Below are 116494 nucleotides of genomic sequence, written 5' to 3' on the forward strand. Positions count from 1 at the left end.
TGAAAATGAACCCCAGGGTGTATTTCTTAATTTTTCCGTGGTGCACCTAGGTCCCAGTTCTTATTCCTTCACATTTCAAATTGCTTCTGGGCCTTCAGGAACATCTCATTTACTCACTAAAAATGGCACGGAGTGACTATTTCGAGGAAATGCTTGTCAAATCTCACCGTTTTCCTTGATTTGGGTACAAATTGAAGCTATTCTTCATAGTCTGTAATGGGTCATGTCAGTTGCATAGTTTGACTATAGTTGAAATTTCTTTTTTGGTTCTGGTTCATTTTTTTGTGTATTTTCCTAGACTGCCATCTTCCTTTGAAGTTAAGTACCAATTAATGACTTTCTTTTTTTCTTTTTTTTTTTTTTTGAGACAGAGTCTTGTGCTCTTTCCCAGGCTGGAGTGCAGTGGTGTGATCTTGGCTCACTGCAATGTCCACCTCCCGGGTTCAAGCGATTCTCCTGCTTCAGCCTCCTGAGTAGCTGGGATTACAGGTGCCTGCCACCACGCCTGGTTAATTTTTGTATTTTTAGTGGAGACAGGGTTTCACCATGTTGGCCAGGCTGGTCTCAAACTCCTGACCTCGAGTGATCCACCCACCTTGGCTTCCCAAAGTGCTGGGACTACAGGCGTGAGCCACCGCGCCCAGCTGATGACTTTCATTAAAATATTTTCACTCTTCTCAAATAGCCATGGATTCTCTCCTTTCACCAGCCCGTAACATGATTCTCCCCTAACTTACCTAGTCCAAACCAGTTCACTAGCCTGTGAGTTACCCTAATCTTTTCAAAGAAGTGAAGGTGAAAGAGACAGCTGTGAGTAAGGTAGCAGAGAAAAAGGGACAACTCTCTTTCTTTTCCTTTTTTTTTGTAGTTTTTGTAGAGGCGGGGTTTCACCATGTTGGCCAGGCTTGTCTCAAACTCGTGACCTCAGGTGATCCACCCACCTCGGCCTCCCAAAGTGCTGGGATTACAGGCGTGAGCCACCGCGCCTGGCCTCTTTTCCTTTTTTTCCCCTCTTTTCCACTTAACCTGTTATGTATAACTCTTGCTCCCTGACCTGAAGTTAGCCTTCTGTGCTAATAGAGTTGATTTACTTTTCCTGTCTTGGCATTCTATTTGTCTACAGATATTTGAAGTAAATAAATATAATATAGATGCTCTTTGGGAGGCTGAGGCGGGCGGATCACCTGAGGTCAGGAGTTGGAGACCAGCCTGGCCAACATGGTGAAACCCCATCTCTGCCAAAAATACAAAAAAATTAGCCAGGCATGGTGGCTGGCGCCTGTAATCCCAGCTAATCGGGAGGCTGAGGCAGGAGAATCACTTGAACCCAGGAGGTAAAGGTTTTAGTGAGCCAAGATCACGCCACTGCACTCCAGCCTGGGTGACAGAACAAGACTCTGTCATAAAAAAAAATATATATATATATGCTTATAATATTGTAATTGCTATTATAATGGACAAAATAGTTCCTTTTCGGGTACCTCAGACCACATCACTAATAAGAACCATACATTTTATTTTACAACTACAACAAAGCCTTCATTTTGGCCACAAATTCAAACCTCTCCTCTAAATCTTTTGACATATCTGTTCAACAAGGAGCCAGATAGATTGGTTAGGGTATATCTGTTTTATGTTTCGTGATTTGTCTTTAGTGGAAATAATAGCCCTGTGCAAAAAGCAAACCACAGCCCACAAGGTCAGTGGTAAAGCTCTTGGGTTACCAAACAACTGGGTGAAGCTGTTGTTCTCCCGTATCAATATGGTTCTGAAAAATATTTCACTGCAGATGATCCCACAGGGCACTGGCAAATGTTCAGCCTTGAACAGGCAAACAAGCAAAAGGTCAGTAGCAGAAAAACAAAACAAAACAACAAAATACAGCCTGGAAAGCTGCTCTGTGAAGAATATGTTATTTATGTAACTGGAAAAGCAAACCTCCTGTCCACACCACCCCCCTGGGGGTGGAGCATTACTTGTATCAGAGGATAATAAGTCCTCATATTGCCTCTGTTCTGGAGCAGTGGGAGTATGAGACCTTAATCAAGAATTTAATTTAGTAGAGGGTAGTAGGAGGATGACACCTACAAAAATTTAATTTGGCACAGAATAAATACATGGGGTATTTCCGAAGCTTGATCTTGGTGTAGCAAAGCAGTGACAAGAAAGAGAGATGGATAGCTCAATTTGGGGGCCTGATTTTTAAGCTAATTTCAAACACCTTTTTATTTTTTTTAAATGCTTGGTTAGGCACAATCTGAAAACTAGAAGATAAAAAAGAGCTGACATTGCTCTGCAAAATAAAATGCTATCTTGATAGTGAGCAGGGGTAAAGTTACATTGATTATAGGAGTCAAATGTTTCTCTTACTCAGCGTGGAAAACGTACATGTACTCACAGTGTAATACCGTTTCTCAGAATTAATGCCTGTCTTTGGGAGATGTGGGTGTGTTTAACATAATAGTTATTTACTGGGCACCAGGAGGAATTAGGTGGAAATATCTCCCAGGGAACTGAACTTGGACTACCCACACCCACCGTGGATTTTCTTGCTAGAGCCATATTTTAAATCAAATGAATAATTCAGACCTGAGAAAATGCTTGGCTTGGGAAAAGACGATGGATCCTGGTATGAGACCGACCCCTGTGAGTGGGGCCTGGAATCTACTGAAAGGAGGAGGGAGATATTAAAGGAAATGTTGAAGAAGGAAATTTGAACAACATCAATGCTCTGAGAAAGAAATGCAGATGTGAAGACAAGGGGCAATAGTAGGGATCTGGGTGTGCTCAAGGCCTTTGCGATGGTTTATATTCTTGTGATAATTTTATCTTCAGACTGAGTATCATTTAAGAGTTAGGTCCAGCTGCATACAACAGAAAACTCAGTAACAAGATAAACTAGATACAAATGTATTTCTCATGCAAAGGAAGTTCAGAAGTAGTGGTTTCAGGGCTGATATGACACTCCATTTCATGTTCATCAAAGACCAGTCTTCTTTTGGTTCCATTACATAAGCATATGGCTTTCATCATTCTTAAGATTACAAAATGGCTAAGAACTCTTTTTCTTTTTCTTTTTTTTTTGTGGGGGGTGGGTGTCGGGGAGTTGCCCAAGCTGGAGTGTAGTGGGTAAGCCACTAGCAGTCTGTGTGACATAGCAGTTGTCATATAGTTAAGATTTTTTTCTCTTATGTAATAATTCCACAACTCTTTGGTGAAGAGTTGTGTGGTGCTGGTGTGGTACATAAAGCAACAGAGCAAAAAAAAAAAAATGGTGAAAACAATTAGCTCACTGCAGGCTTGACCTCCTGGGTTCAAGCAATCCTCAGCCTCCTGAGTAGTTGTGATTACAGGCATGCGCCACCGCGCCTGGTTAATTTTTGTATTTTTTTGTAGAGACAGGGTTTCGCGTTGGCCAGGCAGTCTTGAACTCCTGGACTCAAGCCATCTATCCGGCTTGGGCTCACAAAGTGCTGGGAATACAGGCATGAGCCACCACACCCCACCTGGAAACAAAAGTTTCTTTCTTTTCTTTTCTCTTTTCCTTTCTTTCTTTCTTTCTTTCTTTCTTTCTTTCTTTCTTTCTTTCTTTCTTTCTTTCTTTCTCTCTCCTTCCTTCCTTCTTTCTTTCTCTTTCTTTTCTTTCCTTCCTTCTTTCCTTCTTCCTTTCTTCCTCCCTCCCTTTCTCTCTCTCTCTCTCTTAGATGGATTCTCCTGCCTCAGCCTCCCAAGTAGCTGGGATTACAGGCACACACCACCACACCAAGCTAATTTTTTGTATTTTTAGTAGAAACAGGATTTCACCATGTCGACCAGGCCAGTCCAGAACTCCTAACCTCAGGTGATCCACCCGCCTCAGCGTCCCAAAGTACTGAGATTACAGGTGTGAGCCACAGCACCGGACTGGAAACTCTTTAAAGCAGCTTTCCCAGAAGTCCTTCCCAGCATCTTCCACATACGTCTCATAAGCCGTAATTTGGTCATGTGGCCATCCTTGGCTGTAAAAGTGGCTGGGAGGTGCAGTGTTTTTGCTGGTTATATTGTCACCTCTAAAAATAATGTTGGTAAGAAGTAGTGGGTAAGCCACTAGCAGTCTGTGTGACATAGCAGTTGTCATATAGTTAAGATTTTTTTCTCTTATGTAATAATTCCACAACTCTTTGGTGAAGAGTTGTGTGGGGCTGGGTACATAAAGCAACAGAGCAAAAAAAAAAAAATTAAAAATGGTGAAATACAGCTTGATCCATGTACTCACTCCACTGCTTGTGCTCATATAAGGGAGTAATTGTCTACTGAGGGAATTGTTTTCTAGAATTCCAGGTATCTAGCTCCAAGTTGAGGAAAACCCACAGTGTACTTTGGAGCAGTGGGATTGTCAGAGATATAAGGGAAAGACTCAAGAGGCTTTTGAGACAACTGCGTGCACACACACACACACACACACACACACACACACACACTTTGGCCCCAACCATTTCATTTCAGAGTAGGTGTATATTCATTTCGCTCTTTTTTTTTTTTTTTTTTTGAGACGGAGTTTCACTCTTGTTGCCCAGGCTGGAGTGCAATGGCATGATCTCAACTCACTGCAACCTCTACCTCCCAGGTTCAAGCGATTCTCCTGCCTCAGCCTCCTGAGTAACTGGGATTATAGGCACCCGCCACCACACCCGGCTAATTTTTTTGTATTTTTAGTAGAGACGGGGTTTCACCATGTTGTTCAGGCTGGTCTCTAACTCCTGATCTCAGGTGATCCGCCCACCTCAGCCTCCCAAAGTGTTGAGATTACAGGCATGAGCCACCGCACCCGGCCTCCCTCTACCTTTTAATACTTCATACTAAGACGTGGAAATTCTCTTGCATAACCCAGCAGAGTTGTCAAATCAGGAAATTCATTACTGATACAATACTTTAATCTCTACTGCATATTCCAATTTGTTAATTTCCAGTAGTGTTCTTTTTGTGTTGTTGTTGTTGTTTTGTTTGTTTGTTTTTTCTGAGCAGGGTCTTGCTGTGTCATCCAGGCTGGTGTGCAGTGGTGCAATCACAGCTCACTGCAGCCTCGACCTTCCCAGGCTCAGTTGATCCTCTTACCTCAGCCTCCTGAATAGCTGAGACTACGCGCAGGCAGCCATGCTTACTAATTTTTGTATTTTTTATAGAGACAGGGTTTTATCATGTTGCCCAGGATGGTCTTAAACTCCTGGGTTCAAGCAATCTGCTAGACTCAGCTTCCCAAAGTGTTGGGATTACAGGTGTGAACCACTGCACCCAGCCTGCCAATAGTGTTCTTTATAGCAATTTTTTTTTTCTATACAGGAACCAGTTCAGGTTGCGTTGAATTGTCATTTCTTCTTTAATCTATTGCAGCTACTTAGATTTTCTTTCTATTTTTTTATGACATCGACATTTTTGACTTCTTATTCACCTTGGAGAAGGTGTAAACAACTGGAGCAATTTTGCCTCCAGAGGACATTTGGCAATTTCCGGAGACATTTTTGGTTGACAAAACTGGAAGAGTTGGAGATAGATGGGGTGATGGTTGCACAACAATGTAAATGTACTTAATGCCATTGAGCTGTACACTTCAATATAGTTAAAATGGTAAATTTTATGTTAGGTATGTTTTACAAAAATAAACCAAAAAATTTGGCCAGGCGCGGTGGCTCATGCCTGTAATCCCAGCATTTTAGAAGGCCAAGGCAGGTGGATCATCTGAGGTCGGGAGTTCAAGACCAGGCTGGCCAACATGATGATACCCTGTCTCTAATAAAAAAAATAAAAAATTAGCTGGGAGTGGTGGCAGGTGCCTTTAATCCCAACTACCCAGGAGGCTGAGGCAGGAGAACTGCTTGAACGCGGGAGGCAGAGGTTGCAGTGAGCAGAGACCGTGCCACTGTCCTCTAACCTGGGAGACAGTGAGACTCTGTCTCAAAAAAACAAAACCAAACTGGAAGGAGGGTACCACTGATGCTACTGGCATGTAGTGGGTACAGACCAAGAATGCTGCTAAACATACTCTAATGCACATGACAGCCTCCCACAAAAAATGATTATCCAACCCAAAATGTCAATAGTGCCACGGCTGAGAAATCCTGGTATGAATTATTAGCATAACCTTGCTAAAGGGTATTAAGTGTGTATATCCTCTGAGCAAACAGTCCCAGTTCTAGAAATGTATTCTATGGAGATATGACTAGTGAGCAATGATGTATACACAAAGGCTTTTTATTGCAAATACCATTCATAATAAAGACAAATTTTAAAACCACTTAAATGTCTATCATAACAGCCAGGAAAGTTGGCATGAACCTGTAGTCCCAGCTACTCACTTGAGGCCAAGAGTTCAAGTCCAGCCTGAACATCATAGCAAGACCTCATCTCCAAAAAAAAATGTCAATCACAAATGAGAATGGTAAAATCAATTTGGAGTACATTCATAAAAAGGAAAATGATGCATCTTCTTTTTGGGGGGCACTGGAGCAGGGACAGAGTCTTGCTCTGTTACCCAGGCTGCAGTACAGTGGCACAATCAGTATAGCCTCGACCTCCTGGGCTCAAGCGATCCTCCCACCTCAATCTCCTGAGTAGATGGGACCACAGGCATGTGCCACTATGCCTAGCTAAAATTTTTATAATTTTTTGTAGAGACAGTCTCCCAATATTGCCCAAGCTGGTCTCAAATGCCAGGACTCAGGGAATCTCCCATCTTAGCCTCTCAAAGTGCTGGGATTACAGGTGTGCGCCACTGCACCTGACCGCATCTACTTTTAAGAAAAGCTTTAGGCTGGGCGCGGTGGCTCATGCCTTAATCCCAGCATTTTGGGAGGCCGAGGTGAGCAGATCACCTGAGGTCAGAAGTTTGAGACCAGCCTGGCCAACGTGGTGAAACCCCATCTTTACTAAAAAATAGAAAAAAAAAATTAGCCAGGTATGATGGCGGGCACCTGCAGTCCCAGATACTTGGGAGGCTGAGGCAGAGAATAGCTTGACCCCAGGAGGCAGAGGTTGCAGTGAGCTGAGATCACGCCACTGCACTCCAGCCTGAGCGACAGAGCAAGACTCTGTCTCAAAAAGAAAAAAAAGTTTTAGATGTAAACGTGGAAAGTTGTTTATAATATACTAGGTAAGCCAAAGACAGGTTTCAGGCTGGGCACGGTGGCTCACACCTGTAATCCCAGCACTTTGGGAGGCCTAGGCAGGTGGATCACCTGAGGTCGGGAGTTCAAGACGAGCCTGGCCAACATGTTGAAACCCCGTCTCTACAAAAATTCAAAAATTAGCTGGGCATGGTGGCAGGTGCCTGTAATCCCAGCTACTCTAGAGGCTGAGGCAGAAGAATCACTTGAACCTGGGAGGCGGAGGTTGCCGTGAGCCGAGATCGTGCCATTGCACTCAAGCCTGGGTGACAGGGCGAGACTCCATCTCAAAAAATAAAAACAAAACACCAAAAAAAAAAAACCAAGTTTCAAAACAATACAATATACATAATCTCATCATGCTTAAAAACTATAAAAATTAATGTAAAGATTTCAAAGTCTTAGACACATGCCAAATGTTAACGTGATTATCTCTGAAGGGTAGTATTAAAGAGGAACTTTCAGTTTCTCTAGCTTGTTGGAATCATGAATCAGAAATATATAGACATTAAAATACAATAATCAGGTTAATATCCAACAGTTACTAATTAAATAATGACTGGCAATAATTCATGGAGCAAGAAAAGGCACAGCTCGGAGTTCTACGCAGAAGGCTTGGTACATTATCAGAAGCAACTGCCACCCCTAAAACCCAAAGGAATTTTTTTTTCCAAGACAGGGTCTTGCTCTGTTGCCCAGGCTGGAGTGCAGTGATGCACTTACAGCTCACTGGAGCCTAAAACTCCTGGGCTCAAGCAGTGCTCCCACCTCAGCCTTCTAAGGAGCTGGGACTACAAGCATGCACCACCACACCTGGCTTAATTTTTTAAAATTTTTTTGTAGAAGCAGGGTGTCACTGTTGCCCAGGCTGGTCTCAAAACTCCTGGGCTCAAGTGATCCTCCCACCTTGGCTTCCTAAAGTGTTAGGATTACAGGCATGAGGTACAGTTTCTGGCTCACAAGGATTTCTCAGGCGATTCTGAGACAGGGTGAGCTGTCTTGTGGGTGAAGGAAATGGAAATTTTCAAGAGATGTGGGACTCTCTCAAAGCCATTGAAATCATCTGCTCTGAGTCACATTATATTGTTGTTGGCCTCTGACCACCAATTTGTAACATTATTTTTCACTGGAGAAGCCTAAAACATCTTAAAAGTCAAATGGAAAAATTTCAATGGCAAGTTATAATACGACTAACAGTAGGTTACGATCCATTAATGAGTCACCAAACTTATTTAGTAGGTTAGAATCAACTTTTTTTTTTTTTAACAAGACAGACAAGATTCAAATAAAATAGAATAAAAACTTTGTACTGGGTCTGAATAAATAATTTATTTCCTTTTGTGGGTTGTGGTCAAGAAATTGGAAGGTTACTAAATTACACACTTTAAAAAATGGATTATTATGCAAGCTCAGGGTTAGGAGAGTCCTTATTTGATAACTTAAGCTTAAAGTTGTTGTCAGTGTCATATCCTTTAATATTTCAATTTAATTAGGCATTTTCAATCTCCTATATACTTGAAAATTACTTTTTAACATTGGAGAATTAAACTTCATAGACTTTATTTATTTATTTATTTTTTATTTTTTTGAGACAGAGTCTCACTCTGTTGCCCAGGCTGGAGTGCAGTGGTGAGATCTTGGCTTACTGCAACCTCTGCCTCCTGGGTTCAAATGATTCTCGTGCCTCAGCCTCCCAAGTAGCTGGGATTACAGGCCTCCACCACCATACCTGGCTAACTTTTTTGTATTTTTAGTAGATTCGGGGTTTCACCACGTTGGTCAGGCTGGTCTTGAACTCCTGACCTCAGGTGATCTGCCCATCTCGGCCTCCCAAAGTGCTGGGATTACAGGTGTGAGCCACGGCACCCAGCCTGAACTTCATAGACTTTAGAAGCCACAAAACAAGGGAAGATAACTTTGTCCATTTTATGGTAATTTTAAAAGCGTTAATAATATAAAATGGATTGGAGTATCATATCCTGTTTTAATGATTCAAAGCATTATTTTCATTAAGACATTTAAATTTCTACCTTCTCTTATTTTCCTTTTTTGAGAGCTATAGAAAATTTTATGTTATTTTTGCCTTAACCCAAGTCAATTATAATATTATATCACAATATTGTTAATAAATTAACATTTTGTGGCATTATACAATTTTGAATTTTAAAATAACAGTGCCACCTGGTGGTGACTCTAAACATGTTTTTATTTCTCTTCGGTATACATACCTAAAAGTGGAATTGCTCTTTTGACTGTGGACATTCGAGAACTAGCAGGTGTGTTTAACCTGAGAGACTGCCAAACTGTTTTTCAAAGCTACTGAACCATTTTACACTTCCACCAGTAACGTATGAGGGTTCCAATTTCTCCACATCCCATCCGACACTTGTTACTTTCCTTTTTTTTATTATAGTCATCCTAGTGGGTGTACAGTGGAATCTCATTGTGATTTTGATTTGCATTTCCCTAAGTAATGCTATTGAGCATCTTTTCATGTGCTTGTTGCCATTAGTATATCTTCTTTAGAAAATTATCTATTCAGGGCCAGGCATTGTGGCTCACATCTGTAATCCCAGCACTTTGGGAGGCTGAGACAGGAGGATTGCTTGAGTTCAGGAGTTTGAGACCAGCTTAAGCAACATGGCATGACCCTGTCTCTACAAAAAGTATGAGTCTGTAGTCTCAGCTACTCAGGAGGCTGAGAGGGGAGGATAACTGAGAGGGGGAGGTTGAGGCTTCAGTGAGCCATGGTTGCACCAGAGCAACAAAGTAAGACCCTGTCTAGAAAAAGGAAAAGAAAAAATATCTATTCAAATCGTTGCCCATTTTTTAGTTGGGTTGTTCATTTTTCTGTAGCTGTTGTAAGAATTCTGTGTATATATTGGACACTGGAGCCTTATCAGGTATATGATTTATAAGTATTTTTTCTCATTCTCTAGGTTGTCTTTTCACTTTCTTGATAGTGTCCTGGGATGCACAAATTAATTATTTTAATTCTTATGAAGTTCAATGTATCTTCTTTTTTTTCCCTTCTGTGGCTTGTGCTTTTGGTGTCATATTTAAGAATCCATTGCCAAATCCAAGGTCATGAAGATTTACCCTTATGTTTTCTTTCAAGAGCTTTATAATTTTAGCTCCTACATTTAAGGTCTTTGATCCATTTGGGGTTGATTTTTAGAGCCATCTCTTACTCACCATCATGGCCACCATCAGACCCCTCATGAAGCCCAAGATCATCAAAAAGAGGAGCAAGAAGTTCATTCACCACCAGTCAGAACAATATGTCAAAATTAAGCGTAACCGGTGGAAACCCAGAGACAACTGCGTTCATAGAAGATTCAAGGGCCAGATCTTGATGCCCAACATTGGTTATAGAGGAGCAATGAAAACACAAAGCACATGCTGCCCAGCGGCTCCTGGAAGTTTCTGGTACGCATTGTCAAAGACTTGGAAGGGCTGCTGACATGCAGAAAATCTTACTGTCCTGAGATAGCTCACAATGTTTCCTCTGGAACTGCAAAGCCATCATGGAAAGGGCAGCCCAGCTGGCCATCAGAGTCACCAGTCGCAATGCCAGGCAGCACAGCAAAGAAAGGGAATAGACAGCTCATGTGCATGTTTTGTGTTGAAATAAAACCATAAAAACTGTGAAAAATTAATTTTCATATAATTTTTGAGATGGAGTCAGGGGGTGGGTCCAAACTCATTCTTTTATGAATAAGAATATCTAGTTAATACGAATATCTGGGGCTGGGCTTGGTAGCACACGCTTGTGATCTCAGAATTTTGGGAATCTGAGGAGGGCAGATCTCTAGAGCCCAGGAGTTCAAGCCCAGCCTGGGCAACATGGTGAGACCCGTCTCTACAAAAAATACCAGCCTGTAGTCCCAGTTACTCAGGAGGCTGAAGTGGGCCGATTGCATGAGCCCAGGAGGTTGAGGCTGCAGTGAGCCAAGATCCACACACCAATGCACCTCAGCCTGGGCTACAGAGCAAAACTGTCACACACACACACACACACACATACACAAAAAGGCTATTCTTGACCTATTAAATAGTCTTGGTATGCTTGTTGAAAATCAATAGACCATAAGTGTATCGGTTTATTTATTCTATTAACTGATCTATATGTCTATCCCTATGCCAATACCACATTGGTTTTTGCTTTTGTTTTGTAATTATTAGACTTGATTTTTTAGAAGAGTGCTAGATTCACAGAAAAATTGAGCAAAAAGTACTGAGAGTTTCCACATACTCCCTCCTCCACCATTAACAGCCCCAGTTGGTATGGTAAATTTGATATAATCAATAAACCAACACTGACATATCATTATCAACCAAAATCCATAGGGTTCACTCTGTGTTGTACCTTCTATGAATTTTGACAAATATATAATGACATACCTGTAACATTATGGTATCATACAGAATAGTTTTACTGCCCTAAAAATCTTCTGATCTCTGCCTATTGATCCCTCCCTCCTCACTAACTACTGGCAAACACTGATCCTTTTTACTGTCTCCATAGTTTTGCCCTCTTCAGAATGTCATATATTTGGAATCATACAGTGTGTACCCTTTCCAGACTGGCTTCTTTTGCTTAGTAATATGCATTTAACTTTCCTCCATGTCACTGTGGCTTGCTAGGTCAGTTCTTTTTTTTTTTTTTTTTTTTTTTTTTTTTTGAGACAGGGTCTCACAGTAGCAAGATCTTTAAAAACAGGCAATAAAAGTTTAATTTGATAAGAGAATTTCAAGAAGACAAAAAAAAAAACAAAAAACAAAAAAACAAAAAACCCCTAGTTATTTGCAAAGCAAAAGAAAAGCAAAAGAGCATACTAACCTTTTATAAGTATTTTGGTAAAGAAAAGTACCAGGGGGCCAGGCACCGTGGCTCATGCCTGTAATCCCAGCACTTTGGGAAACCGAGGTGTGTGGATCATTTGAGCCAGGAGTTCAAGACCAGCTTGGGTAACACAGCAAGACCCTGTCTTTACAAAAACTATAAGCCTGTAGAACCAGCTACTCGTGAGGCTGAGGTGGAAGGATAGCTTGAGCCCAGGCGTCTAAGGCTGCAGTGAGCTATGATCACGCCACTGTACTCTAGCCTGTGCAACAGGGCAAGACCCTCTCTCTATTTTTAAAAAATTAAGAAATTTAAAAAAGAAATATTGTGAGAATTAGGAAAATATGACACAGAGACACAAAGTGAGGACACACTATTGGAAAAATGGCACCAATTGACTTGCTTGACACAGGGTTGACAGAAATATTCAATTTGTAAAAAATGCATTATCTGTGAAGTACAATAAAGTGAAGCTCCATAAAACAAGGCATACTTATATACATTACCACTAACTAAGTCACTATGTTGTATATTAGATTTCCAGAACTTACTGACCCTATCTAACAGTTTCAGTACCGTGTAATCTACATATCTCCATTCCTCCACCCCCACCACAACCCAGCCTCTGGCAGCCACCCTTCTATTTGCTGCTTCTATGTGTTCAACATTTTTAGATTCCACACATAAGTGAGATCATGCCTTTCTGTGGCTGGCTTATATCACTTAGCATAATGTCTTCCACGTTCATCCATGTTGTCACAAATGACAGGATTTCCTTCTTCTTTAAGGCTTAATAGTATTTCATTGTATATGTCTATCTATCTATCTATCTATCTATCTATCTATCTATCTATCTATGTATCTATCTATACATATGTCATGTTTTCTTTATCCATTCATCCATTGATGGACACTGATACGGTTTGGCTCTGTGATCCCAGGCAAATCTCATCTTGTAGCTCCCATAATTCCCATGTGTTGTGGGAGGGACCCAGTGGGAGATAATTGAATCATGGGGGTGGGTCCTTCCCTTGCTGTTCTCATGAGAGTGAATAAGTCTCATGAGATCTGATGGTTTTAAAAATGGGAGTTTCCTTGCACATGCTCTTTCGCTTTGTCTGCTGCCATCCATGTAAGATGTGACTTGCTCCGTCTTGCCTTCCTTCATGACTGTGAGGCTTCCCCAGCCATGTGGAACTGTAAGTCCATTAAACCCCTTTCTTTTGTAAATTGTCCAGTCTTGAGTATGTCTTTATCAGCAGTGTGAAAATGGACTAATACAGTAAATTAGTACCAGTGGAGTGGGGTGCTGCTGAAAAGATACCCAAAAATGTGGAAGTGGTAATAGACAGAGGTTGGAACAGTTTGGAGGGCTCAGAAGAAGACAGGAAAATGTGGAGAAGTTTGGAACTCCCTAGAGACTTGTTGAATAGTTTTGATCAAAATGCTGATAATGATATGGATAATGAAATCCAGGCTGAGGTGGTCTCAGATGGAGATGAGAAACTTGTTGAGAACTGGAGCAAAAGTGACCAGGGTGCCGTTACAGGCATTCCATTTTATAAGGGAAGCAGAGTTCTGAAAATTTGCAGCCTGACAATGCGATAGAAAGGCAAATCCCATTTTCTGAGGAGAAATTCAAGCCAGCTGCAGAAATTTGCATAAGGGGCTGGGCACAGTGGCCTGTAATCCCAGCACTTTGGGAGGCCAAGGTGGGTGGATCATGAGATCAGGAGTTCGAAACCAGCCTGGCCAACATGGTGAAACCCAGTCTCTACTAAAAATACAAAAATTAGCTGGGTGTGGGGGTGCATGCCTGTAGTCCCAGCTACTCAGGAGGCTAAGGCACAATAATTGCTTGAACCCAGGAGGTGGAGATTGCAGTGAGCCAAGACACGCCATTGCACTCCAGCCTGGGCAATAGAGTAAGACTCTGTCTCAAAAAAAAAAAAAATGCATAAGTAATGAGGAGCTGAATGGTAATTCCCAAGAGAATGGGGGAAATGTTGCCAGGGCATGTCAGAGGTCTTCATGGCAGCCCCTCCCATCACAGACCTGGAGGCCTAGGAGGAAAAAATGGTTTCATGAACTGGGTCCAGTGTTCCCAAGCTGTGTGCAGCCTAGGGACTTGGCACCCTGCTTTCCAGCCACTCCAGCCATGGCTGAAAGGGGCCAATATAGAGCTTGGGCCATGGCTTCAGAGGGTTCAAACCCCAATCCTCGGAAGCTTCCACATGGTGGTGAGCCTGCAAGTTCACAGAAGATTTGGGGTTTCTGAACCTCCACCTAGATTTCCAAAGATGTGTAGAAATGCCTGGATGCCCAGGCAGAAGTTTGCTGCAGGGGTGGGCCCTCGTGGAGAACTGCTGCTAGGGTAGTGCGGAAGGGAAAGGTAGAATCAGAGCCTCCACACAGAGTCCTTAGTGGGGCACCACCTAGTGGAGCTGTGAGAAGAGGGCTACCGTTTTCCAGGCCCCAGAATGATAGATCCAGACAGCTTTCACCATTCACCTGGAAAAGCTGCAGACACTCAATCCTAGCCTGTGAAAGCAGCCAGGAGGGGGGCTATACCCTGTAAAGCCAAAGGGGTGGAGCCGCCCAAGACTGTGGGAACTCACTTCTTGCATCAGCATGGCCTGGATGTGAGGCATGGAGTCAAAGGTGATCATTTTGGAGCTTTAAGATTTGACTGCCCTGCTTTCTTTGTGGTTACCATGAGCCTAACATAAAATATCTTATCACAGTCTATTTTAAGTTGACACTAGCTTAACTTTCATCACAAGACCTTTGCATTTTAACTTTTCTTCCCACATTTTATGTTATTGATGTTACAATTTATATGTTGTCTATCCATGACCAAATTATTATAGCTATATTTTAATACATAAAAAACCTTTAGACTACAGTTAAAAGTGATTTATGTACCCCCATTACTATATTAGAGTATTCTGAATTTGACTATTTTTACCCTTACAGTGAATGTTATACTTGCATATGTTTTCATTTTGTTAGCTATTATTCTTTTGTTTCAACACAAAGAACTCCCTTTAGCATTTCTTGTAAGACAGATGTAGTGGTGATGAACTCCCACAGGTTTTTTTGTTTGTGTTTTGGGTTTTTTTGTTTTGTTTTGTTTTGTTTTTTGGCTAGGTTCTTATCTCCTTTATTTCTGAAGGACAGCATTACTGACCTTCAGAACAGTACAGTATTGTTAGTTGGCAGGTATAGTATTCTTAGTCAGGTATAGTATTGTTAGTTGGCAAGTTTTTTCATCTTTCAACATTTTGAATATATTCCCATGGTTTCCTGGCCTGCAAGGTTTCTACTGAGAAATGCACCGATAATCTTATGATGGTTCCCTTGCATGTAATGAGTTCCTTTTCTTTTGCTGCTTTCAAAATTCTATCTTTGACTTTTGATGATTTGATTATAATGGGCCTCAGTGAAGATCTCTTTATATTTAATGTATTTGGGATTCTTTGGGTTTCATGGATTTGGATGTTCATTTCCCTTCCCAATTTGGGGAGTTTTCTGTCATTGTTTCTTTAAATAAGTTTTCTGCCCCCTTCTCTTTCACTGTTCCTTCTGGAACTCCCATAATGTATATACTAGTTTGTTTGATGATATCCCATGATTCCTGTAGGCTTTCTTCAGTTTTTTTTTCTTTTTGTTCTTTTCATTGTTGTTGTTGAGACGAAGTCTCACTCTGTCACCCAGGCTGCAGTGCAGTGGCACAATCTTGGTTCACTGCAAACTCTGCCTCCTGGATTCAAGCAATCCTCCCGCCTCAGCCTCTCTAGTAGCTGGGACTACAGGCATGCGCCACCATGCCTGGCTAATTTTTGTATTTGTATTTTTTATTTTTTGAGACAGAGCGTCGTTCTGTTGCCCAGGCTGGAGTACAATGGTGCAACCTCGGCTCACTGCAACCTTTGTCTCCCAGGTTTAAGCGATTCTTGTGCCTCGGCCTCCTGAGTAGCTGGGATTACAGGCGTGCACCACCACACCCAGCTAATTTTTGTATTTTTAGTAGAGACAGGGTTTCGCCATGTTGGCCAGTTTGGTCTCGAACTCCTGACCTCAAGTTATCCACCCACCTTGGCCTCCCAAAGTGCTGGGATTATAGGTGTGAGCCACTGTGCCCAGCCCAGGTACCTTATCTTCAGTGAGCACACTGCGAAAGGAATTCTTTATCAAATCCTGGCTTTTTTTTTTTAAGGTGATAAATGATTCCCTCACAATATTACAATATATCTCCCTTGAGAAAAGTTGGATTGGTTATTTTCATTCCCATACACATGGGCCTTCCGATTATAATTTCATAACGGGACAACTGATGTTTTCCCAAAGGGATGGATTGGAGTGTATGCAGCACTAGTGGGAGTGCTTTGGGCCAGGGGAGGTGAAATGCCTCTGTGAACTTAGCCAATTTGCATAAGTAACGAGGAGCCAAATGTCAATTATCAAGACAACGGGGGAAAATGTCTCCAGGGCATGTCAGAGGTCTTCACGGCAGCCCCTCCCATCACAAGCTGGGAGACCTAGGAGAAAGAAATGGTTTCATGGGCCAGGGCCAGGGCCTTGCTGCTTGGTGCCCTGTGCCCCAGCCATGGCTAAAAGGGGCCAATGTACAGCTGAGGCCATTGCTTCAGAGGGTCCAATCCCCAAGCCTTGATGGCTTACACGAGGTCTTGTGCCTGCAGATGCAAAGAAGTCAGGAATTAAGGATTGGGAACCTCCACCTAGATTTCACAGGATGTATAGAAACACCTGGATGTCCAAGCAGAGGTGTGCTTCAGGGGCAGAGCCCTCATGGAGAACCTCTGCTAGGGCAGTGTGGAAGGGAAATTTGGGGTGGAAACCCCTACACAGAGTCCCCACTGGGACACTGCTTAGTGGAGCTGTGAGAAGAGGGCCACTGTCCTCCAGGCCCTAGAATGACAGACCCACTGACAGCTTGCACCGTGTACCTGGAAAAGTCACAGACACTCAACATCAGCCTGTGAAAGCAGCTGGGAGGGAGTCTGTACCCTGCAAAGCCATGGAGGTGGAGCTGCCCAAGACCATGAGAACTCACCACTTGCATCACTGTGACCTGGATGTGAGACACGGAGTCAAAGGAGATTATTTTGCAGGTTTAAGATTTGACTATCCCACTGGATTTTGGACTTGCATGGGGCCTTTAGCTCCTTGATTTTGGCCAATTTCTCCCATTTGGAGTGGGTGTATTTACTGAATGCCTGTACTCACATTGTATCTAGGAAGTAACTAACTTGCTTTTGATTTTACATGTTCATAGGTGGAAGAGGCTTGCCTTGTCTCAGATGAGACTTTGCACTATGAACTTTTGAATTAATGCTGAAATGAGTTAAGACTCTGGGGGACTGTTGGGAAGGCATGATTGTGTTTTGAAATGTAAAGACAGGAGATTTGGGAGAGGCCAGGGACAGAATGATATGGTTTGGCTGTGTCCCCACCCAAATCTCATCTTGAATTGCAGCTCCCATAATACCCACGTGTTATGGTATTATGGGAGGGACCCAGTGAAGGTAAGTGAATCATAGGGGCCAGTTTTCCCATGCTTTTCTCATGATAGTGAATAAATCTCATGAGATCTGATGATTTTATAAAAGGCAGTTCCCCTGCACACACTCTCTTGCCTGCCACCATGTAAGACATGATTTTGCTCCTCCTTTGCCTTCTGCCATGATTGAGAGGCCTCCCTAGCCATGTGGAACTGTGAGCTTATTAAACCTCTTTTTCTTTATAAATGATCCAGTCTCAGGTATTTCTTAATAGCAGTATGAAAATGGACTAATACAATGTTTCTGCAAGGGAACAAATGCTGGAAAATCCTCTTCCACCATCTTGCTGATGTCACTGCTCCCACTTTTGATTACTGTAACCTTATAGTAAGTTTTAAAATATGGAAGTGTGGGCCAGGTGCAATGGCTCATGCCTGTAATCCCAGCATTTTGGGAGGCTGAGGCAGGTGGATTACTTGAGCTAAGGAGTTCAAGACCAGCCTGGACAACATGGCAAAACCCTATCTCCACCAGAAATACAAAAAAATAGTGGTGTGGTCATGCATGCTTGTGGTCCTAGCTACTCAGGAGGCTGAGATGGGAGGATCACTTGAGCCCAGGAGATGGAGGTTGCGGTGAACCGAGATTGCGCTACTGCATTCCAGACTGGATGACAGAGTAAGACCCCGTTTCAATTAAAAAAAAAATCTGGAAGTATGAGTCCTCCAATTTTGTTGTTCTTTTTCAAATTGTCTTAGCTATTGGGGATCTCTCACAAGTCCACATTAATTTGAGGATTGGCTTTTCCATTTCTATGAATAAAGCTATTATAATTTTGATAGGGATTGTATTGAATTTGTAGATTGCTTTGAGGAGTATTGTAATTTGACAATTTTAAGTCTTTCAACCCATGAACTGGAATGCCTTGCCATTTATTTAGGTCTTCTTTAGTTTCTTTCAGCAACGTTTTGTAGTTTTTGTATAAATCTTGCATTTTTTGGCTAAATTTATTCCATGTATTTTATTCATTTTGATGTTCTTATAAATGAAATTTATTAATTTCCTTTTTGGATTATTTATTACTAGTGTATATAAATAAGGTTGCATTTTTAATATTCTGCCTCCTACAACCTTAGTAAATTCATTTATTAGCTCTAGTAGTTTTTTTTTTGTGGATTCCTTAGGTTTTTCTAGATATAAGATCATGTCATCTGCAAGTAAAGATAGTTTTACTCCTTCCTTTCCAGTCTGGGTGCTTTTTTTCTTTTTCTTATCTAATTGTTCTGTCTATTGCCCTCAGTACAATGTTGAATATAAGTGCCCAAAGTAGACATCTTTGTCTTACTCACCTGTTTTGGGTATAGCACCTGAAATAATCATATGAATCATTTCCTAAAGACTGCAGTTCTCCCCAACCTCTGTGGTTAATGCCCAACTACTTATTGTCCAGATTTCAACATGTTTCTTACTGCTAGACTCCTTGCTGCCTCATTCTACATCCTTGACCTACTACTTGCTGTCTAGTTTTCTCAATACTGGATTGCTCCTACTAATTGCACTTGGATTTTTCACGTGAACCCCTAATTCATCTGTTTCAACTCAACTATGAAACTGCTAGAAGAGGTTGGTGGACATTCCACATGAAAAGATATAAAATTATCACCTTGGAGAATGCAAAATAAACTTATTAGAGCACTCTCCTCCACACATTGTTCAAGAGCTTTGGTGTATTTCTCAATTCATAGATCGGTTCTGCTTCCAAAATCCAAGGAGAATGAGAACTGGAGAAGTTTTTAGTAGATTTTTTTTTTTTTTTTTTACCAGATCCCACTGGTGCTCAAGGTAGTCATAAAAGTTACACCTTTATTTCTTAGTTCACAATTCATTCATTTTTGTTTTTTGAGACAGCATCTCACTCTGTCACCTAGGCTAGAGTGCAGTGGCATGATCATAGCCCACTGCAGCCTCAACCACCCAAGCATAAGGGATCCTCTTGCCTCAGCCTCCCAAGTAGCTGGGATCACAGGCATGCACCACCACATCTGGCTAATGGCTATTTTTTTGTTTTATTTTTTGTAGAGATGGAGTCATGTTCTGTTGCTTGACCTGGTTTATTCTTCATTGCTTAGCTATTGTTCTCCAAAGCACAACTGTAAAAAGGGGGCTGGGTCTTGAAGAGTTTTCTGCATCAGCCATGTTCTGTTAAAAATTTTTCTTCCATAGATTTTTTTTTCTTTTCAGAGACAAGGTCTTATTCTGTCACCAAGGCTGGAGTGTAGTGGTGCAATCATAACTCACTTCAGCCCCCTCAAGCTCCTGGTATCAAGTGATCCTCCCTCCTCAGCCCTCCTGAGTAGCTGGAACTACAGGCACATGTCACCATGTCCAGCTAATTAAAAAAATTTTTTTTGTAGAGACAGGGTCTCACTATGTTGCCCAGGCTGGTTTTGAACTCCTGGCTTCAAGCAATTCTCCTGCCTTGGCCTCCTAAAGTGCTGGGATTACAGGCATGAGCAACTGCACCTGGTTTTCCATACATTTTTTTATTTAAAAAAAGAGGTGGAATTCACATATGAAATTAACAATCTTAAAGTGAAATTTTCATTGACATTTAGTATAATTACTATGTTGTGTGACTACTACCTCTATCTAGTCCCAAAACATTTTCATCACCCCAAAAGGAAACTCCATACCAATTAAGCAGTTACTCTCTATTGCCCCCTTCCCTTGGCCTCTGGCAGCCACCAGTCTGCTTTCTATCTCTACAGATTTACCTATTATGGACATTATTTATAGAAATGGAATCATAAAATAGGTGACCTTTTGTGTCTGCCTTCTTTCACTTAGCACAACGTTTTTGAGGTTCATTCATATTTTAGCATGTATCAGTACTTCATTCCTTTTTATAGCTGAATCATATTCTATTGAATGCATATACCATATTGTGTTTATCCATTCATTAGTTGATAGACATTTTGTTTCCACCTTTTGGCTATTATGAATAATGCTGCCGTGAACATATATGTACTTCCTTGAATTCATAGGCTTTCTTTTTTTTTTTTTTTTTGAGATGAACTTTCACTCTTGTTGCCCAGGCTGGAATGCAATGGCGCGATCTCAGCTCACTGCAGCCTCTCCCAGGTTCAAGCAATTCTCCTGCCTCAGCCTTCCAAGTAGCTGGGACTACAGGTGCCCGCCACCATGCCCGGCTAATTTTTTTTTTGTATTTTTAGTAGAGACAGGGTTTCACCGTGTTAGCCAGGATGGTCTCGATCTCCTGACCTTGTGATCTGCCCATCTCAGCCTCCCAAAGTGCTGGGATTACAGGCATGAGCCACCAGGCTCAGCCTACATGAGTTTATTAAGTATTAACTCACATGATCACAAGGTCCCACAATAAGCCATGTACAAGCTGAGGAACAAGGAGAGCCAGTCTGAGCCCCAAAACTGAAAAACTTGGAGTCTGATGTTCAAGTGCAGGATGCATCCAGCTTGGGAGAAAGATGTAGGCTAGGAGGCTAGGCCATTCTAACCTTTTCACATTTTTTCTGCCTGCTTTGTATTCACTGGCAGCTGATTAGATGGTGCCCACCCAGATTAAGGGTGGGCCCACCTTCCCTAGCCCACTGACTCAAATTTTAATCTCCTTTGGCAACACTGTCACAGACACACCGAGGATCAATACTTTGCATCCTTCAATCCAATCAAGTTGACACTCAGTATTTAACCATCACAAGTCCACCCCTTGTCAACTTGAACCCATACACATCTCCTGAGAACATACGTAATCTTCAAATAAAGGCAATAAGATCAGAATTCCGTGTAACATAATACAACTATCCTTCCCCAATCCAAATGCTGTTACATAAAGTTAACAATACTTAAATGCTGACATGAAGTCAATAAATTTTATTTCACATGATAAAGGAAAAAGGAAATAAAATGAAGATATTTTCTTAGTATAAGTGTATACCTACACAAACATGTTTTTAACAAAAGAAGGAAATACTCATGACAATTACAGTCCCTGTTTCTGCAACTGGTCACGTGGTCATAGCTGGTATTGATGACTATCTTCTTCTGCTACCCATTCTGTATTCCCTTTGCCTTCATCAAGCAGCTCAGCAGGTCGTGTTTTTTTTTCCTGGTGGGGTGACCCAAACTTTCATTTCTGAAGGGTCTGGGCCATTTATAGTCCTGCTTGGATTGGGCTGCTGTAGTTTCCCATCAACCTTAACCACAGGGTATGGTAATACTGAGATGCCCTAATGGATCTCCTGTGAATACTGTGGAGTAGTAGACTGATTTCATCTTGATAAACTGGGTCAATCACACCAGCCAACACTAACTCCCTTCTTAGCCCATTGACTTAAAGGTAGGAGGAGCACAAAACGTCCAGGTGGCAATCTTAACTTCCCATTTAATGGAATCGTTGTGTCTCCTGGTGGCAGCATTCCTCCCTCTGAAACTAAGACCTCTAGGCCATCAGAACGTAATGTCACAGGAACAGGAAGCAAATACTTGCTAGTGGATCATTAGGCGTTATGGTAAGTAGTGCCACTTCTACTTCTACCCCTTGATTCCTGGACCCATGAATCCCTGCTATGGGAGAAACAGTACCATATATTGAACACTGATTCAGAGCATACACAACCTTCTGGAGAACTTTGCCCCAGCCCTGCAAAGTATTGTCACCTAGTTGGTGTTGTAATTGTGACATCAAAAGGCCATTCCACTGTTCGATCAATCCAGCTGCTTCAAGATGATGGGGAACATGGTAAGACCAGTGAATTCCATGAGCATGAGCCCACTGCCACTCTTCTTTAGCCATAAAGTAAGTATCTTGTTCAGAGGCAATGCTGTGTGGAATACCACGACAGTGGATAAGGCATTCTGTGAGTCCATGGATGGTAGTCTTGGCAGAAGCATTGTGTACAAGATAGGCAAACCCATATCCAGAGTAAGTGTCTGTTCCAGTGAGGACAAACCTCTGCCGTTTCCATGATGGAAGAGGTTCAATATAATCAACCTGCCACTAGGTAGCTGGCTTATCACCGTGAGGAATTGTGCCATATCGAGGGCTCAGTGTTGGGCTCTGCTGCTGGCAAATTGGGCACTCAGCAGTGGCCGTAGCCAGGTCAGCCTTGGTGAGTGGAAGTCCCTGTTGCCCATGAATAACCTCCATCCCTGCCACCATGGCCACTTTGTTCACGGGCCCACTGGATGATGACAGGGGTGGTTGGGGAAAGAGGCTGAGTGGTGTCCACAGAACGAGTCATCCTATCCACTTGATTATTAAAATCCTCCTCTGCTAAGGTCACCCGTTGGTTAGCACTTCACAGTTTTTGACCATTCAGAGAGGTCCATCTACATACCTCTTCCCCAGATTTTATTGTCACCAATTTTCCAATCATGCTTCTTCCAAGTCCCTGACCATCTAGCCAAATCACTGGCTACAGCCCATGAATCAGTATATAATCACACATCTGGCCATTTCTCCTTCCATGCAAAGCACACATCCAGGTGCACTGCTCGAAGTTCTGCCCACTGGGAAGATTTCCCTTTATTGCTGGCCTGCAGGGATGTCCTAGAAAGGGGCTGTAGTGCTGCAGCTGTCCACTTTCAGATGATGCCTGCGTATCATGCAAAACCATCTGTGAACCGGGCCCTAGTCTTCCCTCGCTCTGTCAACTGATCATGTCAACTGATCATGATCATAGGGAACTCCCCATGAGGCCATTGGTGCAGGCTAGGGCAAAGAAGGCAGGGTGGCACGAGCGGAGACCATGAGCATTTGAGCCACTTCCTCATGTAACTTATTCCTCAGGTGCCTTCAGGACCTGCTAGAGCCCGATCACGCATATAACACTTCCACTTGATGATGGAATGCTGCTGTGCACGACCCACTTTATGGCTAGATGGGTCAGAAAGCATCCAGTTCATGATAGGCAGTTCAGGTCACATGGTGACTTAATGACCCATAGTCAAACGTTCAGTTTCCACCAAAGCCCAGTAACAGGCTAAGAGCTGTCTCTCAAAAGGAGAGTAGTTATCTGCAGAAGATGGCAGGGTCTTGCTCCAAAATCCTAGAGGCCTCCACTGTGATTCATTTATGGTGGCCTGGCAAAGGCTCCAAATAGCATCCCTATCTGCCACTGACCCCTCAAGCACTATTGGATCGGCTGGGTCATATGGCCCAAGTGGCAGAGCAGCTTGCACAGCAGCCTGGACCTGTTGCAGAGCCTTCTCCTGTTCTGGACCCTACTTCTGGTACCAAAATCCGTATTAGTCAGGGTTCTCTAGAGGATATATATATATCCTATTACTTCCTTATATATATATATATATATGTGTGTGTGTGTGTGTGTGTGTGTGTGTAGGGGAGTTTAAGTTTTTTTTTTTTTTTTTTTTTGAGACAGAGTCTCGCTCTGTCACCAGGCTGGAGTGCAGTGGCGTGGTCTCGGCTCACTGCAACCTCCGCCTCCCAGGTTCAAGCGATTCTCCTGCCTTAGCCTCCCGAGTAGCTGGGACTACAGGTGTGTGCTATCATGCCCAGCTAATTTTTGTATTTTTAGTAGAGATGGGGTTTCACCATGGCCAGGATGGTCTCCATCTCTTGACCTTGTGATCCGCCCGCCTCGGCCTCCCAAGTGCTGGGATTACAGGCGTGAGCCACCACGCCCAGCCTATTAAGTATTAACTCACATGATCACAAGGTCCCATAATAGGCCATCTGCAAGCTGAGGTGCAAGGAGAGCCAGTCCAAGTCCCAAAACTGAACCTGGAGTCTGATGTTGGAGGGCAAGAAGGGGATAAACGCACAGGAGAAGGATGTAGGCTGGGAGGCTAGGCCAGTCTCATCTTTTCAGGTTTTTCTGCCTGTCTTATATTCACTGGCAGCTGATTAGATGGTACCCACTCAGATTAAGGGTGGGTCTGCCCTTCCCAGCCCACTGACTCAAATGTTAATGTCCTTTGGCAATACCCTCACAGACACACCCAAGACCAATACTTTGCATCCTTCAATACCATCAAGTTGACACTCAGTATTAACCATCACAAGCCCTATGAAATAACAAGTTTTATGACCCCTTTCTTCCCAGAATTATGAATGCCAATTTACTTGCTCTACATTTACACAACTTCAATGACCTGGGGTAGGTAGGTATGCAATGTTTTGTTACTTCCCCATTGTCCATATCCACTTGTGTCCCTGGCCATGGCCAACTAATTTACAGGTTGAAACATTTCCCAGCACCTTGGAAGGCTGTGTGGTGGGAGGGTTGCTTGAGGTGAGGAGTTCAAGACCAACCTGGGCAACATAGTGAGACCCCTGTGTCTATAAAAAGTAAAATTAGCCAGGTGTGGTGGCACATGCCCATGGTCCTGGCTACTTGGGTGGCTGAGCCCAGGAGGTTGAGGCTACAGTGAGCCATGATCACGCTGCTACACTCCAGCCTGGGTGACAGAGCAAGATCTTATCTCAAAAAAACAAAACAAAATGAAACACATTGTACTAGACTGTCTTAGTATTTGAAGCTTGAACAGATACACAGAAAAGACAGGGAAGCCACCTACAATGCATTCTAGAAAGATCATGCTGCTGAGGATTATGGAAGCACCTTGGTTCCCATTGTCAAGCTTAGTTGTTCAGCTCTTCCTTAAGTTATATAAACTATCCCAGAATTCTTCTAAATTCTCCAACCCCTTTAATTTGGTTTAAATTAGCCAAATTAGGTTAATGTTGCATATAACCAAAACTTAAGGGAGATAAATTGGTTGGGAGAATGTGTTGTAACCAGTAGTCTGTCAAGAAACTGTTGCATTTTTAGGTAGTTTTATCAAGCTGAGAAGGGGTGAAATGAGTGAGACTTACCTGACTTTCAAGACATCTATTTTTCAAACCATTTGTTTTCACTTCTTTACTGTGTTATCACCATCCTCCCAGGACTTTACACCAGAAATCTGAAGGTCACCACTGATACCATCTTCCCCCTTTGCTCCTACATCTAATCATTAGTTACATCTGCCAGGTTCCATATCTTGAGTATGTCTTTTCATTTCCACTATCACTGCCTTAGTTCAGGTTACTACTTTTCTTACACATTACATTACTATGGGCTTTTAAATGGCTTCTGTGCCTTTATCTACTCACAAACTATTCTTCATGCTGCAGTCAGAAGTGTTCTTTCTAAGCCAAAATTATTCACCTTCCAAAATGAAGATCTAATTATGTTCACAAGTCCTCTCCTTCTTCACCCATTCCTCACCTCTAGCATTAATCTAACACTAGGTTAATCAAGGTAATGGGGTAGAAGGTCATGGGTAACTCCAAATCACACTTTAAATGAACTCTAGTCAAAGTACTGAATACAATGGATTTAAACTTGCTTGGTAAAACTACCTCTAATAATTTAGGAATAAATTTGCCTTCTGTGAAAGCCATCGCAAAGTATAAAAATAGTATAAGTACAGGTATTTAGGCTCACAAAATATCGTTATGACTGAAAAATTGGCAGAGGTTTTTTGTTTGTTTTGCCTCTTAGTTGAGCTCTCTTTCCGTAACAAATGGAAATAGAAGCACACAAATTCAAGAAAGGAGGGCTCTAACAGACTGAAGATACTGTGGCTTTCAAAAAGGAGAGAACATTTTAGATGATATGAAGGAAATGTCACCCCATTACTAAGAATTCACTCTATTCGACAGATATATACACGCTTCAGCAAGTGCTCCTAAGGATGAGAGGAGAGTAAGTTATTTTCATCTAACAGTCTCTATCAACACTCTTCTTAAAACACCTAATGCTTAACAACAGTCTAAAGAACACACTGGCTACTCATACCTCCTATAGGCGGAGACCTTGTCCTTTTTGAGCTGCTGTATCTCAGGTAATCAGCAATCACTTAGTGGATGCTAATAATTTGCAAATTCCTCTGGAGCCTCTAAAGACCATATCATGAATCATCAATTCAAATGCCTACAGGAGTCGGGCAGGTGATATGCAGGAGGAAATAGAGTCATTTAGGGCCCATAACAAAGGGGAGAGAGGCCGGGCGCGGAGGCTCACGCCTGTAATCCCAGCACTTCGGAAGGCCGAGGCGGGCGAATCATTTGAGGTCAGGAGCTCGAGACCAGCCAGACCAACATGGTGAAACCCCATCTCTACTAAAAACACAAAAAAATTAGCCGGGCGTGGTGATGCATGCCTGTAGTCCCAGCTACTCCGGAGGCTGAGGGAGGAGAATCACTTGAACCCGGGAGGCGGAAGTTACAATGAGCCGAGATCCGCGCCACTGCACTTCAGCGTGGGCGACAGCGAGACTCCGTCTCAAAAAACAAAACAAAAGCAAAGGAGAGAGTACATAAACCATCTCCAGGCTAGTTTCTTTAACTAGTCTTCATATAATAATCTCCTCAAGGTCCTGTTCTATCCCTACAAAATACAAAACAGTTCCTCGTGTCTTCCTTCAAATATACTAGTCTTTAGCTCATCAGAGTAGCTGAGTTAGTCCAAGGCATAATCCCAAAAGCGAAACTGAATGTCAGAATTGATCTCATTTCAACACTCATTCCAGAAGTAAAAACTTCTGCAAGTTCAGCTTTTGACTATGAATTCTTCAGCGCCACTTTTGCAGAGAGCTCTGTTCCAAGAAGCTGGCGCCTTAACACAAGCTATCTACCGATGCACAAGGGGAGGCTGGCTTGGGTCCAGATTCGGCGGGAGAGTGGAAACGCGACGCTGGCCGACTTCAGCCACAAAGGCAATTTCTGCCCAGGGTTAGCGTTCCTAAGAGGGGGCCGAGAGAGCTCCAGGCTCGGGTGTAGGGGCAAGAAGACCCAGAGCTAAAGCACCTCTCGGAGGGCCCAAGCTCAGGGCTCAGTCACCCTCCCAGCTGGCAGCCGGCGCTGGAACACAGCGGCGCGAGGAGAAACCCCTAGAGACCGGGAAAAGGTGGACGTAGCGGCTGACGCTGCCCAGACGCTAGGCGCCGACGGGAGCCTGATTGTCACCGTAGGACCAGTGAGGGGGCGGGGCGGAGCTGTGTCTCAAAGCGCCTGCGCAGAGAGCCTGCAATCAGAGACCAGGCTTGGGAGGCGACGGAGAGGAACGCTGGGCCGGGAGGCCCACTGCATACGCAGGCGCACTCGGCGATCCCGGCTTTTCAGCGCGCAGTTCCCGCACAGGCCTCGGGGGGGGGGCAGGGGCGGGGCAGGGGCGGGGATAAATGCGGAGGGACGGTCCAGCTTTAGCTCTCTGCTCGCCGCCGCCGCTGTCGCCGCCACCTCCTCTGATCTACGAAAGTCATGTTACCCAACACCGGGTAAGGGGGTAGGGGCGGCGCGGGGAGAGACCCTGTCTGGCGAAGGGCGCGTCTCGGTGGGGCCGCCGCAGATCGCCCGGGCTGGCCGGCCGGGCTGTGGGAGGTCAAGGATACTGCCTGGGCACGCTCTGAGCTCTGGTCCGCGCTGGGCACTGTGCACCGAGAATCTGCGGTAACGCGTGAAAAGGAACACAAAGTTTTGTATTACAGGATGGCAGCAGTGTAGAAACCTTTTCCACGGGTAAAGGGCCGAGGGGGAGTCACCACGCCGCCCCCAGTGCCGGCCCTCCCTGAGTTTAGCAGGGGTGCGTGCCTGGCCGAATGCGTGTGAGTTCTAGGTGAAAGGTCGCAGGAGCAGCTCCAGAGTTTAAAGAGTTTTCACTTGTTCCTGACGCTCAATTCTAGAGTAATAATGCAGTGTTTAAAAAATGATTTCCAAATTAGAAACAAATTAAACAGATCTTAAAACATGGGTATCTTTGGAGGATTTTTTTCACCTTAAAAAATTGTGTTAAAATACGTACAAAATCTGCCATCTTAACCGTTTTTTAAGTGTACACTTCAGTAGTGTTAAGTAGATTCATATCGTTGTGCGGTCAATCTCCAGAACTTTTTTCATCTGCAAGCTGAAACTCTATCCATGAAACAACTCCTCTTCCCCATCTCCGCTCGTACATTGGCAACCACCATTCTACTTTCTGGTTTATGTAAGGTCTGGGTATCTTGAGTTGAGTGACGTGTTGTCAGATTTTGTAATTTGCCTGAAACATGCAGGGATATAGCCAAAGACTTAAAACAGTTCAAAGAGTATAGGGTAAAAAGTGAGTCTCCCCATCCCTAAAATCTAGTTCCCCAGTTACTTACGTTTCTATTTCGTGCATGTATGAACATATTTTGTATACATCCGGATACACACACAGACACACACACACACACACCCTTTCTTAAAAATAGCAGCAGACTCTATTCTTGGTCTTGCTACTTTTAGTTGGTATGTCTTGGGACATTCTTTCTTTGTTTTTTTTAAAGACGGGGTCTCCCATGTTGCCCAGACTGGCCTGTAGCCTCGAACTCCCAGGCTGATGTTCCTCCCTTCTTAGCCTCTGGAGTATTTAGGATTACAGGCATGCACCACTGTGCCCAGGGACATACATTTTTAGTACATGCAGATCTTCCGCCTCCTTTTTTTTTTTCTTTTGAGATGGAGTCTCGCTCTGTCTTCCAGTCTGTAGTGCAGTGGCATGATCTCGGCTCACTGCAGCCTCCGCCTCCCGCAATTCTCCTGCCTCAGCCTCCCGAGTAGCTGGGACTTCAGGCGCGTGCCACCACACCCTGCTGATTTTTTTGCATTTTTAGTACAGACGGGGTTTCACCATGTTAGCCAGGATGGTCTCGATCTCATGACCTCGTGATCCGTCTGCCTCGGCCTCCCAAAGTGCTGGGATTACAGGCGTAAGCCACTGCGTCTGGCCCCTCCTCCTTTTTAATGGTTGCATAATATTCTGTAACAGCTTGAGTATCCATTATCCAAAATGCTTGGTTCCAGACGTGTTCGGATTTCAGATTTTCAGATTTGGTTTGCTCAACCTGTATATGAATATACCTTTGTTTATTTAACCTGTTCCCTATTGTTGGATACTAGACTGTTTCCAGTTTTTTGGATACTCTTTTTGCTTCCATAATTATACTTGTATTTATCTATTTGCACATATATAAGTGTACATGTAGGATAAACTCCTGGAAGTGAAATTGCTGGATCAAAGAGTAAATGTGGCTGGGCACAGTGGCTCACGCCTGTAGTCCCAACACTTTGGGAGGCCGAGGCGGGCGGATCACTGGAGGTCAAGAGTTCGAGACCAGCCTGGCCAACATGGTGAAACTCTGTCTCCACTAAAACTACAAAATTACAAAAATTACAAATACAAAAATTAGCTGGACCTGGTGGCGGTCACCTGTAATCCCAGCTACTCAGGAGGCTGAGGCAGGAGAACCGCTTGAACCTGGAGGCGGAGGTGGCAGTGAGCCGAGATCATGCCACTGCCCTGCCCTCCACCCTGCATGAGAGAGTGAGAGTCTGTCTCAAAAAGAAAAAAGAGTAAATGCACTTTATATTTTGATAGATATTGCCAGATGACCCTCCAGAAGGGTTGCACACCCAAAAGGATAAATGAGATCTCCTAATCCCACTTGTTGGCTAACCACAAAATAGTTAATGATGAAAATCTAATTAGAGAAAAAAGTGTCACCTCATTATTGTTAAAATTTGCATTTATTTTATCACAAGTGTGGATTTGGATCTCTTTGTGTATTTAAACCAGGGACAATTTGATCCCCAGAGGACATTTGGTAATATCTCAAGACATTTTTGATAGTCACAATTGAATGGGGATGCTAATGGCATCTCGTGAGTAGAGTACAGGGATGCTGGTGCACATCCTACAATTCACAAGCATTCCGTACAACAAAGAATTATGTAGTCCAAAAGGTCAGTAGTGCAGAGGTTGAGAAACCCTGGTTTAAAGCCATCTATGCATCTTTATATTTGTCTGGCTTAACAAATGAGGTTTTTCATTAATCTCTGAGGGCTCTGTGTATTTTAAAAATTTGTCTTTTATCACATTACAAATATTTTCCACAGTTTTTCATGTTGCATCTGGACTTTGATTATACTGTTTATTTAACATGGAGAAACATGTTTTTGTGAAGCCAGAGTTATCAGTCTCTTAAGGCTTTTGCATTTTTGAGTTAAACCAAGATCTTTTTTTTTTTTTTTTTTTGAGATGGAGTCTTGCTCTGCAAGCCTTTGAGTTAAACCGAGATCTTTCTTTCTTTCTTTCTTTTTTTGAGATGGAATCTTGCTCTGTTGCCCAGGCTTGAGTGCAGTGGTGCGATCTCGTTTCACTGCAACCTCTGCCTCCCAGGTTTAAGTGATTCTCCTGCCTTAGCCTCACAAGTAGCTGGGATTACAGGTGCACACCACCATGCCTGGCTAATTTTTGTAATTTTAGTAGAGATGGGGTTTCACCATGTTGGCCAGGCTGGTCTCAAACTCCTGACCTCAAGTAATCCTCCTGACTCGGCATCCCAACATGCTGGGATTACAGGTGTGAGCCACTGTGCCTGGGCAGATCTTTTTATAATTAGTTTTCTTCTAATATTTTTATGGTCTTATATTTTTGTATTTTTCAAATATATTTGTATTGTCTATATTTTTTATAGTCAGATTTTTTATCCCCCTGAGATTTCTTTCAGGAAGTGAGTTAGGAAGCCCACCTGATTTTTCTTCAGATGGCTGCTCATTTGTCCTAGCAGCATTGACCTAAGAGTTAATCTTTTCTCTTCTGCTTGAAATTCTACCTCTGTCGTATATTAAATTCTTGCACATATAGCGCTCTGTTTCTGGACTTTTTGCTCTGCTACTTTAGTCTCTATTCATGTACCAGTACCAGACTGTTTACTTAATTAATTAATTGAGACAAGGCCTCGCTCTGTCACCCAGGCTGGGGTGCATTGGCACCATCATAGGTCACTGCAGCCTTTATCTCCTGGGGTTAAGCAGTCCTCCCAGCTCATCTTCCCAATTAGGTGGGACTATAGACATGCGCCATAATGCCTGGCTATTTTTTAAAAATTTTTTTGTAGAGGAGTCTCACTTTGTTGCCCAGGCTGGTCTCAAACTCCTGGGCTCAAGTGATCCTCCTGCCTCAGCCCCCGAAGTGCTAGGATTACAGATGTGAGCCACTCTACCCAGCCCAAACTATTTTAATTGCTCTAGTTTTACAAAATGTTTTAATATGTGGGAAAGCTAGTTCCCACCACATTTGGATTATTTTTCAGAATTTTCCTGGTTATACTTGGGTATTTATTTTTCCAAATGAACTTTAGAATAATTTGTATAGTTTTTTGGAAACAGTTGTTCTTCCTTTTAGTAAAAATTTCAGTACTTTTACCTGATTTTGGGGTACCAGAGAATTTTAGTAAATTAAACTGTAAGTTAGCTCTTCATCAGCAAGTTTTAGCCATCTATCAATAATACTAAGAAATTTGGAGCCTTCTTTGAAGTGCTCTTGCCTTCTATATTCGGGTACTAATGCTTTGGAGCTAGAGGACTTCCTTACTGGCACAGATCAGGGTTATGTTTGCTTTTTTTTCTGCCAATGCCAGAGATTCTGAGTGAGGAAGAAAATGCCCTTTCTCCTACTGGGAATCAATCAAGCTATACTCAAAGCAAAGAGATGTGGCTTTTTTTTACAGCAATAGTCGGGACATTTTCTTGTAAATACTTACATTAAAAATCACTTTAGCCTGTGGTCCCAGCTACTTGGGAGGCTGAGGTGAATCACTTGAGCCCAGGAGGTTGAGGCTGCCATGAGCTGTTGAGGCTGTTGTGGTAAACTGAGGACCAGAGAGACCGATATTGGGAAGACAGGAGGATGTTTATTTAAGGTACGCACCGGCTCAGTGGATTCACATCCAAAAAGCTGAGCCTTGAACAAAAATAGAGTTTAGCTTATATAGGCCAGCATACAAGATCAAAACAAAGGCATTAAATTTTACAGTGACAAATCACGTAATCCATAGCATAACTGCTGACCTGGCACTAACCTGTGGCCTTGCATAGCTAGTGGCCTAGCAGCTGCATTGAAAGAAAAACAGGAACTTTGCAAATCTTACTAAATACAAGCATTGGCAAACATAGTCGTAACTAATAGTACAAGAGAGACAGTAAAGGAAATTGTTTTTCTTCTTTTAACCTTGCTCAGGGGTGTCTGGAGTTCATTTCTGCAGGCTAGGTCACCACGACCTGTCTACAGCCTTGCTTGCAGTAGTGAAAACCTTGTGCAAGACTGTCAAAAGAAAAACACAACAACAACAACAACAGAACCACTTTAATATTTTATGTATACTACCTTTTGTATGAAAAAAGGAAGGGATAATTTTTCACATACATAGAGTGTTTTATATATATATATGTTTGCTTACGTTTGAAAAAAGTGCAAAAATGATAGGCCAGAAATTAATGAAGCTGGTCACCTATAGGTAAGAGATCAGACTTCTTTTTTAAAAGTTTTTAAGTTTTATTTATTTATTTATTTTTTTGAGATGGAGTCTTGCTCTGTCTCCCAGGCTGGAGTGCACTGGTGCGATCTAGGCTCACTGCAACCTCTGCCTCTCGGGTTCAAGCGATTCTCCTGCCTCAGCGTCCAGAGTAGCTGGAATTACAGGCATGCACCACCACACCTGGCTATTTTTTTTTTTTTTTTGACGGAATCTTGCACTGTCGCCCAGGCTGGAGTGCAGTGGCGCGATCTCAGCTCACTGCAGCCTCCACCTGCAGGGTTCAAGCAATTCTCTTGCTTCAGCCTCCCGAGTAGCTGAGATTCCAGGCACCTGCCACCACGCCTGGCTGATTTTTTTTTTTGTATTTTTAGTAGAGATGGAGTTTCACCATGTTGGTCAGGCTGGTCTCGAACTCCTGACCTTGTGATCCGCCCGCCTCAGCCTCCCAAAGTGCTCAGATTACAGGTGTAAGCCACTGTGCCTGGCCAATTTTTGTATTTTTTTGTAGAGACGGGGTTTCACCATGTTGGCCAGGCTGGTCTCGAGCTGACCTCAGGTGATGTTGGCCAGGCTGGTCTCGAGCTGACCTCAGGTGATCTGCCCACCTCGGCCTCCCAAAGAGCTGGGATTACAGGTGTGAGGCACCGTGCCCGGCCAATTTTTTTAATTTAATTTAATTTTTTAAAAAATAGTAACATGGTCTTGCTATGTTGCCTAGGCTGGTCTCAAACTTGGGCCCAAGCAATCCACCCACCTCAGCCTCCCAAAGTGTTGTGATTACAGGCATGAACCACCATGCCTAGGCCTCACCTAATTAAAAAAATATTTTTTTGGTAAAGGTGGGGTCTCACTATGTTGCCCAGGCTGGTTTGTAATAATATATTTTAATTCTATCTTTTTTAACCCCACAAGTATTATTTTATTATTATTGTACTCTTTCTAAAAAAGATTTCTGTACTTATTTACCAATATCTTTGATTTTCCTATTTTCTTGAATTTCAGACCTTCCATCTGGAAACACTTTTCTTCTGACTGAAGTGTAACCTTTAGTAAATAAGGTGTAAGACAGAAAGAAAAAGTATTTGGATTATAATGAAATAAATAATGCTGTCGTTATTTGCCGATGATATTATCCTGCACAGAAAACCAAAATAACGTATAACTGAATTATTATAATTAATAAAAGTTTAAGAAAATTGCTATATATAAAAATCAACAAATAAAAATAATTTTGAGCTTGGCATGGTGGCTCATGCCTGTAATCCCAGCATTTTGAGAGGCCGAGGTAGGAGAATCGCTTGAGCCCAGGAGTTCAAGACCACCCTGGGCAGCACAGTAAGACTCTATCTCTACCAAAAAAAAAAAAAATTAGCCAAGCATGGTGATGCACACCCGTGATCCTAGCTATTCAGGAGGTTTAGGTGGGAGGATTAGTTGAGCTGGGAAGGTCAAGTCTCCAGTAATCTGTGATTGTGCCATTGCACACCAGCCTGGGCGACAAAGGGAGACTCTCTCAAAAAATAATAGTAAGTTAGATTTCTACAAGAGCAAAAATCTGCAAGAAGTATATAGTACATGGCAATAAAAATGAGAAGTTCAAAATCCCAGATATGGACTCCACTACAGGACATATGGTGTATATTCTTCAGCAAATAAATGGCATAAAGAGTGGAAGGGAAGCTGGCAGTGATTAAAAGAGAAACTCTTAAGGTATAACAGACAGATGTAATGTGAGGTCCTTATTGGATCCTGATTTGATCAGGCCAACCATAAGAAAAACTGAGATAGTTGTAAAAGTTTGAACATAGACAGATATTGAGTGATATTGAGAAATTATTGTTAATTTTCTTGGGTATAATAATGACATTGGTATTTTAAAAGTTTTTATCTGTTAGAAAAGTAAATACTGAAGTATTCATAGGTGAAAGTATATAACCTCTGGGATTTGGTTTCTTTTCTTCTTTTTTTTTTGAAACAGGGTCTCACTCTGTGGTTCAGGCTGGAGTGCAGTGGTGTGAAATCAGCTCACTGCAACCTCCGTGTCATGGGCTCAGGTGATCCTCCAACCTCAGCTTCCTGAGTAGCTGGGACTATGGGTGCGTACCACATGCCTGGCTAATTTTTGTATTTTTTAGTAGAGATGGGGTTTCTTTATGTTGCCCAGGCTGGTCTCAAACTCCAGGGCTAAAGTGATCTGCCCACCTCTGCCTCCCAAAGTGCTGAGATTATAGGCATGAGCCGCCATGCCTGCCCGGGATTTGCTTTCTGATGATTGCTTTCACAATTTAGTAGTTGAATAAACATGGAAGCTTATTATACTCTTTTCTGGTTTTTTAAATGTATTTGAAAATTCCATAATAAAAAGAGTCTTCGTTTTTGCACTGATTGTTTATTGGTTGCAAGGGAAGGAATAGTAACTGTGCAGTGGAGAAATATGGTAACTCTATGGTTAGATGATAAAAATTGACATTATAAAGTGAGTACGGATGGACGTTGTATGCTGCCCTATGGGATATACTGAGGAAAACACAGTATCACATGTTCTGGTTGGAAATGCATAACCGGAATCTAATCATGAAGAAATATCAGTTGAATCCAAAATGAGCATTCAGCCAGGGGTGGTGGCTCATGCTTGTAATCCCAGCACTTTGCAAGGCCAAGGCAGGAGAATTACTTGAGCCCAAGCGTTCAAGACCAGGCTGGCCAACATGGTGAGACCCTGTCTCTACAAAAAATAAAAAAGTTAGCCGGGCATGATGATGTGTGCCTGTAGTCCCAGCTACTCAGGAGGCTGAGGTGGGAGATTTGCTTGAGTCCAGGAGGTCGAGGCTGCAGTGAGCTGTGATCGCACCACTGTACTTCAGCCTGGGTGACAGGGCAAGACCCTGTCTCAGAAAAAAAAAAAAAAAAAAATGCCGGGCGCAGTGGCACATGCCTGTAACCCCAGCACTTTGGGAGGCCAAGGCGGGCAGATCATGAGGTCAGGAGTTCAAGACCAGCCTGACCAACATGGTGAAACCCCGTCTCTACTAAAAATAGAAAAATTAGCTGGGCATTGTGGCGCGTGCCTGTAATCCCAGCTACTCGGGAGGCTGAGGCAGGAGAATCACTTGAACCTGGGAGGCAGAGGTTGTAGTGAGCCGAGATCGCGCCACTGCACTCCAGCCTGGGAGACAGAGCTAGACTCCATCTCAAAAAAAAAAAAAAATAAGCCAGGTGTGGTGGCTCACACCTGTAATCCCAGCACTTTGGGAGCCTAGGTGGGTGGATCACAAGGTCAGGAGTCCAAGACCATGGTGAAACCCTGTCACTGCTAAAAATACAAAAAAAATTAGCCAGGTGTGGTGGTGCATGCCTGTAATCCCAGCTACTCAGGAGGCTGAGGCAGGAGAATTGCTTGAAACTGGAAGGTGGAGGTTGCAGTGAGCTGAGATTGTGCCACTGTACTCTAACCTGGGCGACAGAGTGTGACTCTATCTTGGAAAAAAAAAAGTAAGGATCATTATATTTTTTTAAAAAGGAGTGCAGACTGTATTTTTCAAAAGGTCAATATCATAAAAGACAGAAGAGGCTGCAAAAATGTTCTAGATTAATGGAGACTAAAGAGATATGTCAATTAAAAGCACTACCCTAAACCGGGTCCTGTAGTGGAAGGAAAAAATGCTCTAAAGGGCATTATTGAGTCAATTGACAAAATTAAAATACTGTGAAAGTAGATACATGAGAGACCAAGCTTTGATGTATTCAGGTCACTTTTTTTTTTTCTTTTTGAGACAGGGTCAGTCTCTGTTTCCCAGGCTAGAGTACAGTGGTGTAATCATGGCTCACTGCAGCCTCAACCTTTGGGATCAAACAGTCTTCCTGACTGAGCCTCCCGAGTAGCTGGGACTACAGGCGCACACTGCCACACATGGCTAATTTTTTAATTTTGTAGAGACAGGGTCTCACTATGTTGCCCTGGCTGGTTTCGACTTCTGGGCTCAAGTGATCCCCCTGTCTTGGTCTCCCAAACTGCTGGAATTATAGGCATGAACCACTGCACGTGGCCTCAAATCACTCTTAAGTGGTTGGGAGAGAATAAGATATAGAGAAGGAGAAAGGGAGAAGGAGAGAAAATGAGCACAAATGCTAAATCATTGGGGTAAAATATTAACAATACATGAATCTGGGTGAAGGATATGTGAGTATTTTTTGTACTATTATTCTTGCAACTTTAAGTTTGAATTATTTACAAATAAAAAGTTGGAAAAAGTTAAAAACAATGGAGTACCTAGGAATAAAGCCAACAAAAGATGTATAATACCTTTCTGTAGGAAATTATATCATAATGAAAAACGTTAGAAAGACCTAAATAAATGGAATTATACCATGTTCATGGATTAGAACACTCACTGTCACAAAGATGTCAATTCTTTCCACTTTGAATTATAGACTTAATATAATTTCTGTCAAAATCTCAACTGATTTCACTTGACCAGTTAGATAATGAGATTCTAAAATATATGTGGGCTGGGCGTGGTGGCTTATGCCTGTAATCACAGCACTTTGGGAAGCCGAGGCCGGTGGATCAGTTGAGGTCAGGTATTCCAGACCAGCCTAGCCAACATGGCAAAACCGTGTCTCTACTAAAAATACAAAAAATAGCCAGTCATGGTGGCACATACCTGTAGTCCCAGCTACTCAGGAGGCTGAGGCAGGAGAATCACTTGAACCCAGGAGGCTGAGGTTGCAGTGAGCTGAGATCACGCCACTGCACTCCAGCCTGGGTGACGGAGTGAGACTCTGTCTCAAAATAAATAAATAAATAAATAAATAAAGTAAAAAATAAAATAAAATATATGTGGAAAATTAAAGGTCCAAATATAGACAAGAAACTCTTGAAGAAGAATAAATTGGAATTATTTGCCTTATCAGTTATTAAGACTGATAAAGCCATTTTAATTAAGGCAATGTGGTCATGTAGATTAGTGGAACAGAATAGAGAGTCCAAAAGCAGATAATATATATATTTATGGACATTCAGTTTATGACAGAGCTGATATTGAAGAGCTGTGGGAAAGATGGGCATTTCAGACTTGGACAGTTGGTTATCTATGTAGGGAAAAAATGTATTAGTCCCTTACTTCAGTTCATACACAAAAATTAATTCCAGGTAGATTAAAGACCAAATTTATTAATTTATCTATTTAGAGACAGGGTCTCGCTCTGTCACCAAGCTGGAGTGCAGTGACATGATCATGGCTCACTGTAGCCTCGACCTCCTGGGCTCAAGCAATCCTCTCACCTCAGCCTCCTGAGTAGTTGGGACTACAGGTGCACACCACTACACTGGGCTAATTTTTTTATTTTTTATAGAGACAGGGTCTCACCATGTTGCCCAGGCTAGTCTTGAACTCCTGGGCTCAACTGATCCTCCCATCACAGCCTCCCAAAGTACTGGGATTATAGGTCTGAGCTACCACACCTGGCCTCAAGACCAAACTTTAAAGGGTAAACCATAAAACTTTTGAAATACAAATTAACCCACTTACAGGAAAAAAAGAATTTCTTAAGATTCCCAAAGCCCTGGCCATAAAAGAAATGAATTATAAATTCTTTAACATTAATGAATTTTCTAGGCTGGACGCAGTGACTCATGTCTGTAATGCCATCGCTTTGGGAGGCCAAGGTGGGCAGATCACTTGAGGTCAGGAGTTCAAGACCAGCCTGGCCAACATGGTGAAACCCTGTCTCTACTAAAAATACAAAAAATTAGCCAGGCAGGGTGGCACATGCCTGTAATCTCAACTATTTAGGAGGCTGAGGCAGGAGAATCACTTGAACCCAGGAGACAGAGGTTGCAGTGAGCTGAGATCATGCCACTACACTTCAGTCTGGGTGACAGAGTAAGACTCCATCTCAAAAAATAATAATAATAATAATAATTTTCTATAATCCCAGTGCTTTGGGAGGCTGAGGCAGGAGAATTGCTTGAGGCCAGGAATTAAAGATGAGCCTGGGCAACATAGCAAGACCCTGTCCCCCCCCAAAAATAAAAACATTAAATTAACCAGGCATGTTGGCATGCACCTGTAGTTCCAGGTACTTGGGAGGCTGAGACAGGAGGACTGTGATCCCAGGAATAGGAGGTTATAGTGAGTTGTGATTCAGCCACTGCACTTCAGCCTGGGTGACACAGCAAGACCCTATCTCTAATGATAAAGAATTTCTGCTAATCAAAAGACACTATAAAAATAGTGAAAAAGCAAGCCACAAATGAAAAGATACTGAAATGTATGTAATTTATAGACTTGTATGAGTCAGTAAGAAAAAGTTAACCTTATTTATAGAAAAATGGGCAAAACCGGCCAGGCTTGGTGACTCACGCCTGTAATCCCAGCACTTTGGGAGGCAGAGGCAGGTGGATCACCTGAGGTCAGGAGTTCAAGACCAGCCCAACCAAAATGGAGAAACCCTGTCTGTACTAAAGATACAAAATCAGCTGGGTGTAGTGGCACATGCCTGTAATCCTAGCTACTTGGGAGGCTGACGTATGAGAATCGCTTGAACCCAGGAGGCAGAGGTTGCAGTGAGCTGCAGCCTGGGCGACAAGAGCAAAACTGTGTCTCAAAAAAAAAAAAAAAAAAGAAAAGAAAAATGGGCAAAACCAATTAATAGGAACTTTGCAAGAGAAGGTATTGGGGGAACCTGCCCCCAATATTTCAACATAGGTTCTTTCTATTTTCCGTAAGTGTCGGCCGGCTGAGAAATAAAGAGAGACAGTACAAAGAGAGGAATTTTACAGCTGGGCCTCCAGGGGTGACATCACATATCAGTAGGACTGTGATGCCTGCCTGAGATTCAGACCAGCAAGTTTTTATTAAGGATTTCAAAAGAGGGGGAGGTGTAAGAACAGGGAGTAGGTACAAAGATCACATGCTTCAAAGGGCGAAAAGCAGGACTACTAATAAGGGTCTAACAAAGATCACATGCTTCTGAGGGAACAGAACAAAGGGAAAAAGCAGAACCACTGATAAGGGTCTATGTTCAGCGGTGCACATATTGTCTTGATAAACATCTTAAACAACAGAAAACAGGGTTTGAGAGCAGAGAACCGGTCTGACCACAAATTTACCAGGGCGGAGTTTTTCCTCACCCTAGAAAGCCTGAGGGCACTGCAGGAGACCAGAGCGTATCTCACTCCTTATCTCAACCGCATAAGACAGACGTTCCCAGAGTGGCCGTTTATAGACCTCCCCCCAGGAATGCATTCCTTTCCCAGGGTATTAATATTAATATTCCTTGCTAGGAAAAGAATTTAGCAATATCTCGCCTACTTGCACATCCGTTTATAGGCTCTCTGCAAGAAGAAAAATATGGCTCTTTTTGCCCGACCCCGCAGGCAGTCAGACCTTATGGTTGTCTTCCCTTGTTCCCTAAAAATCACGTTATTCTGTTCTTTTTCAAGGTGCACTGATTTCATATTGTTCAAACACACATGTTTTACAATCAATTTGTACAGATTAACACAATTATCACAGTGGTCCTGAGGTGACGTACATCCTCAGCTTACGAAGATAACAGGATTAAGAGATTAAAGTAAAGACAGGCATAAGAAATTATAAAAGTATTATTTGAGACTGATAAATGTCCATGAAATTTTCACAATTTATGTTCCTCTGCCGTGGCTCCAGCTGTTCCCTCCATTCGGGGTCCCTGACTTCCCGCAACAGGAAGGAACACAAGCGACCGTTAACATGGGAACAAAAATATATTCCACCTCATTAGTAACTGGGGAAGTGCAAATGAAAATCACATTGGGATATCATTTCATAATACTGAATTGGCGAGAAAACTTTAAGGTCAGAAATTACCAAGTGTTGGGGAGGTGGTGGAGCTACGGGAACTCTTATACTCATTCACTGCTGCTGGTAAGGATATTATCCTCTTTGGGGCAGGGCGTGGTGGCTCACACCTGTAATCCCAACACTTTGGGAGGCCAAGGTGGGCAGATCATGAGGTCAAGAGATCAAGACCATCCTGGCCAACATGGTGAAACCCTGTCTCTACTAAAAATACAAAAATTGGCTGGGTGTGGTGGTGCATGCCTGTAGTCCCAGCTACTTGGGAGGCTGAGTCAGGAGAATCGCTTGAACCCGGGAGGCGGAGGTTGCAGTGAGCCAAGATCATGCCACTGCACTCCATCCTGGTGACAGAGTGAGGCTCCGTCTCAAACAAAACAAAACAAAAAAGAAACAAAACAAAAAAACAGAACCACAAACTGGATGGCTTAAAACAAATGGATGCTGTCACTGTTCTGTAAGCTAGAATTCTGAAATCAAGATGTCAGCAGGGCTGTGCTGTTGTAGTTCTGGGTAGAATCCTTCCTTGCTTCTTCCCGGCTTCTGGGGGTGGCCAGCAATCCTTGTGTTCGGGGCTTGCAGCTGCATCCCTCCAGGCTCTCTGCCTTTGTCATCACACATTCCCCGTGTGGCTGTCTTTACATAGTCTTCCTTCTTCTTAGAAGGACACCTGTCCTATTGGAGTAAGGGCCTATTCCAATATGACTTCATGTTAACTAATTACGTCTTCAGCAATCCTGGTTCCAACTGAGGTCACCTTCTGAAGTTAGGACTTCCACATGCTTTTTGGGGGACACAATTCAATCAATAACAGGGAGATAAGGCCGGGGTTATCTTCCTGTTATTGATTGATAACATCCCTTGCTGTTATCTTAATTTTATTATTTTATTCTTTTTTAATGAGTTTACCAGGAAGTTATTTTAGATGTCTCCTTCTCACTTAGCAAGTGAGTAAGTAAAAAGTTTAAATGAACTTAATTTAATGCTAATAATCCCAGCACTTTGGGAAGCCAAGGCAGGAGGATCGCTTGAGCCCAGTTCAAGACCAACCTGGGTGACATAGTGAGACCTTGTTTCTACAAAAAATTAAAACTTTTTCAGGTGTGGTAGTGCACGCCTGTAGTCCTAGCTACTTGAGTGGTGAGGCAGAAAGATCACTTAAGTCCAGAGGTGGAGGTTGCAGTGAGCCGCACTCCAGACTGGGCGACAGAGCAAGAACCGCTCTCAAAAAAAAAAAAAAAAAAAAAAAAAAAAAGTAGCAGAGAGCTAATGTTTTACCTAATTGGGATTCAAAATTAGCATTCCTTGTCATCCAATTGATCACAAATGCTCATCTGTAACAATCAATCTTAGCTCCAGGGCCACACACAAACAGGTGGTGGGTCAGATTTGGCCTGGGGCCATAGTTTGCAGACTGTTGATTTAGACTCAGAGACCTAGGTACTAGGAATAATGAAAAAACAAGGGAGTGCATAACATTTAAGGTAGTTTTCGTTCTGTGGGGTGGGGGAAGGAAGGAGGATAGAGTTGGAGAGGAATATACAGGCTGGTTTCTGGGGTATTGGTAATATTCTATTTCTTGCCTTGATACTACTGTTCATTTTAATTTTGTTCATTAAACAATACACATTGTTTTACATGCTTTTTATATGTGTGCTATATTTCATGAAAAATAATTTCAACCTCTCTGACTTCTCCCCACTTCTCCACTCTCCCTCCTTACCAAACAAATTATTCCTTATTTTAAAACCGCTTCCCACTTTTACTTCTGATCTCTTTCTTCTGGAGTGTAATCCTCTGGGTCGTGCAAGAGTTTTATGTTCCTTTATTAACCTGTTAATCTATCACCAATCTCAGGTCATCCCTTTTTCTTTGTCATTGTCACTTTTGCTCTTCTCTCTCCATTCTTTTCCTTAAGCAGACTTTTAAATTTGCCCTTAGAAAGTAAACAAGAAAGCGGGTTTCCCTTGCTGTTATATTTATTTTATTCTTTTAGTTTTTCTTTTATGAGTTTACTAGGAAATTATTTTAGGTGTCTCCATTTCACTTAGCCACTGAGTAAGCAGAAAGTTTAAGTGAACTTAATGAAATGGGGGGAGGCCAGGGTGGGAGGATCACATAAGGCCAAGAGTTTGAGACCTGCCTGGGTAACATACCAAGACCCTGTCTGTACAAACAATTTAAAAAGTAACTGGGTATAGTGATGTGCGCCTGTAGTCCCAGCTACTTGTGAGGCTGAGATGGGAAGATCACTTAAGCCCAGGAGTTCAAGGCTGCAGTGAGCCATGATTGCGCCACTGTACTCCAGCCTGGGTAACAGAGCTGTCTTAAAAAAAAAAAAAAGTACGTAGGAGTTCAAGGCCAGCCTGAGTAAGATGGTGAGACCCCATCTCCATTTAAAAAAACAAAAAACAGGCTAGCTGGGCGCGGTGGCTCACACCTGTAATCCCAGCACTTTGGGAGGCCAAGGCGGGTGGATCACGAGGTCAGGAGTTTGAGACCAGCCTGGCCAACATGGTGAAATCACGTCTCTGCTAAAAATACAAAAATTAGCTGGGCGTGGTGGCCCATGCCTGTAGTCCCAGCTACTTGGGAGGCTGAAGCAGGAGAATTGTTTGAGGCTGAAGCAGGAGAATTGCTTGAACCCGGGAGGCAGAGGTTGAGTGAGCTGAGATTGCACCACTGTACTCCAGCCTGGGCGACAGAGCGAGACTGTGTCTCAAAAGAAAAACACACACACACACACAAAACACACACACACAAAGAATGAAATGGGCACAGGGACCCATCAGTACATTTGAATCAGAATATTTCAGATCAACCTGCAGCAATTTGTGAGCGTTTATTTAACAGCTCTTTTGAGATGTGATTCACGTATCCCACTATGCACTCATTTAAAATACGCAATTCATTGGCTTTTAATATATTCACAGAGTTGTGCCACCATCACCACAGTCAATTTTAAAACCTTTTAATCATCCTAGAAGGAAACCCCTCAACCCTCCATTGTCAGCCTCCAACCCCTCCCACTCCCAACTCTAGGTAACCTCTGATCTTTGTGTCTCTATAGGTTTGCCTATTCTGGACATTTCATATAAATGGCATCATATGTGGTCCTTCATGACTGGTTTCTTCCTCTTAGCAGAATGTTTTTGGTTCATCCATGTCGTAGCTCATAGCAGTACTTTATTGCGGAACATTATTTCATTGTATGCGTGGCTATACCACATTCTGCTTATCCATTCATCAGCTGATGGACGTTTGGGTTGTTTCCACCCTGGCTATTATAAGCATTCATTGAACAATTATTTGTTTTTAGGTAATTTATTTTAAGTGGTATGTAGTCATTGTGGCAACTTTGAAAAATATTAAAGAATATAAAGAATATGATAAAATTTGCTCATAATCCCACCACTCAAAAAAAAAAAGCTTTATTAACACATTTTCTGTGGGGAAAAAATGCATGTTTATATAATTTGTTTTATCATTCTTCATTTCTCTTGAAGATTTGCTTTGCATTTGAACAGATTTTGTTTGCCAAATCACAGCAAGACTGGCCAACTGCAGTTGTCATAAATAATTTATCAGTCATTGTGCAATGGGAGTATAGTGGAGTTATCTGCCATCAGATGGGCATGGGGAGGGTTTAGAGAAAATTTCACAGAGGAGGAAACATATATTATGAAAATATGCATGAGGTTCTGATACCTGTCAGTAAATAAAACATTGGGTCTTCTAATAAGGTCGTATTTGTTCTGTTGTAGGAGGCTGGCAGGATGTACAGTTTTTATCACAGGTGCAAGCCGTGGCATTGGCAAAGCTATTGCATTGAAAGCAGCAAAGGATGGAGCAAATATTGTTATTGCTGCAAAGACCGCCCAGCCACATCCAAAACTTCTAGGCACAATCTATACTGCTGCTGAAGAAAGTGAGTGTGACAGTGCCATTTGATAAAATGTCTTTCTAGTGGTTTCAATACATAGAGAATTTGCTGGAGAGTTTAGTTAAAGCTATTTGAAAGCTACCCTGAACATAATTTCATCTAGTTAAAGAAGTATTTATGTTGTCACCTTGGGGCAGTGCTTCTGACCATTTTTCTCCACCAGCACTTTTAAGCAATGTGAGAAACTCCAGTTAAAAATCTTATTTCATGGCTGGGCGTGGTGACTCACACCTGTAATTTCACCCAGCTACTCGGGAGGCTGAGGCAGGAGAATCACTTGAACCTGGGAGGTGGAGGTTGCAGTGAGCCAAGATCACGCCACAGCACTCCAGCTTGGGTGACAGAGCGAGACTCCGTCTCTTAAAAAAAAAAAAATCTTGTTTCTTGAGGGCAGTGGTTCTTGGATGGGAGGGGGAGTGGGGAAGTGGAGTAGAGAGGAGAGAATTTGATTGGTGAGTGGCATGAACTCTTTGAGAAAGCTTTCTGTGTTATTTATTCTCTGCACAATTTGCAAGTCATCATTTTAATACTTTTAGTTGACAAATAATTATCACATACTTCTATTTAAGGCATAGCGCTAGGCACAGAGCCAGGAGAGAGGGCTTAAAAATTCAACTTCAGTTGACATTGCTAGTTTTCTTAATCATGTTCAGAGCACTGTGGTTATGTTAGAGGAATGCATGTGAAGTTTTTATGAGTGAAATGATGTCAGGGATTTGCTTTAAAACACACCAGCAAAAAATAAAATAGGGGACAGGAAACATAAACATATTAACTGACAAAACTAACAATCATTGAAGATAGGTGATGGATTCCTATTAGTTTATTACAGCATCTTTACATTTTTGTATACTTTAGAATATTTCCACAATAAAAAGTTTTTAAAAATTACTTTCAACTGGGTGAGGTGGCTCATGCCTGTAATCCCAGCACTTTGGGAGGCCAAGGCGGGTGGATCACTTGAGGTCAGGAGTGCGAGACCAGCCTGGCCAACATGGCAAAACCGCGTCTCTACAAAAAATAGGAAAATTAGCCTGGCGTGGTGGTGCACGCCTATAGTGCCAGCTACTTGGGAAGCTGAGGTGGGAGGATCCTTTGAGCCTGGGAGATTGAGCTGCAGTGAGCTGTGTTTGTGCCACTTCACCCAAGCCTGGGCAAGAGAGTGAGACCCTGTCTGAAAAACAAAAACAAACAAACAAAAAACTTCTTTTTTTTAGCTTTTTAAAAAAATTACAAAGAAACCCCCATCAAACCTTCGTTTTTGTTTTTTAATAGTGTTAGCCTAGCTAGTCTGTCATGCTATATGGTAGAGTCACTGGTGGTAAGATAGAGTTATTTATATTGATTTTCTGAAAACAGGGTACTTTTTTCTTTTGATTATGATATCGGAATTAAAGGTATAATATTTAAATGCTTTAACGCTTTTTCATTTTGTATCCTTTATATAAGTTGAAGCAGTTGGAGGAAAGGCCTTGCCATGTATTGTTGATGTGAGAGATGAACAGCAGATCAGTGCTGCAGTGGAGAAAGCCATCAAGAAATTTGGAGGTAATACCTTCATTCTGAAAAAATTATTGGATATTGGTAAAATAGAGGTATAACTATAATGTTAATTTAAAAATTTGTTTTGAGTTTTGAATTTTCTGAGTCTTTGGAGAAATACATATTCGCTCACGCAGAACATGGTTTAAAACCATCTGATAAGGCTGGGCGTGGTGGCTCACACCTGTAATCCCAGCACTTTGGGAGGCCGAGGCAGGCAGATCACTTGAGGTCAGGAGTTTAAGACTAGCCTGGCCAACATGGTGAAACCCCGTCTCTACTAAAAATACAAAAATTAGCTGAGCATGGTGGTGGACGCCTGTAATCCCAGCTACTCAGGAGGCTGAGGTGGAAGAATTGCTTGAACCTGGGAGGTGGAGGTTGCAGTGAGCTGAGATTGCACCACTGCATTCCAGCCTGGGTGACAGAGCAAGACTCTGTCTCAAAAAGAAAAAAAAAAAAAGAAGAAAAAGAGTGTGGAATGATAGACTGTGGAGACTGGGAAGAAAGAAGGGATGCAAGGGGGGTAGATGAAGAGAAATTACTTAATCGGTACAATGTTTGCTGTTTGGGTGGTGGATACCCTAAAAGTCCTGGACACTGCACAATCTATGTATGTGAGAAAATTGCACTTCTGCCTTATATATTTGTTTTTGAAAAAATTCTTCCTTTATATGGTTAAATCTCATCTTCTTCACAAAGTCAGTTCCCTCACCATGCCAACTAATCAGAAGTATATTTTTCTTTCTCTGGTTTCTTTTTTCTTTTTTTTTGAGACTGAGTCTTGCTCTTGTCACCCAGGCTGGAGTGCAGTGGCGCAATCTCGGCTCACTGCAACCTCTGCCTCCTGGGTTCAAGCGATTCTCCTGCCTCAGCCTCCCAAGTAGCTGGGATTACAGGCGCCTGCCACCATGCCCAGCTAATTTTTGTATATTTAGTAGAGACAGGTTTCGCCACATTGGCCAGTCTGGTCTTGAACTCCTGACTTCATGATCCACCCGCCTCAGCCTCCCAAAGTGCTGGGATTACAGGCGTGAGCCACCGTGCCCGGCCTCTCTGATTTCTTAAAACATTCATTTGATCCTTATCTTGTACTATTTTAGATCTTAGTATTTCTTTTCTCCCCAATTAGTTCAAAAGTTCCTAGAAGAAAGGTGTTGGGGATTGAGCTAAGGCTTTCATGGTATTGTAGTAGGGCACCTAGGCATGTCCAAATCCTGCCTAAACCATTACCACTCTACCCGCTAATGTTCTGGAGGACCATATGTACATGTGAGGGACAATGGCCAGTGGAAAATGAGGTAATGCTTCAGTGTTAGCAAGGCTGTACTTATAATCCCAATGCAGAGTGCTGTGGGGTGCTGGACTGAAGCACGGAGCTTTGGCTCAAGTGGAGCCTCTTCCCTTAAATCCAAAATCTTACCCCTAGCCGGCAGCCTTTCCCAAAGAAATGTGAATGCCTGTGTCAGAAGAGGAGAGAAAATGCAAAATGATGTTTGTCCAACTGATAGGGCCCTAAATGTGAAATGTGCCACACTCAAATGCAGGATATTTTATCTAAAATGACTTTACCTAGTGGTAGAAGTGGTTAACTAGTGCCACTTAGGATTTGATGTAATTAGTTTATCCACTAATTTTTGGAGAGGAACTAAGGGGAGAAAGCTGAAGCTTTTCATTCTCCCATATTCATTCAGTTTTAGTTCTTTTTTTTTTCTTCTTTGAAACAGGGTCTCACTCTGTCACCCAGACTGGTATGTAGTGGCATGATCGTGGCTCACCACAGCTTTGGCCTCCTGGGCTCAGGTGATCCTCCAACCCCAGCCTCCCAAGAAGCTGGGACTATAGGTGCCCACCACCAGGCCTAGCTAATTTTTGTGTTTTTAGTAGAGATGGGGTTTCACCATGTTGGCCAGGCTGGTCTCAAACTCCTGACCTCAAGGGATCCACCCACCTCAACTTCTCCAAGTGCTGGGGTTACAGGCATGAGCCACTGTCCCCAGCCTTGAATTTATTATTTAATTTTTTAAAATTGTGGTAAAATACACATAACATAAAATTTACCATCCTATTTTTAAGTGTACAGTTCAGTGACTTTGAAGTTTATTATATTGTTACACAACCATCATTAAGTACACTTTACAAAGAATAATAAAGACCAGGTAGAAACAAAGAAAAAATGTTTGACATAGTTTTTGTATTTTTACCATTTTCCTTTAATGTTATTTCACTAAGCATATAACTATAAACAAAACTTGTTGGTTATAGGTAGAAACTAGGTAGAATTTGCAGAAATAGTAGTTACTCTAGGTTTATTTTTTGTATGTGTGTATGAGTCACTAAAACAAAATTGATCCACTTTGATGATCTGCCTGGGATTGAAACAGTAGGTCTTTCTCTTTTCCCAGTTCTCAAGACCAGAAAGGAGCCTTTCCCTTTAAGTGAGGGGCATTGGGGGAAGGGAGACTACTATGCTTGGAGGGAGGACAGGCCTTTGAAACTTCATGCTAGAGAGGAAGAAAGACTTTAAGGAATTTGATCCAAGGTTTATGGAGACAGGGAGGGACAACCAGGAGGTAAGAGAACAGTTAAGAGTGGAAGCTACAAACCACCGAAGACTAAGCCTTCTTGTAGTTTCACATGGAGCTCTGGCAATTGGCTATATCTCCACTGTGCTAGTGACAATCATGCAGGTGCTATTTTGAAATAGCTACCAGTCTTGCATTGGTAGTGGTTAGTCATATTATCTAAAGGAAGTATAGCCATGCATTGCTTAATGATGGGGATATGTTCTGAGAAAGGCATTATTAGGTGATTTTATGATCGTATGAACATAGAGTATACTTACACAAACATAGATAGTCTAGCTGACCACATACCTAGGCTGTATGGCATAGCCTATTGCTTCCAGGCTGTAAACTTGTATAACATGTTACTGTACTGACTACTGTAGGCGTTTGTAACACAACAGTAAGTATGTGTCTGAACATACTTAGAAAGAAAAAAGATAAAATAAAAAAACAGCATTGTAATCTTAAGGGACCATGTTGCGTATATGGGCCATTGTTGACTGAAATGTTAGGTGTGGTACATGACTGTATTTGTGAATCAACTGAGGGTTCAAAAGAGAGTAAACGCTTTTTTTGTGTGTGATAAAAAGTATTTCATTAAAATGAAATTGATTATTTTGAAAACAGGAATTGATATTCTGGTAAATAATGCCAGTGCCATTAGTTTGACCAATACATTGGACACACCTACCAAGAGATTGGATCTGATGATGAACGTGAACACCAGAGGCACCTACCTTGCGTAAGTTTGCAAGAAGAGTTGTGGGGGAGGATGTTGCAGTGTTTCTCAGGGAACTTACATAGTTGTAAACAGATTTGAGCCAAATTAACAGTGTAGTTCAAAATCTAGTCAGTCCTTATAAAGGTCTAAAAGTCCTTCATTCAGTCAATAGTATTTTATTTTATTTTATTTTATTTTTTATTTACTTATTTTTTTGAGACAGAGTTTCATTCTTGTTGCCCAGGCTGGAGTGCAGTGGCACGATCTCAGCTCACTGCAACCTCTGCTTCCTAGGTTCAAGTGATTCTCCTGCCTCAGCCTCCTGAGTAGCTGGGATTACAGGCGCCCACCACCACGCCCAGTTGATTTTTTGTATTTTTAGTAGAGACAGGGTTTTACCATGTTGGCCAGGCTGGTCTCGAACTCCTGACCTCAGGTGATCCACCCGCCTTGGCCTCCCAAAGTGCTGGGATTACAGGCGTGAGCCACCATGCCCAGCCTGATAGTATTTTAAATAGCTTTATTTGGAGCTCCTTTTCTCTATGAATTTAGGAAAGACTAAAGTAGGCTGAGTGCAGTGACTCACACCTGTAATTTCAGCACTTCAGGTGAGGGGAGTATTATTGGAGGCCAGGAGATTGAGACTGAGATGCACAAGATGGCAAGACGCTGTCTCTACAAAAAAAAGTTTCTAAAATCAGGCAGGCATAGTGGTGTGTGTGCTACTGAGACCGTGGTGGTGGTCTCATCTACTCAGGAGACTGAGGCAAGAGGATCCCTTGAGCCCAGGAGTTTGAGGCTACAATGAGCTGTGATCATGCCACTGCACTCCAGCCTGGGTAACAGAGAAAGACTCTGTCTCCAAAGAAAAAAAAAAAGACTAAAGTGTAGCTCAAGCATTTTCTCAAATATTTGCATGTGTAAATACTTATATGTATACTCTGTCTTTCATAGGACACAGTCCTTTCATAGGACTATTTCGGATTACTGAAGCCAGCAATAGTCTCCTTCCTCTGAAAAAGACCTGGTGTTAAAAAAAAAAAAAAAGACGTAGGTTTTAGTTATTTAAATAACAGTAAGGTCATTCTCATTATGAATCACACTTTATTGTAACCAATAAAAACACTAATACTTTCTTGGGCTTTGCCGGGGAAATGTAGACTATCGAATGAAAGAACATAGTCTTGATCTGTTCTGGATTCATCAGACAACCCGTCCTATTGTCCACTTATTTATTTGTTTATTTACCCTCTGGTTCTATATTTTCCATGTGGATATCAGGATACATCAGGTTAGAACTTGCTTCTGTACCTTACATGTATCTTGTTAACACACAGAACAGGTGGTTAGGAGCTTAGGCTCTGGAGTAAGACTGCTTGGATTCAAATCTTAACACTCACCCCTCATGACTTTCTATTTTGTGACCTTGGACAAGTAACTTAACTTCTTGCAGATTCAGTTTCTTTACTTTTAAAATGGCAATAATACAGTAATATGTTATAGGGTTGGTCACCAGGGTTAAATGTCTAAGTTATTAAGTTAGAGTCCTGAATTTTTCCCTCAGGTATGTTTTGTTGGGTCTGCAAAACTTGGCCCAGACAGTGTTAAAACAAAATTGTTTTCATTCGTTACCTACATTCAAAGTTTTATTAGTTAGGGCCAGGCATGGCGGCTCATGCTTGTAATCCTAGCACTTTGGGAGGCTGAGCCAGGCGGGTCACTTGAGCCCAGGAGTTCGAAACCAGCCTAGACAACATGGCAAAACCCTGTCTCTACAAAAAATAGAAAAATTAGCTGGGGATGGTGGCACACGTGCCTGTAGTCCCAGCTACTTAGGAAGCTGAAGTGGGGGGACTGTCTGAATCTGGGAGGTGGACGTTGCTGTGAGCTGAGATCACCCTACTGCACTCCAGCCTGGGTGACAGAGCGAGACCCTGTCTCAAAAACTTTATTGGTTGCTTATGTTGAAAAAATTAGAAGATTTATACAAAAGTCCAGATTTCTAGCTTTTCTTGAAATCTTAGAAGATCTGGCCAAATAGAGAAGCATTACCACATGGCAATAGTTGCTGTAGCTGAGTGGCAGGGTTATCAACTGCCTCATCAGATGGGGCCAGAGCTCTGTTGTCTTCTGGATGCTGAGGACAGGCTAACAAGTTATATCATTGCATTTACACTGTTGTTTTTCTTATATGAAAGAGGAAAGTGAAATATTTCTCATAACCACATCTCTCTCTGAATTGGGAAAATGAGACTTATGCCAAGAGGGCCGTATGTTCAAGCAAAATGGGTGAAAGCTTACTTGTTTGTAGATATAAGGCATATTTCTATAAATTCAATGTGTAAGGTAGGTCTCTATTGAATGAAACCATATTGAATCCAGCCGTAGTAAGAATTATGGCAAATGGCTGGGCACAGTGGCTCATGCTTGTAATCCCAGCACTTTGGGAGGCCAATGCAGGCAGATCACCTGAGGTCAGGAGTTTAAGACTAGCCAGGCCAACATGGTGAAACCCTGTCTCTACTAAAAATACAAAAAATGAGCCAGGCGTGGTGGTGCGCACCTGTTACTGGACTATTCCGGAGGCTGAGGCAGGAGAATCGCTTGAACCTAGGAGGCGGAGGCTGCAGTGAGCCAAGATCACACCACTGCACTCCAGCTTGGGCGGCAGAGTGAGACTCTGTCTCAAAAAGAAAAAAAGAATTATGGCAAGCATATAGATTGTGATGAAAAACTTGAACTAGAAAGAGTTTGTGTTTATTTTCAAATAAAATAGGCAATGTTGCTATGTGATACTGTCATGGTACTAGAAAAAATTATATGGGAATAAAAACATTTTACAGCTGGCAACTTTGTGAAAGAATTTCAATTGAATGTTAAGTATTTGTTTAAACAAATGCTTAAAAATATAAACCTAGCCAGGAATATTATTGCTCAACATGTTGAACTAAGGCTTAGTTAAGGGCGTGTTGTGTGAATAAGTTTAATGATTTCTGGCAGTTTCTATTATAGATGATGAAGCCACAGATATACATATACAGGTTGAGTATCCCTGGTCTGAAAATCCCAAATCCAGAATGCTCTGAGATCTGAAACTTTTTGAGTGCTGACTCGACGCTCAAAAGAAATGCTCTTTGGAACATAAAGGATTTCAAATTTTTGGAGTAGTGATGTTGAACTGGTTAAGTATAATGCAGATATTTCAGAATGAAACCTGAAACAATTCTGGTCCCAAGCTAAACTTGTACCACACACCTAGGTATATGGCGTCAGGAGAATTTTGACGTGATTAAAAAGGTTTTAGACTGGGTTTTCATGACATGAAATGACTTCTAAGGTATTGACAAATATCTTGGCAAGTTTAAGGCAGATTTATCAAAACTAGTAATCATAACTATAGACAGTGCTGTAGCAGTGGTCAGTGTTAACTTTAGACTTATTAAAATCTAAACAAATGTAGGTATATGTTTTGCAGGGGTGCAGAAATTGTTTGTTCATTGTATCATTCACTAGGAATTGCTCCCTACTAACAAAGTTAAAAATATACATGTTTTCTTTCCAAGAGATGATCAATACAAGTAAAGCATTGAATTTTATGTAGATTTGTCAAAATTAGTAATCATAACTATAGACTTGACCTTTTAAACTGACATTATGACTGATGTGTACATAAATGTATAAGTCTCTTTGTTTTTTCCTTGTGAAATTATGTCTTTGGAAGCCCATTTGGCAAAAATAATTTGGTCTACTTTCCTATATTGAGGTCATTTTTCAAAAATGAAAGTGATGTCTTAACCCACATTTTTAGATGTGAAGGTGCAATTAAAAACAAAATAGACCAGGTGGGGTGGCTCACGCTTGTAATCTCAGCACTTTGGGAGGCCGAGGCAGGTGGATTACTTGAGCCCAGGAGTTTGAGATCAACCTGGGCAACATAGTGAACCCTGTCTGTGTTTTAAAAAAAATTAAAGTTAAAATTAAAACTCTCGCACAAAGATTCTATTCACTATTGAAAGTTCCTACCTTTATAAACAGCCACTTAAAAAAAAAAAACCACTAAATAAAATTAAATATTGCTCCCAGTTAAAAGCAGATTGCAATGCCAAATGAAAGACCTCACACTGACTTTTGGGTCAAAGAAAAGTGTCAGATTTTTGGCCTTCTATGAAAGGTATGTTATAAAATGAAAATTCATAATGAAATATTTCTATTTTGACCGGGTGCGGTGGCTCACGCCTGTAATCCCAGCACTTTGGGAGGCCAAGGCGGGCAGATTACCTGAGGTCGGAAGTTCGAGACCAGCCCGACGAACATGGAGAAACCCCGTCTCTACTAAAAATACTAAATTAGCAAGGTGTGGTGGCACACGCCTGTAATCCAGCTACTCGGGAGGCTGAGGCAGGAGAGTTGCTTGAACCGAAGAGGCAGAGGTTGCGGTGAGCCAAGATCACGCCATTGCACTCCAAGAGTGCAACGAGAGCAACAAGAGCGAAATTCCCTCTCAAAAAAAAGAAAAAAAGAAAAGAAAAGAAATGTTTCTATTTTATTTTATTTTTACTTCCCTGGTAACTCACAGAACATATTTCTTTTTTAATTTGTATTTTTCAATTTAATTTATTATATACTCTCCAGTATTACATTGTTTGTATCATGTTAAATGCTTTTAGAAGCTTAGTAGTAAGGTTCAGTTGTATCTCTGAACAGTTGATTTTTCTTATTCCCAGCTGTTTGAAATGCTTGTTCCCTGGTGCCGTAAAGAAATAGCACTTGAACATAAATTTAATTTACTCAGCAAGGCCGTTTTTATACTTTCTGCAGAAAGGGTATACTTGCCAGCAGTTTTGCCACAAGAGTACACCGATCAAAGGAGACAGGGTCATTTATAACCTGACGCGTCCACCCTACTGCTGTGTCCGGTTTCCATTGGCTGGAACGGGACCTCAGGTTCTGTATTTGTCCCGGTTGGCTAGCAACTCAGAACTTTTTTTAAAAAGAGGCAAAGGCAGAGGAGAACAAAGGAAGGAGGAGGTAACTTGTGGAATGCTGAGAAAGGTAAAAAGACCTTCAAATAAGGAAGAGGAACGGGCTATGACCTAATGCTTGCTTGGACCAGTATATGCATGCCAGGGCAAATATTTAGGCTAAATTGTGGGAGCTAAGAACTTAAAGTACATTGATTTCTTTATCACGGCTAGCAGATATTTAAGAATATTAGTACGGGTCTTTGAATACATTTTGCTTCTAAAGAAGTTACTATTTATTCCTAATTAGACAGGGAGGAAGGTCTTCGAAGAGGAACCTCTAGTTTTTACACCAGCTCACTTTATTCATTTACTCAAATGCCTTACAGGTCTTTGAGTTTGCAACCCCAAGTAAGTAAAATAATTCATGAAAGGTGATAAAAACAGAGTCTGGCACATAGTTAAGTTTTCAGTAAACGTAACTATTTTATTCAGCTGAAGGTATCAGTATCTAAGTGTGGTGCTAAGAGTTTTCAATATAATATATAAGAGGGCATGCTACTGTGACAGATGCACCTGATGTAGGATTAGCAATGTTGAGGTCCAGGCCAGCAAAGTGCAGATGGAAAAGTCTTGTCCCATAGATCAAAGGAAAGCTCATGTTTAGAATGTAAATGAAATGAGCTCTTTCCTTTGAGTGTAAAATATGGTCTTATTTACTGGAGTAGATTTAGTTTGTTTCTTCTTGGTGCTTCGAGTTGCAGTTTCACTGTTTTAATGAAACTCAGCTGTAATATTGTTTGCCCCACCTCACCTCACCTCCATAAAAGTGAAGCATCTTTGGAAATGAAAACAGTTATCTACCAAAACCCCTCTAGTGGTATTGATTATATTTGGTAAGCTTGGTAAGATGTTGCTGTTTTTAACACCAGTATTGTACATTTGGTAATTAAAAAACTGACTTGAAAGAAGAATGAACTAGTTCATTCACAGCTCCTGGCTCAGGGTAAAGAAAAAAAAAAAGAATGGACAAGTTCAGAGTCCTAGAAGTCCTAGAAGTCATTGAATGTAAACGAAAGCTAAATTTGTAGCTAAAATAAAGCTATAAATTAAGCTATAATATATTATTTAGCTGCTGACATTATATAAAAATTAACATTTTAGAAATATTGGATCTGAATCTTAAATAAATTACCTACCTTAATGAGTGACTTTTTAAAAATAAAGCTATGTATTGCACCCAAAGGCATATTTTATATTGGTGAAAATTAAATTTGGGAATGTAATGAGAGTTATATTACTAAATTACAGTTCCAATGTAGTAGAAGTACTATGCCTATTAAGATGAAATAAATCAGCATACATAATACTAACAACAGCGATTGTTTATTTCATGTTTAGTATATACATTGTCCTAAGTATCTCATATATATCATCTAATTTTAATCTCTTGGTCAATCATAGAAGGTAGTGAGTATTACCAACATTTGCAGAGGAGAGAACTGAGCATTAGAATGCTATACAATTTTCCCAAGATCACACAATGAAGGGGCAGAAGCAGAATTTGAACCCTGGTCTGTCTCACTTGAACACTCATGTTATTTACCACTGTGCTGACCGACAAGTATATTAACTATCTCTGAAAATTACATATGTGTGTTAGGGAGGCAGAATTTGGGATGGTTGTGGTTGCGGATAACCTCAGTTGGGCTTAAGGCTAGTATATCAAGGATTTGTTTTTTTCCATCAAGCAGATCATGTTGTCAGGCCATTAAGCAGAATTTCAAAGGATGAAAATTAGTTGCTTTTTCTGTTTTAATTCTAGAAAGCAAACAAAAGTACCCTATGAACAAAACAAACAAAACAGTTCCCTACAGATTTCTGAGCAAGTTCAGTTACTCTGTAGGAGTAGTTTAAAATGTATCTTGGCCGAGCGCGGGTGGATCACGAGGTCAGGAGTCGAGACCATCCTGGCTAACACGGTGAAACCCCGTCACTACTAAAAATACAAAAAATTAGCCGGACGTGGTGGCGGGCGCCTTGTAGTCCCAGCTACTCAGGAGACTGAAGCAGGAGAATGGCATGAACCCGGGAGGCGGAGCTTGCAGTGAGCGATTGTGCCACTGCACTCCAGCCTGGGCAACAGAGCCAGACTCCGTCTCAAAAAAAAAAAAAAAAAAAAAAGTGGATTGGCCCGGCATGATGGCTCACACTTGTAATCCTAGTACTTTGGGAGGCTGAGGCGGGTAGATCGCTTGAGTCCAGGAGTTTGAGACACGCCTGCGCCACATAGCAAGACCCTGTTTCTTAAAAAAAAAAAAAAAAAAAATTACAAAAACTATCCAGGTAGCTGGGCGTGCTGGCACATGCCTGTAGTCCCAGCTACTCAGGAGGCTGAGGTGAGAGGACCACTTGAGCTGGGGAGGCAGAGGCTACAATGAGATGTGATCATGCCACTGCACTCCAGCCTGGCAACAGAGAGACCCTGTCTTAAAATTAAAAAAAAAAAAAAAAAAAAAAAAGAGAAATTGGCTGGTCGCAGTGGTTCACACCTGTAAACCTACAATCCTGGCACTTCGGGAGTCTGAGGTAGGAGGAGTGCTTGAGTCCAAGGGGTTCAAGACCAGCCTGGGCAACAAAGCTAGACCCTGTCTCTAAAAAAAAAAAAAGTACAAAAATTAGCTGGGCATGGTGGTGCACACCTGTAGTTCCAGCTGCTCGGAAAACTGAGGTGGGAGGATTGCTTGAGCCCAGGAGCCCAGGAGCTCAAGGCTTTAGTGAACTGTGATCGAGTCATGCACTCCAGCCTGGGCAACAGAGCAAGGCCCCCTCTCTTAAAAAAAGTGGAGAAATTGTTAGAAAGCTATTAAATTTGGCTTGTATTTTCTTTTGCTTTCAGATCTAAAGCATGTATTCCTTATTTGAAAAAGAGTAAAGTTGCTCATATCCTCAATATCAGTCCACCACTGAACCTAAATCCAGTTTGGTTCAAACAGCACTGTGGTAGGTGGTAGGTGGTAGGGTGAGGGGATGGTTTGTGCTTAATTTGTTTTGAATTAAATCTGTGTATGTCTGATGTAATCACAATCTGCACATAACATTCAGCATTGAATTTTCTATGCCAAATCATTAAGTGGCATTTGGAAAGTAGATTCTTCATCTTTTATCTGTAATTTAAAAAATTGAGGCATAATTTACATTCAATAAAATGCACAGCTCTTAATGGTTCAGTTTGATGAGTTTTGAGAAATGTATATAACCAACGCCCAAATCAAGATACAGATTTTTACCATTTCAGAAAGCTCTTTCATTTCCCAATGAGTGTGTTTTACTGTGTGTAATTTATTCATCTATAAAGTTGGTTAAAAACTATCTATGAGATACTTTATTTTTCTTAGACAGGTATGCACCTGTAGTCCTAGCTACTTGAAAGGCTGAGGTGGGAGGATCGCTTGAGCCCAGGAGTTTGAGGCTGCAGTGAGCTATGATCATGGCACTGCACTCCCGCCTGGGTGACAGAGCGAGACCCTGACTCTAAAAAAAAAAAAAAAACGACAAAAAAACCCTATTACCTTTCATAGCAAACTAATGGTTTAAGGTAAATATGCTAAGCAACAAGATTTACATATAGGTGCCTCCTTTAAAATAGTTGTATCAAACACTTAGTTTTTATTTCAGCACAATTCACTAACATTTGGAAAGGCACTTGGAATGGGAACCCACAGAGTAAAACTGAAAGAAGTTCCACTTTAATTGACTAGGTTAAATACATTTGCAGCCTTTTTTTATTATTGTTTTACTAGCAGTGGTTTCCCTTTAAATAAACACTTTCATTCTTAAAAAAAAAAAAAAGTCCAGGCATGGTGGCTCACATCTGTAATCCCAGCACTTTGGGAAGCCGAGACAGGCAGATCACTTGAGGTCAGGAGTTTGAGACCAGCCTGGCCAACATAGTGAAACTCCATCTCTACTAAAAATACAAAAATTAGCTGGGCATGGTGGTGCACACCTGTAATCCCAGCACTTTGGGAAGCCGAGACAGGCAGATCACTTGAGGTCAGGAGTTTGAGACCAGCCTGGCCAACATAGTGAAACTCCATCTCTACTAAAAATACAAAAATTAGCTGGGCATGGTGGTGCACACCTGTAATCCCAGCTACTCGGAGGCTGAGGCACAAGAATCACTTGAACCTGCGAGGTGGAGTTTGCAGTGAGCCAAGATTGCACCACTGTGCTCCAGCCTGGGCAACAGAGTGAAACTGTGTCTCAAAAAAAGAAACATAGTAAGAGATAATAATGTAATTTACCTCATAGTATTAAGAAAAATGAAAGTTTATTACTGTCACTTTTATTTTAATCGAATATTAGGAGGGAGATATATAAAATGATTTCATCTCTGTTCACTTCTATAAAACCTGTTCTTTACAAAATAGTACAGTGAAAAGTTATATTTTATATTATTGAAAAGAATTCTCAAAAATATATCAGGGAGGCTGGGTACGGTGGCTCATACCTGTAATCCCAGCACTTTGGGAGGCCACGGCAGGTGGATTGCTTGAGCCCAGGAGTTCAAGACCAGGCTGGGCAACGTGGCAAAACCCTGTCTCTACAAAAAATTGAAAAATTAGCCAGGCTTGGTGGCACACACCCATAGTCCCAGCTACTCGGGAGGCTGAGGTGGGAGGGTTGCTTGAGCCCAGGAGGTAGAGGCTGCAGTGAGTCGTAATCACACCACTGCACTCCAGCCTGAGTGACAGAGTGAGACCCTGTCTCAAAAAAAAAAAAAAAGAGTATGTGTATATATATGTATATATGTATGTGTGTGTATATACATGTGTGTATTACTATTTTCTTCCTGATATATATGTGTGCGTGGGTGTGTTGTATGTATATACATATATATACACATGTATATGTATATACACACAGATATATACACATACCTATGTATATACATACATGTACCATATATCAGGAAGAAAATAGTAATAGAAAAATTGTTTATTTCTACTCATAAGTTAATCAAATTAATTTCTTTTATAATTAAATTATTATTTTTTGTGGTTCTTTCAGCTTATACCATTGCTAAGTATGGTATGTCTATGTATGTGCTTGGAATGGCAGAAGAATTTAAAGGTGAAATTGCAGTCAATGCATTATGGCCTAAAACAGGTATGTATTTTTAAAAACTTCATTTGTTAGATTTTCATGTATTGTCCTTGACACTTATTATTATTTTTTGACAGAATCTCACTCTGTCATCCAGGCTGGAGTGCAGTGGTGTGATCTTGGCTCACTGCAACCTCTGCCTCCTGGGTTCAAGCAGTTCTCGTGCCTCAGCCTCCCAAGCAGCTGGGACTATAGGTGCGCACCACCATGCCTGGCTAATTTTTTGTATTTTTAGTAGAGACAGGGTTTCACCATGTTGGCCAGGCTGGTCTCGAACTCCTCAAGTGATCCGCCCACCTTGGCCTCCCAAAGTGCTGGGATTACAAGCATGAGCCACCACGCCCGGCCTGTCCTTGACACTCTTGAGGTGCATCTTGGGTATGATAGGGTGAGAGTATGTAGACTGTTAACACTAACTTCAATCTGTTTGTTGGGAAACAAGTTCAACTTTTTATTGTACAACATAAGATCCTTTTCAATCATCTTCCTGCCTTGGCTTAGACTACATGAGTGACTCTTCAGCCAATAGCCTTTGTAGGAACATTGACCACCGGAACACTTTAAGAATCTTTTGAAGGCCAACAGGAGAAGCTGCACTTCCCCAACTCTTTCTCCATCTTTGTTTCTGGAACCTACCTAAATTCTGCAGATTCTCATACTTTTGTTTTCTCCTCACACATTCTAACAAAAGCTTTTTAACATTTTTGTATTCTTACTGGCCTTGTCTTTTTCCTTTAGAAAAAGCTGGATTATCTTTCCTTTCACATGAATTCTTCTGAATTCACAGAGTACCTGGAACCCTGTGAGATGACAGAAGAACCTGTGTATGCCTGGGCTTGGTGTGCAAATTTACAGTTATGATATAACAGAAGTTGATAGCTTCCTTGCTGGGCAGTAAGATGTATAAAAATGAGGGAAAGCCAGCAAAAATGAGAAAAAAGGAAAGCCTGTCTTTCTTTTAGGTTCTTACCCTCTGCTTCTATATCAGAGTAGCTTAAAGGAAGAAAAAGAGATGATAACATTTCACTACACATTTTTCCATGTACTAGTGGGTAATGCCCATGAAAACCTTAACTTCTTTTTATCTTAAGTGTAAATGGTGCCAGGTGTGGTTACAGATGGCTCACGCCATCCCAGCACTTTGGGAGGCCAGGGTGGGCAGATCACTTGAGGCCAGGAGTTTGAGACAAGCCTGGGCAGCATGGCAAAACCCCGTGTCTACTAAAAATAGGATAAACTAGCCAGTTACTTGGGAGGCTGAGGCATGAGAATCACTTGAACTTTGGAAGCAGAGGTTGCAGTGAACCCAGATTGGACCACTGCACTCCATCCTGGGCAACAGAACAAGACCCTGTTTCAACAACAACAACAAAATATGTAAATGGCAATCACATCCCAGAAAAGTATGTCTAATGATAAAGAGTATGCAGAGGGACTGGGTGTGGTGCCTCACTCCTGTAATCCTAGCACTTTGGGAGGCTGAGATTGGATGGGAGGATTACTTGAGGCTAGGAGTTTGAAACCAGCCTGGGCAACATAGTGAGGCCTCTAAAAAAAAAAAAAAAAAAAACTAGCTAGGTGTAGTGGTGCACACCTATAGCCCCAGCTGAGATGGGAGGATCACTTAAGTCCGGGGGTTGAAGGCTACAGTGAGCCATGGTCATGCTGTTGCACTTCAGCCTCAGCGACAGAGTGAGACCCTGTCTCAATTAACCCACTTCCCTTTTGTCCCGAGAATACTCTTGTCTCTAATTCTAATGTAACATCATATACATTTCTGTTACATTAGGGTTAGAGACAAGTTCTGTTTAGAAATAACTCAATAACTTTTACGTTTTCACACTGAAAATCAGTCAGATTTGCTTCAGCTTCAACGTGTGTGTTTATGTAAAATTAAATGAGCGCTGGTAGTTTTTTTTTTTTCCTAAACAGGAAGTGGGTTAAAAAACAAACAAAAAAAGAGAATGCATAGTGGGAACCACTTTTTCATTTCACTCTTTAAAAATGTAACAGGCCAGTTGCAGTGGCTCGTGCCTGTAATCCCAACACTTTGAGAAGCAGAGGCAGGAGGATCTCTTGAGCCCAGGAGTTCAAGACCAGCCTAGGCAACATAGTGAGATCCCATCTCTACAAAAAATTAAGTTAGCTGGGCACAGTGGAGCATGCCTGTGGTCACAGCTTCTCGTGAGGCTAAGATTGTAGGATTGCTTGAGCCCTGGAGATTAAGGCTGTAGTGAGCCGTGATCATGCCACTGTACTCTAGCCTTTTGAGACAGGACAGAGTGAGATCCTGTCTCAAAAAAACAAACAAACAAAAATTGAACAGAAACTTGATTATACTCACATTGGAATTTAAACAGAAAATCAACATGGCCCCTCTACGAGGAACCACCTTAGGGATCAATACTGGTGTTTCTGCTCCTAGGGTAGTGCTCTGCCCGTAATAGTCACTCAGATCTTTGTAAATGCATGATATTTTTGGATTCCTTTGGAAAGTCTTCATATTCATTACATTAAAAAAAACTTTTTGTAGTTTTTTTTATTGGAAAGGGGGTTTTGCCATGTTGGCCAGGCTGGTCTTGAACTTCTTGCCTCAAGTGATATCTCCTCCTCGGCCTCCCAAAGTGCTGGGATTACAGGCATGAGCCACTGCACCGGCCTCATTACATTTTTGAAAACATTTCTACTGATGGCAAATTGGAATCTTTTTCACTGAATTTGTCGGCAGAGGGGGTTTCTAGATGACTACTGGAATTCATGTCCCTGCTGTCCCTCCCTTTCCCCTGATTGGAGCAGCTGCTAGGGCGGTGGGCAGGTGAGCCTAGGAAGGAATGAGTAAGACTTGATTCTGTAAGAGAAGGAACTTGAGAAGCTTGTGAAAGACTGTTCTCTCTGAGCTAGAGGACAGAATGGAGCCAGGTGAGAGAACTTGAGAAAGAACAGATACTCAGAAGGGCTTTGACCATGGAGATCTGAGGATTCAACAGGGTGACTCAACAGGCAAGATAAGTATTTCCTATCCTTGAGGAGTGGAAGTGAGGAGACCTCGGAGACTTCTTCAAGTCCCAAAATAGATTCAGTGACTGGTGTATCTGATACGATAACTTACTACTGCTGGCAAAGCTGGCATCATTTAAACTATCCCGGGCGACAGAGTGAGACTGTCTCAAAAAACAAACAAGCAAACGAACTATATAAGGGTGAACAGTGCTATAAGGAAACAAAGAAAAATTGCAGTACAGCTAAGAGGACCCAATATCCAGACATAGAAAAAATAAACAGAACACCAACACCCAGAATAGCAGTTTTCAGTGAAATCAAACTGCTAAAGAAAAAATATCTCAATTTAAAAACAAAAATCCTGACATAAGAGGTTGAAATATAATATGAAAAGTGCTCTCTGGAACTAAAAATAAATTGTGTTTTTAAAATATACATATATATGTATGTAATAGTTGAAGGGTTGGATGTTGAGTAACACCTGGGTAAGCAGCTTGGATATTCTAGTGCAAGAAATATCTCAGAAGAGCAGAAACACCCTGAAGTAAATGGAGAGAGACTTAGAGGACACATCCGGGGAACTTCACATGCAAATATCAGGAGTCCCAGAAGGAGGTCTGGAAAGAGAACAAATAGAGGAGAAACAATAATTGAATGAATAATAGGAAACAGTTCCCTTGAGCTGAAGAAAGACCGATATGGATGTAGACTAAAAGGTTTACCAAATTTGAGGCTGAATTTATGAGGGGGAGAAAGACATCTGGGAGAACCTCAGAATTTCAAGGATAAAAAAATCTTCCAAGCCTTCAGGCAGAATATATGTTACTTACAAAGGAAAATGATTGCAGACTCTTTTATCTTCAATGCCAGAAACTAGAAGGCAGTGGAATAACATCTGTACGTTGCTGATACAAAGGGACTCAGCCAAGGTAGTTACTTATTGACAAGATGAAGGGAAGATATGTGGATATGCTACCACACTTGAGAAGAGTCTTGTAGAAAGGGCTGTTAACCAAGCAGCAAATCTGTCAGAACAGAGAGTTTTCAAGATAGGAGTCAGAAAAAAGAGGAGAGAAAATAATGGCTAGCAAATAAACCTGTAGTATATTTAATATATGGTCAAATGTACATGGATTATATAGAATAACAGGGAATATGAAATACAGGTACCAAATAACAACTCCCTATATTGAAGAGACAGGATAAGAGAAAAGTTTAATAATTGTCTCTAGCCAAAAGCACTACACTGTCTTCAAAACCTAGAATTTGGGGAAGAAGGAAATGTGGAAGTCATTGAATTCTTTTCTTTTCTTTTTTTTGAGATGGAGTTTCGTTCTTGTCGCCCAGGCTAGAGAGCAGTGGCACAATCTCGGCTCACTGCAACCTCTGCCTCCTGAGTAGCTGGGTTTACAGACGTTTGCCACCATGCCCAGCAAATTTTTGTATTTTTATTAGAGAGGGGGTTTCACCATGTTGGCCAGGCAGGTCCCAAACTCCTGACCTCAGGTGATCCACCTGCCTCGGCCTCCCAAAGTGCTGGGATTACAGGTGTGAGCCACTGCCCCAGGCCAGAAGTCACTGAATTCTAAAGGACTTATATGAGCATGGGAAGATTAGGGAAGGGAACACTTTCTAACCATCTCATTTTGAGGCAGCTACAATTCTAGATGGTATCTTTGTTGTTGTTTGTTTTTTGAGACAGTGTCACTCTGTCGCCCAGGCTGGAGTGCAGTGGCACAATTGGCTCACTGCAACCTCTGCCTCTGAGGCTCAAGCGATTCTTGTGCCTCAGCCTCCCGAATGGCTGGGATTACAGGCACTCGCCCCCATGCCCAGCTAATTTTTATATTTTTAGTAGAGACAGGGTTTCACCATGTTGGCCAGGCTGGTCTCGAACTCCTGACCTCAGATGATCCTCCTGCCTTGGCCTCCCAAAGTGCTGGGATTACAGGCGTGAGCCACCACACCTGGGCTAGATGGTATCTTTTAAAAAAATTAGACTGGGCACAGTGGCTCACGCCTGTAATCCCAGCACTTTAGGAGGCCGAGGTGGGCGGATCATGAGGTCAGGAGATTGAGACCATCCTGGCTAACATGGTGAAACCCCGTCTCTACTAAAAATACAGAAAAATTAGCCGGGCATAGTGGCGGGCGCCTGTAATCCCAGCTACTTGGGAGGCTGAGGCAGGAGAATGGCATGAACCTGGGAGGCAGAGCTTGCAGTGAGCCGAGATCGTGCCACTGCACTCCAGCCGGGGCGACAGAGCGAGACTCCATCTCAAAAAAAAAAAAAAATCATATTTTCTGTTTGGTGCTAGGGTGTAGAAATGTTTTTGCATTTAAACATTATAGGCAGCTATCTTTCTAAACTTTCTTGTTGAGTCTAATAATTTATCTAGAGTCTCCTGGATTTTCTGTGCAGGTAATAATATAATCTATAATAACATTCCAATTCTTACATCCTTGGTTTCTTTTTTTCTTGCTTTACTGCACTCTCCTCTCTCTTCCTCTCTAGCCTTCACCAGTAGTTTTCTCTTGACTTATTGAGAGCCCAGCAATGCTTTTAAAAAATGTTTATTGCTTATTTATAGTTTTATTGTAATAAGACAGCCCTTTAGAGTATATAAGTCACCATATAGTTGATCCATGAACAATGTGGTGTTAGGGACGCTGGCTCCTAGCAGTGAAAAAAAGAAAACATATTTCCAAAAGCAGAAGACTAGTCCTATCCATTTTTAATTAAATGTATTACTAGATATTTTATATTTTTATTTTTTCAATATATTTTCTAATTTGTTAAAGTATATATTAATATAAAAACTATATACCTTTATTACAAATATACTAGTAAACTGAACTCTCTTATTAGTACTGAAGTTTTCTGCAGATTCTCCTAGTTTTTTTAGGTTTAAAGTCTTATCACAAAAAGTGACAATTGTGTTTCTGCCTTTTTGTTATATGTTAAATTATTTTTCCATTTCTTATTAGATTAGCTAATCCTTTTAGAACAATGTTGAATAGTAACAATGATGGGACCTATATTTGTTGTGTTCTTGTGAATAATGGGAATGCTTTTCATCATAATATATATGCAGTTTCTTCCCTTTTTTTAACTTCAGTTCTTGCATCCTTTCTACTACTTAATGCTGTGTTAGTATTAAATGTGATAGTTAAAGCATTAAGGTCTTACTTGATTTGCTGGAAATTTTTGTGTAATGTTCCTATCTACTAAGTGGACTTGGTAAGTTGGTAACTTATTCTGAACTACCATAAAATCTCCATGTAAGTTTTTAAATGCTTATTAAAATTGAAATATTACTTTTTAGTCATATCTCAAACTTGGAACTATTGGAGAATTAAGCAATACCATATTGTTTCTGCCCTTAGTGGTTTACAAATTTTGTTAGGGCAAGTAAACCATATAAATATAATGCAACCAGAGAAGTAATCTACTTAGATACTCTTCAAATGTGTGGACTCTTGATTGTAAAGTTCAAATAGATTTCCATAATCTATTAATTATGGAAATTAATTCCATCTGTATCTTTTCTTCTGTGAGAGCCTTTGAGCTTTCATATTCTCGGTGTCACATTTTGTTTAATTTTCTTATTAGCATACTTATTCTGTATTCCAGATTCTCAATTAACCATATAATATAGTTCATGTAAAGAAATGATAGAACTGATTTTTATTTATTTATTTTGAGATAAGATCTTGCCCTGTTACCCAGGCTGGAGTGCAGTGGCATGATCACAGCTCACTGCAGCCTTGACCTCCTGGGCTCAAGCCGTCTTCCTGCCTCAACCTCCTAAATAGCTAGAACCACAGGCGCATACCACCATGCCCAGCTAGTTTTTCAGTTTTTGTGTGTGTGTGTGTGTGGAGATGGGGTCTTGCCATGTTATTCAGGCTGGTCTCGAACTCCTGGGCTCAGGAAATCCTTGCACCTCGGCCTCCCAAATTGTTGGCATTACAGGCGTGAGCTACTGTGCCCTGCTAGAACTAATTTTGATAAAATATCCAAACATCACATTAGTATTTAAAATTATTCAGTTTCTCTTTGCTTCTTTGGGTTGGTGGCACCCTGGTCACCCCCATCTGGCTGTGATAGCCTCTGTAGTCCGTGGGCTGGCAGTTTGCTCTTCTTTTAAGGTTTCTTTCCCTACACAATCCCACTTTCTGATAAGCCTTCTTTTTTTTTTTTTTTTTTGAGATGGAGTCTTGCTCTGTCGCCCAGGCTGGAGTGCAGTGGCATGATCTCAGCTCACTGTAACCTCTGTCTCCCGGGTTCAAGCGATTCTCATGCCTCAGTCTCCCAAGTAGCTGGGACTTCAGGCGCCTTTCACTATGCCTGGCTAATTTTTGTATTTTTAGTAGAGACAGGGTTTCGCCATTTTGGCCAGGCTAGTCTCAAACTCCTGACCTCAGGTGATCCACCCGCCTTGGTCTCCCAAAGTGCTGGGATTATAGGCATGAGCCACTGCTCCTTGCCCTGGCAAGGTTTCTATGAGGTCTGTTAGGTGTACATCCTGCAGCTTATTGGTTTAAAATGTACTAGCCTTTGATGTGGTCTCTTTGGGGCCAATTGGGAGAAAGAAAAATCGATAGTGCAGCAGTTTTGATACTGAATATTGACAAGTGTCTTTATGAAATAAAGAACCAGTCCCTCGAAAAAATAAAAATAAAATAAGTTTCTGTATTGCACATATTCTTCTTAGCTGTGTGAGCTGCAGTAGCTGTCTGTACCTAGCTTCCCCTTATATAAAATTAGGTATTATAAATAACCTCTAAAGCCCTTTGTTGCATATTTTTCAAACTTTTAATTATGAAAAAAGTCAAACATATGTACAAACATGTATACAAGTAGGGAGAGTAGTACATCACGTACTATTCCGCTTCACGATTTCACCACATGGCCAATCTAGTTTTACCAGCCCTCACATCTCCATCTCCCTTTAACCCCACTTCTAACCTCACCAGATTATTATTATATTATATTATTAATTAATTAATTAATTGATTAATTAGTTTTTCGAGACAGAGTCTCACTCTGTCACCCAGGCTGGAGTGCAGTGGCACGATCTCAGCCCACTGCAGCCTCCACCTCCCAGGTTTAAGTGATTCTCCTGCCCCAGCCTCCCGAGTAGCTGGGATTATAGGCGCCCACTGCTGTGCCCGGCTAATTTTTGTATCTTTAGTAGAGAGGGTGTTTTCCCATGTTGGCCAGGCTGGTCTCGAACTCCTGACCTCAAGTGATCCACCCGCCTCGGCCTCCCAAAGTGCTGGGATTACAGGCCTGAGCCACTGCGCCTGGCCCTCGCCACATTATTTTTAAGCAGATCTCAATCATAGCATCATTTCATCTGTACATACTTCAATATGTATTTTTAAATGATTCGGTCTCTTTAAAAAGACAAAATTATTATCATAGCTAACAAACATACCTTAATATCATCTAATATCTAGTCAGTGTTCAAATTCCCTCAAGTGTCTCATAAATGTTTTCTTTGCAGTTGGTTTATTTACATCAGGATCTAAATTGTTCCATACATTGCATTTGTTTGATAAGTCTCAAGTGTTTTTAATCTAAAGCAGTTACACTCATTTTTTTTCTTGCCACTTATTTCTTGAAAAACCAGGTCGTTTATCTTGTAGGAGTTCTGTCATTCCAGATTTTCCTGATTCTCCCAGTCATATCATTTAACATCTTTCTATATCCTGTAAGGACCCTTATATTAGTATATTGTTTATTCCCATTCTTCTTTCTTCTGGCATTATTTTATTTATTCATTCATCATCCAACAACTATTGATTGGACAGTTATCACGCAGCAGACATGGGTATTGGGGATACTTCTTTGGCCTTTTTACCTAGTGTATGTCTAGGTTGGTAGAAGTTAGGTTTTAAAAGCATATTTAATCCAGCATTTATGCAAAGTATTATTAAAGCCCTGGTGGTACTCTTGAACTGAACTGCCGCATATAGCTGTGTGGAACATATCCAGAGTTCTAGTTTAGGAACAAATGAAGGATTTCTTTTCATTGTTTCTTCCTATCTGCTATGTACTGGATAAAGGGAGTTCCCCGGCTCCAAGCAGTACTGAAGATTCTGTGGCCTGTGGTGTAGACGATGGGAAACAAAGGACTATGGGTGAGAATTTACTGAGTACTGGGGCATGCTGCTGAGGTAACTCTTAGGAATATTTGACGGTTGCAGCCAGCTTTCCAATCGCCATCTTTCTTTTTCTTCTAAGTAGTCCAGAAATCAGTTTGGTTAAATTCCTTTCTTCTGCAATTTGACCAAGACTCGTTTCTTCCCTGGTCCCCACTGTGGGACCAAAACCATGTTTTATTGCTTCTTTGTTTCCTTTATGTTTCTGTAGCAGACAATTCTTTTAAGATTTTCTGAAGAGTGTTGTTTTTTGCAGTGGGGAAAAAGATGAGAGTGAAAAAGGCACTTCTTCAATATTTCTCAAACTATATGTCAAGACTCGTTGGTGAGGCATGAAATCGATTTAGTGGATTGTGAAATTGATTTAGTGAGTAGCAGCCAGAGTTGTTTTGTTGTGGTTTTGTTTTATTTCTAGTGGAATCGAATAGAAAATATTAGAGTGGATTGCATGGAGGAAGGGTCAGTATTGTTTCATAAGCTTTTGTTTCATATATGAAAATGTTACTTATTATGGGTCACAGCCAAAAAACTTAAAAGCTTACACTTTATGGTGCCTCTCTTTTTCAACTTCTTTGCCTTTTCTCACCCTTTCTCAATTACCCTCCCTCACATCATTGTTGTCATTAAAGTTGATACAGAGAGTTAGGAAGTTAAAAAGGGAGGTCTCTGAGGTAACAAAGTTCTAACATGTTATTTTCCCTCTTTGTACCTCCCTTATGTTACTTGTCACTTTCTTTTTTAATTTTTGAGACAGTCTTGCTCTGTTGCCCAGGCTGGAGTGCAGTGGTGCGATCTTGGCTCGCTGCAACCTCTGCCACCCAGGTTCAAGCGATTCTCAGGCCACAGCCTCCCAAGTAGCTGGGATTTCAGGCGCACGCCACCATGCCCAGCTAATTTTTGTATTTTTAGTAGAGATGGGATTTCACCATGTTGGCCAGGCTAATCTTGAACTTCTGACCTTAGGAGATCTGCCTGCCTTAGCCTCCAAAAGTGCAGGGATTACAGGCATGAGCCACTGTGCCCAGCTGACTTCTCACTTTACATTCATTCATTTTCCAAACATTCATTCTAACATGCCAGGCACAGTTCTCTGCACTATTCACTTGTTATGCATTTGACAGATAATTTATTAACCATCTACTCGGTGCAAGGCAACATGGGTACTAAGATGAATGTGACACAATCCTTACCCTCAAGGAGTTTACCATTTAATGTGGGAGATTGAAGAGTTTGTTACCACCATTTGTACTTTGTCCTCCCCCCTGCCCTTTCCTCTACTTCCCTAACCTGTAGGTCTTTGGGATCCTGGGGTAACAAAGTCAGAAAAAGCCTTCTTTGACTCTTAAGAATTTTAAATTTTATTCACACAATAAACATTCATCAGACACTTATTTTGTGCCAAGCTGTGCTCTGTTTGCTGAAGATACATCAGAGAACAAAAGAGATATCAATCTCTGTCCTTATGGAACTTATAGTCTAATTGGGAGAGATACAATAGACAACATGATGAATGGCAAAGTATATAGTATGCTAGAAGGTAATATGCTATGAAAAACAGAACAAAGGAAGGGGGATTGGAGTCTCAGCCATTGAGGAAGGAAGTTGGCAATTTAAAATAGAGTAGAAAGGTTTGGCATTAGGCCAGGAGTGTTGGCTTCTGCTTGTAATCCCAACACTTTGGGAGGTCAAAGCAGGCCGATCGCTGGAGCCCAGGAGTTCGAGACCAGCCTGAGCAACATGGCAGAACTCCGTATCTACAAAAAGTAGCAGGGTGTGGTGGTGTGCGCCTGTCGTCCCAACTACTCAGGGGGCTGAGGCAGGAGGATCACCTGAGCCTTAGGAGATCAAGGCTGCAGTGAGCCGTGATCATACCACTGCACTCCAGCCTGGGCAACAGAGTTAAACCCTATCTCAAAAAAAAAAAAAAAAAGAAAGAAAAGAGATGTTTGGCCTTTCTGAGAGTGCCAAGTCCTAACCGTCAGACCACCAGGGAAGGTAGGTTTGGCCTTTCTGAGAAGGTGACGTTTGAGCATAGACTTTGACATTTGAGCATACCGTTAGTCTTGGGGGTAATACGGTTAGCCAAAGGTTATCTGAGGGAAAACATGCAAGGCAGAGGAAGCAGCAGTGGATAGGTCCTGTGGACTAGTATGGCTGGCATGATGCAAGAGCAGGGAGAAGACCAGTGTCGCCAGAGTGAGGGAAGAGGAGCAGAAAATGAGACGATGTCCATAAGGAAATGGGGGTCAGATGTTATAGGCCCTTGCCAAAACTTGGTCTTAGATTACTCTGGGTGAAATGAGGAGCTGTTTCAGGTTTTCAAGCAGAGAAGGGACCTGATCAAACCTAAATGTTTAAAAAATCTCTCTGGCTGTTCTGATGAGCCTAGATTCTTGAGGGGCAAAGGGGGGAACAGTTAGGAGGCTATTGCAGGAACTGAGGCACAGATTTTGGTGGCTGTGCCTCAAAATGACACAGCAGTAAAGGTGGTGGAGAGTGGCCAGATTCTGATATATTTTCAAGGCAGAACCAACAGTATCTGCCGATGGATTGCCTTTGGGATGTGAGAGAAAGAGTCAACGGTGACTCCAAGATTTCTGGAAAATAGCCTGGTGCAGTGGCTCGAATCTGTAATCCCAGCACTTTGAGGAGGCCCAGGTGGGTGAATCACCTGAGGTCAAGAGTTCGAGACCAGCTTGGCCAACATGGTGAAACCCCATCTCTACTAAAAACAAAAAATTAGCCTGGCATGGTGACACGTGCCTGTAGTCCCATCCACTCAGGAGGCTGAGGCAGAAGAATTGCTTGAACCCGGGAGGTGGAGGTTACAGTGAGCCGAGATCATGCCAGTGCACTCCAGCCTGGGTGACAGAGTGAGACTCCAACTCAAAAAATAAAAAAATAAAAAAAAATAAAGATTTCTGGCTTGAGTTACTAGAACAGTGGAGTAGCCAGGAACTGAGATGGAGAAAGCTGCAGATAGAGCAGATGGAGGGCAAGCTTAGGAATTCAGTGTGGGGTGTTGTGTTTGAACATCCAAGTGGGGACAGTCATTAGGCAGCAGGCCTTGTGAATGGGGGTCAGGAGAGTAGTCCAGGTTGGAGATAAAAAATCTGTGGGTTATCAGCATATAGAACATATAAAAAGCCACAAAACTACATGATACCATCTAGGCAGTGAGTAGAAGAGAAAGGACCATTGTCCATTTCAACATTGAAAGGTTGGGAAGAAGAGGAAGACCCACATAGGAGAGTAAGGTAGGAAGATGAAAGGAAGATGAAAGAGGAGATGAAAGCCGACTGAAGAAGGAGCGTGGGGAGTGATACAGTTTGGATGTTGTCTCCACCCAAATCTCATGTCAAAATGTCACCCCCAGTGTTGGAGGTGGGGTCTGGTGGGAGGTGATTGGATCATGGGGGCAGCTTTCTCATGAACGGTTTAGCACCATCCTCCTTGGTACTGCCCTCACCATAGTGAGTGAGTTCTCATCTCGTTTTTAAAAGTGTGTGGCACACCCCCTGGCTCTCTTGTTCCTGCTTTTGCCATGTGACGTGCCTGCTCCCTCTTCACCTTCCACCGTGAGTACAAGCTCCCCAAGGCCTCCCCAGAAGCCAAGTGACGTTGGAGCCATGCTTGTACAGCGTGCAGAACTGTGAGCCAGTTAAACCTCTTTTATAAATTACCCAGTCTCAGGTATTTCTTTCTTTTTTTTTTTTTTTGAGACGGAGTCTTGCTCTGTTGCCCAGGCTGGACTGGAGTGCAGTGGCGCGATCTCAGCTCACTGCAACCTCCGCCTCCCAGGTTCAAGTGATTCTCCTGCCTCAGCCTCCTGAGTAGCTGGGATTACAGGCGTGCGCCACCACACCTGGCTAATTTTTTTGTATTATTAGTAGTGACGGGGTTTCACCATGTTGACCAGTCTGGTCTTGAACTCCTGACCTCAGGTGATCCACCCACCTAGGCCTCCCGAAGTGCTGGGATTACAGGTGTGAGCCACTGTGCCGAGCCTAGGTATTTCTTTATAGTAATGCGAGAACAGACTAATACAGGGAGTGATCAATTGTGTCAGATTATGCTGATAGTTCTTACAAAATGGGACTGATCGTCAGGTTTAGTAGTCTGTACATCCCCTTCACATCACTTACAGCGTTTGTAATTATTAATTTATAATTATGGTTGTTCAGTGTCTTCTTTGCTAGAATGAAAACTTCTTGAGGATAGGGACAGTGTTTGCTTTGTTTTTTTTATTATAGTCATCGTAGACATTCAATAAATATTTGATGAGTGAGTAAATGAGTGAATGAATGTGCAATATAATTACCTTCTGCCTAGCTCCAAAATATATTCTGGACAAAGCTTATATAATAGGCAGAATGTTCTGTATCAGGGAATATAGAGGGCATTATCAGGTCCAGCAGGAAAAATCAGCTCATTGCTGAGATCTTTGCTTTAGCTTCGAGATATTCATTTTAGAAGGTTTACTAGACATCTTGGAGCCAGTGATGTTATTTGGTCCTAGACTTGATGACACACTAAATCCAATTTATAGTCATGTTCCTTGTGGTGCATGGTATGATGAATTATGTACTGGATGTTGTGTTTTGTTTTTGTTTTTTGAAACAGAATCTCACTCTGTCACCCAGGCTGGAATGCAGTGGCGCCATCTCGGCTCACTGAAACCTCTGCCTCCTGAGTTCAAGTGATTATCCTGCCTCAGCCTCCTGAGTAGCTGGGACTACAGGCATGCGCCACCACACCTGGCTAATTTTTGTATTTTTTTTTTTTAGTAGAGACGGGGGTTTCACCACATTGGCGAGGGTGCTCTAGAACTCCTGACCTCAAGTGATCCACCGACCTCGGCCTCCCAAAGTGCTGGGATTACAGGTGTGATCCACCGTGCCTGGCCTACAGGGTGCTTTTGAGACATAGTAGCTCAGGATATAAGGATCAGAGCAGTAGATTTTCAAAAGTAGGTAAACAATTGAAATGAGATCTCAAGGGGATGTTGGAATTTTTCAAAAAGGAGAACTGGGAAACACATTTTTTGGCAGAGGGAGCGATGCATGCAAAGATTGCAGTTTGGGAAAATACTGTCTGTGCGGTGGAACTACAAGGTTGGTGTATGTATGATAGGGTGTGGGCTTGTTATTTCCCACTGAACTTGAGCAACTCAAGTTGTACAGGTTGACTGGAATGTTGGGTGAGTTTGAGAGTGTGGGGAAGATGGATGAGATGGATGGTCTGGTCTGCCAAGTTTAGGAGCTTGAATTTTAACCTATATTCAGTGGAGAGCCACTGAAGAATCTTAAAAGCAGAGGATTAATAATAAACTGGGGAAAATAGGAGCAGTGAAGTAATATGGTTGCTGATGAGGTTTAGGAAGTTTAATCTGGCATCTGAATATGGGATGGCTTGTAAGACTGTAGAGAGAAGAGGCAGGAAAGCTAGCTAGAATATTACATTATTCATGAGTGAGGCAATGAAAATGGAGGAATGAAAATGGATTTGAGAGGGTGTTCAGGCTCTTGGCTGTTTGAGAGGCCTCTATTTAAAAGAAAACACTCATCTCCTCATCTTAGACGACAGCGTAGAGTGACTCTCTTTATGTCAGCTGGAACCAGAAGTAATCTCCCAACATTATTGCCTTTCAAGAAAAAGGAGATTTATTGTGCTTAACGGAGTGGGTACAGTGTAACATACATTATCCTCAATCAGAGCAGTGTCCCGGTCTCCCGCTTGGCTTCTCAGCTGCATGTTCTTCTCAACACTGACTTCATTGCTCCTCCTGGTTTTAGCACTTCCACCCTGCTGAATTCAGCACATCCAGAGAAAGGATCAGAGGGCCGGCCTCTAGTTGTTTCAGAACATGGAATTTCAGGCTTCCAACTAGGTCACCTCCAGAATTGTAATTTTTTTCTTTTTATAAGACCTGTTTCATGGTTCTTGCTGAAATGGAGGGTGGGGAAGGAGAGAGGGATGATGGCTGCTATTCACAATGCCTACTCTTACCTCATGACTGGTCTGGGCAAGTATGGTAGAAGCAGGAAAGTCCACTTTTGGGTGGATTTGATTTGGGCTTGGGGTGGGGAGTCTGGGAATGGCAGCTACTGATTTGGTAATGGCTACAGAGAGGAAGGCAGTAGAAGTATCACAGAGCAGCTGCAGACTTCTGTCACCTGGACTATATTACAAATAGATTTGGGAACTCAGCTAACCAGGGAGGGTGAGGCGACAAGGGGGCAGCTCACCTCCTTCCTGTCTGGTGCTAGAAATCAAAACATGTTCACTAACTAGGTTAAACAGTTTATACCATTTTCATTGATTCTGACATGCCCATGCTTTATATTTGTACATCTCTGATCTCAGTCTGTATCTTACAATGGATGATATATCATAGTTTAATTGGCAGCTTTTTTCTTTCTTTAGTGGTCCCTAAGGTAATGGTGCGCTGTATAATCAGTGGTATCATTGGTTCAGTGGATACACACATGAGTGTGTGGATATGTTTGGTGGTGGCTGACAGGTGTCAAAGAGGGGAAACAAGCTCTCTTCCCAGAGAAGGAGTCATCACAGGCAATGCTGATATTTTAAGCCTCATACGCACTTCATATGTTTATGTGAAAGGAAATCTTTGGTCTTAAGACTGTTGGTACTGTCTGTTTTCAGGCAGTAATCTCTTAGCTGTTATCAGGAGAATCAGTTGGAAGCTATTAGATGTCTCTTCAGTTATTTCTTAATAAGACTTAAGTTTTCAGGTCGATGTTGTGACTCTTGTGATCCATGGCTTATCTGCTTTCATTATAAATTTTGCTTATTTTCTTTCCCAGAAATCATCAGTGAATTTCATTTGATTGATCCTACTGTTAACCTGCTTTTATTGTTACCAGTTTTTTCTAACCTATTGGGTTAGCTTGTTGGCATTGCAAAATCTGTGTTGAGAAATACTCAATGGCCCACTCCTTGAGTTTTGAGTGCCTAGTTGTACCTTCTTTGTATCTTTCCTAGAAAGATTGTTAAAGTAATGATAGGTTGGAGGAACATTTCTTATTCTATAGACACTCACACACACACACAGCATGTATATACTTATACATGACATATTTTTATTAGACTTCTAATTTAGAGTTTTTAAGGATTCTTGTACAATTCATGTAGTTTACATGGAGACTAGCAGTGTGCATGTATGCATATAGTCTCAAAATAGATTATACTCAATTATGTACAGAAAAGTTCTGCAGTTTTCGGGAGTGAGATGATAACTGAACTCCAAGAACTTTGGTTAACAAGGTTAACCATTTAGTTGCATTATGGATGAGAGCCTGGCTCTGAAGTCAGGCTGCTGGGTGTTTGAATTTTAGCTTCTGTGACCTTGGGCAAGTTACTTAACTTCTCTGTGCTTCACTGCTCCTATTTATAAAATGGGAATAACAACAGGACCTACCTCAGGGTTCTAAGAATTAGGTAAGATAATGTATGTAAAATAGGTAACAGCATGCCTGGCACAGGGTACACTTAATGAATGGTAGGTGGGTGCTATTTTTTATTTTATTTTATTCATTTTTAATTTTTCTGTTTTTTTGACAAACAAATGGGGTCTCACTCTGTCACCCAGGCTAGAATGCAATGGCACAGTCATAGCTCACTGCAGCCTCAAATTCCTAGGCTCAAGCAATCTTCCTGCCTCAGCCTCCAGAATATCTGGGATTATAGGCTCTAGCCACCACATCCAGCTGCTATTTTTTTTTATTATTAATAAAGGATCTGTTCAAGAGTGAGACCAGAGCTCTTGCTCTTGATCTGTTGGTTAAGGAAAAAATTATTTCTAGGGCTGGACACGGTGGCTCACACCTGTAATCCCAGCACTTTGGAAGGCCAAGGCAGGAGGATGGCTTGAGCCCACGAGTTGGAGACCAGCCTGGGAAACATAGCAGGACCCCATTTCTACAAAAAAAAGAAAAAAGCTGGATATGGTGGGAGGGTGAGGTAGGAGGATCGTTTGAGAGCCCAGGAGATCAAGGCTGCAGAGAGCCATGATCTCACCACTGCCTTTGGCCTGAGTGACAGTGTGAGACCCTATCTCAAAAAAAAAAAAAAAAAAATTATTCCTAGTAAATGATTTTTAGTTATGAAGTAGAAAAGTGTCTTCTAACTCAGTGCTTTCAAGAAATTCCCTAAATTAATTGAACATAAAAAAAAATAGGAATGTAAGTTCCATGAAGGTAGATGCCTTATGTCTGTTTTGTCAACATCTGTGTCCTTAATATCTAGAATAGCGCCTGACTTATATATAGTAAGTGCTTAATAACTATTTGTTAAATGAATGAAAAAGGGCCAATGGCTCTTAAAAGCTACAGACATTTCATCTTATAGACGAAAATATGTAAGTTATTCTAGTATGTAATAATTTAAAATTGTATTTTAACAATATATGGAAATAAGCTTTAACTAAAGTACTAGAAACTCACAAACCTAAGTACATTTAAATAAGTTGACTTTCTGTGAACCTATGAATTATGTTGGAAAGTAAAAAAAAAATAGACTTTTCTTGTTTGATGTAAACTAGGATATATGTAAGAAAATTGAGATGTTACTGTTGACAATGTGTAATTAATAATGTACTGTTAATTGTAGAGTTTAAAGTTACTTCACATAAGAGACATAATTTTAAAAGTACACCTAACATGGTAAAAATTTTCTGCAAACATTAACAGCAGTTATCCCTGGATAGGGAAATTATAATTAATTAAGCAATTTCTTCCTTTTACTTCTCTTTCCTTTTTTTTTTTTTTTTTTTTTGAGACGGAGTCTCGCTCTGTCACCCAGGCTGGAGTACAGTGGAGTAATCTCAGCTCATTGCAACCTCTGCCTCCCAGGTTCAAGCAATTCTCCTACCTCTGCCTCCCAGGTAGCTGGGACTACAGGCGCTCGCCACCATGCTTGGCTAATTTTTGTATTTTTAGTAGAGATGGGGTTTCACCATGTTGACCAGGCTTGTCCCGAACTCCTGACCTCAAGTGATCCACCCACCTTGGCCTCCCACAGTGCTGGGATTACAGGCGTGAGCCACCGCACCTAGCTATTTTCTAATATTTTCTACAAAACAGTGTTGTGTGAATTTAAAAAGGACCCCCAGAAATCCAACCAATATTTATTGAGTGTTTTTCAAGGAACCTATTCACTGACTAGGTGAAAGAGTTTATACTACTTTCATTGATTCTGAGATGCCCATGTTTTATATTTGTACATCTCAGATACCAGTCTGTATCTTAAAATGGATGATATATCATAATTTAATTGACAGCTTTTTTGTTTCCTTAGTGGTCCCTAAAGTAATGGTGCACTTTATAATCAGTGGTATTGTTGGTTCAGTGAATACCCACAAGAATGTGTGCATGTGTTTGGTGGTGGCTGACAGGTGTTAAAGAGGCGAAACAAGCTCTCTTCCCAGAGAAGGAGTCATCACAGGCAATGCTGATGTTTTAAGCCTCATAAGCACTCCATATGTTTATGTGAAAGGAAATCTTTGGCATTAAGACTGTTGGTACTGTCTGTTTTCAGGCAGTAATCTCTTAGCTGTTATCAGGAGAATCAATTGGAAGCTATTAGAGGTCTCTTCAGTTATTCCTTAAACAAGCATGCAAATTCTTGAGCATTCTAAATCAGAAAGTTCATTGAATTTTACTTTGAGTCTTATGGTTTGGTCTGTAGTATAAGGCAGTGTTGCAGAGTAAGGAACATGTGTTTTCCACCCAGTTCTCTCCGTAGAACATTTGGTAAATCCTGGGGCCAGGCGTGGTGGCTCACGCCTGTAATCCCAGCACTTTGGGAGGCTGAGGCGGACGGATCACAAGGTCAGGAGTTCGAGACCAGCCTGGCCAACATGGTGAAACCCCGTTTCTACTAAAAATACAAAAAAAGTGCCAGCAGTGGTGGTGCACGCCTGTAATCCCAGCTACTCAGAAGGCTGGGTTCAATCACTTGAACCCAGGAGGCAGAGGTTGTGGTGAGCGGAGATCACGCCATTGCACCCCAGCCTGGGTGACAGTGCAAGACTGTCTCAAAAACAAAAATAAAAACAAAAAAACAACAAAAAAAATTTGGCAAATCCCTTAAGCAATCTGGACCTTGTTTTCATCATCTAAGAAATGAAAGGATTAGCCTTGATAATTGTGAAGGGTGGTGCTTGCTTGTTACTTCCATAGTTTTATTATTTGATTTGGAGTTATGAGTGTATGTGTGTGTGTGTTTTCTCTACAGCCATACACACTGCTGCTATGGATATGCTGGGAGGACCTGGTATCGAAAGCCAGTGTAGAAAAGTTGATATCATTGCAGATGCAGCATATTCCATTTTCCAAAAGCCAAAAAGTTTTACTGGCAACTTTGTCATTGATGAAAATATCTTAAAAGAAGAAGGAATAGAAAATTTTGACGTTTATGCAATTAAACCAGGTAATGCTTTTATAGTTTTTAAAAGTAGTGATACGTTTTTCCATATTTTCTGCAATGAACATACCTGTTTTTTGTGTGTGTTTGTGTGATTGTAAAATGAATGTGTTCTTTTAAAAGCTGTCTTCCCAATGAAGGAAGAAAACCCATACCAACACAACTTAAAAAAAAAGATGAATGAAAAATAGAGGTGAGTTGAGGGCTTTTGAAGTGATATATATATATAAGCACAGAAAGTCAGATCAGTTACTAGCCACTTCTAAATCTCGAAATAAGAAATGAAAATTATTTTTTAAAGTTGGTCTTAAAATCACAGAGTAAAGATTTTGTTCAAGAATATGTGGTAACAGATGGTACAGTAGTGGGTTATGTATTTATTTATTTATTTATTTGAGAAAGGGTCTCACTCTGTCACCCAGGTTGGAGTGTAGTGGCGCAATCTCAGCTCACTGCAACCTCCACCTCCCAGGCTCAAGCAATCCTTCCACCTCAGCCTCTAGAGTAGCTGGGACTGTAGGCATGTGCCACCACACCTGGTTAATTTTTGTATTTGTAGATGTGGGGTTTCACCATGTTGCCCAGGCTGGTCTTGAACTCCTGAGCTCAAGTGATCTGCCTGCCTTGGCCTCCTAAAGTGTTAGGATTACAGGCGTGAGCCACTGCACCTGGCACAGTAATGAATTTTTTTGTTTAAAATAATTTATGATTGTGGACTCTCTAAATATTTGTCTCTTAAGCGCAGTCTCTTAGAGTAGCTTAATGACAGATAGTGTAGATGAGTGGGCAGGCTCTGCCTCATGGACAGTAAAGTGATCTGAGAAGCTTCTAGAAAGCCCTCTTGTTAAGTAACTCTCCCTCTCTGAAATTGGGGATGATAATGATAATAATGGATTTTTACCATATAGAATATGATGTATTCTAATATAGCCATACATAGGAGTTATATTTATTTGCGCTAAAGTATATTTTAAATATTATTCATTAAATTGAGCTTCTAAATGACACAAACCACGTTTATATTTGTATCATCCCTGCTCATCTCTGCAGTTCAAACTAAAGTAAATAGCGGATTATAGTTTTACAAAGCACTCTTATATGCATTATCTATTTAGCCTGCATAACAATTCTGTACGGAAAGTAATGCTTAGTGATTAAGAACACGAAATTTGGGAGAAGACAACCCAGCTTCATATTGCAGCTCTGCTGCTCACTGCTATGCAGCTTTGAGCATGTCACCCAGTTTGTCTGTCTCAGCCTCAATTTCCATATTGGTAAACTTAAGAGAATGATACATTTCATACAAGATTTTTGTAAAGGCTAAATGTGATAATGTATAATGTGTTTGGCACAGTGCCCAGCATATAGTACACTCAGAATATTTAGTAGTTAATATTTACAAGTGGAAAAACAGGCTCAGAGAGATTGAGCCTTTGCCTAAGAGCAGATGGCTAATAGGTGGCAGAACCTGACCAGATTCAGGTCTTCCGGGTCCTGGTACCCAGGAATATAATTATTACTTTAGGTTTTAAAGACACAGTGTAATTGTGCACAAGTTTTAAAATTTTATTTAAATTAAAAATCCTATTAATTATTGAGAACTTAAAATGACCAGATACTATGATATTAGGATATAACAAAGATGAATTCATTCCTGCCCTCCAGAAGTTTGCTTAAACTTCTGAAAAAGAGAGAGAGAGAGGCAGGAGACCGAGGCAGGAGGCTCATTTGAGCCCAGAAGTTTGAGACCAGCCTGGGCAAAACAGCAAGACCCCATCTCAAAAAAAAAAAGAGAGAAAAGAAAAAGAGAACAATTGAGATTGTTAACATCTTACTGTACTACAGTTTTGAAGGCTTTGTGGCCTTTAAATCTTCTAGTGTGCACATGTCTTGGAGTTATCAGTGTAATTAAAACAGTTAACCTATTTGCTAACCACAACCATTAGCTGAAAATAAGACCCAGTGGAGGCTGTGTGCAGTGGCTCACACCTGTAATCCCAGCACTTTGGGAGGCCAAGGCCAGTGGATCGCTTGAGCCAAGGAGTTCAAGACCATACTGGGCAACATGGCAAAACCCCATCTCTACAAAAAATAAAAATGAGTGGTCAGGCGCAGTGGCTCACGCCTATAATCCCAGCACATTGGGAGGCCGAGGTGGGTGGATATCCTGAGGTCAGGAGTTTGAGACCAGCCTGACCAATATGGTGAAACTCTATCTCTACTAAAAATATGAAAATTAGCCAGGCATAGTGATGGGCACCTGTAATCCCAGCTACTTGGGAGGCTGAAGCAGGAAGATTGCTTGAACCTGGGAGGCAGAGGGTGCCATGAGCTGAGATCGTGCCACTGCACTCAAGCCTGGGCGATAGAGCGAGACTCCGTCTCAATAAATAAATAAATAAATAAATAAATAAATAAATAAAAATTAGCTGGATATGGTGGCTTGCACCTGTGGTCCCTGTTACTTGGGAGGCTGAGGGAGGAGGATCACTTGAGCCCAGGAGGTGGAGGTTGCAGTGAGCCAGGATCGTATCACTGCACTCCAGCCTGGGTGACAGTGAGACCCTGTGTCAGTAATAATAATAATAATAACCCAGTGGAATAGGATGGAATAGGATAGCTTAGTTTTCATGATGATGGAGTGAGAGGAAGAGGGAGAGAGAGAAGAGACCCAAGTGCACTAATGCTGAGAATATAGTCCTTCTTAAGAAGGGGCCCTCTGCTTTTAGGACGGCAGGTAGGAAATGAGTCCTGACAACTTTGGAAGAATGTGGGCCAGAAGAGCAGTGTAGGATGAGAAGGGCAGAGGTTCCTGGGAGAGCAGGTAAAGGCTTTACAGAACAGGTGATCTTTTGGGGATTAAATCTTGAAGATAAAATTTATCAGAGGAGAGAAAGATAACTGAATTATGAGAAAATTAATTTAATGAAGATCAGGTCATTCGACAGTTCTCATAAAGGCCTTTTCTGTTGCACCAGAAAGATTTTTAATAAAATAGATATGTTTATTAAACAGATGTTAAAATCTTAGTATGTTGTAGTTACATTAACCTAATGGTTTGGGGTCAATTTTTCAGGTCATCCTTTGCAACCAGATTTCTTCTTAGATGAATACCCAGAAGCAGTTAGCAAGAAAGTGGAATCAACTGGTAAGATCTAGACTATATTTTATGTTGAAAATATAAATCCTAACTTATGTATTTCTTCCAAAATATGGAATTGATCCTATAACAGTGACATTTCTGCCTTCTGTTTTTAAACTGTTTTGTACTTTAAACTAAACAAGTAATGTGAGATCTCAGTTAATCCTAGTAAAGAAGGTTGTTTTGTTCATCTACCAGTAAGAAGTTTTAATAAGGCTGGGCACAGTGGCTCATACCTGTAATCCCAGCACTTTGGGAGGCTGAGGCGAATGGATCACTTGAGTCCAGGAGTTTGCGACGAGCTTGGGCAACATGGCGAAACCCCGTCTCTACAAAAAAAAAATACAAAAAAAAAAATAAGTTGGGCGTGGTGGCACGAGACTGTAGTCCCAGCTACTCAGGAGGCTGAGGTGGGAGGATCACCTGATCCCGGGAAGTTGAAGTTTCAGTGAGCCATGATCGTGCCACTGCACTCTAGCCTGGGTGACAGAGCAAGACCCTGTCTCAAAAAAAAAAAAAAAAAAAAAAAAGAAGAAGTTACTAATATATTCTTTGCGTTTGGTTAAAAACAAGTCTGAAAAAACTTTTTTTTAGGTTTTATTTATTTTCTTTTGCACTGTCTTTAGGTATTTCATGTTGATATGTTATTTTGAGGAAAAGTGTGTCATATATCAAATACATCTAACACCATTTCCACAGTTTGTGTTATGTGACTATTTTATGAAAGAAATCAACTTCAAAGGAGGTTTGGGTTTTACTTTGTTTTGTTTCTGTAATTCATAAACAATAGTGCCCTTGAATTGGTCCAGAGTTTACATTTTAGACTTTGTGTTCTGACATTTTGCCAGTGGCTTACTTGAAGAAACACTTTAATGAATACCTGTGGGAAGAATTTCTCTCATGGTTTACTAATAAGAATGGCTGTGCTTCTTCTGGGCCCTTACCTTATTTTTATCTTATAGATGCTATGACTCTCATCGATTTTTTTTTTTTAGAAGGCTGATAGAAAATGTAGGGATGAATTTCCTTGATACCTTTAGCAAATCTGTGGCACCTTACTGCAATGCATTTTAGTGCCAAACCTTATTTCCAGCTTTCTTTTATTTATTCTTTATTATTTATCTTTTCTTTTCCCAAATTTTTGTGGTAATTTAAAAAAATTACTTAGGTAATAAAAAGGACTTTTTTGTATTATAGACAATTTAAAACAATAGAAAGGAAAATAGTTACTCATAATCCTACTACCCAGAGTATTAAAACCAGGAAAAACAAGACTGTCAGTCTGTTTCTCAAAAGGCCTCTTACAGAATGGTGGAAAATACCTAGAGAGCTTATCAAAGTCTAGAAGAGTCTGGTCTTCAAGTTAGTTAAGTCCCAAACTCCGATTTTTGCCCATCGCCCTAAGGTTGGATCTGTCTTTTAGAAGAAGGCATGCTTTAACTGAGATCGTTTAACCTCCAAATTTTAAATAAGAACCACTTATTGATCGTGTATATTCATTTTGTTTATTCAACAAATATTTACTGGGCACCTCCTATGTGCCAAACACTGTGCTAAGTACTTTACATGCATTGTCCTGTTTAATACCATTAATCCCCAAGACAGATACTACCCTCATTTTACAGCTGCAATTGCACAGCCAGCAGGTGGCAGAACCAAGATTTAAACTCATATTTCTCTGATTTCAAAGCCCATGTCTTTAACCAGTAAACTTAAATGGCTTTCCTAACACTTGAATACTTAGTCTTTTAAATTTTAGCATATTCTTAGTCTGGGCAACATGGTGAGACCCCGTCTCTACAAAAAAATAAAAAAAATTAGCTGGCCATGGTGGCACATGCCTGTAGTCTCAGCTACTCAGGAGACTGAAGCAGGAGGATCCCTTGAGCTCAAGAGTTTGAGGCTGCAGTGAGCTATGACTGAGCTATAGCACTCCAGCCTGGGCAACAGAGCAAGACCCTGTCTCAAATAAATACGTAAATTAGCACATTCTTTCCCCTGATAATCCAGTTTATTAATTTATAACAAAGAGTTGCCATCTCATAGGTTAAACATGTAGGTGCTTGATCAGCACATTCTCTTCCTTTGGATATAATTGTGCATGAAACAGAATCGTAGTCAGAAGGTCATTTCATGACCATGGAATCAGAACAAGGGGGTTAGATAGGTAGAGTGTAAAATCAGTGTTTACTGGCATCAGGCTTTGATAGGGATAACTTTGCCTATAGCCATCTCCACATAAGCAATGCTCTTACCCTTAAGGTTAGAAGACTCAAATTCCTTTGGCTAACTTCCCTCACCTAATGCTGCAGGAGCATTTACTTCTGTAGCTCTCTTTTTTTGATTCTGTGTGGTTCAGTCAATAGCAATTTTACCTGACCTTTTCTGTAGATATATTAATATACTCATATAGATAGTAGCCTGGGCTATAACTTACCTCTTTCAGTTTATTTCTTATGTCCTCTCATAGTTCAGCTCTTTGAGAACCATGTGTATTCCTTGTTTCCAAAGGGGGAAGAGGTTCACCTTTCTATTGCACCAACAACTTATAATAACCCCTGTTACCATTTCATTATACCTTTTCCAGTATTCGTCCTGTATATGTTAGCTTTTATATATGTAATTATTGTAGACAATGGACCTAGTTTTAAATTGATGGGTTTTTTTTTTTCTTCCCATCTTAAAAGCAATATCAACCAGGCATAGTGGCTCACGCCTGTAGTCCCAGCACTTTGGGAGGCTGAGGTGGGAGGATCGCTTGAGCCCAGGAGTTCAAGACTAGTCTGGGCAACATGGCAAAACCTTGTCTCTACAAAAAGTACAAAAATTAGCTGGGTGTGATGGTGCATGCCTGTAGTCCCAGCTACTTGGGAGGCTGAAGTGGGAGGATCACTTGAGTTCAGGAGTTTGAGGTTGTAATGAGCTATGATCAAGCCATTAAACTCCAGCCTGGGTGAGAGAGTGAGACCCCTGTCTCAAAAAACAAACAAACGAAAATGCAATACCATTATTTCTTCATTGATTCCCCCCACCCCTACTCTCCACTGGAACACAGGGAGCCCACTCAGTCTTGTTCTTTTTTTTTTTTTTTGACTTCCAGCTTATTTTTGTTTTTATTTTTTATTTGGTTTAGAGACTGGGTCTCACCCCGTTGCCCAAGCTGGAGTGCAGTGGCTCGATCATAGCCCACTGCAGCCCTCAAAGTCCTGGACTCAAACAATCCTCTCACCTCAGCCTCACCAATAGCTGGGACTAGAGGTGCATGCCACCACGTCCAGCTAATTTTTAAATTTTTTGTAAAGAGGGGGTCTTGTTATATTGCCCAGGCTGGTCTCAAACTCCTGGCCTCAAACAATCATCCTGCCTCGGCCTCCCAAAGTGCTGGGATTACAGGCATGAGCTATGGCACTGGGCCTATTTTCCTTCAGTTACAGTTTTAATTGCTTCTGTTCCAGTTGTTCTGGATTCTCAGAAACACTTATTCTTACCTTGGCTCCCCTTTCCCTTTCCCTGTAGTTAGCACCATTTCTCACTGGTTCTGGCTTTCTCTTCTGTATTCTGGAGACCTTGTTAAGTTTGTCCTCTGTATTAAAAAGGACAGTCTGATAAGATGTTCTATAGCTTAGTTTCTGTTCCATATTGTCTCAAATGGTTAATTTGCTATGGTGCTCACTTCCTTTTTCATTTTATCCTATTGTCTTTTCATCGCAGCCAGTTATATATAACTTTCTGTCCCTGTTTCATATAGTTTTTTTTTTTAAGGCTTTATTTATTTTTTTTTTTGAGACAGAGTCTCTATCACCCCGGCTGGAATGCAGTGGCATGATCTTGGCTCACTGCAACCTCCACCTCCAAGGTTAAAGCAATTCTCCTTCCTCAGCCTCCCTGAGATAGTAGCTGGGATTACATGGGTGTGCCACCATGCCCGGCTAATTTTGTATTTTTAGTAGAGATGGGGTTTCGCCACATTAGCCAGTCTGGTCTCAAACTTCTGACCTCAGGTGATCCACCCACCTTGGCCTCCCAAAGTGCTGGGATTACAGGCATGAGCCACTGTGCCTGGCCAAAGCTTTATTTTTTTTTTTATAGCATAAAGTTTTAGATTCACAGCAAAACTGAGAAGGTACAGAAATATCATATATCCCACACATGCATTACTTCCTTCCTTAGCAGCATCCTCTACCAGAGTGGTACATTTGTTACAATTGATGAATCTGTATTGATACATCATAATGATATAGTTTTCGTGTGGAAGAATTCTTGTAGGTTTCATGGTAAATTAGTTTTAGATATTTGCTCTTCAGAATAGCCTCCATTGCCTGTGGCACATTATTTTTTTCATAGGCATCAGGTTATTTTTTTTTTTCTGTTAATTCTTCCTCATATTAGGAGATATCTCTAGAGCTGGTGTAGTCAAAGGCAGGAATGTGTAGGTTGCTTTTGGCTCCCCTCCCTGTCTATATGGAGGAATTCCTTTTTCTGAGCTGTAGTTTCAGATGTAGCACCTGTTGGGCAAATAGCTCAGGCCAGTGTGCAAGGCTGACATGTGACCTTCCTTTACTTCCTCTGTTAAAACTACTCTCCAGGCCTGGCTCAGTGGCTAATGCCTGTAATCCCAGCACTTTGGGAGGCTGTGGTGGGAGGATCGCCCGAGGCCAGGAGTTCGAGATGAGCCTGGGCAATGTAGCAATAGCAAGATCCCATTTCTACAAAAAATTTTTAACAATAGCCAGGCGTGTTGGTATGTACCTGTGGTCTCAGGTACTTGGGAGACTGAGGCGGATCACTTGAGCCCAGGAGTTCAAGGTTGCAGAAAGCTGTGATTGTGCCATTGCACTCCAGCCTGGGTGACAGAGGGAGACCCTATCTCAAAAACAACATGAAACACAACAAAAACACAAAAACTACTCTCTCCTGGAATGTCCTGCTGCCACGGTTCTTCCCCTCCCCATCCTTGTCAGCCATGCCTTGGGGCATGTACTTCCCAGGATGCTCCACTGCAGGACTCCCCTACTGTCTGCTTATCTTATTTGGGAGCTACAAGCTTTGGAACTGGATTTGAAAGATGAGGATGAGGAATCACATTGAGTGTGTCTTGAAAAGTAGCATGTGTAAAACAGAGAGACAGCTCCTGATCTTAGTTGGTACAAGCCCAGAGTCTGATCCAGCGCGAGCCTCTCTTCTTTGTTCGGGTGGGCAGAGGTATTCTTTGAGATCTTTCATGAGGGAAAGCACAGGAGACCTGTCTTTCTGGGGCTGACTCCATGTACCTTAGAGCTGCTGAACCTCTCTTCCTAGATTCAGACAATAGATTGTGTATCAGTCTAGGTGATATTCAGTATTTCCCCTTTTGTGTGTGTGTGCATTTTTATATTTATTCAGTGTGAAGTTAGGAGAGCCTGTGTCAGGGACTGCCAGCCATATGTCATCTTCTTTTGTGTACTGGAATTCTATAAATATTTCTTTCCCATTCTGGCTTACATATTTGTAGTCTGATGGCTGCACCTTTAAAATCTATCAGAGGTTTTTTTGTCTCCTGAAGTTTTTTTTTCTCTTGTGCAAACTCATCATGTTTACATCTCAATAATCCAGGTGATAAATTATGCAATTTATCTCTTGGCAAATGTCTTTCAGGGATAAACTAAAGTTTCTGCTGCAATCTCCTTGGCACCTCATATGTAGATGATATATCTTGACTAATATACAAATCACCTGAAGTAGTTACCCACAAGGAAGGGAGGGGTTCCAGCAGTTATTTATGTGACAGACTCAGTTCTCTCTGGTGTAACTGCTAAAACGAAACACATGACCTGCCTTTGGAAACATGAAGGAAGCCTGTGTCTTTGCTGCCCTTGCTTTAGCAGCCTCTGCTTGGTCAACTTCTGGTGAGTTTCACATCTCAGCACTGTGTTCAGCTTTTATGTTGGCTATATAAAAAATTAGATTGCTAAACATAGAAGGAAATGTGGAGGAAATATTTATTACTCAGTGGATAAAATTGCAAGCTCTGGAGTCAGACTGCCTGGATTTAATCTTGAATTGCATTTGTTTTTATTAAACAAATTGAAATGCTTTCTGGAACAAGGCAAGTTAAAAATAAAAAGGGGAAAATTAACTTTTGTGTGTTCTGTATCTGGTCACCATCATGAGTTTTTTGTTGTTGTTTTTAAAGACATCTAATAGTTTTTGAGAGAGCGTGAGTACTCATTGAAAGCATAGACTTTGGAGTAAGACAGATCTGGGTTCAAATCCGGTGCCCGCCACTTATAGTTATCATTTTGGGCATATCACTTCAGCTCTCTGAAACAGTTTTGTCACCTCTTACTTTCCTTGTGTATAAGAGTGATGGTACATCATATTGTACATTTGATGCAGGAAGCTCCCTGTAACTATTGGTTGCTGTAGTTATTATTATCTTAAATTTTCTACATGGTAAAACTTCTTGTCTGCATATAATAATGTCTTTCAAGGATGATTTCTGGCATATATTTTAATACACTGACTTGAACTTCCAGGAGGTTCATTAAAACTATTTTATTTTAATTATCCTTATTTTATTCTTAATTTTAATGAGAAAATCTTCAGATTTTACCGTAAGTAAGGTGTTAACATTTGTATAAGATGGACATTTTTTTAATCAGAGAAGTTAGATTGGTATCTATTTTTAGTGTAATAAACTTGTTACATTTTAAATATGGTAAATGGGTACTTTTTCTATTCTTTCTTTCACCTCTTTCTTTCTTTCCTTCTTTCTTTCTCTTTTTATTTTTTTATTGAGACGGAGTCTCGCTCCGTTGCCCAGGCTGGAGTGCAGTGGCATTTTCTTGGCTCACTGCAACGTCCGCCACCTGGGTTCAAGCGATTCTCCTGCCTCAGCCTCCTGAGCAGCTAGGATTACAGGCTTGCCACCCAGCTAATTTTTTTTTTTTTTTTAATTTTTAGTAGAGACAGGGTTTCACTGCGTTAGCCAGGATGGTCTTGATCTCCTGACTTCATGATCCACCCGCCTTGGCCTCCCAAAAGTGCTGGGATTACAGGCATGAGCCACCACACCCAGCCTCTCTCTATGTTCTTTTCTTTGAAGGTTTGAAATACCTACTAAGTCATTTGGGTCTTTTCTGAAGTTATTTCTTTCAAAACTTTTATTTTATTCAACTATAGGCTTTTTAAAAAATAAAAACCCAAATTATCCATTTGAAGTTTCAAAACCTATTTAAGAGTTGATATGTAGTATTTCACTTACACAATTTTTTAAAGTTTTCAAACTGTTTTATCTCTTTCCTCTGTTTTTGTTTTTGTTTTTTTTCTTTTAAGACAAAGTCTCACTCTGTCTCCCAGGCTGGAGCGCAGTGGCACGATCTCGGCTCACTGCAACCCCTGCCTCCCAGGTTCAAGTAATTCTCATGCCTCAGCCTCCTGAGTAGCTAGGATTACAGGTGCACGCCACCATGCCCAGCTAATTTTTGTATTTTTAGTAGAGATGGGGTTTCACCATGTTGGTCAGGCTGGTCTCAAACTCCTGACCTCAGGTGATCCACCCACCTTGGCTTCCCAAAGTGCTAGGATTACCAGCATGAGCCACCGCTTCCAGCCTCTTTCCTCTGTTTTAAAAATTATTTTTCTTTTTTCTTGATTAGTTGCTGATTTTATGGTATCTTATTTTTTTCTCAAAAGCACCAGACTTTAAATTTTATTTCATTTTTAATTCTACAGCTTTTCTCTTTTCTGATTATCTTTTTAATAACAACTCAAGATATAACTTACATATACCAAAAAATTCATCATTTTAGGCCGGGCGCGGTGGCTCATGCCTGTAATTCTAGCACTTTGGGAGGCTGAGGCAGGCGGATTGTCTGAGCTCAGGTGTTCAAGACCAGCCTGGGCAACATGGCGAAATTCTGTCTCTACTAAAAATACAAAAAATTAGTCGGGTGTGGTGGTGCACGTCTGTAATCCCAGCTGCCCGGGAGGTGGAGGTTGCAGTGAGCCAAAATCATGTCACTGCACTCCAGACGGGGTGACAGAGTGGAACTCTGTTTCAAAAAAAAAAAAAAAATTCACCATTTGGAAGTGTCTAGTGATTTTTAGCATCTTCCCAGAATTGTGCAACCATCTGATTCCTTACTTTTTTTACTTTTGCTTTATTGTTTTCTCCTTTCTGCTTTCTTTGAGGTTGCTTTTGTTCCTGTTCTTACTTGTTGGGCTAATATTTTATTGTTATTTCTTTTAAAATAATGAAATAAAGTTTGTGCATTTATCCCCTTAACATAGCTTTGGCTACATCCAATCGATTTTGTTATATACTTTACTCAATTTTGATAGCATTTTAAATTAGTCTGTATAGAAAAGCTTAGTACGGGCAGGGTACAGGGGCTCACACCTATAACACTATGGGAGACAGAGGTGGGATGATCACTTGAGGACATGAGTTCAAGACCAGCCTGGGCAACATAGTGAGACCCCATCTCTACAAATAGAAAAAAATTAAAACATTAAAAATTTAAAAAGAAAAGTTTAATACAGAAGTATAAAAAAAGCATAGAACAGGCCAGGTGCAGTGGCTCACGCCTGTAATCCCAGCATTTTGGGAGGCCGAGGCGAGCAGATCACCTGAGGTCGGGAGTTCAAGACCAGCCTGGCTGGCATGGTGAAACCCTGTCTCTACTAAAAATACAAAACTAGTCGGGTGCAGTGGTATGTGCCTGTAATCCCAGCTATTCGGGAGGCTGAGGCACAAGAATCGCTTGAACCTGGGAGGTGGAGGTTGCAATGGGCTGAGATCATGCCACTGCACTCCAGCCTAGGTGACAGAGCAAAACTCTGCCTCAAAAAAAAAAAAAAAAAGTATATAACAGCTCAAAGAAAAATTTTAAAGTCACCTGTAATCCAATTATAAGTACATTTATATTTTGGCTTATTTCCTTTCAACCTTTTTTTTTTTTTGGCACATATAATTTAAAATGTATACCCAGAAATAAATATTTTACCAGTAGGTTCATATTGTGTTTTTTATTTTTTTAAGAAAGAAGCTTTATATATATTATGTTTAATTGCATAGACTCCCATTTAATTTAACATTACTTAATTATTGTGAATGTTTTCCATGTCTTCAAAAACAACTTTTTGAGGCCGGGTGTGGTATCTCATGTCTGTAATCCCAATCATGGGTGGCTGAGGCGGGTGGATCGCTTGAGTCTAGGAGTTCGAGACCAGCCTGGCCAACATGATGAAACCCTGTCTCTACAAAAAATACAAAAAATTAGCTGGGCGTAGTGGCACATGCCTGTGGTCCCAGCTACTCAGGAAGCTTGAGCTCAGGAAGTTGAGGCTGCAGTGAACCTTGACTGTACCACTGCACTTCAGCCTGGGTGACAGAGGAAGCCCGTCTCAAAAAACAGACCAAAAAAAATAGATAAATATTGGAATTCATAGCTCAATTTTAAAATTGGCTTCTAAATAATAATACCTTATATTAATAGTAATGTGTCTCATTCACTTACACTGGTGTACATTTGGAAAATAACTGGGAAGTGGCATTGCTCAAATAAGCATTGCAAAGGTTATAAAGTATTAGGTTATTGTCACTGAAGCATGGGGAATACCTTTTTCAAATTGAACTGGTGAAGACGAACTATTGGCCACATTTATGTTTTCAAATTGTAGAATAAATATGTACGTGTGTATGTATTTACATATTCAGCCTTATATTGTTTAATTCAGTGTCTATTCAAAAACTGTCTTATCTAAAATAGTCTTACATTCTATCCCAGTTCTTGCTTTTTAAAGTAGAACCCATCGCTTCTTGACTTAATTTTATGTATGTATGCATGTATATGCATTTGCATATTGTCTATCTATACTAGTCAGTTTTCTTTTAAGTCTGCATCTGGCTTGGTGTCATGGTAATACTGACCTCACATAATTAATTAGAAAGTGTTCCCTCCTCTTGCATTTTTTTTTTGGAAGAGATTTGAAGGATCGGCAGGCATATAAGAATAGATACTGTGTGATTGATTCCATTTATTTGAAGATAAACATGAGACAAAACTAATATATGGTGTTAGCAATTAGGAGGGGTTGTGGAGTGGGCTTCTGGGATACCTGTAATATTATCTTTCTTGACCTAGGTGGTGATGTTTGATCTGGATACATCTGATCACTGTTTCTGAATGTATGTTACATGTCAATAAAAAGCAGTGTCATGCTAAGTGCAAGGCAGAAGAAGTGGATTGCCCCCAGTGCAGGCAATAAAGGGGTACACTGTAGTAAATTTTAAAACAATAATAAAACAGGCTAAAAAAATTCTTTAAGGCTTTCATCTCTAATATCTGTTTGTACTTTAACTTATAAAAGGAAAATGATTTTTTTTATTTGTGGAAACATCATAATGAAAGGCAATTTATATTCAGTATACTTTATGAATTAATAGCTTACTTTGTACTATGGAGTATCTTTATGCTGTCAATTAGATTTCATTTAATAACCTTTGAGGAACTGTATTAGACAAGATGGCTGTGTATAATTTGAGTTGAGAAACAGATTCACCTTCAGCCTAGAGCACAGATTGGCCTTGGAGTTAATTTAATTAATGAATTGTTCTTACCTGTTTCTGGGGGCAACTACTTAGCTGCCTCTATGTGATTCTAGAATGATAAATAAAGGAACAGAGAGGCCGGGCACGGTGGCTCACGCCTGCAATCCCAGCACTTTGGGAGGCCAATGTGGGTGGATCACCTGAGGTAAGGAGTTTGAGACCAGCCTGGCCAACATGGTGAAACCCTGTCTCTACTAAAAATTCAAAAATTAGCCGGGCACGGTGGTGGGCACCTGTAGTCCCAGCTACTCGGGAGGCTGAAGCTGGAGAATCGCTTGAACCAGGAGACGGAGGTTGCAGTGAGCCGAGATCAAGCCACTGCACTCCAGCCTGGGTGACAAAGCGAGACTCTGTCTCAAAAATAAATAAATAAAGGAACAGAGACAGTATTGGGGGGCAGCATCATGATATGGGAGCAAAGCAGTCCTATGAACTGCTGTCTTCTCCCCTGTCTGATCATATGTTAAGTTGTTATAGCCAGTGGGTTAAGTGAATGCAAGTTTTAAAATGTTGCAGGTAACCTCCATTCCTGTGACCTAGTGTTTCCAGAGAGGGCAGCCTGTTAGTCAGGGGACTAACAGTTTAACCTCCCTTTTCATCTAGTGGGAGGGATAATCTGAATAAGTGAGATGGGGAGAAGAAACTGAGGTTGTGTGTCAGACCCTTCTGAGCATTCTCTCTTTCTGAGCAGGCTGTCCTCAGTTTTTTACATGATCTCTACTTAAGAGCATTTCTAACCCGTGATGGGAGGATGCAGGGTCAATCCATGGGTGAAAGGACTAGGTGAATAGATTGAATTTAGAGGTGGAGTGATTAGAAAGTACACTTGGGTGTTGATTCAAGCTACAGTCTTCAGTTTAGCTCCACCAGTTCCACAGCTGATATTTTGATTTCCATCTTTCTGATTCCAATGTCTTTTTGTTCTCATTTGGTTTTAGAACTGAGAGAAATTGACAAAGGAGTGATTGATTATCATCCCTAATACTCCAGTAGTTGTGTTTAGGTCTGTTTCTTTTATTTATTTTTTTGAGACAGGGTCTCCCTCTGTCACCAAGGCTGGAGTGCAGTAGCATGATCTCAGCTCACTGCAGCCTCTACCTCCCAGGCTCAAGTGATCCTCTCACCTCAGCCTCCCAAGTAGCTGGGACTACAGGCACCAACCACCACGCCCAGCTAATTTTTGTATTTTTTGTAGAGACAGGGTTTCTCCATGTTGCCCAGGCTGGTCTCGAACTCCTGGGCTCAAGTGATCCACCCACCTTGGCCTCCCAAAGTGCTGGAATTACATGCATGAGCCACCACGCCCAGCCTTGGCCTCACAAAGTACTCAGATTATAGAAGGTTTGTTTATGATAAATACTTATAGTTTAGTAGTATTTTTAACCTAATCTGAAAGTCAGCCTTTTATTTGGAGAGTATAAAGATTTACATTTATAGTCATAATTAATGTGTGTTTGACTGTTATTCTGTCAATTTGATTTATGCTTTTAGATGCCACTTAATGCATTTAAAGTCATTTTGGTCAAATAGGTCTAATTGGTGGCAAGTCTGTCCTGCTGATTAATTAATTGTGTGTGGGGTCCTTCACTGCCAAGCATTAAGGTCATTTGCTTCAATAATATCTTATAGGTGCTGTTCCAGAATTCAAAGAAGAGAAACTGCAGCTGCAACCAAAACCACGTTCTGGAGCTGTGGAAGAAACATTTAGAATTGTTAAGGACTCTCTCAGTGATGATGTTGTTAAAGCCACTCAAGCAATCTATCTGTTTGAACTCTCCGGTAAGGACTGCATCTGGTAATCTGAAGTTTTTATGAAACAAAATGGGGTGTTTCCTTTGGAAGAAAATCAGCGTCCAACAGTGATCCCCTGAATAGTTGGCTGCATTCAAGACCCTTACTCTTGAATGTAGACATCCAAGAACAGCAACCATAACTATTGATTTGTTTTTGTTGTTTTTGTTTCTTTGAGATGGAGTCTTTGTCACCCAGGCTGGAGAGCAATGGCATGATCATGGCTCACTTCGGCCTTGACCTCCTGGACTCAAGTGATCCTCCGACCTCAGCCTCCCAATGATTTTTATTTCTAGATTAAGATCAGTGCGTATGGACACATGTAAAGTAAAATTTTATTATAAACACTCTCAGTGTTATATAACTCTGGCATATTTGAGAGAAAATCCTGCTTAGAAGGGCATATGGATCATGACAGGTAGTATGATACAGTAATTTATCAACCATAGGCACCTTGCCATTTTTATCTTTGACATTAACCAGGTCAGTCTGAAGGTAGTCAGCTTTTTTTTACTTTTTTTGTTTTTAAAAATTTATAATTTTTTTTTGTGATGGAGTCTCACTTTGTTGCCCAGGCTGGAGTGCAGTGGTGGGATCTGGGCTCACTGCAACCTCTGCCTCCCGGGTTCAAGTGATTCTCCTGCCTCAGCCTCCCAAGTAGCTGGGATTAAAGGCACCCACCACCACACATGGCTAATTTTTGTATTTTTAGTAGAGGTGGGGTTTTGCCATGTTGCCCAGGCTGGTCTCAAACTCCTAGTCTCAAGCAATCCTCCTGCCTCAGCCTCCCAAAGTGCTGAGATTGCATGTGTGAGCCATTGTGCCCAGATGGTAGTTAGCTTTTAAAAATCTCTTAATATTGTTCTTCTCCATATAAAATTTACATGTTAATAACAGTGTAAGAACTAGCTGCCAGAGATGGTGGCGTACAGCTGTAATCCCAGCTACTCAGGAGGCTGAGGCTGGAGGATCACTTGAGCCCAGGAGATCAAGACTGTAGTACACTGTGATCGCATCTGTGAATAACCACTGCACTCCAGGCTAGGCAACATAGTGAGACCCATCTCAAACAAATAAAAGTTAAGAAACAGATAAAATTTGTGTTAAAAAAAAAAAAAAGGCTACCTCAGCCCCATTATACACAAACTTTTTTATTCTTCGTCCTCTCTGCTTTAGCTTAATCCATCTTGCCTTCCTGTTCTTACTTCCTTGCCATCCTTGGAATCCATCATCCATGGCTTTAGTCACTCTCTTGCTTGTGTCCTAAACTTGCTGGACCCTTTGTGCTTATGCCATCACCTGTCAAAAGCCTAGTCCTGGCTGAATCAAACTCTCTGGCTGCTCCACAGTTGTATCCAGGCTGCAAAGTTTTGGGGGAGGAAAGGAAAAAAAAATCACACCACCTGGGTGGATCTGTACCAGTAGAAATTGACTATTGCCCCACTTCAGCTGAGGTTTAAGCAACACTTCAGAATTCTGTGTTTTTGTGGTCAGCTTACTGCTGCATTTTCCATAGTGACTATCTTAAACTTTCTCAGTGTTCCTGAAATCTCCCATCTCTCTCTTCACCTCTTCCCTGCCAGTGTCAGCAGATAATTCCACTTGCTCTTTGACAGAGGTAATAGAAACCTGCAGACAAAAATGACTTCAGCTTCCTGCCATCAGATATCAAATCAGTCATGATAGGCATCATCCTTGCCTCCTTCCCTCTTAGTAGAATGGAGCTCAGCTCTCCATCAGTGCATCTCAAGCTCTAATGTCTATACCAAGTACCTGGGATCTTCCTAAAATGCAAAATAATGATTCAGTAGGTCTGGAGTGGAGTCTGAGATTCTGCATGGCTGACAGGTAATGACAGTATTGCAGTCCATGGATCATACTTGGAAGCAAAGTTCTAGATCCCATTTTCCCTGGCCTTCTCAGGAATTTTGTGCTGTTAATTGAACCTTGTCCTCAATCTGTTCATCTTGCAGCCTCTTTCCCAATGGTATTTTAATGTTCTCAATTCTTTTCTAACTTTAAAACAGAACCCAGTGACAATAACAAACCACACAGCCCATCTTTTTTCTCCTTTTCAGAGCCAGACTTATTTTCATCTACAACTGATTCCCCTGAACACACCCTGCTGATACCATTTGTTTCCATTTCACAGAATTGGTTTTCACCAAGGTCCTTGATGACTTCCCTGTCACCAGTGGGCCTGTGTCATTCCTCCCTTGTGACCACTCTGCAGCATTTGATACTGTTGACCACACTTTCCTTCTGGAAATGCTCCTTCCCCAGTCCTTCATTGTAACCTCCTTGCTTTCCTTCCCTGCCTGTGATCACACCTTGTCAGTCTCCCTTGCTGGCTGCTTCTCCTCTATCCTTCCCTTAAGCAATGTTCTTCAGGTCACTGGCTCAGCACTCTTGACACTCTACTCCTGACACTTTCTCTAGGAAACCCCAACCATTCACGCGGCTTCAATGACCATATGAACCGACTGATTATGTGTCCCTGTTTCTAGCTTAGCCAGACTTCATTTGACATTTTTAGTTAACTGTCACAAAGATGCCTCAGCCTGAAAACGTCCAAAACAACCATTCCCAGGACCTACCTTTGCAACCACCCATGAAATCTGCTGAGTGTCTGGCTTGCTGTGTCTCTTGGGCGGTGTCGATCCACACCCTCTCTCCGCATGCCTCCTTGCCATGCCTCGAAAAATTGTGGAAATCCCTGGGTGGCTCGTGCCTATTATCCCAGCACTTTGGAAGGCCGAGGTGGGCAGATCACCAGAGGTCAAGACCAGCTTGGCCAGCATGGCAAAACCTCATCTCTACTAAAAAATATAAAAATTAGCCGGGCTTGGTGGCGCGTGCCTGTAGTCCCATCTACTTGGGAGGCTGAGGCAGGAGAATCGCTTGAACCCCAGAGGCAGAGGTTGCAGTGAGCCCAGATCGCATCACTGCACTCCAGCTTGGGCAACAGAGCGAGACTCTGACTCAAAAAAAGAAAGAAAAAAAAATGGAGGAAATCAAGCACTTCCTGCTCAGATCCAGGCAAGTTGGATGCCGTATCTGTCAAGATCAAGAAAAATAAAGTTCACAGCAGCAGGATTATACTTTGGTTGTCACAAAGAGAAGGCAGAGAAACAAGCTGAAGCAGTCTCTGCCCCTTGGTTTGACAGTGAAGGAGCTGAGATGAACCAGACGTACTGGTTTGAGCTGTATTAAAATTTTAAACGTTGCCTGTAATCCCAGCACTCTGGGAGGCCAATCACTTGAGCTCAGGAGTTCGAGACCAGGCTGGGTAACATAGTGAGACCCTGTCTCTACAAAAATAAAAATAAAAAATTAGCTGGATCTAGTGATGTGTGCCTATAATCCCAGCTTCTTGGGAGGCTGAGATGGGAAGACAGCTTAAGCCCAGAAGGTCGAGGCTGCAGTGAGTGATGATCATGCCACTTCACTCTAGCCTAGGCAACAGAGCAAGACCCTGTCTTAAAAAATTAAAAATCAAGCAATCTGCTGTTCTTCAGTAGTCTTCTCTCACTTAAAAAACAAATCCACCCAAGCCAAGAACTAGCAGATCATTCCTATATACCCTCCCCACCTTTTCCTCTTCATATGCAGTTACCTAGTCTTGTGGTTCTGCCTTGACATTCTCTCTCAAATGTACCCACTTTTCTCCATGCCTCTGCCATGGTCCCAGTCCAGGCATGCACCCTCAAGCTCCTGAACTATCCCAACACCATCCTTACTAGCCCTCTGCATCCGTTTGATTTCTCTCCATTATCTACACTGCAGGTAGGGCCATACGTAAACCTTACCATATCATCTTCCTTCCATGACACAACCTGTAGGATGAAGTCATTTAATCCTTTACATGACTGGCTGTGCTCAGACCTAGACTGCCTCACAAGCTCATCCAACACCCATCTACCTTCTAGTGCCACTGTGTTTTTTTTCAGTTCCTCAAACGTGCTGCACTCTTGATTCTGGCTTTTTTGCATGTGCTGTTCCCACTGCCTGAAATACTTTCCCTCTACCCTGTCCATCTAGCTAATTCTTACTTAACTTTCAAATCTCAGCTTCAACTGAGCTTTCCTGACCCTTTTTGAAAACTTAATTTTGCATCGCAGTAAAAAATACATAACATTTTAACCACTTCTTGTTTCTTTTTTTTTTTTTTTTCTTTTGAGACGGAGTTTTGCTCTTGTTGCCCCAAGCTGGAGTGCAATGGCGCGATCTTGGCTCACTGCAACCTCTGCCTCCCAGGTTCAGACGATTCTCTTGCCTCAGCCTCCCAAGTGGCTGGGATTATAGGCACTCCCCACCACACCTGGCTAATTTTTTGTATTTTTAGTAGAAACGGGGTTTCACCATGTTGGCCAGGCTGGTCTTGAACTCCTGACCTCAGGTCATCTGCCCACCTTTGCCTCCCAAAGAGTCAGGATTACAGGTATGAGCCACCATGCTCGGCCTATTTTAACCACTTCTAAGTGTACAGCTTAGTAGCATTAAATGCATTCACATTGTTTTATAACAATCATCACCTGCCGGGCACGGTGTCTCATGCCTGTAATCCCAGCACTTTGGGAGGCCGAGGTGGGCAGATCACGAGGTCAGGAGATCGAGACCATCCTGGCTAACATGGTGAGACCCCGTCTCTACTAAAAATACAAAAAATTAGCTGGGTGTGGTGGCGGGCGCCTGTAGTCCCAGCTACTAGGGAGGCTGAGGCAGGAGAATAGCATGAACCCGGGAGGCGGAGCTTGCAGTGAGCCGAGATCATGCCACTGCACTCCAGCCTGGGCGACAGAGCTAGACTCCATCTCAAAAAAAAAGAAAAGAAAAAGAAAACAAAAAACAAAAACAAAAACAAAAACAAAACAATCATCACCATCTATCTCCAGAACTTTTTCATCATTCCAAGTGAAACTCTGTACCCATTAAACAGTTAACTCCCATTCCCCATCCCCCAGTCCCTGGAAACCACTGTTCTACTTTCTGTCTTTATGAGTTTTCTTACTCTGGTTATCTTGATTCCTTAATGTGCTCCCACATCACCCTCTACTTCCTCTTTTGTGAGTAGAACCATGGTTTTCTTTTTATTGAAGAGTCTTCAGAGCCTAGCAGAATACCTGGACGTGCTTAATAAATATTTGCTGAATTTGACTGATGGGGAGGTCTGGGGATTTTAACTTGGGAAACAGCATTTTGTAAGATTATTCTAATTGAAGTAATTATTAAATTTAAGAAGAACAGGGCTTCTATGACATTGATTTCTATATGTTTATCTCTCTAGGTGAAGATGGTGGCACGTGGTTTCTTGATCTGAAAAGCAAGGGTGGGAATGTCGGATATGGAGAGCCTTCTGATCAGGCAGATGTGGTGATGAGTATGACTACTGATGACTTTGTAAAAATGTTTTCAGGTGAGTTTTCCAGTTTATTAGTTTACCTTATTGTTCAGAGAAAATTTAGTTCTGACATTTTGCTTTATCCCTTCCCAAATAATCAAGACTTGTAAATGTTGGCAGCAGTGGAATCTTAGTTTTGGGAAGGCTGTTCTTACTGTTGCCTCCATTGCCACGTCTCCCTCCTCTCACAAGTGGAAGGTAGATGTCAGAATTATTTTCTTCCATTACTGAGAAGCCAGTAATATAATGTTGGGAACAGTGAGATAATTCAAAGGGACTCCTGGGTGGGCTTCATCATATTAGCTGGCCTAAGGTATTATGTTTCCAATAACACCCCAGTCACTAGAGGCACTGAACTCAGTAGCAGCAGTTCGCTTATTGAGAGTAGGGTTGTGCTTCCATCTTGCCAGCTGTTTCCATAGGAAACACATACCAGCCCTTGGCCATGGCCTAGTGACCCTGCTTTCTGTGGAGTCCTAAACCCAGAGAACCTTTTGTGTGATTTTCTATTCTGTCCATTTACCTCTAACTGTGCCAGAAAATTAAGGATAATTTTCTCTTTTCTACTCTTAGAAAACTACTCCAAATGATAAGTTAATTAACTCAAATTCTAAAAATTAGAAGCAGCACTTGAAACTAAGCGTAACATTCTGATCTAAAGAGTCTTTCATGGAGTGAATTATAAATGTTATTCAGACTTTATTCTGTTTTAATCTTTTCTAAGCAGGAACATGGTGTATTCTGTGCCCTCTAAGTCTTTCTTTCCAGTTCTAATTCAGGATGCTAATTGCCTGCATTCCATCTGAGTCAATCTGTATACGGTGTACTAATGATCAGCATTTCTTTTTTTTTATTTATTTATTTTTTATTGATCATTCTTGGGTGTTTCTCGCAGAGGGGGATTTGGCAGGGTTACAGGACAATAGTGGAGGGAAGGTCAGCAGATAAACAAGTGAACAAAGTTCTCTGGTTTTCCTAGGCAGAGGACCCTGCGGCCTTCCGCAGTGTTTGTGTCCCTGGGTACTTGGGATTAGGGAGTGGTGATGACTCTTAACGAGCATGCTGCCCTCAAGCATCTGTTCAACAAAGCACATCTTGCACCACCCTTAATCCATTCAACCCTGAGTGGATACAGCACATGTTTCAGAGAGCACAGGGTTGGGGGTAGAGTCACAGATCAACAGGATCCCAAGGCAGAAGAATTTTTTCTTAGTACAGAACAAAATGAAAAGTCTCCCATGTCTACCTCTTTCTACACAGACACGGCAACCATCCGATTTCTCAATCTTTTCCCCACCTTTCCCCCCTTTCTATTCCACAAAACCGCCATTGTCATCATGGCCCGTTCTCAATGAGCTGTTGGGTACACCTCCCAGACGGGGTGGTGGCCGGGCAGAGGGGCTCCTCACTTCCCAGTAGGGGCAGCCGGGCAGAGGCGCCCCTCACCTCCCGGACCGGGCGGCCGGCCAGGCGGGGGGCTAACCCCCCCACCTCCCTCCCGGACTGGGCGGCTGGCCGGGCGGGGGGCTGACCCCCCCACCTCCCTCCCGGACGGGGCGGCTGGCCGGGCGGGGGGCTGACCCCCCCCCCACCTCCCTCCCGGACGGGGCGGCTGCTGGGCGGAGACGCTCCTCACTTCCCAGACGGGGTGGCTGCTGGGCGGAGGGGCTCCTCACTTCTCGGACGGGGCGGCTGCCGGGCGGAGGGGCTCCTCACTTCTCAGACGGGGCGGTTGCCAGGCAGAGGGTCTCCTCACTTCTCAGACGGGGCGGCCGGGTGGAGACGCTCCTCACATCCCGGACGGGGCGGCAGGGCAGAGGTGCTCCCCACATCTCAGACGATGGGCGGCCGGGCAGAGATGCTCCTCACTTCCCAGATGTGATGGCGGCCGGGAAGAGGCGCTCCTCGCTTCTTAGATGGGATGGCGGCCGGGCTGAGATGCTCCTCACTTTCCAGACTGGGCAGCCAGGCAGAGGGGCTCCTCACATCCCAGATGATGGGCGGCCAGGCGGAGACGCTCCTCACTTCCCAGACGGGGTGGCGGCCGGGCAGAGGCTGCAATCTCGGCACTTTGGGAGGCCAGGGCAGGCGGCTGGGAGGTGGAGGTTGTAGCAAGCCGAGATCACGCCACTGCACTCCAGCCTGGGCACCATTGAGCACTGAGTGAACGAGACTCCGTCTGCAATCCCGGCACCTCGGGAGGCCGAGGCTGGCCGATCACTCGCGGTTAGGAGCTGGAGACCAGCCCGGCCAACACAGCGAAACCCCGTCTCCACCAAAAAAATACGAAAACCCGTCAGGCGTGGCGGCACGCGCCTGCAATCGCAGGCACTCGGCAGGCTGAGGCAGGAGAATCAGGCAGGGAGGTTGCAGTGAGCTGAGATGGCAGCAGTACCGTTCAGCTTTGGCTTGGCATCAGAGGGAGACCGTGGAAAGAGCGGGAGAGGGAGACCGTGGAAAGAGCGGGAGAGGGAGACCGTGGGGAGAGGGAGAGGGAGAGGGAGAGGGAGAGGAAATCTTCAATGATCAGCATTTCTTCAACTTTTCCCTTTTTTTATAGTGGTGTTAAATGTTCATATAAAAATTAGAAAATATAGGCCAGGCATGGTGGCTCACGCCTGTAATCCCAACACTTTGGGAGGCCAAGGTGGGAGGATCACTTGCGCCCAGGAGTTTGAGACCAGCCTGGGCAACATGCAGAAACCCTGTCTCTACAGAAAATACAAAAATTGGTTGGGTGTGCTGGTGCGCACCTGTAGTCCCCAGCTACTCCAGTTAAGGTAGGAGGATTGCCTGAGTCCAGAGGTGGAGGCTGCAGTAAATTGAGATAACACTACCGCACTCCAGCCTGGGCGGCAGAATGAAACCCTGTCTCAAAAAAAGAGAAAGTATACCTAAGAAAAAAGAAAATAAAATTATTTTTACCATACCACTGAAAGATGACCATAATATACATATGTATGATGCTACACCACAACCAAACCAAAATATGGTTTAGCATCTATATATGTATATTACGCTCATCTTATTATGGTTTGCATAATTTGGTTTAGCATCATACATATGTATATTTGTATGTGTGTGTTAGTGTATATAAATATACGTGTGCTTATAAAAACAGGATCATACCATTACTACTGTTTGGCAATCTTTTTCACTTAATACATTATAACATCTTTCAATGTTTATCATTGGTTATCATTAAAATCATTAAAAATCCCTTTAATGATTTTTTTTTTTTTTGAGACAGAGTTCTGCTCTTGTTGCCCAGGCTGGAGTGCAATGGTGTTAACCTTGGTTCACTGCAACCTCTGCCTTCCGGGTTCAAGCAATTCTCCTGCCTCAGCCTCCAGAGTCGCTGGGATTACAGGTGCCCGCCACCATGCCTGGCTAATTTTTTGTATTTTTAGTAAAGACAGGGTTTCACCATATTGGCCAGGCTGGTCTCGAATTCCTGACCTCAGGTGATCCACCTGCCTTGGCCTCCCAAAGTGCTGGTATTACAAGTGTGAGCCACCGCGCCTGGCCCCTTTAATGATTTTTAATAGTTTAGTGTTTCTTCAGTGTTTCAACAACTATTTCTCCATAGAGCTTAAACACAGTGCTTTGGACACATTTAATAAATGCTCAATGAATGTTTGGTGAATTGGAATCTTATAAATATTTGTTTTAACATGAAGACCATTTAAAATAAGAATTTATTGTCAACTTCTAAATGGAAATAACAGTACTTATGTATGATTTATTTATTGCATGATTGCTACAGGTTAAGCAATACTCCCAACAGTTCTTTCCAATAAAATATGTTCTCCATTTTATAGCAGTAAGTACTGAGGCTTTGAAAAATTAAATAATAAGCCCCAAGGTCAGCTGATGAATGAGAAAATAGAGCAAGGATTTGAATCCAAGCTAACGCCAAAGCTTATGCTCTTCATTATTATGCTAGTCTGCCCTCCAAAGGTGAAGAAATCAAGTGACTTCTTTCTTTAATTTACATTTCACTTATGTAGCATACACTTGAAATAATAGGCTTTCTATTGGTATCTTTCTTTGAATGTGGTCTTGGATTCACTGGATGAGGCCAGTCAGTTATATGAATTATTTAAAAAAACAGTTATTCTTATCAGGTATATTTTATAGGTATGGTTTAGATCGGGAGCAAGTGAGTTTGCTTGTGCTTCTTATGTCCTTTTATTCTTACTGTTTATCCCATCTGCTTTCCTTTAAATGGGCACAATTTAGACTTTATATCCTAAGAATTCTCTTTGACGAGACCATAGCCATTTCTATGCCTAATTTATGTAGTGGATACATTATAAATACAAAAATTTAGGCCAGGCGTGGTGGTTCATGCCTGTAATCCCAGCACTTTGGGAGGCCAAGGCAGGTGGATGACTTGAGGTCAGGAGTTTGAGACCACCCTGGCCTACAGGGCAAAACCCTGTCTCTACCAAAAATACAAAAATTAGCCGGGTGTGGTGGCACATGCCTGTAATTCCAGCTCCTCAGGAGGCTAAGACATAAGAATCCCCTGAACCTTGAAGCGGAGGTTGTAGTGAGCTGAGATCGAGCCACCGCACTCCAGCCTGGGTGATTGACTGAGACCCTGTCTCAAAAAAAAAAAAAAAAAAAAAAATTAAAGCAACTAGTAACCAACTAATCAGAATCTCTCCTTTTGGCCAATAGAGGCCACTGTATGGTGGAGCAGTATGACAGAAATAAAGTAAACTGAGCAATATTACTTTACCTGAGGACGGGGATGTGTGTGTGTGTGTGTATAAAACATTGAGCTTATTAGCTTTTTAAAAAACTTTTGTTAAAACAGTATTGTTGAGGTCTAATTCACATGCAATAAAATTTACCATCCTAAGTATAAATGATTTTTAATAAATTTATAGTTACACAGCCATAATGACAGTCCAGTCTGAGAACATTTCATCACACCAAAAAATTCTCTCATGTCTCTTTGCAGTCGATCCTATTTCCATTCCCAAAGCCCTAGCCAGCCAAATACTAATTTGCTCTCTGTCTCTATAAATTTGCTATTTCTGGACATTTTATATATATGGAATAAAACAGTATATAGTCTTTTGCATCTAGCACCTTTTACTTAGCATAGGCTTTTGATATTCATTCATATATATGTTGTAGCTGGTATCAGTAGTTCGGTTCCTTTTTATTGCTGAATAGTATTCCATTGTATGGATATACCACATGTTGTTTATTCACTCACCAGCTGATGGACACTTCGATTGTTTCAAGTTTTTGGCTATTATGGATATTGCTGCTATGAACATTCTCATACATGTATCAGTATGGATATTTGTTTTCATTTTTCTTCGGTAGATTTTTAAGAATGGAATTGCTAGGTCATATGGTAAGTTGATATTTACCTTTTTTTTTTTTTCCACTTAAAATAAAATAGAGATAGGGTCTCGCTTTGTTGCCCAGGCTGGTCTTGAACTTCTGGGCTAAAGCAATCCTCCCACCTCAGCTTTCCAAAGTCCTGGGATTACAGGCCAGAGCCACTGTACCCAGCCAATATTTAACTTTTTAAGAACCTACCAAACTATTTGCTACAGTGACTATACCATTTTTATAGTCCCATCAGCAATGTATTAAGGTTCCATTTTCTCTACCTATTCACCAACACTTGTTGTCTTTTAAAAACATTTTTTTAAAATTGCTCCTTGCAGAGCAGGGTTAACTCATAGGTAGTACATCCAGAGTTGGCTTGTTGTCTTTTTTATTATAGCCATTCTAGTGGGCATGTAGTGGTATCTCATATGTTTATTTATGTATTTATTTATTTTTTGAGACACAGTCTTGCTCTGTCTCCTAGGCTGGAGTGCAGTGGCATGATCTCGGCTCACTGCAACCTCCACCTCCTGGGTTCAAGCAATTCTCATGTCTCAGCCTCCCAAGAAGCTGGGATTACAGGCATGCACTACCACACCTAGGTAATTTTTGTATTTTTACTAGAGACGGGGTTTCACCATGTTGGCCAGGCTGGTCTCAAACTCCTGGCCTCGAGTGATCTACCCACCTCAGCCTCCCAAAGTGCTGGGATTATAGGCATGAGCCACCGTGCCCAGCCTCGTGTGGTTTTAATTTGTATTTTCTTACTGATAATGATTTAAACATATTTTCATGTGTTTGACAGCTACTTATATTGGGTGAATTGTCTATTCAGTCTTTGCTCATTTTAAAATGGAGTTGTCAGCCAGGCATGGTGGCTCATGCCTATAATCCCAACACTTTGGGGGGCCAAAGAAAGAGGATCACTTGAGGCCAGGAGTATGAGACCAGCCTGAATAACATAGTGAGACCCTGCTTCTACATACACACAGACACACACACACACACACACACACACAAGTAAAATTGAGTTGTCTTTTTAATACTGAGTTGTCAGATTCTTTATAAGTTCTGGATGCATGTTCTTTATTGGATATGTGATTTGCAAATATTTTCTCCTAGTATGTGGCTTCTCTTTCCATTTTCTTAAAAGTATCTTTTGTAATACAAAAGTTTTTTGTTTTGATCAAGTTTAATCTATTATTTTTTCCTGTTATCATTCATGCTTTTCCCACTAAATATTTTCTTTTTTACTGTTGTGAAATGAAATTATTGTCGTTAGTTTATTTCCAAATTGCCTGTTTCTGGTATATATACCTATAACTAATTTTTGTGTATTGATTTTGTATCATTTGAATTAATCAGTGAAGCCATTTTGTAGCTGGGATTTTTTGTAGGAATATTTTAAATTAGTAATTCAATTTCTAGTTGTATGTCAATAGCTTTTTAAAAACAGCTTTATTGAGATATAATTCATATACCATACAGTTCACCCACTTAAAGTATAAAATTCATCTGTTGCTTTTAAAACATTTTTGTCATCTCAAAAAGAAACCTCCTACCCATTAGCTGTCAACCTCATATCCCTCTATATCCCCACCTCTACCCCTAAACAACCACTAATCCACTTTCTGTCTCTACCTATCAGCTGTCAATGTAATATCCCTCAATATCCCCACCAGCAGCCCTAAGCAACAACTAATCAACTTTCTATCTCTATGGTTTTCCCTATTCTGACTTTCGTATGAACTGAGTCATGTAATATGTGATCTTTTGTGACTGGCTTCTTTCACTTAACATAATGTTTTCAAGTTTCATCCTTGTAGTAGCATGTATTAGTATTTCATAACCTTTTAAAAAATAATTAAAGTGAAATTCAGATAACATGCAATTAGTCATTTTATTTTTATTTTTTGAGACAGAGTCTCGCTCAGTCACCCCAGCTGGAGTGCAGTGGCGTGATCTCAGCTTACTGCAACATCTGCCTCCTGGGTTCCAGGAATTCTCTTGCCTCAGTCTCCCGGGTAGCTGGGATTGCAGGAGCCCACTACCACGCCTGGCTAATTTTTGTATTTTTAGTAGAGACAGAATTTCACCATGTTGGCCAGGCTGGTCTGGAACTCCTGACCTCAGGCAATCCTCCTGCCTCGGCCTGCCAAAGTGCTGGGATTACAGGTGTGAGCCACCAGGCCCGGCCGCAATTACTCATTTTAAAGTGTACAGTTCAGTGACATTTAATATATTCACAGTGCTGTGCAACCACCCCTTCTCCCTGGTTTCAAAACTTTTTCATCACTGCAGAGGAATACCTGTACCATATGTAAGTAAGCACTTCTCATTCTCACCTCCCCTGGCAACCACTAATCTGCTTTTTCTCTATTGATTTGCATATTCTGAATATTTTAAACAAATGGAATCATGCAATATGTGACCTTTTGCATCTGACTTATTTTATTTAGCATAATGTTTTTGAGGTTCATCCAAGCTGTAGCATGTATCAGTACCTCATTTCTTTTTCTGGCTGAATATTATTCCATTATATGGATTTACCACAATTCATTTACCTATTCATCTTTTGTTTCTGCTGTCTGGCTATTATGAATAATGCTTCGATAAACATTCATATACAAGTTTCTATGTGGATATATGTTTTCATTTCTCTTGGCTATTTACATGGGAGTAGAATTCTAGGTCATAATATAATTTTATGTTTAACTTCTCAAAGAATTGCCAAAAGGTTTTTCATAGTGGCTGCATCATTTACATTCCCACCGGCAATGTACAAGGATTTCTATTTTTCCATATCCTTGCCCTTACCAACACTTCTTTTTTGCTATTATTTTGTTTTTTCATTATTGCCACCCTAGTGGATGTGAAATGGCATCTTGTTTTGATTTGCATTTCTCTTCTCTAATGACAAATGATATCATACTTTTTTTATGTGCTTATGGATCAAAGGTATTTCCTTGGAGAAATGTCCATTCAAGTCCTTTGCCATTTCAAAATTTGGTTATTTGTCTTTTATTATTCAGTTTTAAGAAATTCTGGCCAGGCGCAGTGGCTCACCTGTAATCCTAGCACTTTGGGAGGCTGAGGCGGGCAGATCACTTGAGGTCAGGACTTCGAGACCAGCCTGGCCAACATGGTGAAACCCCATCTCTACTAAAAATACAAAAATTAGCTGGGCGTGGTGGCAGGTGCATGTAATCCTATCTGCTCAGGAGGCTGAGGCAGGAGAATCGCTTGAACCCAGGAGGCGGAGGCTGCAGTGAGCCAAGATCACGCCATTCCACTCTAGCCTGGGTGACAGAGAGACTGTCTCAAAAAAAAAAAAAAAAACTTCATATATTTTCAGTTATGTTTCATCAGATACATGATTTACAAATGCTTTTTCACATTTTTTGTAGGTTGTTTTTTCACTTTCTTGATGATATATTTTGAAGCACATATGTTTTTAATTTTGAAGTTCAACCTACCTATTTTTTTTGATTTTTACTTCCAGTGTCATATATAAGAATCCTTTGCCAAAGCAAGGTTAGGAAGCTTTATCCCTATATATATCTTCTAAGAGTTTTGAGTTTTACCTCTTACATTTAGGTTTATGATCCATTTTAAGTTAATTTTTGTAGATGGTAGGAGAGTCCAACTTCATTGTTTTGTATGTGGATATCCAGTTATCCCAGCACCATTTGTGGAATAGACTGTTCTTTCCTGTGTGAAATGGTCTTGGCACCCTTGTTGAAGATCAGTTGACTGTAGATACATGGGTTTAGTTAAATCCATAGATGTATAGGTACAGTTAATTATAGAATTACCAAATAACTCACAATTTCTACTTGTAAATATATACTCAAAAGAATTGAAAACAGGCACTCGAACAAATAAATGTACATGCATATTCACAGCAGCGCTATTCACAATAGGCAAAAGACAGAAACAACCCAAATGTCCATTAAGGGATGCATGGATAAACAAAGTGTGGTATATACATATAATGAAATAGCAGTCAGCCATAAAAAGGAATGAAGTACTAATACATGCTACACCATGGGACATTATGCTAAATGAAAAAAGCCAGATACCAAAGATCACATATTGTAGAAATCCTTTTATATTAAATATCTAGAATAGGTGCATCCATAGGCAGAGAGCTGTTGGTGGTTGCCAGAGTCTGGAGGCAGGGGGAACTGCTAATGCTGAATCCCTGAGGGTTTCATTTTGGGATGATGAAAATGGTTGAAACTAGATAGATACCACGTGTTGCGTGGTGGTACACAACATTGTACCTGGACTTAAATGCCACTGAATTGTTTCTCTTCCTTTTCTTATAAGGGCACTAATCCCATCATTCCGGCTCCATCCTCATGATTTCACCTAAACCAAATTATTTTCCCAAGGCCCCACTTCCTGAGACCATCCCACTGAGGGCAAGAGCTTCAAGATATGAAGTTTGGGGGGAATGCAAACATTCAGTCCATGACACTAAGCAAAGTCTTCCTGTACTCTTCCCACAGCTTCTTGATGCAGTTTTCTATGTTGTCAAATGTATCAGCTTGTGTCAGTCCACTTTTTCCCCGGAGCCCTTTGTCTTCATGTTATAATCTAGACCTGAAGCTCATTAAGCCTGCTGCACAGCTGTTGTCCTAGAAATTTAACTCTCTCCTGCATTGAATCTCCTGTTTCCTGGATCCCATGTCTTCTTTCTTCCTTTACATCTTCATTTTGGTGGCACACATTGTCCAGTAGTTTCATGAGAAAGGATACATTAGAGATAATTTTTGTGTGTATCTGAAACTACTATTATTCTACCAACTCTCTTGATTGTTTGTCTGGGTAGAGATTTCCAGGTTGCAATTCATTTTCCCTCAGAATTTTGAAGCTATTGCTTTATCATCTTAAGATTATCGTTGAGAATTTGATGTTGTTCATCTTAATCTTTTCTATCTACCCCTGTCCTTTCTGAAAGTTTTTGAAATCAGAGACATATTTCTCTGTGGTAGTCTGATATTTCACAGTGATAAAAGGTAAATGTCATTTTCCCAGCCCCTTGAAAAGTTCTTATATTATTTCTTTGATAATTCTCTCAGTTTTCTCTCTTCTGACTTTCTGGAGAAAAAGATCATCTGATTTAATCACTCATTTCTCCTATTACACATATATTTGCATAATTCTTTTCACCTTCTAGGAGATCGACTCACCTTCTTTTTCCTACCTATTGCATTTTAATTTTGTTGACTAAAATTTTAATTTCTAAGAGCTCATCTTGTTTTCTGATGGTTTTTCTTCCTCCTCCTCAATCCAACCCATCCCCTCTCTTTCCCTGGTATCACTGCCTTTCCCCCTTTCCCTTTTTCTCCTCTCTCCCTCTCCTTCATCCCCTCTTCTTCTCCTCTCTCCTTCCTGTGCTCCTCCTCTTCCCTCTTTCTCCGCCTGCATCCTGTTCTCCATGCCTTGCTGTATTATTTTCTTTTATCTCTGAGGGCAGAGATTGTGGAATTTTTAATTTGTTCTCCATTTATTCTATTTTAGTTATCTTTTGTCTGAGCCAGCATTCTGTTTCCTCCAAGCTGCTCTTATCTGTGTTTTGGTTTTGGTTATATTTGATGTCCATTCATCTCTATGGGCAAGGCTCTGCAAAGCTCATTGGAAGATGTGTGTGAGTGGGGTGGGTGGAATGGTAGGCTTCACTGTAGAATAACAGAGCATGATCCAGTTGATTTAGCTGAAGGACACCCAGATGTCTGTATCTATGTTTTTGGAGGGGCTGTTCTGTTCCTTCCAGAATAAAGATCTTTCAGTATCCTCCATGTAAATAAAAGTTACCCCTTCATTTATTATTTGTAAGTATTGGGATTTTAACATCTCACTGTCTTAAAGTAGGACACAGCTCAGTTTATTCATTAAAATAAAAGAGTTGGACTTGATCCTTTCTACCTATAATAACTCCATGAGGCTTTGTTATAACCTCTATTTAGAATAATTTAAAGGCACTTAACAGCTTAATATAATATATATATATAATACATTAACTCACACACTTTCTCTGCACAGAACCTGTGTGGGGCACAGGGGTGGGGAGGGTGACTACTAAGCTACTAATAAACCAAACACATATTGTGCCTTCTAGAAGATATGTCATCTATATCAATTAGCATAATGTAAGACAGCAAATCATAAATGAGGCTGGGCCAGATGGCTCTCATCTGTAATCTCAGCACTCTGGGAGGCAGGTGGATCACTTGAGACCAGCCTGGGCAACATGGCAAAACCCCATCTCTATAAAAAATTAGCCCTGCATGGTGTTGCTTGCCTGTAGTCCAGCTACTCAGGAGGCTGAGGTGGGAGGTTCAGATAAGCCTGGGAAGTCCAGGCTGCAGTAAGCCATGATCACACCACTGTACTCCAGCCTGGGAGACAGAGTGAGACCTTGTCTCAAAAAAAAAAAAAAAAAGGAAAAAAAAGTCATAAATGAAAGGCAGACATATCTGGCTTTGAATTGCAGCACTGCCTCATACAAGCTGTGTGACCTTGGGCAAGCCAAAATCCTTTTTGAGTCTGTTTCCTCATTAATTCCACTATGTGATAGACCCCGTACTGACACTGGAATAAGAGTAGCAGATAACAAATGTACTTCTCTCCATGGAGCTCATATTTATTACATGTTGTTATTAGGTACAATTCTATTTTAATGCTCACATTTTTTATACCCTGGCATTTCTGTGGTTAAAGTAATGCTAACACATATTTTGTGTCCATACACTATACTTTTAATGATCATTTCTTAAGACTATTTTGTTCATTTACACCATTTGGTTTTTTGAACTTGAAATGTTAAAAGTTTAATGAACTATCATAAGTTGGAAAATTAACTAAAATAGACAGTATTTGTTTACCAGAATTCATTTGAGGGTCGTGTATCCTTTAGTGTATAAAAATCTTTTTGGTGTAAAAACATTTGCTATAATCTTTTGCTGATTGTTGTTTTTATGCTAGCTCTTAATAGGATATTGTTAACATCTAGTCTAGGAATTGGGATTCCCAAGATACTGATATAAAATGCTGTAACAGAAATTTCTATGCTTCTGAGGTTTATAGAACTCAAGGAGATTCTTTTTAGAATGCGTGTTCTTAAAGCAATATATCCCTAAGGGCACTAATGGTTGCTTTTCCCTCTCTCATTTTCTCATTTTAGGGAAACTAAAACCAACAATGGCATTCATGTCAGGAAAATTGAAGATTAAAGGTAACATGGCCCTAGCAATCAAATTGGAGAAGCTAATGAATCAGATGAATGCCAGACTGTGAAGGAAAATATAAAAAAAAAGTCGACTGCTATGCTCAAAAAGTAAAAAAAGCTCAACAGTTAAAATCTAATGTTTGTTTTCTTTCCTGTTGTATTATAAGGATATGCACGTTTGTTCTGGAAAAGATAGAATTTGTCTCTAAAAGACTTGAAATTGTAATTAAAATGACAAGCTAATCAAACATAAGCTTAATTAAGTGGGATTCTAAGACAGTCTGTGTTTTTATATTTCAGGGGTTTAACCCTTTGAGCCTTACATCTCATTCACTGTCTTTCTCCAAGAAAAGTATTTTGGGCGGACAGTCAGATCAAGCAGTAAAATTAGCTCTTTCAAATCTTCTTGTCATGTAAAATGAAGCTAGTCTGTTTTAAAATTTTTAGTTTTGGATTGTATACTAATGAAAATCTTAATGTTTTTGATTTTAATATACTTATTTTAAAGAAAATCTTATATAGTGCATTTTACAAAAATTATAAAAAACGAATTACTACTGGCGAGGACTAAATGAAACAATAATTTTTCATTTTGATAACTAGCTTTCCAGGTGGACTTAGCCATAGGAAAATATTACTAATGTAATTTAACAAATTGCTGCATGTATTCCATTTAAAAATATGTTTAAATTGTCCTAAAACAAAATAATTTTCTCCCTAGGAGTATGCATTTGGCTACAATGTTTTGAAACAGGAACCTTAGAATAGGTCATTGGTATGGGCTGAACTGTGTAACCCCCAATTCATTTGTTGAGGTCCTAACTCCCATTTCTTTTGAATGTGACTGTTCGGAGATGAGGCCTTTAAAGAGGTGACTTAAGTTCAAAGGAGGCTGTTAGTCTAATCCAACATGGTGTCCTTTGGACATAAGAGATACCAGCGACGTGTGCACAGAACGAAGACCAGGAGAGGACACAGTGAGAAGGCAGTTATCTGCAAGCAAAGAGAGAGGCCTCAGAAGAAACAAAATCACCAGCACCTTGATCTTTGACTTCTAATCTCCAGAATAGTGAGAAATAAATTTCTGTTGTTAAGCCGTCCACTGTGGGAGGCCGAGGCAGGAGGATTGCTTGAGGCCAGAAGTTCAAGGCCAGCCTGGACAACATAGTAAGACCCTGTCTCTACCCCCCTAATAAATTAATTTAAAAAGCCCCCCAATCTGTGGTATTTTTTTATGGCAGCCCTAGCAAGCTAATACAGTGGTTTGAGAGGCTGGGAGGGTTGAGGGGAAGATAAACTTTAAAAAAGCTCTTATCTTTCATTTCAATCAGTTAAAAATACTTGCTCAGTGTAACAATTTTGCTTCTCATCTTCCACTCTAATATTGTTGTGCCATTAAGCAATTTAGCTAATCCTGACATTTCTTAGATTCATAATGTTAGGAGCATTTAATCTGTATTTTACAAGTTAGGAAGCAGAGGATCAGAGATGGGAAAGGACTAGCCCAAGGCCAACATTAACAAGCCCTCTAACAAAAACTTTACAATACATTTATGTTGAATGGAACTCCAAGATCTCACCTCTCCATCCAGGAATGGAGTCCATGTAATCAAAGTGAACTTAAAAATAGGACAATTTCAACAAGTCAGGAGATTCACAGCAACTGATCAAAGGGAGTCCAGTCAACGTGAGCAAGCGTGATTATGATGAGGAAGCCCCCTCTGCTTTAATCCACACAAGGAACGTAACCTGAAGTAACCTGATGTTAACCAATCTGCTATGTCTACTATGCTGTTTCCTTGTTCCTGCTAGTGCTGCCTTACAAATGCAGACCGTTCTGTCATACCTGGCGGAGCTTCTGTTTATTTTGTAGGCTGGATGCTACCCAGTTCATGAATCGCTAATAAAAGCCAATTAGATCTTTACATAATTTGTTGAGATTTTATTCTTTGACATTCTTAAAGGTTTGGGAAAATTAGAGGTAAAACATACCGTGAGGCAGCAATCTCTGGGTTCTGGTCATTAAAATATGAATTTGCTAATTATACGTATCCCAACAGGGGGATTGAGTCAAGGGACCTTGCCCTTTTCTTGACTGACCTGCTTGATTATTGCCCTAAGGGATTGTTAGTTAGGTTGTCCATTGGAATCTCTGCCTTCTGGCTTTAAAAATTTTTCCAAATTGGAGTAAATTGAGCTGACTGGTTTTGAGCTTCGTAATGTTAGGGGACCAGCAATGAGTTCCTCTGATCCATCCAATCATTAGTAGATTAAACCTTTGTTTTAAACCCATCACAGTCCACTATTCATCCCTTTTTTAAATAACCATTTAAAAATTTTCTACCCTGAATTGCATTTTGAAAGGGATGGTTCCTAGGTAACACAAGATAGAAAATTTACATCTCAAAGGCAGAGAACTTACATTTCAGGCCTAAATATTGTTATTTGCCAAGACAGAAAGGTGATGCTAAGAAGCCCAGTTCAGACAAAATGGTTGAAGGTGAGTTTATTTGGACTAATGCTCTCACCTATTGTAAGAATTTCTACTGATTTTCCTTTATAGATACACATTTTTACAAAGAGTTTCAAAATAACTGGCTAAATACCAGAAACGCAAATTTTGGAGACTGATTTAATTCAATAGGCGGTCTTTTCAACTTAGCTTCTGTTTCTTAACTAGATTACTGAGTTCAGGACAGAGTCCATTAGCAAATAGAGCAGACAAAGGGTTTCCTATTTCTGGACGCAGATGGATAGTTCTGAAAATGCAAACCTGCTTCACCCAAGGGCCTAATTTTTATAAATATTACCTAGCTTTCTTTTTGCCTTTGGAGTAAAACAGTAACTAAGTGAAAAGATTGGCAGATTCAATTTTCTTATAAACTAGTTGCTTAAACTTTTCATTTGCCTTCTACATGAGCTCTTTTAAAGAGACAAACATTTTTGAAATCTTTTTAGAAGCTTTTGCACATCAATAGGTATCCCTAGGAGGGCTTGATTCAGAAGCCCTCATTTTTAAACTCAATTCTTAGATGAACAAACAGTCTTATTCATCTGGAATGTTCCACATAATGGTCATCATAATTCTAATTTATCTTTAGTAAGATTTCACCATTTTTGTAAGTATTTGCAGCTTCTAGGCCCTAACACATGTAAAAGGTAAACATAGCCAGAAGGTGAAGTACACAGTTCTTTAAAAATTTAAGGATGCTGGCCAGGCGAGGTGGCTCACACCTGTAATCCCAGCACTTTGGGAGGCTGAGGTCGGAGGCCAGGAGTTTGAGACCAGCCTAGCCAACATGGTGAAACCCCGTCTCTACTAAAAATACAAAAATTAGATGGGTGTGGCGGCGTGGACTTTAATCCAGCTACCCGGGAGGCTGAGGTGCGAGAATTGTTTGAGCCCAGGAGGTGGAGGTTGCATTGAGCTGAGACTGTGCCACTGCACTCCAGCCTGGACAACAGTGAGATGCTGTCTTAAAAATAAAAAAAAAGAATTAAGGATGCCATTTTTAAGTTGAATCTTGAGTCTTTCAGAGTCAAGATAAAAGTCTGAGTGAAACGCCATGAGGTTGGGTCACTGTGTTTGCTTGCTGTCTATCTATCTATCTATCTATCTATCTATCTATCTATCTATCATCATCTATCTTATCTATCATCATCTATCCTATCTATCTATCTATCTATCTATCTATCTATCTATCTATCTATCTATC

At 41.3% G+C, this 116494-nt stretch overlaps 1 protein-coding gene across 3 annotated transcripts; it reads left to right on the forward strand.

The window, feature by feature from the left end:
- The first annotated feature begins 26703 nt into the window (after window positions 1-26703).
- HSDL2 (hydroxysteroid dehydrogenase like 2) lies at window positions 26704-114703 on the forward strand. Of its 3 annotated transcripts, XM_031014284.3 has the most exons (11): window positions 26704-27833; window positions 44500-44663; window positions 46128-46226; window positions 49415-49529; window positions 57369-57472; window positions 59543-59641; window positions 79067-79261; window positions 82332-82403; window positions 94621-94770; window positions 100070-100198; window positions 112734-114703. In XM_031014284.3, the coding sequence occupies exons 1-11, from the start codon at window positions 27817-27819 to the stop codon at window positions 112844-112846; spliced, it is 1257 nt and encodes a 418-aa protein (XP_030870144.1). In that variant the 5' UTR covers window positions 26704-27816; the 3' UTR covers window positions 112847-114703. The 3 variants fall into 3 exon arrangements, with proteins under 3 accessions (XP_030870144.1, XP_018889200.1, XP_055206396.1); XM_055350421.2 differs by lacking the exon at window positions 44500-44663 and having other exon boundaries at window positions 27707-27833; XM_019033655.4 differs by lacking the exons at window positions 49415-49529; window positions 57369-57472 and having other exon boundaries at window positions 27649-27833.
- The last annotated feature ends 1791 nt before the right edge of the window (window positions 114704-116494 follow it).

This window comes from Gorilla gorilla, chromosome 13 (genome assembly GCF_029281585.2).
Source record: "Gorilla gorilla gorilla isolate KB3781 chromosome 13, NHGRI_mGorGor1-v2.1_pri, whole genome shotgun sequence".
Classification (NCBI taxonomy): Eukaryota; Metazoa; Chordata; class Mammalia; order Primates; family Hominidae; genus Gorilla; species Gorilla gorilla.

Excerpts from the sequence above, each read along its gene's own strand:
- HSDL2 (XM_031014284.3), top strand. Across the intron at positions 49,530-57,368 it reads ACCAGAGGCACCTACCTTGC|ATCTAAAGCATGTATTCCTT; the intron begins GTAAGTTTGCAA and ends TTTTGCTTTCAG. Across the intron at positions 100,199-112,733 it reads CTTTGTAAAAATGTTTTCAG|GGAAACTAAAACCAACAATG; the intron begins GTGAGTTTTCCA and ends TTCTCATTTTAG.